Genomic DNA, 112,500 nt, shown 5'->3' on the forward strand with positions numbered 1-112,500 from the left:
AGGACTGGAAGGCCTGGAGGAACGTTGTCCATGGGGTCGCGATGGGTTGGACACGACTTCGCAACTAGCAACAACATTTCTATTTCTAGGTTTATCATATTTTCAAGCAGGAGGAGGTTGCAGTCTGTAGGGTAGTGCGAATAAAGCTAGCAGCAAGGAAGTTAGCGCAATTTTGTGCAGCATGCCAAGGCCCATACATTTTAAAGCCATATGCTCCTTTTGTGGGTTGGTGTAACCCTGTTCTCCAGGACTTGTAAACTGGCTGGAATGCAAAGCCAAATAGGAGGAGAAAGGCTTGTTAGATATGTTTGCCACCTTGAGTTTTTTGTAAAAATAAAGGTGGTTTCAATAAAAAAAAGGTGGGATTCAAATACATAAATAAATCCCAATCAAAATAGGACATACGATAAACCTAATTTCCAATTTGCAGAAACTACCTTGGATGAGATCCTTTCAAGCCTCAGGTTTAGGTTCTGTCAACAATCACATTTAACTGGAATGAAGTGGGTTGATATACACAGTAATGTATTGTGCAATGTATAAATTCAATCAGCAATAAATTTAGTTTTGATCTTAAACTGCTCTAGGACTATTTGAAGCTCAACCAGCCCTCTTGATTCATTATGTTATCCAAAACCAAAATAAATATGGCAAAGTTGATTTTGTGTCATCAAGCTGATGTCAGTTCTAACCAACCACATAGATTTTCTCTCTGAAGCTCTGTCCCTAGCCTGGTCTGTCAACTTTTCCGATGATACATTCCTCACAATTGTAATAGCCTGGTTCTGTAGAGATCACAGAAGGAAACCTGTTAGTCTACAGTGGCAAAAAAAATCTGATAGGTTTTTCTTTCCAACAAATTCAGTTAAAAGGGTATAAGCTTTTGTGAACTGCAGCTTTTTCACCAGATACACAGAGTGCTAGACTGATGTGAGGTGAAGTGGGTAGTGGTGGTGGAAAGGTGTCTATGTAGATGAATCCACCGAGATTGAAACCTTCCAAGGTATGTGACTTCACCAATCTTGCTTAGTGGTGGAATTAAAATGGTGGTTTCCCAAAACAATCACCTTGAGGTGTGCTGCAGAATGTCCTAGGTAGTTGAAATGCTGTTCTGTTCTAAGGATTTGTGATGTACTCTATTGCCCTTTTCATAAAGGAGGTTAATTGGAGACTTCAGAGGTGACCACAGAAGAGCACGTGGGCAAAAATATGTTCTCATGGTGTGCCCCCTTCCACCCATGATTGATATCTTGACTGGGGAATTCAATTAGGCATGATAGTCAAGAAAAAAATCAAAATCAAGAACAAGGATATCCAGGGGTATCTAGTATATGGTCAAAAAAGTCAATATGGCAGCCATGATGGGAGGATTGAAGCTCTGCCTTTTTTTAATGTGCATTGCTCATGAAGAGAGCTTCAACTGCAACTTTGTGGTTGCCATATCAACTTTTTTGAACATATTCCTAAAGGTATCTAGTAATACAGTATAAGCTGAATTTAGCATTTGCTATTTTTCATTTACTTACAGTTTATCAATCTTATCACTACCATCCCTATAAAAAGTCAGGGTATAGATTATAAGAACCATCTAATCACCCAAAGTATGTTCTCTAGCCTAGATTTTTAAAATACAATGTAATCCGTTATTGGCTTGATTTTTCCTAAACATGGTAACTTAAAGGGAGAAAAGATAGTGTCTCATTCCCCCCCCCCCCAGTGCCTATTTAAGAATGAAGCTTAGAGGTAACTCATGAATAAATATTAGATATTGCTAAAAGCTCCTTTGTGCACTTTACCTTGAGTGATTCCTTCACCAAGAAGAAAGCTGTTTGGGCATGTTATTTTTAATCCACAGTTAGCTTGCTTGTGAGATGCACAAAACCAAACCAAACCAAAGCAAGCAAACAAAAATTAAAGCCCCTCCTGGAATCTTAGCTGATGATCCATCAAGGATTTCTATTAAGGTATGGCTGCTGTGACTATGCCAACGCTGACTTCAGTGTCTCAAGCAGAGAGTTCTCTGATAAATGGAACAGCAGTTATACAAAGTACTGGCAATATGATCTATTTCCCATTCCCTCTAGGCTTACACCCTGTACTAGTTACAGAACAATAAATAGAACATCCTAAAACAATCCTGCCTCAGTACAGCAGGTGCACAAAAAATATGAACAACCTGCTTTAGTAGAATTGATGTTTGGCAAGATTTTCAAAAGTATTAGTTCTATTTGTTACCATTTTTTGAGCCAACATAGCAGTGGGAGCACATAATTGATCTTATTGAGACTGGGAAGATGAACTGGAAGCTGAAAACCCAGCTTTCTACAGTATATTGTTATGGTATATCGAAAATGACATGATTGCAGCCTTTTTTCCTTCTAGCCAGTGTTGTACTTCAACATACACATCTAGTGGGCTGAGAAATCTGAGTAACAGACAATAGGAAAGGAAAAGCTGGAGATAACAGAAATACAAAATAAAATCTGCGTGGGAAGACCTTCCATCTGTAGTCTGCAATATTTCTTTGGCAGAGATTATGTGTGCTATGCTTTGTTGCTTAGTTTTAGATCAGGGATACATTGAATGAACTGGCCGTTTGTGATTAAATGCTAAAAAGATACATAATTAGATGCATATGAGTTTGATAAATACCTTCTAAGAAGATATATATTTCTAGTCCTTTTGGGGTGACAGAGAGAATGACCAAATTTGTTGTGAATTCCAGTATTCCTGTATTAGGGTGTCTTTTAATAGTGAACTGTTTTCTGCATCCCCCTTTCCCATTATTTCTGGCATGCTCAGCCAGGTGAGGAAGACAGATGGGAGAAGCCGAAGGATGGCTTGTTGCACAGAATGCAATGATCAGGATGGCAGCATCAAGCTCTTTGAACTACTTGGATTTCAGGAAAGCTCTTCATTACTACTACTAGGGTATTACTAAGGTATTGTAAACTGAATCTTGAAATCCTGCCAATGTAATTCTCCTGAACAACTTAAATCTAGTGTAATTAAGGTGGAGTTTGTATGTTTTTCCTGTTGCTTCTTTTCCTGGACCCAATAAATCTTTTCTGTAAGGGTCCATTTCCTATCTGAACAACCCTGGTGCCTTTTCTGGCTGGGTAAACTCTCCAAAAGTACAATACACATGGATTGGGGATGAATTGTTATCAGCCTTTTCAACACAAACAGATAATTGTATGTCAATTGTAATCTTAAAACAGAGGAAGGTCTACCAAAATAATATTTTAATGTCATGAAATCCCATTATTTCTGGCATGCTATATAACCTGCCAACTGAAGTTAGTACTGTGTTAAGTCCAATCCAGTTAGTTGTCTCCGAGTAGCATTTGCAATATTCCTTAGTTTTTATATTTGCATAAATCTCTTTGCTGTATAAAGATAATAACCTTGAAAGACAACCTTTTGAAAGGATTTCCAGAGAGTGAAATATTCCACCTTCTCCATATTTCAGTTAGTTTTTACTTTTCTTGCATTTATTTGCTTTTGAAATTTATCAAAAAAAGTGTGAAAAGCTGACACATGAAAAAAAATTACTCATAATCCCAGAAGATAGGATGTGGTAAAATGGATTTAAATTTCCAGAAGATTTTGAAGAGAGCAGATAGATTGTGGACCATTTACTCAAAACAATGGTGGTGGGATTCAGTTTATTGGCTATGTAAGTAGAGCTGCCAGGATGTTTTAATTTGGATTTTTGTATGAATGTCACATTTGATTAGATGGCTTACATAACTTCTTCCAACAATTTGGCTTTGTAGAAGATCTAATTTCACATGAGAAATGGTTTCTGTGAACGTTTTCCTCCTACTTTTCTAAACTGCCGCCATAATCGAGGGCCGACAGTGGTTACCTATGAAAGCAAGCTTCCCTTTTGCATGGTGTCTATTAATTTATTCCAAGAGATGTTGTTCTTTATTTGTATGCATTTAAATGATGATGATTTTTGTCCAGTTAACAAGGCAGGAATATTGGGAGAAGTGGGAGATTAAAAAAAGGCATGCCAAGAAGACATCTCTGGGTGAATGATTGGAGCCCTTTTTAATCTGCACTCTAGATGCCCTGGGAGTGTTAGGAAGGTGAATATTTTAAGATAACTGATTTTACATCTGCATGAATCTTTCAGCTGCGATTTAGTGTGCCATTGCAATATACTAACTGCTGTTGACTGCTGCTGCTTTGAATGAACTGCATCAGGTTTGGGGGCCCTACAGATCAATTATATTTTAATATTATATCAGAAGCAGCAATTAACAAGTGTGCACTTTGCTACATTCACTGTATAATTGAACAATATGCTTTCAGCAGAGTAATTTCTGCTTAATGACCTTGACCAATTTTCTAAACAAGGCTGTGTCAGTGTGCTTAGGCAGAGTACTCTGTTTACCTGTGAACAATTAACTTTTGACACCTTGTGGAACATAGTAGAACCATTTGTTCAGCTGACTTCAAATCCTGCCAATATACAAAACACTTCTTTTCTTGTGAATTCACTTTAGAAATGGCACACCTGTAGATATTTCATGGTCCTCGCTGGCTTTGAGGAAGATGCTGAGTTTGCCCTTTCTGAGTCTTCTTCCTTTTTTCTCTCTCGCTGTTAACAAAAGCAAAAGCTTTCTCACTGCGTAACGGAGATACTATAAAATCAGTTTTATGATTCCCCCCCTTTAATTATTCTAGGGTGAGGATAGATGCTGCTAACCCAAGACACTTTGCTTCCTTCACTTGGCCATGTGGGCCAGAATGTCCAACCTAATCCAGATCTCAAAGGGCACTTCATGGTTCTGTTATAGGGTTTCTTTCTGTAACACTAGAGCTGAAGTCGGGGATGTCTACAGGGTGTAGTCAAAGAAGATGGCTTATTACAGAGTCTTGGCAAATAGTGATTCCACTATCACAGCTATTATATTGACTTTTTAAAAAAAATAACACCCTCTGGGTGCTCCTGATTCTAATATGTAGTTTACAATCCCAGTAGGTTACAATATCAAAGCAGCCATGGAAATAAACAATAATGGCTACCATATATATTATATAGCAAAGTAAATACAAACATTTAGAGCAGTGTTTTCAACTCTGCAACTTTAAGATGGATGGACTTCAACTCCCAACATTCCTAAGCCATTATGGTGGCTGGGAAACTCTGGGAGTTGAAGTCAACCTGTCTTGCCAAGGTTGAGAAACACTTATTTAAACCTTGCATCAACAGGGACTGCTTGGTTAAAGTACAAAAAGGAGGAAGTCAGAACCTAAATATTTATCTGTATTATTTTTAGGAGTATTTTTCTTTTTTAAACATTTAAAACAATATAGTGAATATTTTGAGATTAAGTTAAACAATTAACACTTGGGCTTTTTAATCATAAAAACAACTGTTTTACTTGGTAGCTTTTACTAATGTCATGTACAATTATATAACCTCAGTAATCATACGTTCATTCAGAGACAATATTTTTTATTTATTTTTTTATTTTAATCCCATTTATATCCCGCCCTTCTCCGAAGACTCAGGGCGGCTTACAATTTAAGCACAAACCAATGTGCTTAGCAATAGCCTTCATTCTATGTATATGCCTGCTTATTAGGGTTTTCACACACACACCCCAAGCGGCATTATTACAAAGTCAGCTTATTGCCCCCAACAGTCTGGGTCCTCTTTTTTTGAAAACACACCTGTTTTAAATAAAAGTATTATTAAAAAAACAAACACAAAGCAATATTAATGTACTTTTTAAGAGAGAAATGGCATCTATATCTATCATCTATCTTATCTATAATCTATCTCCTTGCATATTGTATTATGGCTAAATAAAGCTTTAACAAAAAAGCTGTGGAAAAATGAAGTTTGTGTTCATGCATGGTTATGGAGATCAGTCCCTTTTTCTCAGTCTACTCACCTTCACAGGATTGTTATAGAATAAAATAAGCCCTAGAGATGCTACCAACCTGCTTAGAACAAAAGGCAAACTATAAACAGAAAAATGAAATCAATACAGTAGAAGAGTGAATTCATTTGCTAATTGACATTAATATTTAAGCACAGTAATAAATATATCTTACTTCTGCTTGTGTTTAAAAAAGCTTATTTCCAATTGGATGCACAGTCTAATGTGAATATGTTTGCACAAGTAATTTCAATAGATTTATTTCCAAACAAGTACAGAAAATTGGAGTTGTAATTAGAAATCAGCCTCATTGATCAATGACATTTACACCTATATTACAAGTTAATAAATGGAGATTCAATACTAAGCACCATAATTTTGAAAAGAATTCCATTAAACCGTTAACGAACTCCTATGCAGAATAAACTAGTTGCCTCTAAGACTCATTAAAATTAACAGGACTATTTCATCACAACTTTCTTCAATCCTATTCATTTCTATGAAATTTAAACAAAACTGCCATTTTTTGGATCAATAATGATGGCTTCAGGGTTAAGAGGTTAGGATACGGATTTTACTCTGAGATAATAGTGGTTTTCTTTTTTACTATCAAATACTAATTAAATTTTCATGTTTTTGTTTGAAATGGCCATATTTTAATCTTGTACTGCCATCGAAGCATAAATTGTAGGCAGAAAAACACTGTATTATTCTCATCAATCATTGCAGTGAATATAGAAGATGGCCTTGAGGGATGGAAAGAAAATTCATTGCCAAGGCAACAATCATGTAGATTTGACCTGAACCCACGTCAAGAAGGTAATTTGTGAAAACACCTCAAATTCACAAGAAGATGAGGCAAGTTGAAACACATTCAGATTTGCAGAATTCCATTACTAGATGGCTCATCTAATAAAAAGAACTTTAGGTCTACACTGTGTCTGTTTTTTAGTCTAGTCTTCTTTATAGAGCTCAGTCATTTACCTTATGTAAAGCCACATGAACTGCTTATCAATGTACTTGCAGATCTGTCAGCCGAAAAAGACCAGACTAAGGAACCAAATACATATAGCTTAGAACTATTTTTATTACAACAGCTACATTAACAGAATATTCTAAGTCCAAATATCCTTTTCCCTCCCCCATTTTATCTTCATGTGAAATATACAGAGGTTTGTCTGGTAAGTTTTCTCAATTTAGTTTTCTGACCCGCGCTAGCAGCTCTTCCTTCTCTTCAAGGCCATTCCCCATGTCCTCTATTAGATCAGTATAAAAGTTCCTGGGCGAGCCCAACTTTAGGCAGAATAAGGCACTTTAGGCAGAAGACACTGTAGTGGGTATCCTAAAAAACGGTTGAAATGTTTGGGGAACAAGGCAATGCATACCTTCTGGCTTACTTGCTTCTTAATCCCGATAGCCTAGCATGGGATATTGGGCTAAGAAACTGCTTTCCATGATTCCTAAACAAAAATAAACATGTGGCATAGTTTATAATGCATCAAGAGGATTAGAGTTTTGATGAGATACAATGCCTTAAGTTTTTATTTGCAACAATGGTTGAAAATGATTAAGTAATCTAAATAATGCTTTTGGCATGGTTTTTTTTTCAATGTTTGGCTGCAATAGCTGTATAAATTGTAGAAATGCACCCTGCATATTCCTAGAAAATAATTTTAACATCTCAGATACGATGGGTAAACCCCTCCCTACTCCAGAAGAGAGTTCTTGCCCTATGTAAAATTGGGAATCCATTAACTGAGTAGAATTGAATTTAGATTTATTTAAGAGTCTAGATGTACAGCTTAACTTAGCAGAGCTTTAGAAAGAGGACAAATTGTTCCTCTAGCAGTATTCTGCTGAAAATCGGGACCTGGAATCCTACGCACAGATGTATCCTCTTTCATTGGTCAGGTAAGGAAAAGGGTTTCCAGCACAAAAAGGTTTCTGGCACCAGCCTGGATTACTGTTCGCCTCCTTCTCCATGATGCTGTTGGTTTTGCTGTCTCAAGCTAGCTAACTTTGCTGACCAGCAGCTGTTCTAGGGAAATCCTTTAATTATTGCCTTTTGACATTTCTTCTTGAGCTGCAAGGGAGTTAGCTTCCTTTTGGTGAAATATTTTTCATTAAGCCTCCTGAAATCTCCTCTTTTCTGTGGGATTCCCAAGCAATCTCTAGCAGAGGTGTTGCTCTGCCTCTCTTCCTGAAATAATTACAGCTGTGATTTGTGAAGAGACACTCAGCCAGGTGAGGAAGACAGATGGGAGAAGCCGAAGGATGGCTTGTTGCACAGAATGCAATGATCAGGATGGCAGCATCAAGCTCTTTGAACTACTTGGATTTCAGGAAAGCTCTTCATTACTACTACTAGGGTATTACTAAGGTATTGTAAACTGAATCTTGAAATCCTGCCAATGTAATTCTCCTGAACAACTTAAATCTAGTGCAATTAAGGTGGAGTTTGTATGTTTTTCCTGGACCCAAGAAATCTTTTCTGTAAGGGTCCATTTCCTATCTGAACAATCCTGGTGCCTCTTCTGGCTGGGTAAACTCTCCAACAGTGCAATACACATAGATTGGGGGTGAATTGTTATCAGCCTTTTCAACACAAACAGATAATTGTATGTCAATTGTAATCTTAAGACAGAGGAATATTTTAATGTCATGAAATCATATCTCCAAATTATTAAAAAAATTCAAGCATCTTGTTACAAGTTTTAATGTTCTAGATTTCTTTTTTTAATGTAATGCTAAATATTAAAAAGATTAAAGTTAGTGGCTGTTAAATGCTTCACATAAAGTATTACTATTCTTCTTTGACTAATATTTGATAATTTATTTTTGCCTATAATTTTATTCAACACAGCAGGTTTTATCATTGTTTTGTTTACATCAAAGCAACAGTTGCCTACATTATACTTGCTACGTTAAGCTTGGAAAACAAAACACTGGGATAGGGAGATAAGAATTAATTATTTATTACTATTCCCTGTTCCTATAAGTGTTTTTAGGATAATCAGTGGATATTCTTTTCATCAAAAATCTGGATTTTGATGGGTTTTTTTTCCTGTAATCTGTTCAATAGGGATCTCCAAGAAGCTATTCGTAGCCATCAGATATTTCCAGTCTTATTTTCACAGATAAAGCAAGAGAGCTGAGAAAGGATCTGCAGATCTTAAATCTTATAAAAGGAGGGTGAATGGAGGAAGCAAATTAAATATTCATTTGGATCCCATTTCACAAGGTTATTAGCAGGAGACATCTTCTTTTGAACCATTTTGTTTTTTATGGCCATAGTCCTGCAATTTGGATGTAGCTTTGCTAGTATCATGTGCTAGATTGCTCACTTGGTATATTCAACATATTTGATGAAAAGATATTTCTCCAAAATTTCTTTTCTTTCAGTCCATTCATAGTATTCCATATTCGGTAGATTAAAATGCAGCTGTCAAACAAAGGCTATAGGAATTTAGAAAAGGAAGCAGTTTATTGACAAGATGATGGAAAGAGAGGCACTGCAAAATTACAGGAAAAATTGTGTTAGCAGAGAGCTTGATCTTCAAAACAGCTCAAGTCTGTAAGATAAACTCTATTCCTCCAGACCTCATGCTGTGGACCTCTGTACTGTAGTGCAAAATTCCCAATAAAAATTGTGTCCTGCACTTTTTCTACAACTACAATGACAAACTTTAATACTATCAGGAAACAATAAATTTGACTGATTTGTAATTGTTGATCACTTATGTTCTTGAAACTGCTACAAGTAAAAGTACGTGTATTTTACTGTATGTCTAATTTACAACACTGGCTCCTTTTCCTAATGTTACTAACTAGAAATTAAAAAGAAAAACATCCTAATGCTTAAAAATAAGGAATTGCTTCTATGGATTTCTATTTGTCTCCACATATATTCATGCATTAACTATACAATTTGAGAAAATAATCTCTTTTTAAAAAAGACATTTTTGGCGTCACACTGGGGACATGCAGAGAAGACAAAATTTAAAAAGAAAACTTCAGTGCATCATTTTTCAGAATGAAGCAGTACTTAATGTTCTGCAATTATTACATTCGTAGTACAAGACAATCCCCTCCCCAATATATGTTTCTTCAGACTGTTTTGCTTGCATTTTTGTAGCTTTTCCAAGATCTTTGGATAGTAAAATATATGCTTGTCATATAGGAAATTGAATTGCAATGCTAGATGTTTTATAGTCTTCGTCGTAAAGCATAGCAAAAAAGAGGAGTCTGGATTTATTGTTCAATTTCAAGGCTATCCATCTTCAAGTCAGGTGGTTTAAAGCTGATCACTTCTTCATATGTTAGTTCTTTAAAAGAAGAGCAAGGGTAAGAGAGAAAATAATGTGAAATATTTTAATATGACATATTGGCAGTTGAAAAGTTGTAGGATGTGAAAACCATGAACAAAATCAACAAACTTGAAAAGATTATATGAGAAAGGCTTCGTTCTTGCAATAGTACAAACATTTTGTTTGGCTTAATTTACTTAACAGCCTCAGATTTATTATTTTCTAAACAGATTCTGCTAATTACCATACTGTCATGTAAGTTTATGAACACACAGTTGCTTTCACATAAAAGTATTTCAATGACTAGAAATACATGAAATCTGCAGGAAATATGTTGGAAGGCTGCAACTTGAAAGTTAGGGGAAGGATGCTAGATTGGTGTCTGGCCTCCCTTTCGTGTAATTGTCCATCCAAAAATGTCTTAATGATGGTGCATATGGGCCAAAAAACCTCCTTTTAAATAGCTAGAAAAACTTCCATTATTGAGAATTTAATTCTACATGAATGTGCTGATCTGGAATTAAGCTCTCCAAGCCCTGTTTGTCTGGACACACTATGATGCAGCTAGTAATGGAGGATGTATAATTAGTGACCTCTACCTTGCTTTTCAAGAACATTATTTGTTAGTCTGCTGATTATGAGGATTGTTGCAAAGGGGAGGCTGGCTTAATGTAAGGAAACTATCTGTGTACCATCCACTCTACTATATTAGGTGGTTTTCCACTGTATTAGTCATTAGTCAGGGTAACTCTGGAATAGCACTGAATTACTGTAGACTGTAATTTGGGATTAAATATACATATATATGGAAGGGACGTGGTGGCTCAGAGGGTTAGGACGCTGAGCTTGTCGATCAGAAGGTCGGCAGTTTGGCGGGTCAAATCCCAAGTGCCGCGTAACAGACTGAGCGCCTGTTACTCGTCCCAGCTTCTGCCAACCTAGCAGTTCAAAAGCACGTAAAAATGCAAGTAGAAAAATAGGGACCACTATGGTGGGAAGGTAACAGCGTTCCGTGCGCCTTTGGCGTCTAGTCATGCCGGCCACATGACCACGGAGACGTCCTTGGACAAACGCTAGTCGGAAACGACTAGCACGCATGTGCGGGGGAACCTTTACCTTTATACACACACATACACACACAAATATCCTGACAACCACAGACCTGATACAACTGCACATGTTCGGTAGGACATATACTGGATCCCACTGCTAGAAGTTCAAATATCAATAAAACAAATGACCTTAGGGAGATATCACTGTTTCTTTGTCTAAGGCTTTAGTCCAAATAAGTAAAATGGAATCATAGAGGATTAAAAATAGCAATAGCTTCTTACTTTTTAAAAGTTTGGCTTCTTGTAAGTTTATAAAAGAAATACCCCCTAGAAAATTCTTGAAAGAAAAGTTCCATTGTGAGATTTCATGGGCACTCAAGTTTTCAGCATTCGGAAGCATGAAAGCATGTGTGTTTAATAATGCACTCAGTAAATGTGCTTAAGATTAATGAAAAAACTGAACAGCCTAGTATCTGTTTGACACCCATATCCACCAATTCTTAAAACAAGAATTTCTCACACAGTTCTAGCATTTTCCTGCATTTTTAAAGGAAGGAAAACATTACTGGAAAGTATTTTCTGAAGCTTGATAAAGACATACCAGAGGTTATGAAACTAAGTAATGTCCTTAATCTATTTATATGCTCTTGAAACAGTTTTGATGAAAATTCAGTGGGAAATTACTATAGACATAGTGTGCATTAGTAGTTCCCAGCACTAAACGATGACTAAATGGCACCTGCTGGTATGGCTCCTTTATCTCTGAAAGTTATCTCAATAAAAGTTATCTCGACAGCAAATCAAGAGAATGTAGGAGTTAAAGCTATTATACCATATCTTGGCAGTGAGCATCCACATGAATACTAGATGGCACCAAGGACATACAGAGAATTACCAGATACTAGATATTCAAGGCCAGGGGTAGGCAACCTCGGCTCTTTTATGACTCATGGACTTCAACTTCCAGAATTCCTGAGCCAGCTGGCTCAGGAATTCTGGAAGTTGAAGTCCATGAGTCATAAAAGAGCCGAGGTTGCCTACCTGTTCTAGGCTATCATCAAGTTCTTGTCTTGAGTTTTGCAGCCAATATATAGTCCTAGCTGAAACAGTATTTGCAACCTGGCACTGAAGGTTTCTTTTAACTCAAATACGTTAACATCCAAATTATATCTTAAAATAAATATATATGAAAGGCAATCTAGTAAAGTTGTTAATCTGTTGACCTGGAACTCAGAAGACTCAAGTTCTAGCCCACCCTCACTCATGGAAGCTCATTTGGTGATTTTGAGCTAGTTAGTCCAACCTACTGAAATCTTATTATGGGAAAAAAAACAGAAGGATGAATACTATGTATATTTCCTTGAGCTTCTGCAAAAAAATCTAATTAAGCTATCCATAAAAAGCGTGTGATAGAAATGTGTGTCTAAAAAATGGGGATTCTGGGACAATTTAATCCTTGGCTCATATTTGACTCTTGAACTCTGTTACTTAGGCTCTGACTAAGTCTGCACTCACTTTCTGTAAATTTATCTTTGCGATACTTAGTAAGGGTTGTGTTTTAAGCATTCATAACATTTTACGCCCCAAAGAAAATACTTTCTTACCTTTCCATTCATCTATAACCCTTTCTTTATTTTCTATTGATTCATCATACATCTCTGCTTCTGGTTCATCCTCCGGATCATGATATTGGGCAAAATAAGAATGTGCAAGTGCTTCCGAGGCTGTTATTCTTTTGTCACTGTCCAGGATCAGCATCTTCTCAAGAAGATCCACAGCTATGGGGAAAAGTACAAAAAGAATTAGATAGTTGGAAAAAATTACAGTTATCTTTATTGGGAAGAATTGCAGCTGTGAAAATGAATGTTTTGCCAAAATTTTTATTTTTATTTCAAATGATACCTATACTTAAAAAGGATTTAAATTTGGAGGAATGGCAAAAAGGAATTAATAAATTTGTTTGGGCAGGGAAAAAGCCACGAGTCAAATTTAAGATTATGCAACATACGCGTGAAAGAGGTGGTCTTAAAATGCCTAATTTTAAATTATATTATGAAGCTGCTGCTTTGTCAGCGATAAGTGATTGGTTTAATTTAACACAAGCGAGATTATTAAATCTTGAGGGCCATGATTTGTTATTTGGATGGCATGCATATTTATTGTATGATAAGGTGGACAATGTGTTCAAGATACATATTTTAAGGTATGCTCTGTTGCGCGTTTGGAAAAAGTACAGACACAAGTTAAATTATGAGATACCTATCTGGGCAATACCGAAACACGCAATAGAAAATATAAATGTTGGGTTTAAACATGATGTGATTACATATAAGGAAATTTTGTGCTTTGAGAGGAATGTATGGCAATTAAAGCCATATAATATTTTAAAAGAAGAAAAGATTGTACAAACCTGGTTTCAGTATGGGCAATTACAGGCTAGGTGGAAGGAAGACCAGAAAATTGGTTTCTCAATGATTGATGAAAATTTGGTAAAGCAAATTAGAGATCAAGGTCAAGCACATATTAAAAGGATATATCTTGCATTGATAGAAATTGATTCAGAGACGGAACTTGTTAAAGATTGTATGATAAAGTGGGCTCAGAATTTTCAAGAAGTTATTACAATGGATACTTGGGAAAAGATCTGGGTGAGAAATGTAAAATTTACACAGGCCCAAAATTTAAGAGAGAACTTTTATAAAATGTTTTATAGGTGGCATTTAGATTCTAAAAAACTAGCAAGCATGTATCTGAACTGCCAGCCCAAATGTTGGAGGTGTGGCTGTGAGGATGCAACGTACTTTCATATATGGTGGACTTGTAAAAGGGTTAAAGCATTTTGGATTAAAATTTGGTGGAATATGCAAAAAATATTCAAGAAAAGGATAAAGTTTTGTCCGCAATTGTTTTTATTGGGCATTATCACAGATACTACCGTTGTGGACACTAAGCTTATGTTGAATTTAGTTACGGCAACGAGACTTTTAGTAGCGCAATATTGGAAGAAGGAAGAACTGCCGACTATAGAAGAATGGACTTTAAAAGTTTCCAATTTGGCGGAAATGGCAAAGATTTCAGCGTACTTGAAAGACCAGTCGCAACAGAGATATATTGTGGAGTGGAGAAGATGGATTGATTACATCCAGAATAAATATGGGACTAAAAAGTTTCACCTAGCATTTGAATAAGTATTGGATTTATGTGATATATAAGCTACTTGTAGTTATTTTAATAAGAGTTAAAGTGCGATAGAATTTAATATTTTATTGTTGTTTGCATATGGTAGATTATGATTGTTTGTATTTTTATACCCTGTATTTAGCTCTGGGAAGTCGGGGAGGGGGGAGGGGGAGGGGAGGGAAGAGTTGGGGAGGTTTGGGGAGAGGGGAGGGGGTTGGGAGGGGTTTTGTCTTTTAAAAAATGTACTGTAAAACTTTTCAATAAAAAAAAAGAAGATCCACAGCTAGATATCGGAAATTGAAGTAATATAAAGCAGCTGATCAATTTTATATTAACTAATAAGAAAGTCTAGATTTTTTTCCAATTCCACTGCCAAAGTTTCCAGCCTAATCTCAGGCAGCAATACTTGAGATATAAATTATAAATTAACAATTTATTTTCAGTAGAAGAGAATATATGTAGCTCAGGGATGAATCCTTGCATCCTTGGCACTCTGCCTGCTGTTTGCTTGCTCTGTTTCTTTGCTTGCAGATATTTCATTAACTACATAACCCAGTGTTTATTTTGTGAATGGACAAGACCCTTGCAAGAGTACCTGGTTTTTGAGTACATCGACAATATGCTCTCAAAATTCCAAAAGTTCCTACACTTCAAAATGTTTGGGAACCTTGACATAAAGGAATCATTAATTATTTACAAAATAATAGTTTGTAAATTATTACCATAAATTTTATTCCTATGCCTTCTTATCTATTTATCTATTATTTATTTTTTCTCAAAGATATCCAAGGCATCATATTCCACTTCACAGAAATCAACGTAATTAAAATGATATAGTGCTTTGGGTTTATAAATAAAATAGCACCGAAGGACCAATTCATTTGGAGTTTGTCTGTACCCAATGCAATTTTTATAACCAGTCTCAGTATTAAATGGAAGATATCTGAAGATTAAGTATTTACCTAATGGGTTTGCTCCACGAAATACTACTTTCAGATCCTGTTGAGGCATGTATGGTAGAGATTCTATGTATTTTCTAGCCTGAAAACACGAAATTGCATAAACGTGCATAAATTAGTCGTTTGAGAGTAAAAGGTTCATCCTTAAAAATATGACTTGTGACAGCACTCATTTATAATCAAATGTCCCCAAAGATTTATAAAGTTTACAAATTATATAGTAGAATGAGAAGCAGAAGATGAAAGTATTTTTCATCATTCTTTTCATTTATCTTGCTGCTCAATGTAGATTTTAATTAGATAGAATAAAATTCCTGAGCTTACTAACCTCCTTAATTATATACACATCTGTAAAACAAAAGCAAAGACAGATATGATTACAGAAAAGATGCCATAATTTACTACTCCAATAAGATCCAGACAAGTTGTACACTGTCACTATCATCTAATAGGGACCACCACTACCGTGTTTCCCTGAAAGTATGACCCAGTCTTATATTATTTTTGCCTCCAAAAGAAGCATTAGCTTTTATTTTGGGGGGATGTCTTATATTTTTCGTGACGCCTGCCTTGCCTCATGGCGGTAGCAGCAACAGCCCCATCTAGCAGGAGCCCATGGGGTTGCCGGCCCACTTCTTCTGCGGCTGCTTGTGTTAGGAGGCCGCCACTGCTATCACGTAGGAGACCGCACAGCACAATGTGCCACTGCTATCACAACGAGGCAAGGCAGGTAGGGGAGGGGGTGGAGCTGCCCCACATGCCCTGCACCCACTTACTTCAGCCCCCCCCCCAGCCAGGCCATTCCTTGCTCGGTGCCACTGCCATCACAACAAGGCGAGGCAGGTGGGGGATGGGGTGGAGCTGTCCCACATGCTCTGCACGACCTTTTTTGCTCCTCTCCCGGACTGCCATGCTACAGAGGATGGGTGGATTATGCCTGGTCCCCCTCCACCGTTTTGGAGCCAGAAGGGGAGTGACGGTGAAAGGCTCTGTTCCACGGTGCACAACTGGAGGAGCTCTTTGCGCTTTGCCCCATAGATCACCTGCCCCGCGGCAGCTGCTTCCTCCTTCTCCTCCACCAACTTTCCTGTGCACCGTGACCGGGTGGCGCAAACCTTCCCTGCCACCTTAGAAGGTCTGACTGAACTTTTTTTAGTCCCACAAATTTTCCTGCAGCAGGAGAGAAACGCGACAGAACTGGAAAGCAGGTTAGTGAAGAAAGGCTTTTGGGAACAGAGAGGAGCTGGGCGGTGGTGCGCCAAACTGTATAGAAGCACTAGGAGGAGAAGCTGCAGAAAACAGGGCTGCCATTGCCAGAACGGAGAAGGGAGAACGCAGGGCGATGCAGGGGAGGAAGCAAGTGTTCTTGTCTGCTCTGCATCGCTGTGTGGACCCGCTCCCCTCCCCATTCTCCATTCTCTCCAGTGGTGGCAATGGAGGGCTGGCAGAGGGAGGCTTGCGCCACCTGGTCATGGCGCAAGCCACGGGAGAGTTGGTGAAGGAGGAGGCAGGTGATCTGTGGGATGAAGCGCGAAGAAAGCCCCTCCAACGGCACACAGCGGCAGCAGTCCCTTCTGGTGTCAGTGTCCCCTATCTCCAAAATGGCGGAGGGGGACTGGGTCTACCGTGCCCATCCTCTGTAGATGGCAGTCTGGCTTGGGAGGGGAGTGAAAAGGAAGGTCGCCAAGCAAGGAATGGCCTGGCTGGGGGACCCTAAAGTAAGCAGGTGCAGGGCATGTGGGCAGCTAGCCCCTCCCCCACCTGCCTTGCCTTATTGTGGCAGCAGCTGTGTGACTCCTGCCCCACTGCGGTAGTGAGGTGGGACAGAGTGGGCAGGGTCCTAACTAGGGCTTATTTTGGGGGTAGGGCCCACCCCCCAAAATCAGGGTAGTTCTTATTTTCGGTATAAAGGTCAAAGGAGACTTTGCAGGACTAGAAAGACCAAAAGCCATTCTCTCTTGCGTGCAAAAAACTATATAATTTTTTGGGCATGTGTTAGGATATGTTTGGCAGAATTCTGATGGAAAGAGATGTGATAATAAGCAAAGCACAAGAAGTTCAGTGTAGCCTAATATTAGGCAAGAGGTCTGCTCTTCAGCAGTTATCTTCTAGCAAGTTAGAAGTCAATATAGGCCAATAATACAAGCAAATAGATTAGATTTCTATTGAAGTGAAACAATGGATATAAATAGTGAGACGCTTTGGTCTGCCAAGAGACATTATTTCCAACCTTGAAATCACCATATTTTGCTACAAATTACAGTACATTAAAGGGAAATGACCACAAGAAATATATCAACTAACCTTTGCCAACATTTTTCTTTAAATAAAAGTTTAATTTATATATTTCAAGTAAATAGAGATTCATATAATAAAAAACAAGACCCATATAATGTGATGAACATTTCAAAAAAAGAATATGTAGACTTCCTGGGGAAATTATATTTTCCTGAAGGATGGCACTGTCCTAAGGGTGCTTCTCTATAAATATTTTCTTCGGCAATTGGTTAATTGTGTTAACTAGGAATCAAATGTTTTTATTGGTTGTTTGATACCCAGAAACCCACAATGGGGTCATGTTAAAAACACAAATTCTTTGGAGCTTGGATTTTTGGGGAAAAAATAAGATCACTCATATTTGAAAATTAACTTGATAAAAACATGCAACTGAAGAAAAAAACATTACCAGGAAATCAGTGTCAGTCATGTAACACATTAAATGAAGAATTAATTATGATGCTATGAACAAATCATACTTACATGCTCTGATGATATTTTCTTGAGAAGTTCAGAACTAGGTGTACCAACTACTTCCATTATTCGTTTCAGCTGGTCAATATCTGTAATGGTTTAAGAAAACTACAAGAAAGATAGGAAAGATAGCAAAGGAGTTTTATGCACATATACTGTAAACTGCCAAATGCACATATAGTTCTTTTGTTCTGTTATCTGAAACAGAAATGAGAATGAGAAAAATGATATACAGAGATGGACACTTCTATCAACAAATTGGCCTGGATCATAAATAAAAAGTTTTTAAAACCATGGTTGCTGATCAAGGCACAGATGGTTCCTACATATGATAAAGCTACAATGGTAATTCACATATTATATTAACCAACAAAAACAAGCCAATTATAGTTTAGATTAGGTGTGAATAAAATTATATTGGGCAAAGACAAGGCCCAATTGATATATAGGAAATTATAATAACACCCACTGAGATGACACTAAAGAGCCCTTAGAAATCCAGTTAAAGGGGTAAGCAGAAACATCAAATTCCTAAGTCACCAGAAGGCATTTCACCATTACTCATCATCTTAAGTTGGGCAGTTTTCAATCAGGTTATTATTTGCTTGAAAGAGCTTAAAACAGGGGTGTCAAACTGCTGGCCCACAGGCTGGTTGCGCCCACCCCAGCTCTGGCAATGCAAAAAAAAAGTTGCGATACGTTGCAACATGGCGAGCTTGACACCTGTGGCTTAAAACATAATTGAACACTATTATTCTTCACACAGAACAATTATATCTCTTTATTTTCTAAAATGAGATGGTATAATGGCACAAACCAAGAGAATACCTTATGTTGGCCATTGAAAGGAACCATGTTTTCCAATGTTATATAAAGATCCTATTTTCCCTTCATAGTGAATGAAAATATTTTCTATTCAGGCTTTTGCATCAGCATTATCTTGTATCACCAGTCTACAAAATCCCTGCAACCTAGAAATTGGGGTGGGAAGTGTAAAAATCACCAGGTCTTGTTATTTAAAAACTATTACATCATATCACAAACTGTTATGCCCAGTTCCTTAAATTGCTTCAAGGGCAGCTTCCTATAAAAGCTACTACCGTTAGCAGCTGGCTTTCATGCTTACCAAACAAATTATGAATTTCTCAGCAGCTTTGGCCTTCAACATCAACTCACAAACTACTGGCTGTTGTAAGCTGCGCTTGTTTGCTGGTCATTAGTTAAATGAGACATACAAGAACAAAATTTAGTCGGCTTACTGCAGCTTGAGGACACATTATGTTCTGAGCCTTTAATGGCTATTACCAGCTGTGAAAAACAGTCACTTTAGCTATTTGCTACATGTCTGCTATAGCAATTTTGCTTAATGACTAATATTGTCTTAAAAGCTTTCAGTACAAAGCAAGATCTGCAGCCTGCTACCACGGGTGTGCATGAGTGGGTTGGGTGGGGAGTGGGTTGGGTTGGGGTTGTAGGAAGGATACAGTCATTTCCTGGAAAAAGAGCCTTCCCCTTCAGCAGCTCTGCCATGATGCATCCAACTGACCAAATATCAACTGCCAAGACATAAATGCACAAATCAAGAGACTCTGTACAATCCAAGAGCTTACTATAGATATATCATAGTACAAATCAATAAGAAAGGACATTTACTTTACCTGTCTGATTATAATGCATCCAGTTTAACATGATTTCTGGGGCTCTGTACCACCGGGTTGCCACATAGCCTGTCATTTCATCGTCAGTTTGCCGGGCTAAGCCAAAGTCTAAAATCTACAGAATAATGAATAAAGTTTCCTGTTATTTTAGTTATATTAAATTTCCCACCGCTCTTTACTCTGATTATCATAACTCGTGAAAAACTGCATTGGCAAGTGAACCAAGCTAGAAGGCCAGTGTGGTACAGTGATTAGGTACTGGATTAGAAACCAGGAGGCTGTGAGTTCCAGTCCTCCCTTAGGTATGAAGGCCAGTTGGGTGACTCTCGTCCAGTCACTCTTCCTCAGCCCAACCCAGAAAATTCATAGGCTTGTTGCTGTTGGGGAAACTGGTAGTCGCTTTTGTACACTCCTTGAATTGTACAGAGAGAGGATATAATTATAATCATCATCATCTGGTGATTCAAATCCAGACAAATTAAAAAACAAACAAGCATTAGCTGTCCAACTAGTTAACAAAGCTCTTCTGCCTTTAAATTACATGACAGGTTATACTGCAATCTCCTGGCCTGCACAGTACTTTGAAATAGAGCACAACAAACTAAGGGGAGGTTTGAAGCAAAATAACATGTAATTCTGTTGAACCATAATGCAATGGGTTGGCTCAGCTAATTATGATTATTTCCTCACTACCTCTTCTTAAAGCCAGCGCAGACCCAAATATAAAGTTGGTAGCGGAGGACAATATTTTTGAGATTGTTTTCAGTGGAATGGTACTATTATCTTAAATATCAGCCAAAACACCAGTATATTCACTGTATACTTAAAATCATAGAGAGGCTGGATTTTTAAGATGGTACCTTGATGCTAAAATCTAAATACTTGGCTAATTTATATCCCTGAAAAAAAACACCTTGATGTCCACCAAGGCCAGACTGCATGGCTTAGCAATGGAGGAACCTGTGGCTCTTTGATATTGTTAAACTCATGTAGGTTTAGTTCAGCATTCCAACAGGTAGGGATCCCATCCACATAAAGACCCCAACATAATTGTTTGTAAGTCAACTGAATGGATCTGATGTCATGTTGTTATACTGACTTGAGGCATTGTTGACACAGTGCCCATTAATCACATAGGAAAGGGGTTCCGATTTCTAGGGATAGGAAAGTAACATAAATTGGGTATTGTCATGGGATGGGAGGGTTATGTTCTACTGCAAAAAAACATGTTGAGTTTGGGTGGAAGGGATAACTGCAATATAAAGATATATGGATTTTATTCCAAACAATCAAATTAGGGATTAACAGAATATCTAATCATGCAAATATTGGCATGAAACTTTATACTGGGTCAGCATACTTTCAATACCACATTCAAATATATAATTTACTTTTATAGGACAGGACAATAACTTTTAAATGAAATATAACCCAAGGATAAAACAGACTATCCTTTCTTTTGTAATCTGTGACTGCTACAAAGCTCTGTAGCAATGATGAACAAATGACAGCTAAGACCAGCCAGCATGATGACTGGGAATTCTGGGAGTTAAAGCTCACCCATCTTAAAGTTGACAAGGTTGAGAAACACTGTACTAAGATGTAATTGTTGTTAACTGTTCTAGTGATGCCAGGGGTTTTTCCCTCCCTCTTTCACCAAATCCATAATAAAGCTATTTGAAGTTAATTGGCTTTTCATATATTCTCCTTCACTTAATTATCAGGATCATTTTCTACTTAATTATCAGATCAGGTCAGAGGATTTTTTTTATAAGTGCTACTAAGTAGGAGTGGGGTTAATTTATTGTAACATTTTCTGGAGTAGAGATTCCATTCTGGGTCAAATGCAAATGGCATTTGTTGTTGTCTTTTGCCAAGTTTTCACATTCCATGAAACACTATGCAAGTGATGAATAATTTTAAACTGATTATTTAATTGTATAATTACTTATATTCTTATCAATGCCTATCTTTATCTTTAGAGAAAACATTATTGTGCATTACTACCTAAATTGGGGTACAAACATTATTAAGTGACATGTCCTAAAACAGAATTTTGTATCTTGGTATAAAAATTCAGAAAAAAAATTAGTAGTAATTTTGTCATCTGTTCAGGAGATTCCTAATTTTTTGCTAATATATAGCAGTTTAATTTTCCTTTCCAAAGGTTAGGCTTTAATTCAAGCAATGTAGATACTGTATATATCAATTCTTTCATTTATACCTGCATGGCCTGATGTGCAGCTATGCACAATTACTTTAGATGCAATTACTGTTATGAATGAAGAATCAAAACTTCCAGAGCAGCCTATTTAATAATCAAGATGCTTCCTATCACTTTAAAATTAGATAATTCTATGAATATCACGCTTTCTGTAAATATCATTTAGCTTAGGGAATAATAGACAATGAATTGAAAGACACTTTATTTTTTCCTCTTACATCAGTATGAAGCAGAAAAACAATAGCAACCACACTATACTGTGTACGAACACAGGCGCGCGCGCACACACGCACACACACACACACACACACGGTATATGAATTCAACCCTTGTTCCCTCCCTATCTCTTTACCATAATTTAAAATGTTATTGTTACCATACATAAGTGTGTATATTTGTATAGTTTTATTGCTTTTAATCTTGTAAGCTGCCCAAAGTTGTCTTGTAGTGAGATTGGTGGCAAATTCTGATCGAATGATAGAAAGACAGACAGTCTAAACAATACTGCAATAATCAAAATAGCATGAATCCTACCCTTAATTCACAGTCTTCATTTACAGCTAAGTTACTGGGTTTCAGGTCCTGAATCAGAATGAGAAGACTATTAAAACAAGGCTAAATTTAAGATTTATTTATTTATTCAGTTGATATACTGCCCTATTCCCAAAGGACTCAGGGCGGTTTACAGGGCAGAATTTAAAAACAATACAATATAAAATTAAAATAAAATAAAATTAAGTATAGCCCCAAAAAGTCAAAATCACAATTTAAAATCATTAAAACCCCTCAGTCCGGGCCAGATAGCACAAAGAGCCAGGTTTTTAGGTTGTGTGGTTGCTATGTGTAAGATGATGAAACTAGTCAGTGGAGATGTACACAAAGCATCTTCTCAGTGATTGAAACTTACCCGGTGAATGATTCCAGCAGAATGAATATACTGCAACATGAACAAAAAACAGGTAAGGTCAAAATCAAAAATCAGATACAGTTGAATGAACATGATTATCAGAAACCATTTGCTTTGACTCGTATTTTTTTTATAAAGTAAAGATTTAGTTAGGCTGCATTTATTTCCATACTACAAACTCATAGTAATGAATCAAACAAGGACTGTGGTTACATTTTAAATGGTGTTTTAAAGTGCAAATTCCATTACTCTTTGCAATCCAATCTAGGGGCCTAGAGAATAAAGATTGCCAGTTAGAAAACTATCTCTTCTTGGAAATCAGAGAAAGAAACGTTTTCCACAACAGTTCTTCATTTCTTGGCTGATAGACTTATTTTAATTCCTATTCCAAAGTGCATGGAACTTCAAAGTCACAAAAACTCTCTCTATAAAGCTGCATATTCTGTGTCTTGTAAAAAAAATACTCATCAGCAAGAATACCATGGGAATGGATATTGTTTATGTAGGTATTTGTGGGCATAGATATAGAGCAGGGGTGTCAAACTCAATTTCATTGAGGGCCGCATCAGCATTGTGGTTGCCCTCAGGGGGCTGGGTGGGTATGGCCTGGGTGGGCGTGGCCTACTGGGTGGGCGTGGCTAGAGTGCATATGGCCTACTGGGTGGGCGTGGCCAGCTCTACATCGTTCGCATCAAGGGTGCCTATGGGGGCCTGGGCAGGAGTGGGACAGATCTCTGGCAGAAGGAGGGTCTCTGGGCCAGGGCCAAGGCAGTGGGGGCCGTTCCCTCACTGTTTCCAGGATGGCTTCGTGGGCCGCATGAAACCACTTCGCGGGCCGGATCTGGCCCCCGGGCCTTGTGTTTGACATGTCTGATATAGAGGATATATATGGATTTTCCAGTCATTTCAGAACAGCAAAAGCATATTTGGTTCTCAGTTTGTTGGGGTCCTGCAAAAGCACAAATATCTTTGCTCAGATATTAGAAATTGGTCTTCCTGCTTACTGCAGAGGGGCTGCATTAGGTTATACTTTGGGTTCTTTTCAAATACTCAGTTCTATGATTCTTAGTTCTACTGGATAGCTATAGCTAACCTCCAAATATCAGATTCAGAAAGATTTGATGTCTAAATTGTCTAAACATCAGAGTATTAATAATCTTTAGTCAATACTGTGCAGCATAAATGCCATTCTACCAAAATAATATAATGAGGTATGTTTTACAACAATATAATAAAGAAAGGGAAAAATCTATTGATTTCCAAGTCAAAATATGACTCAATACATAATCTGATACAATAGTACCTTCTGCATCACGGTGCCTGTCTTATGAAACAACTTTCCATGACTCAAAATACAGAATTGTAATGCTGGTAAGAACACAGGGAAATCTCAATCTCTTTCTCCATCATCTCTTCCTCCTTCCCTTTCTCTCTCTCTCATCTATATCTCATTTAGAAACTGAACAGAGTTGCTCTGTGAGACAGGAGGCACGAAGGGTCCTGACCCTGTGGGCTTCCAGGAATGCAATGAAGACTTGGCTTTTCCCAAGGCACTAGGGCCAGGTTATTGATGGAGCTTGCATAGTGGTTGGTTGATAGATGAATGTGAGTTTTCTTGGGACAACAACTGCATTGTTTATACTATTAAGTGGACTTTTTATTTTTAGAGTATTGTATTTTTAATCTGTTTGCTCCCCGGAATTCCTTCAGGTAGATGCACAGTTATGCAAGTTTGTTTAATTACTTAATTGATAAAGTAATGTTAAAATGGCAGGCTTTGCATTCCATATCTTTCCAAATTAGATCATTAACCCTCAGGTTTGCAAGGAGAAGCACTGTTGTGTAATTAATTTCATTTTGTAATTAATAGATGAATAAAAGATAAAATAAGCAGCACCCCTTGATATAAAAAGCATTCAATATTTGATTCAACAGTTTTTGCTAGAAGGAAGATCTCAAGTAAGTAAATGTGACTATTAATTCATTGGGTGCAAGCTTACACAGAGGAGTTAAAATTTATCAGTTGAAAGATGTATTTCCAATTCCTTTCATAATTTTTTTTTAAAAAATTAGTCTTCGATTGATGACCCCAATTGAGCCCCAAATTTCTCATGCTAAGTAAGACAATTAAGTAAATTTTGCCCCATTTTACAACAGTTGTTATCATTGAAGTTGTTAAGTTAGTAATATGGTTGTTAAGTAAATCTGGCTTCCCCATTGACTTGACTTGTCAGAAAGTCACAAAAAGTGATCACATAACCCTGGGACACTGCAGGCATCATAAATACGTGCCAGTTGCCAAGTGCAGAAATTTTGTTCATATGACCATGGGGATGCTGCAATGGTCATAACTCTGAAAAACAGCGATAAGTCTTTTTTTTTTTCATTGCCATTATAACTTTGAACGGTCACTAAATGAATTGTTGTAAAGTCTAAGGCTGCTTGTAGTTGAAAACCCTAAGAAGAGCACAAAGAAAAAGAAGAAAAAGAAGAAGAAAAAAGTTCCAGTTTTACTGGAATTTCAGTTTTATGAAACATTCTCCCACCGAGGGGCAGATGACTCCTACTACTCTATAGACATCTTCAAAAATTTGATTGGATCTAATTGCAGCACTATCCTGGGACATGTATACACACACACACATACACACACCCTAAACTGAAGACCAAATACTTGCTGGTACCAGAGGTTTTGTCTTCTGAGCTTTCAACTCATGCTGGAACCCATCTTCAAGGAACTTCTCTCCAGAAGTCCGGGTGACCGACCCAGGTTGGATTCTGCAGCATTATCCCGGGGCATGCATATTTGCCTTCGTTCTTAAGATTCTGAATGATGATTGTTACTATTTGTATATGAACTTTGTCTTCCTTTTGCTTTGAATGTATGGTGTGATGGACTGCCCAAAGTCCTACTGGATTGCAGTGGACTACAAATACTGTTAAATAAATAATTAAATGAAATGTCCCCGTGGCTTTACCTTCAGTCCTCGAAGTAACTGATATATAAGAAACTGTATATGGTCATCTGTCAATTTTTGACATTTTACTATGTTGTTCAAGTCAGCACCCATTAAATTGGTGACAAGATACCTGCAAATCAAAACCAAGATTATGAACACATTTATAGTACAATTTCTTGTTCACTGCAAAGTAATCCTCAGTGAGTTCAGAGTCTTAATAGCTTTTCTTTTTAATTACAGCTCTAATGGTTTTATAGATTCAATCATTTTTCAACCATAATTGCTTTTAGAGTTGCTTTGAAAACTATACACACACACACACACACACACACACACACACACATAATTGCTTTTAGAGTTGCTTTGAAAACTATATATATACACACACACATATACATACATACATATATATAATTGCTTTTAGAGTTGCTTTGAAAACTATATATATATATACTGTATATATATATATACACACACACACACACACACACACATATACATACATACATACACATACACACATACATACATACATATAGATACACTAGTACAATTTAAATTTCCAGGCTATGGATCCTACAAGCATTTGATACAACTAGGCCTGATTAATGGCCAAATCTGAAATCTTAATTGATAGAGGGAAATTAGGGGCAATTAAACACAACTGTGAAATCAGATTCAATGGTTCACGTCTGATGCAAAGAAGATTTTCTCCTGTTAGAAGGAAATTTCTGGCTCCAGTACACAGATTTTGGTGGACGTTTAAGCCAATAGTATACAAGAGAAGGGCAAAGGCAAGGGATAGTGTAACCTCCCTCACCCTCTAAGAAACTGCTTCAGAGAGAAAAGGTTATCTCAAAGCAAAGATTATCTAGGACTCCAGTTCTTCTCTAACCTAGTATTTAAAATAGTCATCAGATGTGATGGGAATTAGATTCCAGAAATATGTATCTGGATAGCCATACATTTCTCACTGCTCATACAGGGAAATATTGGAAAATAAATGTTAGGTCATTGGACAGGGGTCCCCAACACCAGGCCACAGACCAGTACTGATCTGTGCCCTGTTAGAAACTGGGCCACACAGCTGGAGATGAGCAGCAGTTGAGGGAGCAGAACCAAACCCTCCCCTGGTCTGTGGAAAAATTGTCCATGTAACCGGTCCCTGGTGCCAAAACGTTTGTGGACTGCTAATCTAAGAGAATAAAATGTCAAGATATTATTTATTTATTTATCAATCCAGGTAAGGGACCACTAATCAATACTCTGGTTATATAAATTACCAGGCAATGGATTCCCAATTACTCTTTCAAGACACATCCCAACTTGGCTCAGAAAAGAAAACCATTATAAAATATACTACTGGAAGTAATTTACTGCTTGTGTTAAGTATGTCCCATCAATGGACATACTCAATTGAACAGATGATTGATATTTCCATGGAGTTTCGCAATTCATACTTAAGGGTCTTCCACAAATGGCAACTGCATGGATCCAACTTCATCATCACACAAATGAGTTAGGACAAATTCTCCTTAAGCTGCCAACTGTATGTTCTACCAGCTCAGCTACAGCACCGCTTAAACTATACAATTTACACTTTGCAGTTTGTACTGCTGTAGGTCTACAGGTTTAGGACATATGCATACAAAGTCAGAACTGAAAAGAAAACAATAGTAAGTGCTGCCTATGCAAAGAAGCTGAAGAAACAGTGGACCATCTGGTAAGCTGCTGCAAGAAGATTGCACAGACTGACTACAAGCAGTGGCATGACAAAGTAGCAGCAATGGTGCATTGGAAGACCTGCAAGTAATATCATTTGCTTGCAAGCAAGAACTGGTGGGAATTAATCCCTCGGTCTCTTTCTTCTTATTACCTGCTTTGACTGCTATTTTTTTTAATGTACTGGCCATATAGTGCTTTGTCTTCCCATGCCTCCATTCTTTTCTTCATTTGGTCATTTTTGTAGGCCAGTTTGGTCTCTCCAATAGTCAGTAAGCCTTTATGATATACCAACTCCAGTGCATCTTCCTTATTGTCCTTCAGATATTCTTCAAAAGCCATTTGTTCTTCTTCAACCATCTGATGTACAGTACTTATAACATTCTACGCCCACCTATCTGCCTTGATAGGTAGAGTCTATTAATGTCACTGCATGGGTGAAGGGCTTGATTCATTTCATTATTTTTCTGGTTTTCCTATCCATTGCTTTTAGTTCTGCTTGAGTCCAATCCACTATTCCAACTGTGTATCTAATAACTGGAATTGCCCAGGTGTTGATTGCCGTGATGATATTTCTTCCACTGAGGAACATATATATGTAAAAGCAACGTTTCGACGAAATCCCATCCGTCATCCTCAGGCTGGTGGCTTCAGCTTCCTTCTTCTGGGAGAAGCATGTGGTAGTGACTGTTTGTTCCTCTTTTTTAAACTGCCAGAGGGGGTGTGTTCTGTGGGTGGAGGTGTGCTCTGATTGGGTGGAAGTGTGTTTTGAATGGGGTGTGTGTTCTGATTGGTTGGGGGGGTGTTTTGAGTGGATGGGCTGGTCTCAGCTGCCAGCCTTAGACCTGAGCTGGTGAGTTGTGCTGCTTTTGTTCGGCTTCGTGTTTGTGGTGGTGCCATGTTTTTATAGTGGGTGTCAGTTTGCTTATTGTGTGGTTTGGAGTGGTTTAAAGTGGTATATATATATGAATAAATAAGTAAATAAGTAAAGAAAGAAAGAAAGCACTTTATTTCTATTATTGTATTGCATTGTATTAGTGATTTTTTGCTTCTAAGAAAGCGGGAAGGAAAAGAGACAATCTTAAACTCAGCTTTCCAGCAAAACAAATCAAAGACCTAGCATGCTGAGGAAGTGCTGAGAAAGAGAGAGAGGGGTGGGTTGGTGGGAGAGGAAGAGAATCAACTCGGCACTGTGCAAGCGCCCAGCGGTCTTGGAAAAGGTGCATATGAGAGAGGGATTCCATTGCAGACACAGTGTTTAAGAGGAAATGTAGCTTCTCCCCTCTTCTCTCGCATTGCAAGCCGAGTAGGAGTGTTTGGTTTGCAAATCTGGAAAGTTGCATGGAGAAAGCAGGAACACACACACACACACAAATACACAAAATTAAACCTCGAAAAGAAGGCAGGATGTTGCCAAAACACAAGGCACCTGGAGCACAAAAATAAAGGCAAAAATCTCCAGCTGAAGTGCAATGGAGCCCAGCAGTCTTGGAAAAGGTGCAGACAAGAGAGAGAATCCCTTGGAGAGATACAGTGCTTCAGGTGAAAGGTAACGTCTCCTTGCCCCTATTTGCACCCTGAGAAAGAAAACCCTCACACACAGATACCTTGGGCGGGTCCCCCTCCAACGAGGTTTTGGGGGACCCACTGGTTGCAAGCTGGGCTGGCGCGCATGTGTCGTGCAAACTCGGGAGAGCTGCACAAAGGGAGTGTGAGCCCAACTGGGGTGTCAGGAGGGGAAGAGGAGGAAAGTGAGGAAGAAGAGGAGGAGGAAAAAGAAGTGGCAGGAAGAAGAGGAGGAAAAAGAAGTGGCAGGAGGAAGAGGGAGCAGGACCAGGAAGAGGAGGAGGAGGAGGCAGAAGAAGAGATGGCAGAAGAAGCAGCAGGAGGGAGAGGAGGAAGGATGCGGAGGTCAGATGTTGCAAACAAGTTGCAAGCGCAGCCATCAGAGGACCTTGCACTGAGCAAGACAGCTTCTGCCCTGCCCCCTCCCGCCTGGCCCAGACCCCTGCAGATTTGCTGCATTCCTGGAGGTGTGTTGTGATTCAGTGTCAGCCTGTGGTTTCGGCAGCTGAATCAGACAATTCTGAGGAGGAGGAGGGGTTTGGAGAGCCTTTGGTTGCAGATGCATCGCAGAGCTCTCAGCCAGCCCCTCCCATCTTGTTCCTCCTCAGACCCAGCTGTGTGAGCCTGAAAGATTACACAAAGACGATCCACAGCTGGCTTTGTTCAAGGATGCTTGAAGCAGGAGGCAGACAAGCAGAAGTGAACAAAGAAAAGCAATGAGGCACCTCGGGAGGAGGCAAAGAGAAGCCATGCCCTGAGACTGTTGTTTAAAAGGGGAATGTGTGGGAGGTGCTGGTTGCTGAAGGCAACCGTTTGAAGAGCTTCTGATATAGTCTCGGTCTGTATTTGTTTTACTCTGTTTTGAACTGTTTCGTTCAGTTTTTGCAAATAAATTTGGTTGGCTTAATTCCAGCCTATTGAATATAACAAAGGGGTTGTCCCTGACATTTCTGCAGGGCCGGTTAAAGGCTGGAACAGAACAAGGTGGAAGACGCGCTTTCAGCGCACCTCCAGCTGTGTGGCCCGGTTCCTAAGTGCCTGTGGCCCAATACGGTCAGCGGACGGAGGTTGGGGACCCTTGCTCTAAGTGAGCTGTTTTCTTAAGCATCTTAATCCATTTAACATTTCTTTAAAAACATTTAAAATTACTGCCCTTACAAAAGAAGATTAAACAAAAAGATGATTCATCTTATAACATCCTACTTCCAGTAGCAAGCCAAAATCCCTTTTAAGGTTCTTCATATCCAAAAACTGTATCCCGATAGTTGTACCTCCATCACAATTAAACATTATTATGAGATTTGACGGGATGCAATAGAAAAAGTTAACCACATATTTCATTATATCACTGAAATTAATTCTACTTACAAACATTTGATTTTGGCTATCTAACGCCAATGCTACATATCCCAGTAACTTGCCAATTATCCATTTCATTTCAAACTTTACTTACACTTCGTTAAAATTTTCTATTGATGCTGCAGGTGTAAAAACATCTAGTAATCCTATAACCTGAAACAAAAAAAGAATTTTTATTTTACCTACTGAAACGCATAGGGTACTACAGGATTTTACACACTGATTTTGAAGATTTCTAGACAAAGACAACTGAGACTAGAAACAGAGGTCTGGCATACTTTAGTCAACAATATCAGTTGTATATAACTGCTGAATTCTAATTGCTAAGAGTGCAACTGTACTTGCAGGTTGATTAGGACTGATTTTTTCTTCTTCTTTCATAGCTCAGATTTAGATTGTTCCCAAGTCAGGAACAGGTTTTTAAGAAATATCTGCCTATTCATTACTATGCCTACATACCTCCTACCATGCTTCAAATAAGCCTCCATCTTTCATTTATTTTTTAAAAAAAGCATTTAACATTAGAGTAAAACATGAAAATAAAGATTTATAGGGCAGGATACAGATACTGATATTGCCACTTGTTTCTATACAACCAGCATTGTGGATACTTTCACTGTAAACATGTATGCATGTTGATTTGGGGATGAGTCATGCTATAAAAAAAATTTGGCACTCTGTTTCTACATCACAATCTATGCCCAAATTAACATTTATTCTGATTTGTCACTCTAATTTGCAGTGACATTAAGGTTTTGGTAATGGTTTTCAAGGCCCTACATGGCATGGGTCCGGAGTACCTTGGGGATCACCTGCTGCCGGCGTCAACTTCCCTCCACCCTGTGCGTTCCCACAGAGAGGGCCCCCTCAGGGTGCCACCGGTCAGAGAATGTCGGCTGGTGGCCCCCAGGGGGAGGGCCTTTATGGAATCAGCTGCCGGTTGAGCTCTGGATGGCACCTGACCTTCGCTCCTTCCGACGCGGTCTGAAGACCTACCTATTTAACAAGCCGGCCTGGCCTGATGGGGGATGTGCTGGGGTTTTTATTGTGGATTTTTATATTATTCTACTGTTTTTAGCTCGGGCTCTTATTTAATTCTTTTTTAATTTTTGTATTCTGTATTTTTATATGTGCCCTGTTCACCGCCCTGAGTCCTTCGGGAGAAGGGCGGTATACAAATATAATAAATGAAATGAAATGAAATGAAATGAAATATGTATGCACCATCCTGGTTTTTCAAGATTGGATGGAACACGCAAATTTAATATGGTCTACCGAAAAAAGAGGTGTGAAAGGACCAAAAGAAAGAAAGGAATATATGAGAAACCCCCTTTTTTAAATGATCAAGGCTGTTATAACTGAACTAGGGTTTCCTGCCTGAGCAGGGGGTTGGACTAGATAGAAGACCTCAAAGGTCCCTTCCACCTCTATTGTTGTTATTGCTAACTAGCTCTGTACTCCATAATTATTGCAAAACAAACTCAGCCCTTTTTTAAGCAAGAAAAAAACCTTAATGAAATAAAACCTTTTAAGTGAATTCCTGTATATCAATTAGGCTATTTGATCTTATGTTATAAATGAACTAATTTTTTTTGTGGTACAATCTGAATGGTTAGCGGTTGATTCTAATCATGTAAAAAAAAGTTCTACATTGTTGGTGAATGGTGTTTTTTTTTTGCATTTGCATCTCAAAATTCAGCCTTCATCAAAACACTGCATTTATTTTGCAGGAATAATTTTAAAAAATATCTTTAATGCTAGGACTGTAAACTGCCTGATTAATTAAAGCTGTTAAGGAATTTGTTGTGCAGAGGTCTCCTTGTGGCTATCAAAGAGTTGCACAGACAAGGAAGGGTACTGAGAGCAGTAAGAGTTACACAAGAGTACACCGAGTTGTAAAAGCAAAAAGTAGTTTACTTTAAGGTGGTGTAAGAACAAAAATGCACAGTCAAAAATAAACAGTCCAAGTAGCAATCCAAAATACAAAGTCTTCTTACCGGTCCAGAGGTCAATATAACAGAGCAAAAACAGTAATAGTAGAGAGCAGTGAATTCAGAGAGAGAAAGAAGCTACGTTCCTAGCTTCCTCTTATGGCCATGAGAACACTTACACACCCATTGGCCAATTAACATCTTAAAGACATAGCATCATGGTTAATATATTTTCAACCCAACATTGTAGGCTAACACCATATGCCTAACAAAAGCCACAGTCTTGGGGGAAAAAGACTGAAAACAAAATGAAGTACATCCTTATTCTTCAGTACTCTTCATTTACCAATATTCCAGTCCTCTTAAAATGAACACAAAAAGATTACTTGAACCAAATTGCTCAGACCTGCTAAAGCCTGCTTCTATTAGAACCACAAACCTGATCTTCACTTGGATGTAAGGTTAGCTAAGGATACACAAGAATGTAACAAGCGTTCAAGTGCTCTTGCTAAATTATCCTTCTATGTATGAATGAGGGATTTTCTGATTACTGCTTCAGTAAAACCGAACAGAAGACAAATTGCCATTTCTATTGGAGGTTTACATAACATGGTTTTTCCACTCACATTTTCATGTTTCATGTGCTTGAGTAATCTAAGCTCCCGATAAGTCCTTCTAGCATGAATGAGGGACTGGAAAGGTCTTGAAAGCTTTTTGACTGCCACCTTCTGCCTTGTTTTGGTATCATATGCTGAACTGAAACAAAATCAAAATATATTTTAAAATTCACCTCACCTTTTTCACTTATTTTCGCATTTCAAACTGAAACCAGCAATTGATTTTAGTTCTATTTTCAAACAGTTATGACTGTTCGTTCATTTTGTGAAAAAAAAATGCAACTTTATTATAGAGTTTAACTTTATTTTGCGCATTGTCATTATTAAACATCAAACACCCATATGTAATTGCGCTACTTAACTAGCAATGAAGCTGCACTTCTACAATATGCCTTTCTATCAACCTGTCTCAAACACATAGAAAGGGAATTTCCCAGAATTCCTCTGGATTTCTTTCTAGCTTCCAATTATATGTCACTGCAATTAATTTGAGTAAGATATTTTTATATTTTTATAAAGAGATCAGCAATTTCAGTTTAAAAGCAGATGTCATCAGAAACTGGTAATTGGTTAAAGTGCATTTGGTCGAGGTGTCATGAAATAGCTTGTCTTGTTACATCAATTTGCTGTTTCTTTTTCCTCCCTGAGAACAGGAAGCCAAGTACCTATTCTATATCCTCTGCAGTAGAGACCAAGAACTCATTGAGGTTCTCTGCAATCTTCATAACCTCCTCAAACATCCATTTCACTTCTTTGTCCTCCAGCAGCCCAGCTGTTCTGTTGCTCATTTTCTGTTTTAAATATATGTAAAGAAATTATTCTTGTATCCTTTAATAGTTTTTGCCATATGCTCTTCAAATATTATTTTTGTAGTCTTTATCAGTGCTTTTTTTGTAAAAGAAAAAGGTGCCGGAACTCACACATGTCATATAACCCGCCTTGCTAACCATGCAAGGTTCCATCCAAAAAAGGTGCCAGAACTCCGTTCTGAGCGTTCTATGACAAAAAAAGCCCTGGTCTTTATCATCATTTACATTTGGGGGGGGTGTTGATCAGTGTTTGGGCTCCTTTTTTTCCCTTTTCTGGAAGGATGATTTCTTAACTGTTATGGCTTCCCAGATACTACTAGGAAACCGTGTTGCCTTTTTCCTCCATTTGGTTGATCTGTTCTTCTAATGCAGAATATGGTCGAGCAGAGAATTAGTTACTATGGTTTTAATTAACCTTCAGGCACTATGAAGTGATACGAGTCCTTTCACTTTTCTTTTTGGTGCCTTTTTTCCCCCACCAGTTGTCTCATTTCTGAAATGTTTCTCTTGCTACATCATCAGTGAAAGTGTTGGATCTTACTAGCAGTTTTTCATTTGTGTGGTTGCTATGTGTAAGAGCATTAGAATCACTGTTTCCAACTGGTTCTACAGCAGCTGCATCTCATGGCAGATCATGGACACCACTTAGAATTAAGTGTAGAGTTGCTTCCCCTCTAATTGATTCCAAGACTATTCTAAGGCACAAACACTTACAAGTGTTTAACAGTCTGGTTTCTTTGTCATGATCCATGCCATGAATGCACCCAATCTATGCAGAGATAACTGACATCTCCTATTGTTACAATAACTTCTCCTCTGCATGCATTCTTTTTTTTATTGAAGTTTTACAGTACATTTTTGAATACAAAACCCCTCCCCTCCCCCTCCCCTCTCCCCAAACCTCCCCAACTCTCCCCTCCCCTCCCCCCTCCCCGACTTCCCAGAGCTAAATACAGGGTATAAAAATACAAACAAACAATCTAAAATATGCAAACAACAATAAGATATTAAATTCTATCGCACTTTAACTTTAACTTTAAGCATGCATTCTTAATTTCTTGCATTCTCTCAGGATCAACTGTAATATTTTATCATAGGAATCTGATCTTCCAATGCTATCTTATGCAACCTCTCTCCCATCTCATCCTTTCTTGTGCTGTATTCAGGACAAATCTGTATTCAGGAATGACTCTCTCACTATTTCGCTGGGTTTTATGTTCTTTTGTGTGTTATTACTGCTACTGCTATTATTGCTGTTGTTATTATTATTATTATTACATTTTGATATGGACACCAACTCCATCACTGACAAAATTGCTGGCTAGCACCCATTGGGTTTCTCTTACAGATTCTCTTACAGGGCTGCCCGCGGCTCAGCTGAGTGTTTTTTTCGCCCGAAACAGCGCCGATCAGCTGTTCGGGCGAAATTGAAGCCCCCTCCTCGGGAGAAGAGGAGGGGGTGAGGCCCCAGGTAGGGGTAGAGTTCTCCGGGGCCGTCTGAGCTTGGAGCTTGGGCGGCTGAAGGATTGAACTCCCCCGAAGCCTGGGTTGCTCCCAGCTGGCCGGCGTCTCTGCTCCGGATTTCTTGGAGCAGAGCCAGGCGTCTGCGACCACCCCTGCCTGAAGGAAGGACTATGGATTAAAAGGAGCAGGCAGAGCGGTACAAGAGGGAAAGGTGAAGAGGATTATTTTATTTTACTCTCGAGCTTGCTGGACTTTTTAAACTAAGTGAAAGTGCGTCACAATTGAAAGTAAAAGATGGCGGCTAAACCTCCCCCTAAAACTCTTCGGAGTGGTGGATCTTCTCCGGTACAACAATCATCATTACAGGCGTTGCATCCTCCTGATGTATTGACACCGAAGGACTTACGAGATGCTTTGGATAAACTCTTGGAATCAATTAATCAATCAATGGGTGATAAATTTGCACAGATGGAGGAGAAATTGGAGAAACTGGAGGAGAGAATAGAAGAGAGGATGGAACAGAAGCTCAGCGTGATGAAGGTAGACATTTTGTCTTCAGTGCATAAAGTGGCGGAATGTGTGGATGATTTGGATGAAAAAGTGGATGATTTGACTCAAAAGAATGCTATACTAGAAGCAAAAGTACGGGAGAATGAAGATTTAAGAGATAAAATGGAAAGGGAATTAAGTCTTGCTCAATATTACCAGATGCAGTTTGCTGTTAGAATCAGAGGCTTAAAAGAGAATATTAAGGAAGATTTAAAGCAGCTGATTTCTGAGGCTCTCGAAGTGGTATTGAATCAGCCAGCATCTGAAATAAGAGGAGCTATGGATAAAGTGTTCCGTGTGAATTCATGGATTGCTAGACAGAGAAAGCTGCCTAGAGATGTGGTGGTCTACTTTGCAAAAAGAGAAATTAGAGATGAAGTTATACAAGCTGCCTATGATGCTAAAGTTGTGATTGCTGATCAAGAAGTCTTGGTTTTAAAAGAAATTCCTCCAAAGATTTTAAGGAAAAGGAAAGACTTCACATTTCTTGTGCAAGAGCTTAAGCAACGAGATATAAGGTTCAGATGGGAGATTCCAGATGGGCTGATGGTGATGTATGAAGGCAAAAGGTACCGGCTGATTACTGTGAAGCAAGCGCGTGATTTCTATAATAACGTTTTAAAAGCAACCTCATTAACACTTTTGGAAGCTGCAAAGGGATCTGGAGAGGGAGAACATCAAGAGGTTGAAGTAGAGGAAAACGGTGCTGGAGGAGATCAAGCTATAGCTTCTTTGGATGATCCTAGAGAGCAAAGGGTAACGCGTGCTGCTTTAAAACGAGCAAAGAAAATAAAAGAACAAGACCAGCAAAAGTCTTCGGAATCTTCACAACGTACTCATAGCCAAGCAGTGGGAGGAGCACGGCCTAAAGATAGTCCTATCAAAGCAGTGCTTCAAGAGCTTTGGGAGGATATGCATGGCAACTAAATTTTTGACTTGGAACGTTAATGGACTAAATTCACCACAGAAGAGAAAGAAAGTTTTTCAATATTTAAAACAATTCAAGATAGATGTTATATGTTTGCAAGAAACGCATATTAGGGCTACGGACCAAAAGCTTTTATTGAACTCAAGACTGGGTACGCACTTTGTTGCCTCTGCAATGAATAAGAAAAATGGAGTGGTTGTTTATATTAAAAGTGCCATAACAGCGGACTTAATTGAAGCAGACAAGCATGGAAGATATGTACTGATAGACTTGTTGCTAGAAGGCAAAAAGACGCTTTTAGTTGGACTGTACGCCCCTAATCAACAACAACAACAGGCTGACTTTTTTAGTTTACTTCATACAAAGCTTACCCAGTTGGATTATAAATCTTTTATTTTTATGGGGGACTGGAATGGTGTTTTGGATGTACAGATGGATAAGGCTGGAGCTTTTAAGCGCATTCCAAGTCATGCTAGACTGCCTAAATCTTTTTTTGAAATGAAGGATGACTTGGAACTGCGAGATATTTGGCGTGAGAGACACTTGCAGGAAAAGGATTATACTTTTTATTCTGATAGACATCAATCTTTTTCGAGGATTGATTTTATTTTGGTGACTAATGACTTTTTTTTGAGGACTAAAAAGGTGAAGATTTGTGCAAGAACTATCTCTGATCATAGTCCAGTTTGGTTAGAGATTGATAAGGAGAAAAGAGACAGGCGCTCGTGGCGCGTAAATGAGAATTTGTTTAGAAATCAGAGAAATGTGGAAGAATGTAAACAGCGGATGAAGGATTTTTTTGAAACTAATATGAACAAAGGTACCTCTATGGATATGGTGTGGGATGCTAGCAAGGCCTACATGAGAGGGGTGTTGATATATATGAATAATAAACATAGACGTGCTGTGGAAGCTAGGAGGAAAGAACTGGAGAATGAAATAAAGGAAAAAGAAAAGGCTTTGATTTTGAACTCAAAGGATGTGAAAACTAAGGAGGCTATTAAATTGTTAAGAGGACAATTTGATAAATTAATGGCTGACCAAGTGGCAACCAATTTGCGGTTTGCCAGGCATAATACTTTTTGCAACGCTAATAAACCAGGAAGATGGTTAGCTTATAGATTGAGGAAAAAACAAAGGGCTTCTAATATAGACAAGATTGAGCATAAAGGAAGGGTTGTGTTTCAACAGGACCTTATTAAGGACGCTTTTGTGGATTTTTATTCTAAATTATATGCTAAGGAGAAAATTAATGAAAAAGACATTGATATATATTTGGAAAATGCTAGCATTCCGGTTCTTACGCAAGAACAAAAAGAAGGGATTAATCAATTGATTACAGAAGAGGAAATTGTTACAGCAATTAAGGAATTGAAGGTGGATAAAGCACCAGGTACGGATGGTTTGACTGCGGCCTATTACAAAAATCTACAAATAGAGATGATAAAACCGTTAAAGGAACTGTTCCAGACAATCCAGAGGGGGGGAAAGGTGCCACCGTCTTGGAGAACAGCTTTTATTTCCTTGATTCCGAAGGAAGACCAAGATGCTACTCAAGTTAAAAATTATAGACCGATATCGCTTTTAAATACAGATTACAAGATATTTGCTAAGGTTTTGGCTAATAGATTGATGAGGGTTCTGCAACAGGTGATTCATGGGGACCAAACGGGGTTTATTAGTGGTAGGCAAATGAAAAATAATGTGAGGCATATAGTTGATGTGTTAGAGTTTTTGGAAAGGAACAACCAGATCTCTGCGGCGCTAATTTTCTTAGATGCTGAAAAAGCTTTTGATCAATTGAATTGGCAATTTTTGTTAAAAGTTTTAGACAAAATGGATTTTGGGGAAAATTTTTTGCAACCAATTAGGGCATTATATCAAAAACAAACTGCCCGAATTATAGTTAATAATAGCTTGACAGAAGCATGTAATATTGAGAAGGGCACAAGGCAAGGCTGTCCGTTATCGCCCTTGTTATTTGTGTTAACATTAGAGATATTATTGGTTAAAATATGGAATTCGGAAAAAATTAAGGGGATACAAATTAGAGATCAGGATTATAGATTGAGAGCATTCGCAGATGATCTGGTTGTTACAGTGACCCAGCCAGAGAACTCTGTTGTGGACCTGATGGAGATAATAACACAATATGGGAAGGTTTCTGGATTTAAAGTTAATACACAGAAAACCAAAATTTTGGTCAGAAATATGACAGTTTCGCAAAAGGCTCTTTTAGAAGGACTAACTGGATTTGAGATTGTTAAAAGGGTTAAATATTTGGGGGTGTTTTTGTCGCCCTCTAATACAAAGTTATATAAAAATAATTATGAAAAGCTATGGGGGAAAATTCAAAAAGAATTGGAGAATTGGGAAAAATTGCAATTGTCTTTGTTGGGACGGATTGCAGCAGTGAAAATGAATGTCCTGCCTAAATTTTTATTTCTATTTCAAATGATACCGATTCTTAAGAAAGATTCTAATTTGGAGGAGTGGCAGCGAGGTATCAATAAATTTGTGTGGGCAGTGAAAAAGCCACGAGTTAAACTTAAGATTATGCAGGATACTCGTGAGAGAGGTGGGCTTAAAATGCCCAATCTTAAACTATATTATGAAGCTGCTGCATTAGTAGGAATAAGTGATTGGATTAATTTGACACAGAAGAGATTATTAAATCTTGAGGGCCATGATTTGTTGTTTGGCTGGCATGCATATTTGTTGTATGACAAGAAGGTAGACAATGTGTTTAGAGTGCATATTTTAAGACAGGCATTGCTGAGAGTTTGGAAGAAGTACAGACATAAGCTAGATTGCAAGATACCACTGTGGGCAATTCCAAAACATGCAATAGAAAATATACATGCTGGTTTCAAACATGATGTGACTACGTACAAGGAGATCCTAAGTTTGGAAAGAAATGTATGGTGTTTGAAATCATATAGTCTCTTGCGAGAAGAGAAGGTTGTTCAAAACTGGTTCCAATATACTCAGTTACGGGCCAGGTGGAAAGAATAGACATGCAGAAGGCACAATATGGAAAAAAAAGATAAAACAGATTAGCTCTAGGATGGCAAAAGAATATGACGAGGCTGTATACACTTCCTTATTTATTCAACTTACCGTATATACTTGAGTATAAGCCGACTCGAGTATAAGCCGAGACCCCCAATTTCACCCCCCAAAACTGGAAAAAGTTATTGACTCGAGTATAAGCCGATCCGCCGTTCTGCAAGCCTGAATACACAGGAATACCCTGTGTGGCCGCGGCTCGTCGGCAGGTCTCCGTTCCTCCTGCCGACCTTTGGGGAGGTTTGGGCGCCTCCCCAAACCTCCCCAAACCTCGGCAGGTCTCCGTTCCTCCTGCCGACCTTTGGGGAGGTTTGGGCGCCTCCCCAAACCTCCCCAAACCTCGGCAGGTCTCCGTTCCTCCTGCCGACCTTTGGGGAGGTTTGGGCGCCTCCCCAAACCTCCCCAAACCTCGGCAAGTCTCCGTTCCTCCTGCCGACCTTTGGGGAGGTTTGGGCGCCTCCCCAAACCTCGGCAGGTCTCCGTTCCTCCGCGCAGACCTGCCGACCTTTGGGGAGGTTTGGGCGCCTCCCCAAACGTCCCCAAACCTCGGCAGGTCTCCGTTCCTGTTTGGGGAGGTTTGGGCGCCTCCCCAAACCTCCCCAAACCTCGGCAGGTCTCCGTTCCTCCGCGCAGACCTGCCGACGTTTGGGGAGGTTTGGGCGCCTCCCCAAACCTCCCCAGGTCTCCGTTCCTGTTTGGGGAGGTTTGGGCGCCTCCCCAAACCTCCCCAAACCTCGGCAGGTCTCCGTTCCTCCGCGCAGACCTGCCGACCTTTGGGGAGGTTTGGGCGCCTCCCCAAACGTCCCCAAACCTCGGCAGGTCTCCGTTCCTGTTTGGGGAGGTTTGGGCGCCTCCCCAAACCTCCCCAAACCTCGGCAGGTCTCCGTTCCTCCGCGCAGACCTGCCGACCTTTGGGGAGGTTTGGGCGCCTCCCCAAACGTCCCCAAACCTCGGCAGGTCTCCGTTCCTGTTTGGGGAGGTTTGGGCGCCTCCCCAAACCTCCCCAAACCTCGGCAGGTCTCCGTTCCTCCGCGCAGACCTGCCGACCTTTGGGGAGGTTTGGGCGCCTCCCCAAACCTCCCCAAACCTCGGCAGGTCTCCGTTCCTGTTTGGGGAGGTTTGGGCGCCTCCCCAAACCTCCCCAAACCTCGGCAGGTCTCCGTTCCTCCGCGCAGACCTGCCGACCTTTGGGGAGGTTTGGGCGCCTCCCCAAACGTCCCCAAACCTCGGCAGGTCTCCGTTCCTGTTTGGGGAGGTTTGGGCGCCTCCCCAAACGTCCCCAAACCTCGGCAGGTCTCCGTTCCTCCGCGCAGACCTGCCGACCTTTGGGGAGGTTTGGGCGCCTCCCCAAACCTCCCCAAACCTCGGCAGGTCTCCGTTCCTGTTTGGGGAGGTTTGGGCGCCTCCCCAAACCTCCCCAAACCTCGGCAGGTCTCCGTTCCTCCGCGCAGACCTGCCGACGTTTGGGGAGGTTTGGGGAGGCGCCCAAACCTCCCCAAAGGTCGGCAGGAAGAACGGAGACCTGCCGAGGTTTGGGGAGGTTTGGGGAGGCGCCCAAACCTCCCCAAAGGTCGGCAGGTCTGCGCGGAGGAACGGAGACCTGCCGAGGTTTGGGGACGTTTGGGGAGGCGCCCAAACCTCCCCAAACAGGAACGGAGACCTGCCGAGGTTTGGGGACGTTTGGGGAGGCGCCCAAACCTCCCCAAAGGTCGGCAGGTCTGCGCGGAGGAACGGAGACCTGCCGAGGTTTGGGGAGGTTTGGGGAGGCGCCCAAACCTCCCCAAACAGGAACGGAGACCTGCCGAGGTTTGGGGACGTTTGGGGAGGCGCCCAAACCTCCCCAAAGGTCGGCAGGTCTGCGCGGAGGAACGGAGACCTGCCGAGGTTTGGGGAGGTTTGGGGAGGCGCCCAAACCTCCCCAAACAGGAACGGAGACCTGCCGAGGTTTGGGGACGTTTGGGGAGGCGCCCAAACCTCCCCAAAGGTCGGCAGGTCTGCGCGGAGGAACGGAGACCTGCCGAGGTTTGGGGAGGTTTGGGGAGGCGCCCAAACCTCCCCAAACAGGAACGGAGACCTGCCGAGGTTTGGGGAGGCGCCCAAACCTCCCCAAAGGTCGGCAGGAGGAACGGAGACCTGCCGAGGTTTGGGGAGGCGCCCAAACCTCCCCAAAGGTCGGCAGGAGGAACGGAGACCTGGGGAGGTTTGGGGAGGCGCCCAAACCTCCCCAAAGGTCGGCAGGAGGAACGGAGACCTGCCGAGGTTTGGGGAGGCGCCCAAACCTCCCCAAAGGTCGGCAGGAGGAACGGAGACCTGCCGAGGTTTGGGGAGGCGCCCAAACCTCCCCAAAGGTCGGCAGGAGGAACGGAGACCTGCCGAGGTTTGGGGAGGCGCCCAAACCTCCCCAAAGGTCGGCAGGAGGAACGGAGACCTGCCGAGGTTTGGGGAGGTTTGGGGAGGCGCCCAAACCTCCCCAAAGGTCGGCAGGAGGAACGGAGACCTGCCGACGTTTGGGGAGGTTTGGGGAGGCGCCCAAACCTCCCCAAACGTCGGCAGGTCTGCGCGGAGGAACGGAGACCTGCCGAGGTTTGGGGAGGCGCCCAAACCTCCCCAAACGTCGGCAAGTCTCCGTTCCTCCGCGCCCTGCCTGCCTGCTTCTTTCCGCTGCGGAAAGAAGCAGGCAGGCAAGGCGCGGAGTTTGGGGAGGTGCGCGCGCACCTCCCCAAACCTCCCCAAACTTCGGCAGGTCTCGGACGGCGGTGGCTTGGGAGAGGTGCGGGCGATCCCGGAAGCACCAAAGCCTCGGCCGCGCACAAGTCCTCGGTAAGTTTTTTTTGTTGACTGGAGTATAAGCCGAAGTGGAATTTTTCAGCCCAAAAAGTGGGCTGAAAAATTCGGCTTATACTCAAGTATATACGGTACATGCTGAATATATATTAAGGGAAGATGGACTAGAGGAAGATGAGCACGGTTTTAACAATGAAAAGAAAAACAATATATCAATATTTTGTACTATGCTGATAACACTATCCTGATAGCAAAAACCCAACAGATCTGCAAGCTCTAGTAATAAAAATTAAGGAACACAGGGGAAAAAATGGGATTCAAATTTAATATAATCAAGAATACCATGGCAGCTAAGAAAACCAATAAATGGGTCATTGAACAAATCAAGCCTGAGTTCTCACTTAGGGCACAAATGACTGGCTCAGACATCCTACTTCAGACATGACATGTAAAGATCCGGCTCTCTGAAAAAAGTTCTAATTTTGGGAAAAGTAGAAGGAAAGGAAAAAAGCTGATGACCAGCAGGAAAGTTGATAAGCTCAGTTACAATGCACTGTTGGAAGACCTGAAAGATCAGGTTAGGCTAGAGCAGGGGTAGGCAACCTCGGCTCTTTTATGACTCATGGACTTCAACTCCCAGAATTCTTGAGTCAGCTATGCTGACTCAGGAATTCTGGGAGTTGAAGTCCATGAGTCATAAAAGAGCCGAGGTTGCCTACCCCTGGGCTAGGGAATCATTGCCGTAGAGAAACTATATGTGGCCACTAGGAACCAAAAGTGACTTGGTGGCACATAATCACTCATTCAAAGTTGTAGAAGGCAAACATAAACTTAACACCTTATGCGGAAAGGGACAATCACTTGAATGTAGCCAGCGAATCCAGTTCAGAATGAGAGAAATCTTAATTCATACAGGGGCAACAGCAGGTCTTTATAAAGGTTCCCCGAGTTGATCTTGCAGGAACAAAATAACTAATGAAAAAAAAAAAGAACTGAGCTGTTCCCAGGTTCTCCTGTTCAGATTACATTTCCACAGAGCGGTCCTGAATATCTGAATTAAAGCTAAAACATTGCTGATATAAGAACCTTAGCTACGCTTTCTTTGGGGGCGGGAGAGAAACTATCTCAGGTGTTGTCGTTATTTTGTAACATTTGACACGTAATACATTTTGTGTTTTTTATAATAACTACCCAAAGATTATCCTCAAGTGATACCTCTTTCCCATCTATCTTGACAAATACCCAGAGAATCAGTCTCCTTAAATTTGGCTTCCTTATCTTCCATGTCTCCAAGGCAAGGTTGCCTTGGGAGCATCAAGATCTGACTTCTGGGCCCCTGGTGAACAGATTGGAGCCTCTATTCATTAGAGAGTCTGCCACCCTGTCTAGATATATCAAATGCTAATTATGCCTGCTAAATATTGATATGCTTTAATGTAATCCTCTAATGCACATCATTAATTAAAATCTACCAATTTACAATGCTACAAAAGATTGCTCCAGGTGCCACTGGCAGTAAGCAAGTTTTCACTATAAATGCACAAAGCTTTGATCATATAAGTTAACCTTGGGTGACTCAGAATCTTTCTTCATTGCAAACAGTAATTGGTGCTGTCATCACCCAATGCAATCCAACAGCAAAACAATCAAGACTACTAATATTGGTCCTGTGCATGTTCGCTCCAACTAAGCGACTTGTGATGCTCAGAACTCTACCTATGTCGTGTCAAATGTTACGTATCTTGGCAGAGACTGGTATTTCACAATCTGAAATTTAAAATTCTTTTTCTAAAATATATGTTGGTATCCCACCTAGTAAAGGGTTTGTAAGTGTTGGACATTGAGATTTAACGAAGCATTGCATTGAGTAATTTATCCTGCTGCAGAAATCCAGGAATTCTATGCTGGAAAGTATAGAGGATTGCCTGCAGGTGAGTGTGCTGCCAAGAAAAGAAAGAAAGAAATAGGTAGTTCCTTTGTATCAGCCTACTCAGATTCCCAGTAGATGCAAAATACAAACCTTTCTTAACAAACAGGCTAGAAACATAGTGAGCTGATGGATCTTTCCATATTTCTTTTAGGTGAGATAGAACACACATGCACATGTATGCACGCATGCATACACACACACACACACACACACACACACACACACACACACACACACAAGCTAGCCTGATATAAAAAGGGAAGCAGAAAGCATTTCAAATCTAAACGTTGGCGCTCAAGAGGAATAGTCTTTGATAAAGTTATTTTGATTCTGCATTACAGTGGAAATCTCTCCCACTGTCTTACTCCAGATTTTGTATGGCTAGGTGTTTTCTGGTCAAATCCCTTTTTAGTTCAATTAGAACAGCAGGGACTAAAGGTAAGAAGCTTCCAAGGGTGGTCTTTAGTGTAGAGAACTCTCAAAGAATTACGTCAGTGACACGTTTTAAAAAAACTTTACAGGCTTTTTCTGAATTGTCTTTCTTTAATTGTTTTTTTAAAACTAATACTGCAAGCAGATTGATCTCTCTCTCTCTCTCTCTCTCTCTCTCACACACACACACACACACACACACACACACACACACAAATTAGCTATGGTTTGACATTGCTATCTTGAATTTTTATGACATTCCAAAGTATATCCCATAAAGAATTGTAACAAAATTCTGCTTAGTTTATTGTTATATGGAGTCCTCATATTTTTGTACTGGCAAAAACCCCTTCCCAAATTTGATTTTCAGAAGGATCAAAAGCGTGTGAGAGAAAGAAAAATGAAGAAAGAAAAGAATCTGAAGCAACTGAATGGAACTAGTTAAAAGTGTTTTATTTGCTGACGCTGTTTGAATGAAAGTCTTTTTGCACAGTTCTTCATTCCAAACACTATTTTCAGATTTTCTCCTCCCAAACCTTCTTCCTCTTTTTATGTCTCTGAGGGACTGTAAAACATTTTGCTGCTTCCAATGTGAATTATGTTACTGAGCACAATAAAATTTGTGCCCAGCTCTGGGGTTGAAATCAAAGAATGAGGCCTCACTATGGAAAGTCTTATCAGACATGATCATGGCAAGCTGGAAAACTCAAAGTTTCACTAAATTCTGTGGAGTTCATCTCCTAAACACAGAGCTACTTTTAATAAAGATTTAACGATAAAAAGCCTGGTGAAAACTTAGTCTATTTCTCTGTATTGCAAACTGCCCTGTTTCTTCCCATTTGCATTACCATGGCTTGATTCCTTGGTTTAATAGGGGTTAGGGTACAACATGCCTCTAGACACAGATCTTCTCCTATTATTTTGCTCTTGCTCTAGTCAGTGTAAGAGGAAAAACAAGCCAACATTGGGAATATTACCATAGCTTCTTCTGAAAGATTCCTCTTTTCTTGGAAAATAAATTGTAGCTTCACCCATTCTCCATGAGGCATATTCAGATGTGCAGAACAAAAGACAGAAAAGGTTAGCAAAGTCTGCCCAGTCCAGGAGGATCTCAGTAGTATTCTTCAATCCATGGTCCAGCATCTAGAGCAGGGGTGTCAAACTCGCAATGTCACGTGACATGTCGCGACATATCACAACTTTTTTTCCATTGCCGGCAATGGGGTGGGCGCGGTTTCAACATGATGCATCCGGCCTCTGGGCCGGCAGTTTGACACCCCTGATCTATTCTAGAGAATACAATGTCATAGAAGGCAGCTACAAAGAAGTAACAGATTTGCTCAATTGCAATTTGTAAAAATGTGATTGTAATGCTACAATTCATCAGTTCAAAGCAAAAAAACACCCTTAGAATTATTTTCATGGCTTGACAGTTGTTACTTTTAGACAATTCTTTGTTTCACAGTTTTTAGTTCACAAGGAGCCCTTGCAAGGAACGTTTTGGTTGCTAACAAGAAAGAAAGTAAATTTTTACGCATTGCAAGAACTCTGTAAAATGGAAATGGAGAATTTGCTGACGTGAAGGACAGATAACAAACACATTCTTTGTACTGAAACTCAAGCTAAAATATGTTACTCAAGTTCTATGCTGGAATTCACAAACACAAAACTTCAATGTCACATTAGTACACATCTTTGTCTGATATGGATTGTGAGGAAGTGGTATTTTCCTGTAATACCAATCTAGCATACTAGCTATGTTCATAGATAAATGTGAAAATATAAGTTTAAAAAAATGTTTTGATGTTATGTTGCTGTATGTGGGAAATCTGTGGGGAATTAAATAATTATGTTTTACATAAATTAGTTCAGAATGTGAAAATCAGAAATAGATTGTTAACTCAGACCAACAATATTTCAACTTTGGTTCTGAATTCCTCCTTGGACTGCACAAGTTCATAACAAATTCTTGGAAAACAACTCCTATTAAAAATAATGTAGCAGCTAATGACTAAACAGCGCACTGCACAGCTCGTGTACCTATTGAAACCATTACTGAATTAGCAAGCCTGCTCATATCATTCATGCCTTGGTCATCTCTCAATTGGATTATTGCAATCCACTATACAGGAAACTACTACTAAATACCATCAAGAAGGTACAGCTGGTTCAGATACAATTCAAGCAGTTATGGGTGCCCATTATCGCAAGAATGTACTGGCTGTTTGTTGGCTTTCAAGTGCAATTCAAGAGGCTAGTTATAACTTTAGACCCCTCCATGGCTCAGAATCTGGGTACCTTCAAGACCACCTTCACCCAAATGCCTACCCATTAAATTTAGAAGGGAGAACACTTTTTAAATTCCATTTCTGAAGGAGTGATATATTTAGGGGCCACAAGAAGGCCGTCTGCATTGCCTCTCGTCTCCTCCACCACAAAGAAGGGGAAATCAAACTATTCTCCAAAGCACGAGAGGGGAGGACAAGAAACAATGGTTGGACACTGACCAAAGAGAGAACCAACCTGGAATTAAGGAGAAACTTCCTAACAGTGAGGACAATTAACCAGTGGAACAGCTTGCCTTCAGAAATCGTAGGTGCTCCATCGTTGGAGGTTTTTAAAAAGAGATTGGACAGTCACTTGTCTGAAATGGGATAGGTTCTCCTGCTTGAGCAGGGGGCTGGACTAGAAGACCCCCAAGATTCTATTCTATTCTATTCTTGTTGTATTCTTGTCCTGTCCTGTCCTGTCCTGTCCTGTCCTGTCCTGTCCTGTCCTGTCCTATTCTTTGGAGCAAACTCCATCCAAGGTTAGATAAGCTCTCCATTTAGAGAAGCTGCTAAGACCTGGCTGTTGTCAGAAAGCCTTTGGGATTGTTATAATGAAAGATTCCCACCCCGCAATATGTGATTACTTTGTTATGAAGAGTGATATTCCTCAGTGAGATAGAGGTAAAGATTTTTATAATACTATTATTTATTTTCCTTTGTAACTGTTATGAAGTTTTCACAGAGGGTTATGTGCAACAAACAAAGCAAATGATAACCAATGATCTTTTATACTGTTATCAGTCCCTTACAAGGTAGTTAACACATACACAGCACAACACACTATCCCCCACTTGAAAACCTGACAACAAAGTCTGGAGATGAGTTAATACTTCCTCTGTAACTGTAGAATCCCTAATTAAAAAAAGGATTCTATCTGAGTTGAACTGTATCCAAAAACACAACCAAGAGTCAGTATCTAATCATATTTGAACCACATATAAGCCATAAACCTGTTACACTAATTAGCAACATTATATTAACCTCAATCAAACACTGCATACGTGCTGTTCAGAAATTGCATGAACTTGTATTAAAAATTATTATAGCTGGGAACAAATTATTATTGATGGGAAGTATTTTTTTTATTGATGAATGAATTTTATCACTCAGAGAATTTGCCTGGGCTATCAGACCCTTTAACCCGAAATTAAATGTCAGAGAAGTGAGGGACTAAGAAGCTGATGGACTGCCAATGATAGAGAATATGTTTTTTGTCATCTTTCAGGTGACTGAGAGCTATATATCATTTATTTAATGACTGTTCAAAGTTACCGCACTGAAAAATATGACTTCCAGTCAGTCCTTGCAACTGATAGTGTCATCACAGTCATGTGATTGTGATCTAGGTGCTTGGCAAGAACTCCTTGCAGTGTTCAGTTAACACTTGAGCTCCGTTTCCCAGCTTGGCTTCTGATGAGCAAAGTCAATAAAGAAGCCTGAATTGAAATTTGCAAGTTGCAGTCCTGTGATGTCTCACTTAACAACCCATAGCAAAAAAGGTCATAAAATTGGGTGTTTTCATATGATGCCCATACCATTTAACACTGTATCTTCAGGACCCAAATGTGGCTGTAAGGGAAGGACCACCTTTATAAATCTCCCTGTGTCCTTGCAGAAAGCATGAGGAGAGAGAAGCCCACACTTCATGTCTAAAGAAAGGTATGAATCCGGTTTCTAACCCAGTATTTTTGGTCTAAGACCCTGAATCTGTCTTCTTCATTTTGGTTTTCTCCATATTTGCAGAAGTCATCTGGATTGTAGCCACTAATACTGATTTTAAATGGATATGTTTGGATTTTAGGATCACTACACAAATCCATATAATTTAATATATATATATATACACATACATACATATATATATATATATATGTTGTTGTTAGCTGCGAAGTCGTGTCCGACCCATCGCGACCCTATGGACAACGTTCCTCCAGGCCTTCCTGTCCTCTACCACCTTCTAGAGTCCATTTAAGCTCACGCCTACTGCTTCAGTGACTCCATCCAGCCACCTCATTCTCTGTCGTCCCCTTCTTCTATTGCCCTCAATCTTTCCCAGCATTAGGCTCTTCTCCAGTGAGTCCTTCCTTCTCATCAGGTGGCCAAAGTATTTGAGTTTTAGCTTCAGGATCTGGCCTTCTAAAGAGCAGTCAGAGTTGATCTCCTCTAGGACTGACCGGTTTGATTGCCTTGCAGTCCAAGGGACTCGCAGGAGTCTTCTCCAACACCATAGTTCAAAGGCCTCAATTCTTTGGTGCTCAGCCTTTTTTATGGTCCAACTTTCACTGCCATACATTGCAACTGGGAAGACCATAGCCTTGACTATATGCACTTTTGTTGACAGGGTGATATCTCTGCTTTTTAGTGTGCTGTCTAGATTTGCCATGGTTTTCCTCCCCAGGAGCAAGCATCTTTTAATTTCTTGGCTACAGTCCCCATATGAGTGTTTCAAATTCACTTCAAAAACAGCCAAACCTGGTGAATTGGCTATGGTGCTGGACTAGGAGCAAGGAGATGTAGATTCTAGTCCTCTCTTAGGCATGGAAACTGGCCTTGAGCTAGTCATTCCTTTTCAGTCCAAATCAGTATCAACTTGATAAACAAGCCAACCCCACTCATCATGCATTGATTTAATTTCACTACAAAAACAAAGTAAGTGCTCTGCAAAAATAAATGGACCTTGTAAGAATGCAGGATAGATGCTAAGAAAAATGATAACATTTCATCTCAACTGATGTGCATTAAGCATAAAATGGCAGAATAAACATGAATAAGTGACATGGAAGCTAGAAGGGAGAGTGCAAACTAGAAACCTTTCAAAGCAAGAATTGCACCAAGAACAAAAAAGTCACGTGGAAATGAAATTTAGAGAGAGAAATACATGATTCTGTTAATAGCAAGGCAGGAATCTCTAATTAGCTTCATCAAATAGCAATCCTTTTATGTGCAACAAAGAATCAAATACATTTTAAATCACTTGATGTACCGTATTTTCCGGCGTATAAGACTACTTTTTAACCCATGAAAATCTTCTCAAAAGTCAGGGGTCGTCTTATACGCCGGGTGCTGAAAATTTAGGGACAGGGCTGGCTGGAAAACCTGGAGCGGATCTCCCATTTAGTCTGCGCAGGGAAAGCGGGACCAATTGGAGAAGAAGCTGCAGTCTGTGATTTTTTACAGGCTGGGGTCTGGGCGTCTTTCTTTCTAAAGTTGAAGAGCAGCTGTAGTATATCCCAACTTGAAAGGCAGGTGGGGAAGGCAGCAGCCAGAGCAGCGGCTTAGCTCTAAGGACACATTTGACTCAGGAACTGGGCGGGCTGGCTGGAAAACCTGGAGCGGATCTCCCATTTGGTCTTTTTTTTAAAAAAAATCCCATTTATATCCTGACCTTCTCCGAAGACTCAGGGTGGCTTACAATTTAAAGCACAAATCAATGTGCTTAGCAATAGCCTTCATTCTGTGTATATGCCTGTTTATTAGGGCTTTCACCCCCCCCCAAGCAGCATTATTACAAAGTCAGCTTATTGCCCCCAACAATCTGGGTCCTCATTTTACCTACCTTGGAAGGATGGAAAGCTGAGTCAACCTTGAGCCTGGTGGGATGCGAACCTGCACTAATTGCAGGCAGCTGGTTTTACGTAAGGCTCTGCACAGGGAAAGCTTTAGAGTGAATTAGGAAAAGTGAAAAAGTGAATTAGGAAAATAGGGAACGGTTGCTGGAATTGGGTATGTGTAGTTTAACGAAGAGAAGGGTGAGGGGTGACATGATAGCAGTGTTCCAATATCTCAGGGGCTGCCACAAAGCAGAGGGAGCCAAGCTATTCTCCAAAGCACCTGAAAGCAGGACAAGAAGCAATGGATGGAAACTAGTCAAGGAGAGAAGCAACCTAGAACTAAGGAGAAACTTCCTGACAGTTAGAACAATTAACCAGTGGAACAACCTGCCTCCAGAAGTGGTGAATGCTCCAACACTGGAAGTTTTTAAGAAGAGACTGGACAGCCATTTGTCTGAAATGGTATAGGGTTTCCTGCCTTAGCAGGGGGTTGGACTAGATGACCTCCAAGGTCCCCTCCAACTTCAACTACTTCTTCTTCTTCTTCTTCTTCTTCTTCTTATTATTATTATTATTATTATTATTATTATTATTATTATTATTATTATTATTATTATTATTATTTTTATATTGTTGTTATTATTATATTATTATTATTATTATTATTGTTATTATTATTATTATTAGTTTAATCCACTTGCACTGTTTTATGTTTACATGTTTGATGACAAACAGCCTTATGTTTATAAGTGACAGTTTTCCTACTAAGCACCTGCATGTCATAAGCATTTGAATTAAAATTACCATATTAAAATCAAATCTGATGTTTTTTAATTTTTATTTGGTGTGCGTTGGAAGAGGGGTAGTCTTATACGGCGAGTATAGCCCAAACCCTATAATTTAACAGGAAATGTAGGGGGTCGTCTTATATGCCCAGTCGTCTTATACGCCAGAAAATACGGTAAGTAGAAAGTTTGCTTAAAGTGAGCCACGTAGCATGAGAAGTTTCCCAAGGAAGAATGGGAAAAACCTCTCTGTGAACAACCCAAATTATGGACAATAGAATGGTTCAATTAAGAGATCATAATTAAGATAACCTATTGTTGCAAGGAAGGCTTCAGTTTTGTAAAAGCTTATAGCTTATGGGTTCTGCATTTTATTTCAAATGTGTACAGGTAGTCCTTGACTTACAACCACAATTGAGTATAAAATTTATGCTGTTAAGTAAAACATTTGTTAAGTGAATTTTGCCCCATTTTACAACCTTCCTTGCCACAGTTGTTAAGTGAATCACTGTAATTAAGTTAGTAACACAGTTAGTAAGTGAATTTGGCTTCCTCGTTGACTTTGCATGCCAGGTCGTAAAAGGTGATCACATGACCCTGGGACACTGCAACTGTCATAAAACTGAGTCACTTGCCAAGTGTCTGAATTTTGATCACATGACTGTGGGTAATGCTACAATGGTCAAGTGTGAAAAATGGTCATAAGACAATTCTTCAGTGCCGTTGTAAGTTTGAACAGTCACTAAATGAACTGTTGTAGGTCGAGGACTACTGTATAGTTTCAATTGACAGTTTTGCCTATTTTTGTGTGAGTCGTCTCTCTCTTATAAATCACTTTTGCCAGGATCCGCATGTTGTACAAACATTATAACGTTAACAACATGAGATAAGCAAACTAACCAGCAAACTAACCTAAAGTAGCCAATATAGGATAGAAAACACTAATTCTTCTTGCCACGTTTACTGGTAGAATCTAAAGCAATTGTCGGAATAATTCTCCATATGGATACACTGCTACACTAGCTCCTCAGAAATTAAACTGTGCAATGACTCTGCAAAATCACTGGCAAAAGTGGAAAGGAAGAAAAAAAATCAATGTTTGGACAGTCTACCTGCAAATAGACTTTGTTTTCTTATGATCATATAGCATTTCTTCTGTCTAAAGTGATTTTTAAAAAGTACCCAAAGCTGAAGATCACTCAATAGCATTGAAGGCGCTTAAGAAATTTGGGGTCACAATGAAGTCATTTTCTAAGTGGTGGACATATAAACAATTGGAAGCATACCTCACTAACAACTGTTTTGTAGGATTCAAAGGTTCAGTTCTTCACAGGGTGGTATGAAGAACACATATGAATGCCTTTTCCAGTGAGCTAGTCTCAGATAAGGTGAATAACTGAGTTAAATCTAAATATGGGTTAGGATGCTGAGCTTGTCGATCAGAAGGTCGGCAGTTTGGCGGGTCGAATCCCAAGTTGCCGCATAACAGAGTGAGCGCCTGTTACTCGTCCCAGCTTCTGCCAACCTAGCAGTTCGAAAGCACATAAAAATGCAAGTAGAAAAATAGGGATCACTACGGTGGGAAGGTAACAGCGTTCCGTGCGCCTTTGGCGTCTAGTCATGCCGGCCACATAACCACGGAGACGTCCTCGGACAAGCGCTGGCTCTTCGGCTTTGAAACGGAGATGAGCCCCTAGAGTCGGAAACGACTAGCACGCATGTGCGGGGGAACCTTTACCTTTACCTTTATCAAGACAAAGAGAAAATATCCTTTTTCTCTACTCCATATCAGACTGCACTTAAACTATCACATCCAGTTCTGAATTGTCCCACTTTGAGAAAGACATGGACAAACGGGAGCATGTCCAGAAAAGAGCATTCAAGATGATAAAAGAGTCTCTAGTGTGTTCAGTCTGGAGAACAGAAAACTTCTCCCCACAGGCCTTGAAACAACCAGCAAAGTTCTTTTTTATTGAATCTGTGTACATGTGTGCATCAATTATTTCACTATTACATGGTTAAATTTCTCAGAAAGAAATTTCACACCTCCACTGATAAATCAATTAAGGCACAAACTGATCGTTGCTAAAGGTCTGTTTTTACCCTGAAAGACAGAAAATGCAGTTGCCATCTGAATGAATAATGGGGTTTACCATCACATACTACCCAGACAGCCTGACCTTTCAGCTGTCATCATCTTCCTATTCAAGTGATCAAATTATTTATTTACTTGAAACTCCCTGAAAATCATTCTGATTTAATTCATTAGTGGCATATCCTTCCTTCCCTCCAAGAGTGCATGGTAATACAAAGGCCATTCTCTTCTCCAATCTTCCTCATAATCATAATCATTCAAGGAAGTCTGATCTGAAAAGTAATGGTTGGTCCAAAGTTTCCCAATGAGCTTCAATAACTCTAGGTGGATTTGAACTTGCCTTTCTCAGGTCTAGTCCAACTCCTTAACTTTTTAACACCATACTGACTTTTGGTGATTGGCCATGTTGCATACCGGTACTAGAACACAGTATAGAGGAATCATTTACAAGGGATTATTTAATACACAGGGACACGGTGGCTCAGTGGGTTAGGACGCTGAGCTTGTCGATCAGAAGGTCGGCAGTTTGGCGGGTCGAATCCCGAGTGCCGCGTAACAGTGAGAGCCTGTTACTCGTCCCAGCTTCTGCCAACCTAGCAGTTCGAAAGCACATAAAAATGCAAGTAGAAAAATAGGGACCACTATGGTGGGAAGGTAACAGCGTTCTGTGCGCCTTTGGCGTCTAGTCATGCCGGCCACATGACCACGGAGACATCCTCGGACAAGCGCTGGCTATTTGGCTTTGAAACGGAGATGAGCATCGGCCCCTAGAGTCGGAAACGACTAGCACACATGTGGGGGAACCTTTACCTTTACCTATTTAACACACAATAGATCCCGTTAACCCCCAAGTGAAAAAGTGCGCCTGACTGAATAAGTAAGATTCCCTTTCACTCATCTCAGCTCTTAGTGACCACACAGATATATCCTAAGCAGGTTTCTTGGAAAGGATGCAGAAGTTTGCTATTGCCTTCTCAGCAAATATATCAATATAGTGACTTGAATAATCCCATCAACAGTTATATCAAAATCAACACTTGGCAGTTATGGAACACATTTCAAGTCCTCAGTAAAGTTCATCAAAGCTTAATAAAAGTAAAAGAGAGCCAAATGTCTCTATTGATACTCAGTCATCCATCCAGCTCATGGTTATCCTGAAGGTGCTTTTGCAAAAGGCAACTGGACTTTGTTTTTCCTTGAAGACATTTCGGTTCTCATTCTTGGATGAGAAGAGAAACGTCTTCAAGAAAAAACAAAGTCCAGTTCCCTTTTGGAAAAGTACTTTGGGTAAAACAGAGCTACTAATCTCTTATACTTATAGGCTGACCTGTCCAGTCCATGTTTCCAAAATGGCCAGCCAAATTCTCCAGGATTTCTGAAGCAACACATGAATATACCTATCCTTGGCCATTTTATGTCCATAAGACTTGTTATCCTGCCTCTGAACATGAAAGATCCATTTCATTGTTTTAGTGATAAGTCAATTTTCCAACAATGTTCTATTTGTCTTTTAAAACTAACTTAGCTCATACCAATCAATACATCCTGTGACAATATTTGTAATAAAAATCTTGTGAACTAATGATCTGTCTTGACACTGATGCTGCCCAATTTATATGAGACAAAATTCTGCCTAAGTCAGGACATTTATCATATTTATAAATCTCTATATAAATTATACATATCATACATAATCATCTTTTACCAAATATCCACTAAAGATAACTCTTCTGGATAATTACAGAATCTCATTAGGGTATATCTAAAAGTACTTTTTTCTCTTTGGCCTCCAGTATCCTCTCCCTTTGTACTTTACTGCACTGAATCATATTTGTTGTTCTGCTAGTCATGTACACCCAACTTAAAGAGATTAAATGTTTGCAGTTTTTGGCCAGCTGCTTTAAGCTTCACTTTAGAATTATATGGTGACATTCAGAAACTTGGCTACCTTACTGCTCAGGACAACTACAAACAGATTTTAATAAGTTAAATAGCCTCAGCTCTGATATAAATTCCTTTCACATTGAAAACTTATCCTATTTACTCCCAAATTCCTTACTTCTGACTGCACAAAACAAACAAAGCTAATGTTATGTCTTTTTCTTACATCATATGTATATTCTTTCTTTTTTCCCATCAGCCATCCCAAGCGACATGCTTAGGTTTACTTTCCCCCAACTGATTTCTCATTTAGAGATTTGTTTAAACTTGGCCTTTTTTATCCTGAGGTCTAATTACACAAACACTAATAACATAAATCTTGATGCATAATTTTTAATTACTTGACTAGCAGTTAACCCAAAGGAACTCCACATGATACGTAGCAATCATGTGATATATAAAGGGGAAAGATAACAATTGTTTGAAATATGATCCTTTTCTAGAGAAATGGGGTTGCTCAATTCTCTCTAGAGTGCATTTCAGTAAGGCTGGTGCATCACTCCAAAATATTGCTAACAGCTTCTAAAACAGCTCTTCAGATTTGATCTTAATAGCTGTAGGAAGAAAAGCATCACCCTGCTTAAAGTCCCATTCCCATTGCAGTACAATGCAGAAAGAGGGAAGGTCTTCAAAAATAGCCTGGGGAAACCTCTTTTCAGTAGCTGGCATGGTCTGGGGTTACCCTTAGCAACCTGGGAAGAATTCCAGGCTGAATTGCATTGTGAAAGCCCTGTCTCTGCTCCAAAGCCCAGTGGGGGCAGGGAAGAGACAGGAATCTGAACACAAACCCAGTGGGCTGCACAATTCAGAGCAACAAGGAAGACAAACAAAGCCTGTTACACTGCACACCTTTTGCACACCACCCATATACATATAGTCTCTGCCTACACCTGCTTCAAACAAAAGATGATCAACTCTGAAGTCTGCCAGAGAGAGGTCCCTATACTTTTTAAAAAGCCCTGCTCCATCTGCCTCGTTACTTGCAATTCTATTTCGAAAGCATTTTCGAAGTGGCTCTTTTGATTTCCCCCAAATAATTATTTATTTACACAAAGTAAGGTCAAGTTGTATGCATTGCCCCCTCCCCTCCAAATATTTCTCTCCCCTTTTGGTCTATTGCTTCCTGCAAATCATCGGCGACAGAATAAACACTTACTGGTAAATCAAATACTGTACTCCACCAAGCAAATCAGTCTATCCAGGCCTCCTTCTTCACACGTTATCTAGGCCTGTAATTCTCTCCTATGCTCCACCCCAATTCCCCTTCTGCCTTACCTGTAACCCACCTGCCCGTTTGTCCAAGACAGTGAACCATACAACTAACCGAAGGGCTTGGGGTCGCAAACGAAATGAAGCCCCCCACCACTCCCCCCAGACGCGCAAATCTGTCCCTTGCGCGCGTGTGCACACACACACAAACACACAGCCCAGACCAAATCAAAACTCAAGCTTGGCCTATTGTGTTAACTTAAGCACCAGATTCTAAGTGACCTCCTTCCGCCGGGGGGGGGTAGTACACAAGTCGGCCCTGCCCAGCCCCACTCTCATTATTTCATGCCGGCACCCGGGGTCTCTTCAGATGCCACCGGAGCCTTGCAGGGTTGTGGGTGTGTTCCCATTGTGCGCCTCCTCGATCTCCGCACACGCCCAGCACAAGACAGGCCGTGTGTGTTTGTAGCGAGTTAAGCTGTTCCGCATTGTTAAGTTCCTAAATGGCGGGGGAATTACTCTTAAGCCTTCACGGGGAATCCTCCTTCCGCACCCCACCCCACCCCACCCCCGCCCCGGATAGAGATGCCTGAAAGCGCATCCCGGCACCTGCCCGCTGCCTTCCCCCTCCAGCACCTACCACACGGAGCCGTAAGCCCCCGAGCCCACCGGGGTCAAGTGCTGATAGCGCTGGGGAACCTCCCACACTGTTTTATTCAAATCCTGCTTATAGAAGCCGCCTCGCTCAGACATTTTCCCGAGCCGGCGACGGCGGCAGCAGCAGCAGCAGCAGCAACGGCGACTGAGTTGCAGCTGGAAGTGGAAGAGCAAAACTGAGCCGGCGGGGAGGAGACCGAGGGAGGGGAGGAGGCCAACAGACGGCGCTGAGGAGATGGAGAAGGGAGGAGAGGAGGAGGAGGGAGGGAGGGAGGGAGAGAGAGAGAAAGGAGATGAATGGAGAGGCTGAGCAGAGTAAGGAGAAGAGAAATCGAGCTGGAATCGATTGCAAGGCGATAGGTTTCCCTTTCCGATCTGAATCCCGGCCATTGGTCGGGCAGCCTCTCCGACCGGCCTTAGTCGTTAAAGAAAAATGTTTGCTCCATGCAACGCTACTTTGCTTTCCCCAAGTTGGGTCTTCCTTCTACGTGTTTCCGACTCCAGTTCCATCGTTCTCTTCCCAGCACATCCAAGACTCGGAGATAATGGGAATGACACATCTAATCAAATGGAGGATCCTATGCCAATCTAAAGGTAGACTGAGGAAGATGTCACAAGAGGAGGAATAGGTTTGCACAGGCTCGCCAAACTAGTTTTCCCTATGTTTAGTTCCCTGGGAAGAGGGCTTAAAATTAATTCGTTCTTAAAAGAAAGAAATCCAAGAGGGAGTCTTTGGGTTTTTTATATGTAACTCAGTACAGTAAAAGTCACTTGGATGCTACAGTGGTGGCCATCCTAAATGCTACTGTAAAATATGAAGATGAGATGTAATATTCAGGGAGGCACGAGAGATTGGCATGAGGAAACCACAACTAAATTTGGCACCCTCGTGGTTAACTACTCCGGTTAGTGGAGACACACCTTCCACTCCTTGTGTTTGTTCAAATATTTGGCTCTGTAGGCCCTGCATTCTCTCTGTAGCACACTAAAACAATGATTAAGATAGAACATTAAATAGAATAGTTTAACTCACTGCAGTAAAATAACTGATCACACAACTGTATGAAGTGACTTTGAGAAAGCAGACGAAGCTTTCAGCAGATGTAGCTGAATTATCTTTTGGAAAACAGAAAAGAAAAACAATCCCAAGGACATTTTAAACTATGGAGTCCTTGGTGCTCTCTGAACTTAGTTGTTTGCTTATAGATGTTTCACCATCCAACTAGGTAACATCTATAGGTAACATCGTCAGTGTTATGAGTGTGGCGCTTGCTCTCTGTTTATATACACTAGCTTGCCCTGGCAGCTACTGGTGGAGATGTGGTAGTTCCTTGATCAGAGTATTGTGTTCTGCTTGATTGTTTGCCTGGGTGTTGATTGCTAGGGAGGATATGTTCTGGTCTTTTTGTTTCATTCTTAGCTTTCTTATTGTGTCTTTTGCTCAGTGGGTTAGGATGCTGAGCTTGTCGATCAGAAGGTCGGCAGTTTGGCGGGTCGAATCCCGAGTGCCGCGTAACAGAGTGAGCGCCTGTTACTCGTCCCAGCTTCTGCCAACCTAGCAGTTCGAAAGCACGTAAAAAATGCAAGTAGAAAAATAGGGACCACTACGGTGGGAAGGTAACAGCGTTCCGTGTGCCTTTGGCGTCTAGTCATGCCGGCCACATGACCACGGAGACGTCCTTGGACAAGCGCTGGCTCTTTGGCTTTGAAACGGAGATGAGCACCGGCCCCTAGAGTTGGAAACAACTAGCACGCATGTGCGGGTGAACCTTTACCTTTTACCTAAATATACTTTATTTCTCTGTGTCTATTGATGGCTTATTTGTCTAAATGCCAAGCTTCCAGGAATTACCAATGTTTTCCATTTAGTTTGGTTTAGTGTGCTCACAGTTTCCCACCTGAAACTATGGTTGAGCATGTCCATGTATTCATGAGATCAAGGAGTTCAAGAGTATTCTCTGACTGCTAGTTGGTGTTCATGGATGCACTCTGCTAATCTTCTGCTTATCTGTCCTATATAGTTATAGTCCTTACACTGTATATGATTTTTTTCTTCTTGAACTACTAAGTCTTTTGGTTTATTTAAGATCTTTTGGAGGGCTTTAGTTGGTTGGTGTGCTATGGTAATACCGTGTGGTTTTAATAGTCTGTTGATTGTTCCTGAGTTGTTTTTGATACATAGCAGTATCCTTTTCATAGCTTGGGTTGGTTATGCTGTAGTGCACGGGTGTCAAACTCGCAACGTCACGTGACGTATCGTGATGTAGGAGCCTTGGTGGAGCAGTGGGCTAATGCCTCCTTAAGTAACACCAGCTGCCTGCAATTAGTGCAGGTTCGCATCCCACCAGGCTCAAGGTTGACTCAGCCTTCCATCCTTCCGAGGTAGGTAAAATGAGGACCCAGATTGTTGGGGGCAATTAAGCTGACTTTGTAATAATGCCACTTGGGGTGTGTGTGAAAGCCCTAATAAGCAGGCATATACATAGAATGAAGGCTACTGCTAAGCTTGTAAGCCGCCCTGAGTCTTCGGAGAAGGGCGGGATATAAATGGAATTAAAATAAAATAAAATAAAATGTATCATGACTTTTTTGCCATTGCTGGCAATGGGGTGGGCATGGTTTTGTTATGATGCATCCGGCCCATGGGCCGGCAGTTTCACGCCCCTGCTGTAGTGGGTTGAATGGTCAGGCAATTTTGATAAAGTTGCCAGGGTATCCATTTTGTTGAAAGATGTTGTATGGGCGGCCTGTTTCTTTTTTACTGGTGTTCTGGTTTGCTGCATTTCATTTGTGGATATCTGAATAATGTTCTTAGACAGCTCCTCTTGTGAGTTATTACTTTGATAATGGAGCACTTGAATAGTCTGGGTTGTTTTTCAAAAGACTTGCATTTCTAATTTGCCAACATTTCCGTTGCTGATGAGGATATCCAGGAAGAGTCATGTGTTGTTTTTTCCCATTGTGAATTTTATTCCTTTGAAGATTTTGATTGTTTCACTTTGTAATGGAATGTATGAATGGCCTTGAAGAAATAGGAGAAGAGTTGGACAGCGGCCCCCAACCTTTCTGGCTTCACGGACTGCCAACAGTGGCAGTGGGGGGAGGAGGAGATGGTTTTGCACGTGCAACATAATCCTGCGCATGCACAAATGAAACTCCACATGCTTGCCTCTGGACTGGTCCTGGTCTGCAGCTTGGAGTTTGGGGACCCTAGTGAATAGTCAGACAGAAGGTGCAAGAGTTCACAGTCGGTTAACAGTCAGAGAAAGAAACTTGGAAGGACCAGCCCTAATGGATCAAACAGTTACAAGTGGAAGCCAGAAATGTGTACCTTCAGACTTTCAAGATTATGCTAACATAGGTTTACATTAAGTAGAATTTGTTCATCTTGACATGTTTCCTGTCTAGTTTTCCTGTGAGGGCTGGCATCAATCTTGCAAATCTGAAGGCACAAATTTTCTGCTTCTTAACTTTTGACACAGCAAGCCGGATCCTTCCTAATTATTTTCTCTGACTCGTAACTGACTGAGGGCTGCTGCCTTGCTTGTCAGATTGTTTCCTAAGTCTCTTCTCCTCATTCTCCAGGATCATTCATACATTCCATTACACATGTAATGTGACTTCTCTTTTTTATTACGAATGAATCTGTACTTTTGGTTGTATGTTTGGGAATGTTATAGTTTCTAGTCACTTATCTCTTCTGTGAGTCCTGAGAGTGGTTATTTTCACGGTTGCTCCTCTGAAGAGTGTTTCAAGAGTTGATTTTCTGCTCTGGTCTATCTAGTGGAGCTAAAATCCTGCTGAATATAGGGCTAGCCATACTGATACAATGTGATCATCTCTATTTCTTCAAAATTCCCAGACGTGTAGTACGTAGAAAAACAACTTGCCCAGCACAGGGCTGCCTTCTTTTAAAACTATTTTTTACAAAATCATTACCTTGTCTCGTTCAGGATTGGTGGTTTTATTATGGATTTTAACTGTTATTTTTTTATTTTGTATAATACAGTTTACAAGATTCCTTTGGGAGTAATACCAGTATCAAAATAAAATGAACTCACCTCATCATTGTCTTTCTCTTAACAGTAAATGTTTGTAGTTCTGTTTTGCATGGATAAGGCACCTTTTTACACTTTTTATATTGCAACATATTGTTTTCGGGCTATACTTCAGAATTCAATAAAATTCACCTGGGACACATCAATGGCAAATATATAATGTAACCAAGCTATATGAGGCTATTTCAATTTGGAACTAACCTTACTATTGAGCATTAGTAGTTTTTCAATTCTATCCCATGAAATGCCCAGTGCAACTTTAAAAGCTTGCTGACATTAACACTCTCCCATTTGAACCTGTGCCAATGGAAGATGACTTTGCCACTGTTGTATCTTCTGAAAAGTCAGCTCAATTCCTTCCCACCAATTTTGGCACAGGGAGAGAAAGTTATATTACCATTTTTTATTAAAAGGAGGGAAACAAGACCCTGGACTTAACAGCAATCCCAAAGTTATTGTTCCACTGAGTTTAATTCCATAAATAAGATGATACCAGCTCCCAACTCGTTTCTATCACATATACAAAATGAAGATGTACCAGAAAACAATTCCATAGTGAAAATAGGTTGTAAATGGACTGATACTGCAAAAACAAGTAAGGCCTATCTAATAAGGACTGAATCTGGGAGAACCCAGATTTAAACTTTTAACACTTGACAGAATAAATGAAATTTTCCCTGCTTGCAAAAGGCCCAGACCATATCCATCCATCCGTCCATCCATCCATCCTTTATTTTGATCATAGACCATGATAAAATAAAGAATTACAGACATTTCAATCATTCTGGAATTTAGAAGAGATTAAAAACACTCACAACTAGTATTGCTGACATAATATTATACAGTGTATTAAAACCTTAAAATCTTCCTACAAAATTCGTCATACCAAAATTATTAATTAAAACGAAGAGGGCTCTGTAGTTATAAAAAGGATGTACAGATAAAGAATAAAAGGGGGTTTCAGTGAGTTTACTCGTACTGTGTATCCTTGTCTGTTTATGGATCTTAATTGCTGCCAAGTAGGATCCACCAGCATAATAAAATGATCTTCATTTAATAACCATTTATTCAGCAACTGTTCAAATTTGAATGGCACTTATAACTGGTCTTGTTGTAGTGCCTTCATAATCAAGTGATCACAATCCAGGCACTCGGCAACTGGCCTGGATTTCTGACCGTTGCAGTGTCACACAGTTAGATGATTGCAATTTGCCATCTTCCCTGCTGGCTTCCCACAAACAAAGTCAGTGGAGAATCTGGAGAAAGCCAGAAGTCATGATCATCACTTAACCTGTGCAGTCCTTGCTTAAGTGGTAACTGGGGACTTTTGGAACTGCTGTCTCTGACTAGAGCAGTTATCTGACATCATGCATGATGACGGCATCATTTAGTGATGGAAATTCTGATCTCAAATACCATCATTAAGTAAGGACTACCTGTATACAATGAATGGTTCCTCATCTGAGGGGAAAAGAAAAAAAACCTTTCATGAGCTATAAAACAAGTCCAACAAAGGAAGAATAAAAGCTTTTCAACAGAAGTGCTAATATCACCATGTAAAATATCTGGTAGCATCATTTTTGCCATATACCCATGATACTATATTTTTCTTCCAACTCATGAGTGTGAAAGCCTAAATTATCCTGAATTACTGTATTGTGGTACAAAAGTAGCATTTTACTATTATTTATTCATTTATTTATTCTATTTACATGCCACTTCATCCAGAGATTTAGGGCTGCTTACATCTCATACGAGCCTTAAAATATATTGTAAAAATAATAGCAATGGATATTTTCATACAGGTCATTTTAAAACCAATCTCTACAACCAGTGATGGCAAACCTTTTAGAGATCGAGTGCCCCAAACCACCACCACCCCCTGGCCCTCCCCCGCTCCGCCCCCTTGCCCACCCCCGCTCTTCCCTGTCCTGCCTGCCCGCAGGGCCACCCACCGCCTCCATGGCTCGCCACAGCAGATTGCCCAGGGGCCCAGCAGTACCATGGCAGCCACACCCTCCACCCATGCCCCGCAGCATCAACTGTGTGCGATGGAGCATGAGGGCAGAGTCTTGTTCCTGCTGCCTGGCTGCCATGTGCTTGGCTGCGCTACTCCACGTGGCCCGCGCCCAGGGGCAACTCTCCTCGGGGGGGCTGCTGGTGAGGAGGGGGTCATGGGGGAGGCGGGGCTGGGGCGATGGCACACATGCCCACAGAGAGGGCTCTGAGTGCCTCCTTTAGCATGCGTTCCATAGGTTCGCCACCACTGCTCTACACCCTGTATGACAGTTTTTCTCAACCTTAGCAACTTTAAGATGTCTGGACTTCAGCTCCCAGAATTCCCCAGCCAGATTGCTGTACACTCTAATCCAGGCATGTCAAACTTGCGACATCATGTGACATTGCGTGACGTATCGCGACTTTTTCCCCATTGCTGGCAGTAGGGTGGGCACAGTTTTGGCATGACGCATCTGGCCCGTGGGCTAGAAGTTTGACATGCCTGCTCTAACCCTTTCAGGGGTGTCTAAAAAAAAAGTAAATCAAGAGATATCTCTCTCATCAAGCCCTCCTCCCATTTTTATGTGCATCCTGCAGACAACTCCTTTAAGGAAAGGGGAGAGCTTTGATTATGTAGCCACCATCTTGACTTTTTTGACTCTCCTGTCTGTGTATATACTAATCCAGACAACCCTGGGCCTATATGCAGTTGTTAGTATATACAACTGCATATAGGCCCAGATTAAATAAATGCTCCCTTAAAATATATTTTTACTGTTTTATCTGTTTATCTTTTTTTTGCTAGGGGAATTAACATGATATTTAACACAAATGGATACAATTCCCTTATGAACATTTCCAAATTCATTACCTAATGATTATCTGGTTTTCTTTTTTTGTGATGCCTTGTCAAATTTTTTTTATAAGAAACACAAAACTAAAAATAATTTTAGTTAATTTTGCAGGTAAAATTCAGCTAAAATAGTCATACTCAACTCTAAATATGCCACAAAATAAAGAGCCAGCTTCTATTTATTTGAGAATCCTAATCTGTTTGCATAAACTTTGCATTACGGTTGCATATGATTTGTATTAAAGCTAAAAGTAAACATTCAAAGGATGATATTGGCATAGTGATTAAAATAAAATTTAAAAATTGTAAAGGACATTATAGAAAAAAAAGTATTTAAGTAGCCCCCTCTTTTATTTCTGCATTTTTTTCTTTCTTTTTCCTCCTGACTGCTAACTGCAGCTAAAATATTTTTACACTATGCTTTAAATATCTATGATTATTCTAATTTCTATTTAAGTCATTTTAATATTTTTTTTAAAAAAACAGTTTTTCTTCAAAAACTGCATTCTAAATGTCTTAGCTGTTCTTGATCTGTAATATGTTACATACAGTACTATGAATTTGGTTAAACTTCTGTTATGAAGATATGTGGCTTTTTTCTTTGCTGCATATTCTTTAAATTTAGCCTCCCAATCTGTATTGGTTTCTCTTTGCCAGTGCTGTGCCAGATTGATGTTACCTAATCTAGTAATGAATTGTCTGTAAATAAACAGCCAAGACTAGAAAGCACCAAGGACTCCATGGTTCAATCCTGAACGACAGATATTCTTTTCTCCTAGACACTGATTCCTGTCATTGCCAGCGTATAACTTAATATAGACTTTTTACTCTTATGATATTTATTAAAAATCAGTAGAAGATTGACAAGAGAGGGTAAGGCAGGAGTGATGGGAATGTAGCAAGAGCACACATTTTTCTTTTGTTTAACTACTAAAGCTGAATTGCTCCCTAATTGCTAGGGAGACAGTTATAAATTAGATAAGTAAATATGCTTTCCCCTCATGATCTTTCCTAGCAGCAGTTTTCAAAGTTATGTGATGCCAGATGGAGGCAATTGGAGCCAAATGTTTTCCAAAATAAAGGAAAGAACGAATGTACCTAATTCTTGTTTATTCTTCACTTATGTTCGTGGTGGCGAACCTATCTCACACATGCTACAGGTGGCACGCAGAGCCCTCTCTATGGGCACGCGCGCCGTTGCCCCAGTCCTAGGCCTTCAGTCTCGTCCATGAGCAACCTGCATCAAAATCTCCCTGGGCAAGCTGGGATTTATAAATCCTTTTCGCTTTAAGCCTCCGCTGCCATGTGCAAAAAAAAAAAAAAGTTCAATCAATCAATCAATAAATTTCAACTTCTCGTGAGAAAAAAAAAGATCTCACAAAGTTGGAATTGATTGAACTTTATTTTTAGTCCCACACAGTGGCGGAAGAAGTGACGGGGGACCGCGTCAGAGCTGAAAAGAAGGTGCCACGTGGGGTGGGAGGGAAGCGGCAGTGGCAGGGTGTTCCATGCAGGGGGTGGGGGGAAATGGCAGTGGCAGCAGGGCACTCCGTGTGGCAGGTGTGGGGGGGAAATGTGGCAGGGTGCTCCATGTGGGAGGTGGGGGTGAAATGGCAGTGGCAGGGCAATCTGTGCGGTGGGTCGGGGGGAAACAGCAGCAGCAGGGCACTCCATGTGGACGGGGGGGGAGAAATGGCAGTGGCAGGGCACTCCATGCGGGCGATTGGGGAGAAACAGCAGCGGCAGGGCAATCCATGCAAGAAGTGAGGGGGAAGTGGCAGCGGCAGGGCGATCTGTGCAGGGGGTGGGGGGGAACGGCGACAGCAGGGTGCTCCATGCTGGGGGGGAGTGGTGGTTGCATGGTACTCCATGCGGGAGGGAGGAATGGCAGTGGCAGGGCGATCCGTGCGGGCAGTGGGGGGGAAGTGGCAACAGCAGGGCACTCCGTGCGAGGGTGGGGGAAAGTGGCGATTGCATGGTGATCCGTGGGGGGGGGAAACGGCAGCGGCAGGGCGATCTATGCAGGCGGTGGGGAAATGGCAGCGGCAGGGCAATCCATGCGGGGTAGGGGGGGAAACGGCAGTGGCAGGGCAATCTGTGGGGGGGTGGGGGAAGCGGCAGTGGTGATGGAGCACTCCATCAGGGGTGGGGGAAAGTAGTGGCTGGTGGCAAGGCACTTCTCACTGCGTTTTCCCCCCAAACCTTTAAACCCATTTTTAAAACACAAGAGTTGTATGTATCACGGTAAAGCCAACCCGTGGCTGAATGGAATACAATGGCCTCCTTGAACTTACTATCTTACCGCATGTAAGAGCAAAGCCTTTCCCACTAACAATAACTAAGATGGGTGTTCCCCATTTTAAAGTAACCCCACAAAACCCCCACCCTTCCCCCTGAAAACACAACCTGCGTGCCTCCAAAGCTGACACTTAATCAGAAAGTTGCCCAGACCCTGCCCCAAGGTGAGTGGCCGAGGCTTTGCCACACCCGAAGCTTTGGGAGTGGATGAGAGCTGCCTTTTAAACAAAGTCAGGGTGGGGGAGAGGGGGAAATTCTTTGGACTGTAGCTTTTTCCCTCCGTTTTTAATCCCATGGAGATGTTTGGTTATTTTATTAAGCCATTGGTGGTAGTCTTCATAGTGCTGTTAACATGGTCTGTTTAATGATTTTACATGGTTGGCTCCCATCCCTTCACTCCCCCAGTCACTTCTGCTGAGGTACATCTCGGTTTATGTTTATTCATGTTTATCCTGCCTTTATAAATAACTCAACCCAAATACTGTTTCCTTGACCTATTTTTCCCACAGCAACGACAATCCTGTGAGTTGAGTTTGGTTGTGAGGGAGTGACTGACCTAAAGTTCATGCCTAAAGCAGGACTTCAACTTCAAGTGTTTTTTTTTATTATTCCTCTGAACAGATCAGCTTAAAAGAGAACTGTTGATTGTGAGACCATTTTAATCTTTCCATTTAGGATTATTGTAATCTGTGTGAGTTGGAAGTACTGTAGCACTTAACTTCTTCTGTCCTTAGCAACACTGAAATGGCTTTTTGGTTGGAGAGCTGGTCGCCACTAGTCATCTCAGCCCCCTGAAGGGTCTTGCCCTTGGCCCGTGGGTGAAGCGCATTTCCCTCGCACATCTCAGTACCTATTGCGGCCGGCAGCCACTCGTGCAGGTCCGTTAGGCCGCTGCCCAGAGCTGCAGGCCCGCCCAGCATGAAAAAGATGAAGCAATCAGCTAGGAAGCCCCAGTTAGAGGTAGTAGAGCACGCCCAGGGCCAGCAGGCAAAAGGCCACCCTGAGCGGAAAAAGCCGGATCCCCATCGGTGTCATGGATGCCCAGACCCAGCAGAGATGGGGGGAGGCACACACGCCTAGCTGGGACTGGGAGGCCATGGCACCAATGGGGATCCAGCTTTTCCTGCTTGGGGTAGCCTTTGGCTTGCTGGGTGGGCATGCTCTACCACCTCTACTCGAGCTTGCTAGCCAGCCATTTCACCTCCTTTGTGCTGGGCGGGCCAGGTGCTCCAGGCAGCGGTGGTAGTCTAATGCACCTGCATGAGCTGCTGGCAGCAGTGGCCCGAGGAGGGGCTAAGGTGTGTCAGGTGTGCAAGGGAAACAGGCTCTACGTGCTGGCCAAGGGTAAGATCTGTGAGGGGACCAAGGAGATGACCAGCAGCAACCTGCTCTCCAACTGCAAGGAAAAAGAGATGGGATGGATGGAGTAGGGGCCTGATGGTGTCAGGCAGTAGCCGCCCCAGCCCCTGTCTCACCTTGCCTTGCTCCATGGCAATGGCACCCCGACTTGCCTCGCCTGGCCTCACCCCACAGGACGAGCCTCCTGCCCACCGTCCTACCTGCCAGAGACCCCCTGGATCTCCCCCAACCCTGCCCGGCCCCCACAGGCATCCCTCCCCATGAGCAACATCGAGGTGACCACACCCACCCCAGCCACGCCTACCTAGTCTGCATGGCCACTGCAGCTATGCACACCCAATGGCCACGCCCACCTAGTGGGCCATGCCCACCTGGTACCCAGCAATAAATAAGTCAGGTTGGGTTGCAGTTTGGGCACTCGGTCTCTAAAAGGTTCGCCATCACTGTGTAATCATGAGGTTGGTTATTGTACAGCAGCAACTGAAGTTTCTTTCTTAGGAAGTCAACACACATTTCATATAAAAGTCTGTAGATTACAATTCTTTTCCTGGAAAAAAACTTTCTGTATTTCAACTCATTTATTTAGTGCAGGATACATAATCATTCATTTGGTGACTATTCAAAGTTACAATAGCATTGAAAAAAGTGACTTATGACACTTTTTACACATACAACTGTTGCAGAATTCTCCTGGACATGTGATCACCTTTTGCAATCTTGTGACAAGCAACATTAATGGGGAAGCCAAATGTAATTAACAACCATGCTACCAACTTAACAAGAAAGCTTGTAAAATGGGGCAAACTGTCTTGCTTAGTAATGAAAATTTTCGGCTCAAATGTCAAAGACTATCTGCATATACATATACATATTTACAATATAGTAGGTTAGTTTTGACAAGTTAATATATTTCTTACATAACAGATGATGATGCTGTCAATAATAAAGCTTGAATAAAGCGAACTCCATATTTTGCTCTGTATTTGGATCAGGTGACAAAATGGAAATGTTAACCCAACGCCCTCCTAAACTGATGGATGAATGACCTTGTATAGACTAAAACTCATTGTACCTTGGAATAGGGTTCACTGAAGTCAAGAAAACCCATTAACATTGCTTCCAAGTAAATATCTATAGGACGTGGTGCTAGGAATTTTAATGTACTTATCAAAATATTAAAGCCCAAGGAACCTTAAATGGAACAAAGGATGACTGACTTTCTACTATGTGAATCTAAAATTTCGCTTTTACAACCTGCAACTACTGTAGCATTTATTCTTCATTCTCTTCCATCGGCATGGTGAGTGATCAGTTTTGTAAGATACAATAGTATTTTATACGTTAGTGGGCCTATAATGCAGAAGAAACATTACTGATGGATATCTCTGAATGTCACATATTGTCCAGCCAGCCTGGAAGTTGAAAACTAATACATCACAAAAGTATCTGTTTGAGGGATGATGGCCTTGTGTATCAGAAACATGAAGTGATGTTTCAGAACAGACCCTGAATGCTTTTATTCCAATCAGAAAAGTTCTGCCTCGTTTCCAATGTGTGATTTTTCTTTGTTTGGTGCATTTGAGATTATTTTCTTTTCTGCTCAAACCCTCCATTTCCTGGGACCTTCCAGTTTCTTCTAGATTCCAAATAGTAACATGCTGACGTTGCCTGTCCACCCCACCCCCGCCCCTGCAAATGCCTATTTAGCCATTCTTTACAAAATACTGCCTCCAAAGTCCCTTTCTCGGATTTCCCCTTCTGGAGATCAGTTCTGTTATACAAAATAAAACTTTCTTCGCTAGATAAAGTCTGTTTTAACATAACAAAGTTTTGAGGGATATCACTTATAACAAACCTGAACATTTTATCTGACAACGAATCGGGTTTCTTTCCTTTCAGAGCTGAAATTTCAAAGTGGACATTCTCAGAAGTATCTCTTGTTACCTACTAGCTACATGTAATTTTTATTTTTATTTTTTTATCTAATTTATAGAACTCACAAGCAAGTGACTCTGGGAAGCATACAACAAAACTAAAACAATAAATATTTAAAATCATTATCATTATTATTAACATTTGGACACTATAAAAAAACAGTTGAGCCAGAATAATTGATGGAGAGATGTTTATAGTAATAGAGTAACCTTACTAATTCATCTGTCTGCTGGGGTTCCCAGCTGTACTGACATAACCAGATCTTGAGGGTCTTCAGAAGCTTAGAAACAATTTTTATTTTTTTTATTTTAATTCCATTTATATCCCGCCCTTCTCCGAAGACTCAGGGCGGCTTACAAGCTTAGCAGTAGCCTTCATTCTATGTATATAGGCCTATTAGGGCTTTCACACACCCCCAAGCGGCATTATTACAAAGTCAGCTTAATTGCCCCCAACAATCTGGGTCCTCATTTTACCTACCTCGGAAGGATGGAAGGCTGAGTCAACCTTGAGCCTGGTGGGATGCGAACCTGCACTAATTGCAGGCAGCTGGTGTTACTTAAGGAGGCATTAGCCCACTGCTCCACCAAGGCTCAATCAATGAGGCCACCCCCCCTCACCTGTGGAATGGATGAGACTGCAGAATGTGGAAGCCGTAGCAGACAAGGACAAATGTCGCTCCTTAAATAAAGAATCCTTCTCTGAAACTCACCTTCTACTTTATGGTATTCATGCATCTTAAAAGTAGTCACAGTCCTATTTATGGGACCAGCCTATTTGAGGTTCAGTGAAAAAGAGCCCTATATCTTAAGGGACATACCCTCCAAGTCCACTGTGAAATGGAAAAATCATTAGTAAGAAGACCACGTCTCAGAATTGTTATTCATGCTCAACATCTGGAAAACAAACAGATTTCCAAATCTGGTGAGATTTACTGTGTTGCTGTTTGAATTACAATACTTATTTCTTAATCAGCGGCTTGAGGGAGAAGTTAGCAATACAAATGTTATGCAAAGCTCTCTCGCTCTTTTTTTTTTTTTTGGCCAGTGTTACACTTCCTCTTTATTTAGGATATGCACAATTCCACACAAGCCTTCTTGTTTCTAAAACAGAACTGGCAAAATGGAGTCTGTGGACAGAAGTCTATGCAGCCCCAAAGCTTATCCTTGTATCTGTGAATTGACACAGGTGAGACGTAGATCAACTTGCAATTTCATTTCACTACAAATGAAAAACAATACAATTTCAGGATCAGGATAAGCACATCCTGTTTTCATTATAAATTACGTGCCTTGTTATCTTTATTTTGCACAATGTATTCATTTTCCTGAAAGCATAATTTATTTATTTATTTATTTATTTATTTATTTATTTATTTATTTATTTATTTATTAATGGGACTTATATCCCGCCCTATCTCCCGAGGGACTCAGGGCGGCTAACAACAACAAAAATTAAAGGTCTCTGTACAGTAAATTAAAATTAAAAATTGAATAAATTGAAGATTAGAGTTAAAATTGTAAACATAATTAAAATCCCTGTCAGTCCAGGTCAGCCAGGTGGAAAAGGAGTGTTTTGAGGCCGCGGCGAAAGGACTGGAGATCTTGGGCCATTCGAAGCTCAGGGGGGAGCTGGTTCCACAGGGCTGGCGCTCCCACAGAGAAGGCTCTTCCCCTGGGGGTCGCAAGCCGACATTGTCTAGCCGACGGTACCCTGAGGAGGCCTTCTCTGTGTGAGCGTAATTTCCCGTAAACCACCAGAATACCATTTTAAATATTTCTCCTACATTTGAAGCTTATGTTCTAGCTTTTCATTACCTGGTATAATGTTGGCTGGAAATTCTTAAATGAGCCCAAAATGTTTAGAGGATTGGTTGGAAGAAAGCATTTAAGAAGAAGGCTTATTTGCATTTGAACAATTTTTTAAAAACATTCTATGGCATTATCTTCTCGTCACCCAGTCCAAAACATGTAAATTTATGCAGAAAATATAGTGATGACAATTTACAATAGTTTCTATATTAATTTGGAGTCAGTGCCTTGTATTTAGGAAATCTTTTTTTTTTATTGAAAAGTTTTAACATACAATTTTTCTTTAAAAATCCCCCCTCCCCCTCCCTCCTCCCTCCCCCCCTACCCCTACCCCCTCCCCCCCGACTTCCCAGAGCTAAATACAAGGTATATATAAAAAAAAACAATCATAAACAACCATATACTAACAACCATAAACTCTAAAATCCATCACTCTCTAGCTTATATAGGATAAGACAAACCTTAGTAATATTAAATATATATAGAAAAACTAAAATAGAAAAAGAAAAAAAGAAAGAAGACTCATTCAAATGCTACATGAAACTTCTTAACCCTATACTTGTTCTGGATAAACTCAATCCATTTTCTCCATTCCATAATATAACGTTCTTGCGAGTGATCTTTCAAATAGGCCGAAATCTTCGCCATCTCTGCCAGGTCGGAGACCTTTAAAGTCCACTCTTCTATGGTCGGCAGTTCCTCTTTCTTCCAATACTGACCTATCAAAAGTCTTGCTGCCGTAATTAAATTTAACATCAACTTAGTGTCCACAACCGTAGCATCCGTAATTATTCCCAACAAAAAAAGTTGCGGACAAAACTTTATCCTTTGCTTAAAAATCTTCTGCATATTCCACCAAATTTTTATCCAAAAAGCCTTGACCTTTTTACAAGTCCACCATACATGAAAATATGTTGCATCTTCATCTCCACATCTCCAGCATTTTGGCTGATAATTCGGATACATACTTGCAAGCTTTTTAGGATCTAAATGCCATCTATAAAACATTTTATAAAAGTTCTCTCTTAAGTTTTGAGCTTGTGTAAATTTTACGTTCCTCACCCAAATCTTTTCCCACGTGTCCATTGTGATAACTTCCTGGATGTTTTGGGCCCATTTTATCATACAATCCTTAACAAGTTCTGTTTCTGAATCAATCTCTATCAATGCAAGGTATATCCGTTTAATATGTGCTGGTCCCTGATTTCTAATTTGCTTCATCAAATTTTCATCAGTCATTGTAAAACCATTTTTCTGATCTTCTTTCCACCTGGCCCGTAGCTGAGTATATTGAAACCAATTTTGAACAATCTTCTCGTCTCGCAAGAGACTATATGGCTTCAAACACCAAACATTTCTTTCCAAGCTTAAAATCTCCTAAGGACTATCTTTTTTAGGCCGTGCTCCTCCCACTGCTTGGCTGTAAGTACGTTGTGGAAGTTCCATAGACTTCTGCTGGTCTTGTTCTTTTATTTTTTTGATCGTTTTAAAGCAGCACGCGTCACCCTCTGCTCTCTAGGATCATCCAAAGAAGTTGTAGCTTGATCTCCTCCAGCACCGTTCTCCTCTGTCTGTCCATCTTCAGCCTCTTGATGTTCTCCTTCTCCAGATCCCTTTGCAGCTTCCAGAAGTGATAATGGGGTTGCTTTTAAAACGTTATTGTAAAAATCACGCGCCTGCATCACAGTAACCAGACGGTACCTTTTACCTTCATGCATCACCATCAACCCAACTGGAATCTCCCATCTGAACCTTATATCTCGTTGCTTGAGCTCTTGCACAAGAAATGTAAAATCCTTCCTTCTCCTTAAAATCTTTGGAGGAATTTCTTTTAGAACCAAAACTTCTTGATCAGCAATCACAACTTTAGAATCATAGGCAGCTTGTATAACTTCATCTCTAATTTCCCTCTTAGCAAAATAAACCACCACATCTCTAGGCAGCTTTCTCTGTCTAGCAATCCATGAATTCACACGAAACACTTTATCCATGCCTCCCTTTATTTCAGATGCTGGCTGATTCAATACAACTTCCAGAGCCTCAGAAATCAGCTGCTTTAGATCTTCCTTAATATTCTCTTTTAAGCCTCTGATTCTAACAGCAAACTGCATCTGGTAATATTGAGCAAGACTCAATTCTCTGTCCATTTTATCTCTTAAATCTTCATTCTCCAATACTTTTGCTTCTAATATGGCATTCTTTTGAGTCAAATCTTCCACTTTTTCATCCAGATCTTCCACACATTCAGCCACTTTATGCACTGAAGACAAAATGTCTACCTTCATCACACTGAACTTCTGTTCCATCCTCTCTTCCATTCTCTCCTCCAATTTCTCCAATTTCTCCTCCATCTGTGCAAATTTATCACCCATTGATTCCAGAATTACCTGGGCATGTTTTTCAAGAGCATCTTGTAAATCCTTCGGTGTCAATACATCAGGAGGATGCAACGCCTGCAATGATGATTGTTGCACCGGAGAATTTCCAGCACTCCGAAGAGTTTTTGGGGGAGGTTTAGCCGCCATCTTTTACTTTCACTTGTGACGCACTTTCACTTTAAGTTTAGAAAATCCATCAAGCTCGAGAGTAAAATATAATAATCCTCTTCACCTTTTCCTCTTGTACCGCTCTGCCTGCTCCTTTTATTCCATAGTCCTTCCTTCAGGCAGGGGTGGTCGCAAACGCCTGGCTCTGCTCCAAGAAATCCGGAGCAGAGACGCTGACCAGCTGGGAGCGACCCAGGCTACGGGGGAGTTCGATCCTTCAGCTGCCCAAGCTACAAGCTCAGGCAGCCCCGGAGAACTCGACCCCTACCTGGGGCCTCACCCCCTCCTCTTCTCCCGAGGAGGGGGCTTCGAATTCACCCGAACAGCTGATCGGCGCTGTTTCGGGTGAAAATTACTCAGCTGAGCCGCGGGCAGCCCGGGAAGGCTGTCTCCGGCGCCGCGCAGCCACCGGAAGTCCCCGAAAGTATTTAGGAAATCTTGTACTGGATGGGGATTCTTAGTTAGGATCAAAGATTAATGTAGTAATTCTTTTTTTTTTTTTTTTTTTTTTATTGAAAAGTTTTAAAAATACAGTTTTCCTTTAAAAAGCCCCCTTCCCCCTCCCTACCTCCCCTCCCTACCTCCCCCCTTCCCCCCCTCCCCCCCTCCCTCCTCCCCCCCCACCTCCCCCTAACCCCCCTCCCCCCCCCGGACTTCCCAGAGCTAAATACAAGGTATATATATATAAAAAGGCAATCATAAACAACCATATACTAACAACTATAAATTCTAAAATCCATCACTCTCTAACTTATATAGGATCAAACAAAACTTAGCATTATTAAATATATATAGAAGACAAAATAAAAAAAGAAAAAAGAAAACGAAAGAAGACTTATTCAAATGCTAGATAAAACTTCTTGACCCTATACTTATTCTGGATAAACTCAATCCATTTTCTCCATTCCATAATATAATGTTCTTGCGAGTAATCTTTCAAATAGGCCGAAATCTTCGCCATCTCTGCCAAGTCGGAAACCTTTAAAATCCACTCTTGTATAGTCGGCAGTTCCTCTTTCTTCCAATATTGACCTATCAAAAGTCTTGCTGCCGTAACTAAATTCAGCATCAACTTAGAGTCCACAACTGTAGCGTCAACAATTATTCCCAACAAAAAAAATTGCGGACAAAACTTTATCCTCCGTTTAAAAATCTTCTGCATATTCCACCAGACTTTTATCCAAAAAGCCTTGACCTTTTTACATGTCCACCATATGTGAAAATATGTTGCCTCTTCATCACCACACCTCCAACATTTAGGCTGATAATTCGGATACATACTTGCAAGCTTTTTAGGATCTAGATGCCATCTATAAAACATTTTGTAAAAGTTCTCTCTTAAACTTTGAGCTTGAGTGAATTTTACATTCCTCACCCAGATCTTTTCCCACGTGTCCATTGTAATAACTTCCTGAATGTTTTGGGCCCATTTTATCATACAATCCTTAACAAGCTCTGTTTCTGAATCGATCTCTATCAATGCAAGATATATCCGTTTAATATGTGCTGGTCCTTGATTTCTAATTTGCTTTATCAAATTTTCATCAGTCGTTGCAAATCCATTTTTTTGGTCTTCTTTCCACCTGGCCTGTAACTGAATATATTGAAACCAAGTCTGAACAACCTTCTCTTCTCGCAAGAAACTATATGATTTCAAGCACCAAATATTCCTTTCCAAACTTAAAATTTCCTTGTAAGTAGTCTCATCATGTTTGAAACCAGCATGTATATTTTCTATTGCGTGTTTTGGGATTGCCCACAATGGTATCTTGCTGCTTAATTTATGTCTATACTTCTTCCAAACTCTCAGCAATGCCTGTCTTAAAATATGCATCCTAAACACAGTATCTACCTTCTTATCATACAACAAATATGCATGCCAGCCAAACAACAGATCATGGCCCTCAAGATTTAATAACCTCGATTGTGTCAAATTAATCCAATCACTTATTCCTACTAGTGCAGCAGCTTCATAATATAATTTAAAATTAGGCATTTTAAGGCCACCTCTCTCACGAGTATCCTGCATAATCTTAAGTTTAACTCGTGGCTTTTTCCCTGCCCACACAAATTTATTGATACCACGCTGCCATTCCTCCAAGTTAGAATCTTTCTTAAGAATCGGTATCATTTGAAATAAGAATAAAAATTTGGGCAGGACATTCATTTTCACTGCTGCGATCCGTCCCAACAAAGACAATTGCAATTTTTCCCAACTCTCCAGTTCTTTTTGAATTTTCCCCCATAACTTTTCATAATTATTTTTATATAGCTTTGTATTAGAGGGCGACAAAATCACCCCCAAATATTTAACCCTTTTAACAATCTCAAATCCAGTTAATCCTTCTAAGAGAGCCTTCTGCGAAACTGTCATATTTCTAGCCAAAATTTTAGTTTTCTGTATATTTACTTTAAATCCAGAAACCTTCCCATATTGTGTTATTATCTCCATCAGGTCCACAACAGAGTTCTCTGGCTGGGTCACTGTAACAACCAGATCATCTGCAAATGCTCTCAATCTGTAATCCTGATCTCCAACTTGTATCCCCTTAATTTTTTCCGAATTCCGAATCTTAACCAATAGTATCTCTAATGTTAATATAAATAACAAGGGCGATAGCGGACAGCCTTGCCTTGTGCCCTTCTCAATATTACATACTGTTGTCAAACTATTGTTAACTATAATTCGGGCAGTTTGTTTTTGGTATAATGCCCTAATCGGTTGTAAAAATTTTTCCCCAAAATCCATTTTGTCTAAAACTTTCAACAAAAATTGCCAGTTCAATTGATCAAAAGCCTTTTCAGCATCTAAAAAGATTAGCGCAGCAGAGATCTGGTTGTGCCTTTCCAAAAACTCTAACACATCAACTATATGATTAATGTAGTAATTCTTAATCTAGTTAAGAGTTTTCCACACGCCAGTTCAAAAGACACTACTAATGATATGTGAGAAGGTGTTTGAGAGTTGGGGCAAAGGTCAGGTAAGAGATAGCATAGCATGCAGTTGCATAATGGACAAAGAAGGAGACTTAGAAGGGATCCAGACTAGCATCTCAGGCTGTTAAGAAGAGTCTGTATTTAAGACTTGTAATATTCTGTTAATATAGCCTTATACTAAATAGAATGAGGTCTTCTAGTCATCTTTCCTGTATGGTTGGCCTGGAAGGCTGACATACAGCTGGGGAAAGGAATAAACATGTAATAAGTTTATGCTTTTGTGAAAGATAAAATTGTTTCCTCTGTTACTGTGTATATTTTCTGGAAACTTGGCCAAATCAGGAGGTGAGAGAAGAGCCCTTGCAGGGGCGGGCCGAGGAGTTTAGTCATCATCTGATGGACAAAATCGCTCAGATCCGGGCTGGTTTGGACTCTAACTGGGCAGAGTCGGATGTGGAGGAATCGGACGGTCTTGAGCATGTTATCTGGACTGAGTTCGATCCTGTTTCCCCTTATGATGTGGACAGGATTATGGGGAGGCTGAGTTCCACCACCTGTTTATTGGACCCTTGTCCCTCTTGGCTGATTTATGTGGCTCGGGAGGAGACACGAAGCTGGTTCCAGGCAGTAATATCTGCCTCTCTGAGTGCGGGTGTCTTCCCCGCCGCTTTGAAGGAGGCAGTGGTGAGGCCCCTTCTCAAGAAGCCTGCCCTGGACCCAGCGATTTTAAACAACTATCGTCCTGTCTCCAACCTTCGCTTTTTGGCGAAAGTTGTGGAGAGCGTGGTGGCGCATCAGCTTCCTCTGTTCCTGGAGGAAACTGTTTATCTGAACCCGTACCAATCGGGTTTCAGGCCCGGGTACAGCACGGAGACAGCATTGGTCGCACTGGTGAATGATCTCTGGTGGGCTCGGGACAGGGGTTGCTCCTCTGTCCTAGTTCTATTAGATCTCTCAGCGGCTTTTGATACCATCGACCATGGTATCCTATTGCGGTGTCTCAGGGGGTTGGGAGTGGGAGGCACTGTTCTGCAGTGGTTCTCCTCCTATCTCCTGGGCCATTCGCAATCGGTGTTGATGGGAGGGCAGAGGTCTGCCCCGAGGCCTCTCATTTGTGGAGTCCCTCAGGGGTCGGTTCTCCCCTCCTGTTCAACATCTATATGAAGCCGCTGGGCGAGATCATTCATGGTTTCGGGGTGGGGTATCATCAGTACGCTGATGATACCCAACTTTTTCTTTCTACCCCGAACCAACCCAGTGATGCCCTCGCCGTGATGTCCCGTTGCCTGGAGGCAGTCCGGGTCTGGATGGGGAGAAACAGGCTTCATCTCAATCCTGCCAAGACTGAGTGGCTGTGCAAACCGGCATCTCGGACTAACCAGTCTATTCCACCTTTAACGATGGGGGGTGAGGTGTTACCCCCCGTTGATAGGGCTTGCAACCTGGGCGTCCTCCTGGATTCACGGTTCAGTTTTGAAGACCATATAGGAGCCGTGACCAGGGGGGCCTTTGCCCAGGTTCGCCTGGTGTGCCAGTTGTGGCCCTACCCGGACCGAGATGCCCTGCGCACAGTCACTCATGCGCTCGTGACCTCCCAATTGGACTACTGCAACGCTCTCTACATGGGGCTGCCCTTGGGAACCACCCGGAGGCTTCAGCTGGTGCAGAATGCAGCCGCGTGGGTTGTGATGGGTGTTTCCTGATACTCCCATGTAACACCTCTGCTCCACGAACTGCATTGGCTTCCGGTTGCCCTCCGGGTGAGATTCAAGGTGCTGGTGATGACCTATAAAGCCCTAAATGGCTTGGGTCCGGGATATCTGAGGGAACACCTGCTGCCGGCATCAAGCTCCCTTTGTCCTGTGCACTCCCACAGGGAGGGTCTTCTCAGGGTACCGCCGGTAAAAGATTGCCGGTGGACAATACCCAGGGGGAGGGCCTTCTCTGTGGGTGCGCCTGCCCTTTGGAATCAGCTGCCTGTAGAGCTTAGGACTGCCCCTGACCTTCGTTCATTCCGCTGGGACCTGAAGACCTGGCTCTTTGAGCTCTCTGGCCTGGTCTGAGCATATTAATTGGGATTTTAACTGTTTTTTAACTGGGGTTTTATTGCAAGGTTTATATAATCTTTTTAATTGATTTTAAGTTTTGTAATTGTATTGTTTTTTAAAAAATCCTTGTGAACCGCCCTGAGTCCTACGGGAGAAGGGCGGTATATAAATTGAATAAATAATAAAATAAATAAATTCTTTGCTAAACGATTCAATGACATTGCCAGTTTCTACCAATTTCCAACTCAAAATAGATATCTAAACAAAAGATATTTTCAGTTGGTTTTATTAACAAATTAAACTGACATCTACATATGTATCCTTTAGAATAATTGGGGAAATGATTTGACTCGATCTGGCAAATAGTGTTTGGGGAGTTTAATATTTAAACTTTGGCATTAAAGAGTTTGTTCAGTATAATGGCATTCTTGATCAGCAGGAACAGTAATAAACTAATAACATTTTATTTTAATATGCCTACTATTACAGAATTTGCATTATGAACAAAATACAAGTAAATAATGAACAAAAAGATTTCCCCAAAATAGACATGAGTACTAGTCACATTAATTATTTCCTGATCATGCAAAGGAGCCCTTTCTACCAACAAAATAATTGTCATTTAGCAGATTGCTATTACAGAGAGCTGGCCAATATTTGGTTTTCCTAAATATCAATTCTCAGTTTATGCCAGGGTTCATCAAAGCTCTATTCCATAATGTAATGACATTTCACTTTCAAGAAAATCTAAAACGGTGTTTCTCAACCTTGTGTGGACTTCATGCTGACTGGAGAAATTTGGGTTCTGAAGTCCACACTCTCATAGATTCCAAAGTTAAGAAACACTGGTATAAAGCATCTTCAAGAGAGGAATGCGTCCCATTTTAAAGGGCTATCCTGGACTATATGGGCAGTCTTCAACTTACGATCACAACTGAGTCCAAAATTTCTGTTGCTAAGTAAGGCATTTGTTAAATGAGTTTTGTCCCATTTTACGACCTTTCTTGCCACACTTGTTAAGTGAATCATTGCAATTAAGTTGGTAACACAGTTATTAAGTGAATCACTTAACACTTCCCCATTGGCTTTGCTTCTCAGGTCACAAATGTGATCACATGACAGTGGATACTGTAATCATCATAAATATGAGCCAGTTGCCAAGCAACTGAATTTTGATCACATAACCATGGGGATGCTGCAATGGTCATAAGTGTGAAAAACAGTCAAAAGTCACTTTCTTTCAGTGCTTTGCAACTTTGAACTATCACTAAATGAACTGTTGTAAGTCAAAGACTACCTGCAGATTAAAATTACCCCTACATCTCTTTTTGCCATCATCTCAGAATTGGTTTCATTCCCAATCGTTTTCATGACATTGTCTATTTCTGAGAATCAGTTTATTTCCAGCTTTTCTCCAATTTATTGGAAATGAAAGGGAAAGTATTTCAAATCTCTATTTCTTTTAAATCGTTTATTTAAATCATCAAAGTCACCTATGAAAACTTTGCCAGAATTTTCCCATTGGGAGAAATCCTTCTGTTGTCCTTCCTCTTCATTTGTGGCTTTCCTCTTAGCTCATAGAGCTTCAAAATCTTTTTCCCCCCCTGCCCCAAATGCTTTTTGTGTATTTCCTTCATTTTCTCTTCAGTTAATATATTCACTAGAACCTGCAACAACAGTTCTTGGAAAAAACAAACGGTTGCAAAATTACCATTATTCAATCTTCACATGTCAAGGAGTGTTTTAATGCAGCCAAGGAGCAACTGCTCATCAAACACATAGTCTCATACGTGGGCACAGATGCATGCATCCTGGAAAACATGAAAAAATAGGGGCTATCGTCTTTTCTTTTCGTGTGAAGGGGGGAGAGAGAAAATTCATTTCCCCACAAAATGTCCTTATGTTTGCTAATATTTATTGTATTTATTATTAGATTTATAACCTGTTGTGATTCAGGGTCAGCCTGTGGGTTCGGCAGTTGGGTCGGACGACTCAGAGGAGGAGGAGGGGGGTGTTGAAGACCTTGCTGAGGGGGTTGAAGATCTTGCTGATGAGAGCCCTCAGCCAGGCCCCTCCCACTTGGTCACCATGGAGACCCAGCTGTGTGAGCCTGACAGCGTGGATGAAGATGACCCACAGCTGGCCCTGTTCAAGGACGCCCGACGCAGGAGGCAGTCAATTAGGAGTAAACAGAGGAAGGCAATGGGGCTTCTCGGAAGGAGGCAGAGAGAAGCCACGCCCTGAACTCTATATAAGGGGAATGTCTGGGAGGGCTGGTTTGCTGAAGGCAACCGCTTGGATAGTTCCTGTTTCTTAAAGCTCCTGTTTCTTTGTTTGTCTTGTTCCGTTTGTTTTTGTAGCAATAAATTTGGCAGGCGTAATTCCAGCCTCTTGCCTTCTTGTAAAAGGGGTTGTCCCTGCCTTTTCTGCAGGGCCGGTAGCAGGCTGGTACAGAACAATAACCCACCTTTAATTGGTGTGACTTAAGACAGTGTACCTAATGCCATCTCTCCGATTTTCCCAACAATAACCCAGTGGATTAGATTGGCAAAGAAAAAAATGATTGCCTCAGTTACCCAACTAGTTTTGATGACTAAGGAAAGATGAAAACCTAAAGACTAAAAAGGTTTAGTTCCACTCCTTATCCATAACCCCAAAGTGGCTCTCATACATATGTCAGGTATCTTCGTATTTATTATTCTTCAGCAAAAGCAGAAAGTCCCTAACTGGAATGGAGCTGTAAAATATTAACATTGTTAATATCTACAGAATCAGAAAAACAACATCTTTAAGAAGAAGATTGTTTCCCACGTTTGTCTGTGCTGTGTGAAATAACTGCTTCATATTTGTTAAAGGTAAGCCTGGTCTTGGGAATTAATTCATATATATCCAACTAGATTTCAAAGGATGAATACTGAAAGCAGCTATGGCTGATAAATGTTTCATTTTATAAACACTTGTTTTATTTTTGGCCAGCCTTTCTTTACACTGGTGATGACTTTTACTGCTTTTCTCCTATCCACCCCCACCAACCACGTGCTTAATTGCATAAATCTTTTTATCTGGGCTATAAAGCGTTTCCTTTTTGCTCCTAAAAAGAAAAAGCATACCATTTTCCAGCGTTATGTGCTATCTAAAGCCAGTTTAAGCCTGTTTCCAGAGCAGTGACAGCAACACTCAAACAGTCCTTAGCAGCAATGTTGGAGCTGTATGGAAGAATGCCAAATAAGACTTTCTCACTTCCTTTCTGCACAAGTCAGCAAGTACACCCTCTGTTTGCTTTTCTTTTAATTATTATTTACTAAATTTGCAAATATAATTGGGGGGAAAAATCAAGAAGACATATAGTGGAAGCAAGTGGTAAATGAAGAGATTTATAATAAGCATTGCAAAACGTTTTTTTTAAAAAGCAATGACACTAATATAAATCTATTGATTAAAAGATATCAGTTGGAAAATTGAAAATTCTTAAAATAAAGGAATATTAGAATCAGATTATTACATAGCACAGTAATTGACCAATTTAACCAGCGTGGTTTCATGTATACATTTTAAACTAAGAAAAAAAATTCTACCTGGTCTGGAAAAAAATATTGAATTTAGCAAATAAAAAAAAGGAAAGAAAACCCTAAATATTGTAACCTTATGTTACAACAAATACATACAACCAATCCCAAATCAGTTTGTAAAATTACACCTAATCATAGTTTCCAGATTGAGTTAAATTCTCTATCAGATTTGTTTTTTTAAAAAACATGAAATTAGTTTTGTCATTGAGTCATACTCCATACTTTAATAACTTTGCCATATTCTACAGAAGGATTTATTTGTGTTTTACTATAGTAAAGATAAGAGTATTCTAGCAGCTGTTACCATGTACAAAACAAGTTCATTATATTTTCTGAGAATATAAGGTTTAATAATATGTAGTAATCAATATAGAAGAATGAATCTAGATACTACATTTCTAACAGCTTTTAGAGAACAAATGGTCTATTTTGGCAAGCAGTAGTACCATTAGTAGAATATGTTATACCAATTTTAAAAAAAAAATTCATAGATATTCCCATTGTTGCATGACAGTTATTCTGTTCAGCTTCCACAACTATTTGATCATTCATTCCTTAACTTATTCATTTTCTGAATCGCACAGCAACTTGTAGCTAAGCCCCTATAAATTCTTTAATTTTTGTGTGATAGATTTTATGAGTTTACTTAAATCTTTGTGAAATTCCTTTAGGACTACACAGCTTTTTTTATAGATATTGAAGCCAAAAAGGTAGTTCTGGCCATTATATATAAAAAAAAATCTCAAAGAACTTAATCTGTGTTTCTTCACAGTAAAATCTTATAATCTGTATTAATTGCTATCCTTCCCCTAGTCACATTTCTTTGTATGTTCTTCTTTAAAAAAAATTAGATAATTCATACTGAAGCAAAGATGATAAATCTGCACTAATTCTTTTTCTATATTTAGCCCATACTTTTAGAGTGCCTTTTATTTAAACCTTTGTGTTTATGAATAGTTTTTATCTGTTGTTCTATATTCAAAATAAAATCCTATTTGTGTTTCCTAATTCAGTTCATTATTTAATATGCTTGTTTCTGTACGGCTTTCCTTCTTTTTGATGTCAAAAAAATATACAGTTCAGTAATAAATCTTTGCTCAAATGGCATTCTGTAAATAAAGAAACGTCAAATTAGCTTGGTTTGGAATAAAGCTTTGCAGTTTGTATTGACACTTCAGCTAATATCCTCTTGTAGTATTAATAAATGTTTAACTCTCCACTTTTCAGTCTAAGGCTTCCCATAGGTAATGTTATATGGTAGTTGCTGGCTTATGATCTGAATCAATGAAAGGAGCATTTTCCACATTTCCCTAAGTCTCTTGTTTGCTTGCTATGCATCTTTAATGAAGTAATATATATTATATTAGGATTAAACCAAGGTATGAATATATGTTTTAATTAGAAAATGATACAGTTGGCTAGCATGTGAACCTGAAAGGCACTATGAACCTTTTCCTGAGTTCAGTATGACACATTGCCAATAGTTACCACACTTAAACTGGTTATTATATGCGTAGCAGCCGCTCCAAGCAGAAAAGTAGGTTAGAATAATTATAATAGATATAATAAGAAACCTAAAAAGGAGGAGGAAGAGAACGGGGAGATGTTACATGTCAAAAAACTCACACAACTTTCATAAATCAAGTTGACTGATGTGTCATATTAACCCAATGGTAGGAAATGAAATTACGAGTTTTTATCTATATATCTTTTGGTAGATTATAAATCTACCCAAAAGTGACACTGAGCAGCAAACAACATTGTGTGTGTGTGTGTGTGTGTGTGTATTAATTACATTAAAAATATGAATCCTGAGCGTATGCATGTTAGAAAGCAAATAAAAGAATCGAACACAAGATAGGAATATAAACAAAAACTGTTTAATATAAAACCACACAATGCTTCCGTATATCAATGGTGTGTCCGAGGCAACAGCATGGCTGTTAGCTCCCTTTAACATTAACGTTGCCCATAGACCAAATCAAACCCTGTATGCCATGATTGTGCACCCTAAGGAGCCGCTCCCCAATGAGGAAAGATCTTCTGTAATATACAGAATTAAGTGCAAGAATTGCCAATGCAATTACGTTGAGGAAACAACTAAAAGGCTCAAGACCAGGATCCACGAGCATGAGTTGGCGATCAGAAGACAAGAGCAACACTCACAGGTATGGGCACATATGGTCAATCATGACCATGTGTTCGATCTTGCCAGTGTTGAGGCCATATCCCGAGATGCCACCAAGGGTGGCCGATTGCTCAAGGAGGTCTGGATATCTGATGAGAATTCAATCAATCATCATATAGACCTCTTACCTGCTTATCAGATGCTCAGGGGATGGGAGGTACAGCGCCATGACTCACGACGGATGCAACAAGTCTGCTCCTTGTAGGATCGAGATGGCGTGGCCATGGGTGGAACAATCATGATCCCCAGGAAGGATGATGAACCTACAGCACATCCTGAATTCAACCTTGGGACAGGTGCTCAGGTCTGGCCAGAAGAAGGGGGGGCAGAAAAACCAGAGCAACTGGATAACTGGCCCTTGGGCTTTTGCACATGCACCAGGAGAACAACTATGAGTGGGAAAACAACAACTGAACCCATGAATACGCTGATAGGTGCGGGACAACTAGGAGTACTATGGTCGATTGAAGCAGATAGATCGGTGACCCGCTCAATGAGCAGGGCGCAGAAGCAGCCAGCTACATAAGTAAAGTCCCCAAATTCTTATTTTCACTCTGATGACATCGGCAGTTTGGCCGACAAAAGCTAAGTGGTTTTGTATTAAACATTTTGGTTTATATTCCTATCCTGGTGTTCGATTCTTTTATTTGCTTTCTAACACACACACATACACACACACACACACACACACACACACATGTATGTGTGTGTATGTATATGTGTGTGTGTGTGTGTGTGTGTGTGTGTGTGTGTGTGTGTGTGTGTGTGTGTGTATAATGTATATACGTATGCAGGGCTTTTTTTCTCATAGAATGCTCAGAATGGCGTTCCGGAACCTTTTTGTTTTCCTAAGCCTATTGCAGGGCTAGCAATCTTGGCTCTTTTTTATGACTCGTGGACTTCAACTCCCAGAAATCCTGAGCCAGCCATGCTGAGGGGAAAGGGAGAGGTTTCCAAGCTGAGCCATGCTGGCTCAGGAATTCTGGGAGTTGAAGTCCTTGAGTCATAAAAGAGCCTGCACTAGAGGAGGACATTAAAATTATTTACAGGATTACTTCTTTAGGAACTAAACTTTTAGAATCTAAAACAGCTAATTCAGAAAAGCCAACAGGAAAGAACCTCACATTTTTCATCTGCTTCTGTCTTTTGGAAGGTAAAATTAGATAACAAAATAATCTATTTCTTATGTTAACATCTCTGCAATGAAATCAAAGGTAACAGGAAAGAAATGAGAAACATTTTTCTCAATGTAATATGTCTAATTTAGCTGATTCTAGAAAAAAAATAGTACCTTTTGTTACACTCTTGAAAACTATTTTGAATCTAAACAATTCTTAAGAATGAAATATTCTTAATTTGGACTTTACTTACTGTTTGGACTGTTGTGTGTTTTGAAAAATAGATTATTTAGAATCTAGTTATGTTGCACTTCAGTCTTTAAATAATTAACCTAGTATGTACTGTACATAACAATATATGATGTTTTCCCTGGTGAGCTTAACATCAATAACAAGATTTATTAAAAAGGCTAAAATAATTTCTGGGGGTATTATCTGTATAGTAAAATTTTGGACAAGCAGTGATCATGTTACATACATGTGCATAAGCGTAGTCAGTAGCATATGCCTTTTTAAAAATATCAAACATGTAAAGAAACAAAAGTAAGTCCAAAATATCTGTATTACATCCAGAAATGCCAACTTTGCAACCAATATTTCTCATCCATAACTATGGCACCCTAAGGATACCTGCATACATGCAAATGTTTCTCTGGGATCAGTAACGCAACAGGGATTGCTTTTTCCTTCCAGTAACATATACCTAAAACCAGTATATTACATTTGGCAATTGTACTAAAAAAATCTCATTCATTTAATTTGAAGTCAAGTGAAAAATTGATTTAAATTATTTTATTAAAACAAATTAATGGCAATTCTTTTATAAAATTTGCCTCAAACAAAATGAGTTTGACATGCCTGCTCTAGATAGTTGAATGCTCCAAAATAAATTCTAGACCAGGACTGTACATGCAGCCTACCAAGCACCCTTGGACAGAGCACAGACTTTTTTTTAAAGTAATAAAATCACCACCACTGCCCTGAAAGTCATGTTGCCTAGTGCCTCCATGGCTTACCATGACCACAAGCTCCAACACTGTAGATGCTCCTCTAGTCACCAAATCATTGATTAGCCCACCAGCATTCCTTTGCAGACCACAAAGATTTTTAATTTATCAGTGTGGGCCTTTCCTTTCTACAAGATAATAATAATAATAATAATAATAATAATAATAATAATAATAATAATAATAATAATAATAATAATAATAATAATAATAATAAGAAGAAGAAGAAGAAGAAGAAGAAGAAGAAGAAGTTGGAAGGGACCTTGGAGGTCATCTAGTCCAACCCCCTGCTCAGGCAAGAAACCCTATACCATTTCAGACAAATGGCTGGCCAGTCTCTTCTTAAAAACTTCCAGTGTTGGAGCATTCACCACTTCTGGAGGCAGGTTGTTCCAAAGGTTTGTTGTTCTAACTGTCAGGAAATTTCTCCATAGTTCTAGGTTGCTTCTCTCCTTGACTAGTTTCCATCCATTGTTTCTTGTCCTGCTTTTAGGTGCTTTGGAGAATAGCTTGACTCCCTCTTCTTTGTGGCAGCCCATGAGATATTGGAACACTGCTATCATGTCACCCCTCACCCTTCTGTTTGTTAAACTACACATACCCAATTCCAGCAACCGTTCCCTATATGTTTTAGCCTCCAGTCCCCCAAGCATCTTTGTTGCTCTTCTCTGTACCCTTTCTAGAGTCTCGACATCTTTTTTACATCGTGGTGACCAAAAGTGGATGCAATATTCCAGGTGTGGCCTTACCAAGGCATTGTAAAGTGGTATTAGTACTTCACGTGATCTTGATTCTATCCCTCTGTTAATGCAGCCTAGCACTGTGTTGGCTTTTTTGGCAGCTGCAGCACACTGCTGGCTCATATTTAAGTGATTGTCCACTAGGACTCCGAGATCTCTCTCACAGTTATTACTATTGAGCAAGGTACCACCTATACTATACCTGTGCATTTGATTTTTCCTGCCTAAATGTAGAACCTTACTTTTTTCACAATTGAATTTCATTTTGTTAGATAGTGCCCAGTGTTTGAGTCTGTCCAGATCCTCCTGTATCTTAAGCCTATCTTCTGGAGTATTGGCTATTCCTGCCAGCTTGGTGTTGTCTGCAAATTTGATGAGTTCCCCATCTATCCCCTCATCCAAATCGTTGATGAAGATGTTGAAGAGCTGCACAGACCTCTTCTAGATTTTCCTCTTGCCTTTCCGAGTTAACTCCTTGATCTGTCATTGAGCAAGAATTGACTTTGTAGGGAAGCATATTATCATTTGATGTATATTTAACATATGTTCTACCTTTATTTACCAATTATATAATATTTGTATGAAATCCACATGGCGAGGTTTGGGGAAACTTACAATAGAAAAAATATATATTTAAAATCATAAGATTAAAACATCGCCTGGCCCACACCGCCTCCACTGCCCGCATTGCGCAGCCCCGCCATATAGAGTGGGCTCTGCTGCTCCCACAGCACCAGCCGCGCTGGCTCCGGCCCCAGGGAGGGGAGCCCGCCGCCAACACCCTTCACACCTGTGACTGCAGCAGCACCGCCCCCCCACACCCCCGCCTCCTGCGCCCGCCAAGATGAGAGTTCCAGCACCTTTTTTTTAAAGAAAAAAAAGCACGGTGCGTATGTATGTGTGTATACATATACACATACACAACACACACACACACACACACACACACTCTTCAAGCAGAGTTGTGAATCCAGGTCATCCTCCAGATCCCAGTCCCCTTAACATACTCAAAATGTATGGTAAGATAGCTTGTTTTTCTCTTAGCCAAGTACAGTAGGGCCTGAACTTTTGCTTTCAATTCTATGGCACACCAAGTGGTGCTACTAAATATTTTTTTTAACTTCCAACTATTCAACAGATGTGAGCAAAATCACAGTTCATGCACTATTCGTAGCAAACCGTTCTTGCTTTTGCCCAGATTGTGATGTATTTAGTGAGGAGCTGGATTCCCAGGAGGGTGCATTCCAGAAAGTAAGAGGCAACTCAGTTCAGTTATTTTGTGTGAGAGGATGACAGCTCCACCCTAACAGATTCCAGAGTATATTATAGGCGCAGATAATAGAATCTTCAGTGTCTATGAGTTCAGTGTGTAAGATTTTGTCTTTGGTAGTAGCTTGGGAGAATTATCATCTGGTTTTGGGCCTGACACAGATGGACAAAAGGGAATTGAGAGATCTAGATTGAAAAAATCTTCCTTCTTACCTGGACTGTAGGTGGATCCCCATTTGACATATTTAACATATGTTCTACCTTTATTTACCAATTATATAATATTTGTATGCAATCCACATGGCGAGGTTTGGGGAAACTTACAATAGAAAAAATATATATTTAAAATCATAAGATTAAAACATCGCCTGGCCCACACCGCCTCCACTGCCCGCATTGCGCAGCCCCGCCATATAGAGTGGGCTCTGCTGCTCCCACAGCACCAGCCGCGCTGGCTCCGGCCCCAGGGAGGGGAGCCCGCCGCCAACACCCTTCACACCTGTGACTGCAGCAGCACCGCCCCCCCACACCCCCGCCTCCTGCGCCCGCCAAGATGAGAGTTCCAGCACCTTTTTTTTAAAGAAAAAAAAGCACGGTGCGTATGTATGTGTGTATACATATACACATACACAACACACACACACACACACACTCTTCAAGCAGAGTTGTGAATCCAGGTCATCCTCCAGATCCCAGTCCCCTTAACATACTCAAAATGTATGGTAAGATAGCTTGTTTTTCTCTTAGCCAAGTACAGTAGGGCCTGAACTTTTGCTTTCAATTCTATGGCACACCAAGTGGTGCTACTAAATATTTTTTTTAACTTCCAACTATTCAACAGATGTGAGCAAAATCACAGTTCATGCACTATTCGTAGCAAACCGTTCTTGCTTTTGCCCAGATTGTGATGTATTTAGTGAGGAGCTGGATTCCCAGGAGGGTGCATTCCAGAAAGTAAGAGGCAACTCAGTTCAGTTATTTTGTGTGAGAGGATGACAGCTCCACCCTAACAGATTCCAGAGTATATTATAGGCGCAGATAATAGAATCTTCAGTGTCTATGAGTTCAGTGTGTAAGATTTTGTCTTTGGTAGTAGCTTGGGAGAATTATCATCTGGTTTTGGGCCTGACACAGATGGACAAAAGGGAATTGAGAGATCTAGATTGAAAAAATCTTCCTTCTTACCTGGACTGTAGGTGGATCCCCATTTGACATATTTAACATATGTTCTACCTTTATTTACCAATTATATAATATTTGTATGCAATCCACATGGCGAGGTTTGGGGAAACTTACAATAGAAAAAATATATATTTAAAATCATAAGATTAAAACATCGCCTGGCCCACACCGCCTCCACTGCCCGCATTGCGCAGCCCCGCCATATAGAGTGGGCTCTGCTGCTCCCACAGCACCAGCCGCGCTGGCTCCGGCCCCAGGGAGGGGAGCCCGCCGCCAACACCCTTCACACCTGTGACTGCAGCAGCACCGCCCCCCCACACCCCCGCCTCCTGCGCCCGCCAAGATGAGAGTTCCAGCACCTTTTTTTTAAAGAAAAAAAAGCACGGTGCGTATGTATGTGTGTATACATATACACATACACAACACACACACACACACACACTCTTCAAGCAGAGTTGTGAATCCAGGTCATCCTCCAGATCCCAGTCCCCTTAACATACTCAAAATGTATGGTAAGATAGCTTGTTTTTCTCTTAGCCAAGTACAGTAGGGCCTGAACTTTTGCTTTCAATTCTATGGCACACCAAGTGGTGCTACTAAATATTTTTTTTAACTTCCAACTATTCAACAGATGTGAGCAAAATCACAGTTCATGCACTATTCGTAGCAAACCGTTCTTGCTTTTGCCCAGATTGTGATGTATTTAGTGAGGAGCTGGATTCCCAGGAGGGTGCATTCCAGAAAGTAAGAGGCAACTCAGTTCAGTTATTTTGTGTGAGAGGATGACAGCTCCACCCTAACAGATTCCAGAGTATATTATAGGCGCAGATAATAGAATCTTCAGTGTCTATGAGTTCAGTGTGTAAGATTTTGTCTTTGGTAGTAGCTTGGGAGAATTATCATCTGGTTTTGGGCCTGACACAGATGGACAAAAGGGAATTGAGAGATCTAGATTGAAAAAATCTTCCTTCTTACCTGGACTGTAGGTGGATCCCCATTTGAAACAGCAGCTGTCCCCTTTGTGCATGGCAGTCCTTGTCTGTCTTGATCAACTGAAATATGCTCTGCCCACTTCACCTGTTTTATGTTGCCCAATCAGCAGACACCAAGGAATGGAAAGAACTAGGAGAGTACATGGTTGGCATCTTGATATAACCAGCCATGAAGGTGAATGGGCAGTTGTCTGCAGATTGGGGAACAAACATACATTCAACAGAGCCACCTACTCAGACATTCATTTACAAAGCTGGTTGATGTACAGATACATATGACCTAGCTCCAAATTTATTTCCAACTATTTTTCTCATCCATTACTATGACTCAGCTTTGTTGACCCAAACTAACTGGAGTTATATTTATGAGGATTGGAAAGGGACCACTGCTGACCTGCCTCATTTATCTCCTGCAAGATATTGCTGTATTCTGGGAGGACATGACACACACACCTATGCATATCTTCAGTCTCAGGAGATCTGTAGTAAAAAGCATTATCAAATGTATTATGGATGGTTCCTATGTTGATTGAAACATTAAAAGTTCAGATTAAAAATGATTCCTGGTGAGGAATGGGCACATCTATTTTATTTTCTTCGTTGTAATATAAAAGTGGTTTGCTTCTGGGTGATTTGTTAGTTGATAGAGACATATACAGACATACACATACACAGATAAATTTTTAAAAGATTTTTGTTGAATGTTTCATATCCCTAAGGCGCAATTTGAATTCTTGATTTCTTTGTTCCTGTCTCATCTTCTTAATCAAAACACAACAGCACTTTTGATCTGACATTTTAATATATTATAATATGAAGCATATTATTCATAAGTCATTATGAACGAGACATTGAACAAAAGCCATTAAGTTCCCACATGATGATTTTCTTTAAATTGCAGAAATTAAAGAAAAGTAGCTTTAGTGATATCGCGCCCAATATATTTCTTATCATAGCATGGTTGTCTTTTGCTCTGATAGTCTAAATGTCCCAGGATAAAACACACATTCCCTTCAAACTAATTCTATTAATCACAACATTGTGCTTCCCTTAGCATTAATATTTCACATATTGCTTTGTAGAACTGTGTACTTTTAATACACAACATGCAGTTCTATGTATTTTACTTTAACTCAGAAATAGGTTTCCCTCTACAATACGCAGGGGAAGAAACTGCATAATTCCTATTTCATATGATGGGTAATAAGCAATGCTACTCATAAATTTTAATACAAGGAGAACAATTTCTGAGGGTGGGAAAGCTTTTTGAAAAAGAAGGGTTAAATCTCTTCTCTCCATGGCCTGCAGTTCTGAGCTTTATTGTCACTACATGTAGCTTTGAGTTAAGAAAATACATACGGAGCCCCATGATAAATAACATCTAATTTGAAACTGCTTAGAGTAGCTCTTGGAGAATTAGGCTAGGAGAGGGAAGAATAAACAAACCATGCATGTGGCTATATAAGCCAAGGTGCAAACTGAATGGAAGTCTAGAAATTCTTTTTGTATTATACCAAATAATTGGAACTTGATCTCTAGTTTCTGACTAGGGGAACACTAAAGTAAATGAAAGCTTTTACATATCTGGTAACATTGTGAGGAGGGTTGTATGTAAAGCAACAAAGGAAATTTGGATCTGCTCCTCCAAGTCACAGCTACTTAAAAGGTGGTTGCAGCTGCTTTGAGGCTTCCGGAGCTCATATGAGCATATATGTGTACACCAGGGCTAACTATGACACAATTCTCACGCTATGGATTTGGAGAGCTCTTGTTCCTTTTCTGCTTGCTAGTGGTGTTAAAAATCTCATGCTCAAAAAAGTTTTTGCCTGCCACACCTATAACTGATTGGTGCAATATCCTAGCTGTGGTTACAAGCATGAGTACATAAATTTGCAGAGGAAACTGTTGTTGATTGATAACCCTATAACCCTAACTCATTTGGTGGGGAAAAAAGCATGAGACAGCCACAATAAGTAGACACAACAACTGATGTGCAAAACTTACTGACAGGCAAATACTTTTTGGTGAGAAAAAAAGGAAAATAAGCCATTTTTACATACGTTTACACTTTCTGCTTAATGGGTACATTTGGAATTTTGAGAAGAGTACAGAGGAGTAGAATAATAGACTTGGAAAGAACTTTAGATTTTTTCCTGCATAGCGCACTTCACTAGCTACCTGTAGCAGAAGACCATGTTGTCTCTGTTTGAAGACCTCCAGCAACCTATAGCACTAGCACTTAGTCTTATATATCACTTTCAGATTAACCAACTGGCGGCTGACATTGCGGGAAGGACTTGTCTGTTATCAAAATGGTAACCATAGTTGGTGTCTCCAACCACAGAAACACTTGTTTAGCACTTAAAATTACACCACCTCCCACTCAATTCCTTATGAAGCTTTATATATCCCAATTCACCACTCTCCCCCTCCCCGGAACACAAACAAATAAAGCCCTGGGATGCATCCACATAGATCTACATTTATTTTAGCTTTCTAATAATGTTTGATGCCTCTGGCCTCAAGTAAAAGTTCTCTATTTAATGCAGGAAAGAATAAGGTGATCGAGAGAGCCCAATTGGCACCAGTAGAGATACAATTTAAAATTAGCCTTCATTAAAGCCAATAGAGAAAATTAACCTTGAGCATCTTAGCTATTTTGATGTCAATCGGAATTCTGTTCAGCCAAGTTAGCTGTGATCTGCAGTCCATGGATTCATAATGGTTTGTTGAACTGATGCTATATTCATTCTTAACACTTTTACTATGTAATCTAGTGACAGTTCTGCCTCTCTTTTTTAATACAAGTTTTATTAATTTTTTAATTTTACATCCAAGTATTTATGAAGCAATACGGTGATTGGGTAGTTAAAAGTAAACAATAGCAAATAACAAATTCCTTTGTAGATAGCTCAAGTTATATCAACAAAAATTCCCTCTCCGTTTCCCTTAGTTATAAAAACATAGTCAAATTAATCAAATTAATACATTTCTAATTGTAACAGTCAATTAGAACAATTTTCAAAATATTTTCACTTATATATATCCATATCCTGTTTTTGAGTTTTACCTAATTGCAATAGAATATTCCAAAGTAGCCTATAATATATAAAAGAAAACTTAATTTTCAGGTAGCCCACATTTCGCCATTTCATTATATAGTAATTATCCTATCTAAAATACATACATTGTTCATTTCAGTGCATTCTTACTTTATACAAGTTTATTCTGTTTAACATCTTAATAGTATAAATCAATTCTAATAGCTAACTTTCCTTTCCCTTAAAAGTCTAAAAGTTAAGTATAGAATCAGTATGTATCTTTTAAAGATTCCCCTTAGCCCATTAAGAAAAAAATTAAGCTCTATCATTGCAACAAATATATTCTCTTTATCATCTTAATAGTTCATCAATTATTAAAATAATATCTTTTATTATATCATTGCAAATTCTATAATATAATTCAAAGTTATGTTCTAATAGCTAATCTATGTCATTATATAGTAATTTTCATATCTAAAATACATACATATACTATTTATCATCCTTGCGATTCATCTATAATTAACAAAGTATGTTTTATTGTTTGTGGCTAATTTTCATTCCCTTACAAATCTAGATCCTAAATATAAAATCAGTTTATATCTTATAACAGTTCCCCTTGGCCCATTAAAGAGAAATTTAAGCTTTATTATTGCAAATCCCAACATTTACAACAGAGAAAAAAAAACATTTTTTAAATCTAACTCTAGCTTTCTTCTTGTGCCAGGCAGGCTTCCATATCATTGCCTTAACTTCTCAAATGTGTCTCCCTTTCTTCCTACACATGTTGTTTGAATCCAGAGAGACCATCCAGTTGTCAATTTTTGGAAGAGAGTGACCCCTTTATAGTCATTAAATGTTCATTCTACTAAATCCAATCTCCATGTTTGGCGTAGTACAGTTGTCATTAATTCAATTTGGTCTTCTCCTTTCAAATCCATCTGGCTTAGATAAGCGGTCATGTCTGGTGTTGTAATTATTGTTTGGCTGGTTATAGTCTTAATGTACTGTATTTGAAGGCCTTTGGCATCCTCCATCTTAGAATGCTTTCTTCAGCTTCTGTTGTTTGTTGGATTGCAGGTTTTATAGCTGAAATCAAAGTTTGAGCATCAAGGCTCTCAGTAGATTGTACTTGTACTTTAAAGTCCCCTATTTTGTTGTTGATTTCCTCATCCTCTGTTAGTTTTTGGGTTGTCAGTTCGTCACTTGAAGTCAGAGTGTCATTAGGTGAATTTATGCTGTCAGATTTGTCTTTAAGTCTGGCTTTTATTTCTGCAGTCATTGCCAAAATTGTATCAAGTATGAGTTTATAATCAAGTGGTGGGATGTATTCTTCCATTTCTTTAGTACAGGGGTCAGCAACCTGAAACAGTGAAAGAGCCACTCGGAACCGGTTCCCTCACAAAAGGAAAAACTGGGAGCTGCAAAAAATGTGTGTGCATGTGCGTACATGCGCGCATGCGCAGAACAGAGTTTGACTGAATAGTGGAGCCAAGGCAAGATGTGCACCTACCCTGCATATTTGAATTGATTGGTTGAACTTTTTTAGTCCCACTTTTTTGGGGAGGGGACTGCACATGGCAGAGGACTGGGAGCCGCAGGAGATGGCTGAAAGAGCCGCATGCAGCTCCGGAGCCGCGTGTTGCAGACCTGTGCTTTAGTATTTTGCAGATAGGCTTTTAGTGGAGACTAATTTAAGAAAAGTCAATAAATGTCCACCTCCACTATTCGTAAAGGTTGTTTTCAGTGCCAGGTGTTCCCAATTTTTATCTTTAAAGATAATGTCAAGGACAAATCTGTTACAGTCAGATCTCAGACTAAAAAAAAAGATTTACTTGCTATACCAGGTTTTGCCACAAGATGTACTCAATAGCATGTACAATCCTTTTCCAGACTAATATAATATAAGGCTTTTCTCCAATTAATTCATTTTTAGCAGTAAATAGGGTAGTAGGTCCCTGCAGAAATAAGCAATAAAAACTTTTTAGTAGCCCCAAAATTCAAGAAGTACAAATAGGATTGCTTAGATATTAGCTTAGTCTTTTGATTTCTTTTCAAGGTTTAAAGGTTTTAATTCCCTAAGTAAGCAGTTGCCGATCTTTCAAGAAGGGGGAAAGAGATTTCCAGGAAAGTCCCACAGGGAAATAATTAAAAAAATAAGAAAGGTAAGGTCTCACCCTAATCCTCCAGATTGCTTCATTGTGCTTGATAGTAATTTTGACTTTCGGCAGGGAGCAGCTTAGTGATCAGCCATGTTAGTGGCCAATCTCTTCTTCTTTGGGCCAGAGGAGCAATTCCGGATCAAACAGAGGGCTGTCACCCTTCCGCGATCACAGAGAGAGCCTCCTCAGGGTGGTCGCCCCTCCAGGGCGACTTTTAACCCTTTGCAGGGTCCTCCAAGGAAGAGAGACCAGACAGCGGGGAGGAGCTTCTTCCCGCGTATCCGCCAGGGCCACATGCGTAAACTGGAAGTCCTGCCTCTCTTAATACAAGAGTATTAATATGAATATATCCTGTAATTATGATTCCACAATGTACAGGGTTTTTTCATTGTTATTCTATGGTCATCTTCTCCATCTAGATTCTGTCCAAATATCTGACAACCATTCCAATTACATGTATCAAAGCATCACATCTTGAAGGGGGAAGAATGTTCTCTACATTGGTCCATAACCTAATTTAGTTGATGTACTCAAAATCAAATTAGAAATAACAAGCAAACAAAAGGTTTCACTTGTCTAGGGCATCCTATGGATGCTTACAAGGAAGTGGCTTGTGTGTAGTAATCCACCCATCAGGGTGGATTAATCTAAGATAGATGATAATAGGCATGCAGTGCTGATGGGCAGTTTGGAATGTACATTGACAGTCACTATATTAGCATAACTACCTAATTAAAAATATTGACCTTAATTACATTTTTGAAATGTCTAATGAAATCTTTACACACTATGTAGTACACTTTGTTGATCAAGTAGCAGATAAAATAAGTCACTTTCACTGAGGGTTTTGCCTGGGTATCCTGTCCCAGTCGTTTAAAGCAAAAAGGACAATTGTGAGCTGCATCTTATTTTCAGAGGCTGACAGCAGTCCTGAGTCAGGAGTTATGAGGCATTCTCCTGCCAGGACTTCTTCAAACTGAGTTTGCTTGGTGCTTGGTACAGTGTGTTTCCTTTTTCCATCTTTTCTTGGGTGAAGAGTTACTTGAGTAGTCTATGATGAAGAAGGAAATGGTTTACACATCCTTTCCTACTCCTCACTCTCTCAGTGTGCAGTATGTGTTAAATTTAATTGCATTCATTCAATACTGTATCTAGCTTGGCCATTACAGATAGACCTCACCTTACAATAGTTCATTTAGCCACTGTTCGAAGTTACTGTTGCAGCATCCCCATGGTCACATGATCAAAATTCAGATACACGGCAACTGGCTCATATTTATGACGGTTGCAGTGTCCCCAGGTCATGTGATCACCTTTTGTCACCACCTGAGAAAAAAAGTCAATGGGGAAGCCAGATTCACTTAACAGCTGTGTTACTAACTTAACAACTGCAATGATTCACTTAACAACTGTGGCAACAAAGGGGCAAAACTCACTTAAAATAATGTTCCACTTAGCAACAGAAATATTGAGCTCAGTTGTGTTTGTAAGTCAAGGACTACCTGTATTTGAGGCAGATAATCAATGTAGGCACTGTATGTATATCCATTCATACATACACACACTTTCTTTCTCACTTACATGCAACCCAGCTCTCTCCCCACATCCACCCACTGCTCTCTCTGTCTCTCAACTGCATACTTTAAAATCCTGATCAGCACTTTCCAGCACTTTCCCCCCCTGCTGAGCCTGGACTGGCTTGTTTGCGAAGGAAAGATTGTCTTTGAAATGCAGATCCAATTGGCTCTTGGATTTTAAAGAGCTCAGCTAGGAATTGCACCTTGCCCTTCTCTGATCTAAATAAATATATGCATAGGTCTTCAGGCAGGCTGGAATGCACAATTCCATCAAGCTGCCCTAAGCATGAAAGAATTTCCAGCCAGCCAGCCAGTTTTTCTTTTCTTTTATACAAGGATTGAGATTCTCTTCCTCATCAAGTTTCACAGAGCATGGGAAGAGAAAGGCTGTCCAGAAAATCGGCATGTATGAATCTTCCATTAAAATTGGGACAGTAACTCTTCTAATTATCCTTACATATGGCGTGTTGAAACTTCATTCAAAAGCCAAGTTTTAAATATTTTCTTCCAGTTGGGGAAATCAGGAGAAATCCAGGTTTAACATTTTGTCATGATTATACATGTTAGGAAAGGAGGGTAGCAGCAACACAGTCCAACATTTTGTTTCCCCCAGAGATGGGTATTGTGGCATAAAGGTAAAGGTTCCCCCACACATGTGTGCTAGTCATTTCTGACTCTAGGGGCCGGTGCTCATCTCCATTTCAAAGCCGAAGAGCCAGCGCTTGTCCGAGGACGTCTCCGTGGTCATGTGGCCGGCATGACTAGACGCCAAAGGCGCACGGAACGCTGTTACCTTCCCACCGTAGTGGTCCCTATTTTTCTACTTGCATTTTTATGTGCTTTCGAACTGCTAGGTTGGCAGAAGCTGGGACGAGTAACAGGCGCTCACTCTGTTACGCGGCACTCGGGATTCGACCTGCCAAACTGCCAACCTTCTGATCAACAAGCTCAGCGTCCTAACCCACTGAGCCACTGCGTCCCTACATTGTGGCATAATTTCTAGCAAAATGAATCATTTGCCCACATCCATAGCCCTGCAGGCCTGCTCATTTCAATGTTTTTGGTAACTCATTTTTGCTCTGCATAATTTCAGTTTCATAATTTTTGACATTTAGATCACTCTGTTCATGAGATTCCCAGGGCTTTCCTCATTTCCTTCCTCTCCCATTTTAGTTCTCTTTTTGTCTTCCACCTCTAACATGTGAACTTCTGATTCTTACTTAACTTGCTCTTTCTCCATAATGCTGGAGAACATATTATAGTCCCATTAGTAATTCAATCTTTGCCATCACTATGTTATTTCCTAAGTAAGGCATCCAGCACAAAGAAGACTTGCTTATAAAAATTATAATCCTAATTGTAGTGTTGTGGTATCCATGCAGTCTTTCTACTTTCTAAAGCCATATGCTAGGCAACAAAATAAGCTTCTGTGCATGTGTGCAACATGTGTGTAACATGTGCGCAGAAGACCATTGGTAGCTAGCTGAAGAATCAGATGCGGTGTCTCACCCAATGATAAACTTCAGTAAGAGGAAACGCATCACCCCTGTACTGTACATGAGACAGAATGTATTGAATCCACAACACAAATTCACAGTAATTCTTGCCTGCTTCACGCAGCCCTCATTCTGTCTGTCTTCAACACTTCTCCATCCAGATGTGATGGACAATGGAACTGAAGTCTTATCACATCTGGGGTCTTCAACTGTTTGTTTGAACTCCATATGTTTTGCACTACAATTTTCAAGATACCTGCCAGCATATGAAAAGGAAAGAAGAACAAAGAAAGATTTACATAAAAAGTAGCAAGCAGGATTGGCATAATATGCTTAAAATGTAAATAAAATTTATACTCAGAAATGCAACTTGGTATACAATAGGAAAACATTAGCAGGCTTTGAATAAGGCTAATGTTTACTTTGATTATGTCTAGAAATCTGCAAAACAGTTGTTATAGGCAACAAAACCTAGTCCTTGGTTTTAATTGATGGAGGCTTCTAAGAAGAATTTCTCTTCCTATCTGCTTGAGTCTTATTAGTAGCACCATCTGTCTTTTGTTAGAGCCACTAGCTTTTTATCCAAGTATTTTCCTTTACAAATATTTCCCTACTGCATTCCTCTCCACCCTGAAGGTACTTGCCCAAATATGTGGAGAGAGCTTTGCCAAATCTACAGCTAACTAGAAGAAAAGTGGTTGTTTTTTTCATGAAAAAATGGGGTTAGATCTTTCAGGAAAAATTAGGTGGACATGATGCTTATTTCATTTTTTTATTTCAGCACACTTCGTAATAATTCTCCTATCCCCTTCCTCATCTCACATGCAGTAACAGTCCATATGTCGAATGGGAGCTGCACTATTTTTCTGTATTCTGAAGTAATTTAATGATGTTCCCATTTATGGAAATCATTGTGAAGCTGCTGTAAGAGGATTGCATAGAACAGAAAAGAAAACAATTGGGTGCAAGTTTTACAAAAAATGTACGGTACTTCTCATACAGATGAACTCTTCCTTTTTGAAAATATATATGTAATCCCAACCAAGAGAGGGTAAACTAGATTGCCCAGATATTGCTGAACTACAAGTCTCAGAAGCCCTGGCCATCATAGTCAGTGATGAGAATGTTATGAGTTATAATCTAATAATGTCCAGAGGGCTAGCAATTCCTTTTCCAAGTCTGACTCTCAAGGGACAATCTATTATTATGATTTTTAAAGGGATCATACATTACCATTATTCTCACAAGACACAATGCCTTGTCAATTTCAATTTCAGTCTTCTTGCTTGGTCTATTGAAATACAATGACTGTTGTACACTTTGTGTATGATGAATGAGTATATGAGTCTGATGACCATTACACCTATAATGATAAATTATTTTAATGGCACACAAAACCATGCACTCTATGGTCCTGGAAAAACCTTTCTCCACGGAACTGCTCCCTGGTGCCCAAAAGGTTGCAGACCTCTGTGGTAGATGACACGAAGCAGCAGCAGCAGCACTTTATGTATTTCAGCAGAGGGAAATGTCTTTGTCATTCTGAGAGCTGATAAAGGTGGTGTTTGCAGTCAGTACTGCTTGCTTTTATAACATCACTGTATCTTAAATATTTAACCAGTTCTTTTGTTTCTTCAACAAATCCAAAGCAACTAACAAAAGGCTAACTTAATGTTAAGAAAAACATTATTGAAATCATCATTGTGATTCAAACAATGCCAAGTAGCAGGTAGTATTGGTCAGAATTCTGAATATTTTGTAAATACTTGACCAAATAAATGTTCCTCTTTTTTGTCCTTTTTTCCAAGCAAGGAACACACATCTTTTCTTTCCAAACTTGTGTCTCATCTTTGGACACTTGTTTGTAGCATGCACAGATTTATTAATACTATTTAGAAATGGGAATATGGAGTTCATCAACAGTGATTTAAATATATTTCAGCTTGTCTCAGAAGTAGGACTCCTTACTTCATATTTGACTGCCCTATTTTGTTCATTATGCTGAGACCTTCATAATGTTCTTTCTTCTTCTCCTTATCTGAAAAGATTTAGATAAGCAGGAACTGTTTCAGGAACAGAAAACAAGTGGATTGGAGACTAGAAGCTGAATTGTAGGTAAACAGATGAAAGAAATTGGAAATGTTAACTTTGACAAGAGGAAACCAAAGGTGAATATGACAGCACTTCAAATACCAGAAAGGATGTCACACAGGAGTAGAGCAAAACCTTTCTTTCCTTGTCATTCCAAGATATGGAACAATGGATTCAAACTACAGGAAGGCAATTTGTTTGAATGTTACAAAACAGCTTTTTACCACTGAAGTGTTTGACGTTGAAATAAATGATGGAAAAATGTCATGAAGGTGAATGAAGTCTCCTTCATTCCAGATATGCAAGCAAAGCCTAAACAGACCTAATTAGGGGATTTGGATTTTTACACTGAACAGAGGATTCGACATAGAGTTGAACTCAGGGGCATACAAATTAAATAAATAAATCCTTCCAGCATTATGATATTATGATTCTATGAATATGTGAACTGAATTTTTTGTTGATGTTTTTAAAGAAAGAATGGCTTCCAATATCTCCATCAAATTATTAATGCCTTAATATTTTTTTACTACTACTATTATTATATCCAGGCAGAGTATAAAACAACTGATTTAAATTGTGTTCAGATTGATTGATTATAATTCTGTTCCACATTCAAATATATTTGTGGCATTATCTCTGTGGATTCAAGACAAATGAGAAACTCAGAACATTATAGTAGTTTACTTAGAAAAATGGAGCTGAAAATATAGAGTAATGAAACATTTCTAAGAATATATTTTACTTGTTTTGTTCTATGCAAGTGACTGAAATTGGATTGTGCCAAAGAGACCAATCTTTGTATTACAAGAGTTGGACTACAAATTTGGACTACAAATTGTCAGTGGAGAAATCACTTGGGAAAATATTATTGAAGATAATACATTTGGTACTCTACACAATGCACACAAATTTGCATTCAATTTGCATGCAGGAACAAGTTTTTCTATTTGGCACATTTTATTAGAGACATTTTTGAAGTATGCTGAACTCAAATCTGTTCATAGTTCAGAAGCATCAATATCAAATTCCCTTCTCCCCCTCCTCCCCTCCAAAATAGAAAACAAATGAAGATGAACATTGGGGCAGAGTTGTATCTCCCTGCATTAACGTTGAATTATGTCTCTTGTATTGAATCTACTTTGTGGATTAACTGACATTTCCAAACTATTGTCAAAGACAGACCTCAGTTTATATAGTGCATTATAGGAATGAAAGATGGCTATGGCTAAATCTTCAGGAGAAAAGTTTCATGGTCATACCATGCCATAGCATACCATTACTCAAATTGTGAACTTGATGTTTATGAGGGTAACCCCTTCCCAAATGACTTGAATATCTAATCCTAAACCCTTATTTTCTCCAAAATATCAGAAGATGAAACCTTATTTTTATTTTGCTCACATCTTTTCATTTTCCACACTGCACTGATTTAGAACTGCTTCTCTAGCTTGTGCTTGGAAAAAGAATGTCTACAGGCCAACGTCCATGTTTCTATATCTTTGACCTTACAATGTTGATGCGGATAGTCTGCAATAAGGGAATAACCACTTCCATATCTACATTCTTATTAAGACTAATATCTAAGATCTGAAGGGGATGGGACCAGTATGGGTTGTGGATCATATACTCTTTTGACGAAGTCTAGAAGAGACTATATAATTTAATGTCATTTGCGTACAGCAAATGAAGCATTTCTAGTTTATACTTTATTTTCCAAAAAGGCCAGGCAATTCTAATTTCAAAAGCATTTAAACAGACTAAATGTGCTTCATTGTTCCCGAGGAAGCCCTACCAGCCATAGAACTTGAGAAGTCAGCCACTTGAGGCTCAGGTTTTTCTTTGTTCTTCTCCAACAAAAGAACTCAGAAAGTATTTCATAGAAGCAGATCTGTTCCTATTGCTTTTTGAAAAATATAGCCAAAATTCTAATCTGATATTATTGGATATAAATTATCATCCAAAATAATATAAGGCTACAATTTAGCCTCATGGGACACATGCTGGTCCCATCCCCGTCAGATCTGACATTGTTTTTCATGATAGACATACTCTTAACAAGGTCACTTTTAACATTTACTTTTTGTAAACCTAAATAGGGAGACAATATACCATTCATCTTAGAATTATTAATCTTGTATTTTGTCTTGAGTTCCACCAAAGTTTGCCTTCAGGATTCAAGGACATGGGATATATCATTTCATAACAACTATCCATTTGTACAGTAGGCTAGATTAGTCTGGGAAAACTAGTGAAAGTATTACTTGATTTTTATTCCACTTTTATTATTTTATAAGTAACTCAAGTAGTCAAGGAGAGAAGCAACCTAGAACTAAGGAGAAACTTCCTGACAGTTAGAACAACTAACCAGTGGAACAACCTGCCTCCAGAAGTGGTGAATGCTCCAACACTGGAAGTTTTTAAGAAGAGACTGGACAGCCATTTGTCTGAAATTAGTGCAGGTTCGAGTCCCACCAGGCTCAAGGTTGACTCAGCCTTCCATCCTTCCGAGGTTAGGTAAAATGAGGACCCAGATTGTTGGGGGCAATAAGCTGATTTTGTAATAATGCCGCTTGGGGGGGGGGGCGAAAGCCCTAATAAGCAGGCATATACATAGAATGAAGGCTATTGCTAAGCACATTGAGTTGTGCTTTAGATTGTAAGCCACCCTGAGTCTTCGGAGAAGGGCGGGATATAAATGGGATTAAAAAAAAATCACCCAGCCAACTTTAATGCCTAAGGCGGGATTAAAACTCCTGGTTTCTAGCCTGATGCCTTAAACACTAGACCAGGGGTCTTCAAACCTGGCCCTTTTATGACTTGTGGACTTCAATTCCCAGAATTCCTCAGCCAGGCACCTGGCTGAGTAATTCTGGGAGTTGAAGTCCACAAGTCATAAAAAGGCCAGGTTTGAAGACCCCTGCACTAGACCAAACTGGCTTACAAGACTTATAAAACTTTATAAGACCAATTGATTAATTTGCTAAACAACTTGTTCTTTAAAATATATACTTTTGTATAGTTGTAGAATAAAGAAATATTTAAAAAATGTGATAGTTATAAGCTGTAGAATCAAAAAAGAAAATACAGGCTGAAAAATATTAGCAACCTAGATTTGCCACCAGAGGGCGCCGCCTCCTAGCCAAAGGCAACACAAGGCAAGGTAAAGTTGCATTACAACTCTAGTCATTTTCTCTTTTTTATTTTGTTGTCTGTTAAAAAATTCTAAATACTTCAGTGTGTCGTGAGGTAAGTTAAATCACATATTTCATAATGTCAATACTGTGCATTACATTTCTTTTCAATTCCCCAAAAACCACGGAGGAAAGAAGAAGCAAGATCATGAAGAGGGCATTGTCCTGACTCACTAAACTCCAGTTTCTGATTTAAAACATAAAAGAATTTGTATATGTTCAGCTTGAGGAGTTGTTTAAAACCTGCCCAATCACATGAGGAGATCTCCTTCTTGTATATTAGTGTACGTATCAGGTGTGTCCATACCTTAAGTAGTTTATTTACACATATGTTTGGACTAAAACTGATCTGAGGTGATTGGAGATGCTAGAAGATTTAGCTACATATGTCTGAAGGACATCAGGCTGGGAATACTGTTTTTGGTAAATCCATCCCAATTGTAAGAGAAATAATAAGAGGGAGTAACACTGATCAGATTGATAATTCACCTGCCATTCTCCCAAAAGGAGCATGCGTGGATGTCAACTCTCAGGCGCTGGCTGGGAAATTCTGGGAGTTAAAAGTTCACACATCTTCGAGCTGATAAGGTTAGGAAACACTGCTCTAGTAGAGCCATATCAGTGCAATTTTTAAAGTCATTGATCATCAACCTGTAAGATCAGAATCATTCAGGCCATGGTATTCCCTGTGACAATCTATGGACGTAAAAGTTGAACTTTAAAGAAGCAGAACGGGAAGAGCTTTGAACTTTGGTGTTGGAGAAGACTTTTCAGAATACTGTCGACAGCTAAGAAAACAAACAGATGGATCACTGAACAAATCAACCCAGAGTTCTCACCTGATATATAAATGTCCAGGCTCAAATTATCCTATATCAGACACATTATACAAAACTTCAGCAAACCCGAAGTAGCTCTAATGCTCTGATGCTGGGAAAGGTGGAAGGAAAGAGAAGAAGAGGAATGACCCGCAGCAAGATGGCTGGGCCTAATTACAATGGAGATGAGTACACCTTCGGAAGACTTGAAAGAACAGATTTGGGATTGATTGTCATGGTTGCTATAAGTAAAAAACCTGTCACATTCCTGTAGCACTGAACCTCTGTCCTATCCCATCCGAAGCAGGAATGCCATCAGGTGATGGTGGTGGTAAGCACTTGTTGGAGACTCATAGCTGGTCTTAAAGTTGTTGCTTTTATATTTAGGAATGAACAGCAGCACTACCCATTTGTTATAAAACATCAATTCCTATTTCGCTGTTGTTACAATGAAATAGCAACAGAGAGAGGGGCAAGTGAATGAACAATGGCAATAGCAAAGAGGAGGAAGTATTACATGAGGTCCAGGTGTAATGTACTTCAAAAACCAAGAAAGACAAGAAGAATTACTTATGAGCAGTTGATTGTTCCTCACTTACGGTATAGGCAGAACCTTGCCAAACGAAACAAACTACTTGCATCATTAAAGATATACGCTGAGAACTTCTAAAGAAGTTCCTCTTCTTGACCTTCCCAACCAAACCATCTAAACTTGGCCGACTCTCATTCCTCTGGAATGCCCTCCTTCCCTCCTAGGTATACAGACAACATTTCACCATATGTATTGACACTGGATTTTGTGTTGTGTAAGAGGATATAACAGCTGCATTATACTATTACTTTAATTCAAGGGTAGATTAATTTGAATCAAGGCAACTTAAAGCACCGAAAGGAAACCTTGATTTAAATCCGTGTTCTTCCTATGTGTGTTAAAACAATGATGCCATTCTCATCACAATATAAATGCTGGTTTATAAAAACGAGACGGGAGAGACCTATGAGTGACATAGGTTATGCTGTTATGTGTTTTAACAATGGCTGGTTAAGCCAATCACAATGACTTGTTTCCTGCTTAATAAGGTGCCATAAAATATGGCTTATAATTCAGAAGGACTGAGTTCACATCTCCATATGTTAAACAAAATCAAATTACATTCTAGTGTGCGAGAGAGGAAGCCAACCAAGCAGCATGTGATAAAGTTATTAATTTATGTTAATGACTTTAGATGTTGGTTTAGCATGAGTTTAGCATGGGCTTGAATAACTACACTGTTTTTAAATGTGAAAATTATATTTTAATTAAAAAGACATGCATTTTTTTTACAAAAATTGCTTTTGTCTGACTTTAATTAGAAAATATCTATAATTTTTATGTAGCCTTTTCTGATCCTGTCTGATTACTTGCTGTAACTCCATAGCTGAAAGTAGTTCCATCCCCCCTTTATTATTCTGGCCTCAAAACTCTGTTGAATGCTTATAAATTATCCAATTCCTATATGTCCTTGAGGTTTCTTTTCCATTTTCTCTCAGCTGAATAGATGTTCCTTGGGGTTGAGAAGGGATCTTTGCTGGGAATAAGTAAAATTTCCTTGTTAATCTCATCAGTGGATGGTTTTTCCATTACCAAAACTGTCATAAAAATCTGAAATTCTCCCGTAGGCATATTTAAATATTAACTCAGTGGCAACATTCCAGTTTGAATGTGCATCTATAGATTCCTCTCTCATAGTCAATGTCATTTAGGGTAGACAAGACTTTTACAGAATGGAAATTATACATTTTTATCTTTAGATAAATAATCTTTTCTTCTCCTCTGGAATAAGCCAGAAACTTTCCTATGGAAAAGGAATCTTAATTTTTTAAAGTCAACATACCCAGAAATGAATTATTGGACAACCTGCCTATAGAGACCTCAGGCTTGGCTAACAAAGTGAATTCACAATAGGAACCTGATACAGCTGCTGCCACTGCTATCGTTTATTCAGAAATTGCAGCTGAGGGTACAGTACTTCATGCCAGTTTTGAAGGCAACCTTCTCTGTAATATCCCAGCCACCTATAACTTCACTCTTCAGTCGTTAGCAGGAGCTGACTGATCAATGGGTCAACAGAAAAGGAATTAAGAGCCAGGAAATGGGCGATGAAATGAAGAAGTTCACCGAAGAACCTATCAGTTTATTGTCTGGAGAATCAGTCATGACAGGCAGCTCATGGATGAGAGATCAGAATAAATACGGTGAGCTGGAAAGAGAAATGGCAACCACTACAGTATTCTGCTCTCATCTGCAAAATCAAATGGACAATTACCAACGGGAGAATTGGTCTCAAAATTATTGGAAAAGATTGTGACGCTTGGAAAAATTGAAGAGAATTGAAAAAGAGGTCAACAGAACACTAGGCTAGATACGATCACTGATGTCACCAGAATATGCTTACAGTTGCTTAAGGAAGCAATTACTAAGAGATAAATGAAGAATGGAAGCAACTGAAGGAATGAATAAAAAATAATGAGAATCAGACTGTTGCAAACATAGATCAGCTACCATGATAGAGAGATGCTACAAGATTCTTGATAAAAGCAATCTTCTTAAATTGGGAAAAGAAAATGGCCTCATTGCTCAAAACATTCAGCTTGGTAGATTACAAGAATCTGGTATGGGGAATACCAAAGAAATCATTTACAATGGAAAATTTAAAAACTCTTCTCCCATTAGATAAATACATTATGTTGTGGCATCTCAACTAGTATTGCCTGCCAAAAGTGGTAGCTCAGAAGGATTTCTTTTGAATTTATTGCTACTATTATTTATTAAATTTGTTTGCCGCCCATCTCCTCACAAGGCAACTTGGGATCTTTAATACTAATTTAATAGGATAACTCCTAAATAAAGTATGTCTCTCATGCAGTGGTGGGATTCAAAAATGTGAACAACCGGTTCTCTGTGGATGCTGCTTCCGGAAGTCCATTCTGGGCCTGGGCAACAAAAAATTAGCTACCGGTTCTGCTGAAGTGGTGCGAACCGTCTGAATCCACTGCTCTCATGTGAGTATTGCTCCCAGTAACATCCCTCACTCTCCTTCTTTAGGGAGGGATATTCCTCCCTAAAAAAATTAGGTTATTCAATAAAATAAAACATCCCTGCAGATTAGTTTATTGTGTTAACCAGTTTTTTTTTAATTTTATTTTAATCCCATTTATATCCCGCCCTTCTCCGAAGACTCAGGGCGGCTTACAATTTAAGCACAAACCAATGTGCTTAGCAATAGCCTTCATTCTATGTATATGCCTGCTTATTGGGGCTTTTGGGCCCCCCCAAGCGGCATTATTACAAAGTCAGCTTATTGCACCCAACAATCTGGGTCCTCATTTTACCTACCTCGGAAGGATGGAAGGCTGAATCAACCTTGAGCCTGGTGGGATGCGAACCTGCACTAATTGCAGGCAGCTGGTGTTACTTAAGGAGGCATTAGCCCACTGCACCACCAAGGCTCTGATGTTTGTTTTTCAGAGGAAATGTTAAATGGTAAGGAGATAAAGCAAATGCTTTACACAGAGAGAGAGAGCGAGAAAGAGAGAGAGGCCCTCAAGTTTTTGCGTCTCTGTTTCTGTCTTTTTCTCTCAAAGCTTGTAATCAGCAAGACTAGGAGACAAATTGTGTTCTGCCTGATTTGAGCATTTCAGGGGGAAAATGGAAAAATGGCTTGACCTGGAAATGGGCCATTGAAAGGGGTTCTAATTTGTTATAATCCCCATTTTCTACCATTATTTCTGATGCTCTTTTCTTCAGTTGCCAAACATCCTTTGAACAAGAGGGTTGATGCCAGGTGCAAAGAATCAGGATCACTATTAAGTTCCAGTTAAGAAGATTTATTGCCAGTCAATTAACAGCATTAATTGGTGCTAGGTGAGAGTTAACAGAATTCAAGGGGGCTGAACTTGAACTGATTGTGGGAATGTAAGGATTCCAGACTGATTCCTTTTTTGACTTTGCCCCCAGGCTCTGCCTCTTTTCCTACATAGGAACCAGGAGAACCCCATTATATGTTTAGGGGGAAAAAGGGCTAACGTAAGGTTACCCCAACAATTACAACTGAGTTTGGGAAAAGTTCTACTTTGCAACATTTGTTTCAGGTTCCCCTTGTTCTTTTTGGTTTTAAAAGACTTTTTAGAGAAATTGATCTAACCTCGAAGCAGTTTTATTGATTTCAGTCTAAAAACTGTGAGTTCTTTCAAGGAGCGCAGTGATAATCTAGCTTCTCCAGTAAATGCTTTTCCCCTTTGGCTTACCTGGCTGGATCATTTCTGATATATTTCTCTTGAAACGATAGCTTGTATTGACTGACCGAGATGATCCATAAAGATCCACTAGCTTCAAAAATACAGTTCTGGAATATTGAGCAAATTAAGATTATTGGCAAATGTAAGTGCAAGGAATTGGTCTAATTCAAACCCATGTTTTAGAAAAGATATTACCCTTTTCTATTTACCAGATTCTTTAATCACAAAATATATTCGTGACCCTGTCCATTATATCAGCCTATAGGTATGCAGAGACAATCTCCCAGAATTCTTAGATTTAAAATGTTACAATTTCATTCATTTCTTTCATTCATGGAACAGGGGTAGTTTACTAAATTTGATCATGACTTTATCTTATTTTATACAGAGTCCAGCTGACATTTTCTATCAATAACTACAAGTTGTACCTTTGTCCCTAAAGCTATTTAACCTCTATATGAAACTGTTGGGAAAGAACTACCAATATACTGATGACAGTTTCAACTCCCTTGGCATCATATTCCAAGCAGAGATTTGGGCTTCTGGGGAAAAGAAAGGTCTCCCTGAAAGCAAACAAATTAAATCTGAATCTAAACATGACAAAGATGCTGTTAATCAGGCCAAAAATCTTAGTTTAGCATGCTTTGAATAGAGCTTTTGTAGAAACTAAGATGAAGGTTCTTTTGATCTAGTCTTGATCTGGATGCTCAGTTATCAACAGTGGCCTGAGGTCTTTTTGCTCATCTGAGAATTTTGATCTTACAAGGTCAATGCATGCCTGAGTAACATCACATCTGACCGAATAATAGGAGAACAGAGTTGGAAGGGACCTTGGAGGTCATCCAGTCCAACCCCCTGCTCAAGCAGGAAACCCTGCACCATTTCACATAAATGGTTGCCCAATCTCTTCTTAAAAACTTTCAGTGTTGGAGCATTCCCAATTTCTGGAGGCAAGTTGTTCCATTGATTAATTGTTCTAACTGTCAGGAAATTTCTCCTTAGTTCTAGGTTGCTTCTCTCCTTAATTTCCATTCATTGCTTCTTGTTCTGCTTTCAGGTGTTTGGTGAGTAGGTGAATAGGCAGCCCTTAGAATAGTATGATGTATTTTCTATAAATCTGCCTTTAAAGAGTATTTGGAAATTACTTTGGTGTTGCTCATTAGTTAACTAGAGGTACCGATAGTATGCAAATTTTTGAGCTGCACTGGGATTCAGTTTCGAGTTTTAATGATAATTTCTGGTGTCCTAACCCTAACGCTTCCCCAACTTTTCCTGTATGTCCAAACAATCTTTGCAATCTGTGGATTTGAGAGAGTTTGTTTTCAAGAAGGCTTTCAGTATACAATTTGATATTTTAAAAAATGGATCATGGCTCTTAATATTTTGAATATAAAAATAAATGTTATCCTATTTTCTCATATATTTTTTTAAAAAAATTACCTACATTTTTCAAATTGGGATAATTTGTCATGTGGATATATTTCCACCCCAACATCTTTCAAATGTGCCTTGCAGATTTCAGTGAAGGAAATATAATAGAGTTAATATTAAAAGCAGATGAATTGAACTTGTATGATAATTTAGATAATAAAGATCTTAGAACATATCTTACTAACTTATGAATCTCTTTAAAATAACATAAAATATTAACACTGGAATACCACTAAGAAAAAAATATCAGTCAGAGTAATATTTGTTTTACAGTGTTCATCTTTCCCTTAATCTCAGTGGGATTTTTCTATTTATCTGAATTTTTTTTAAAAAAAATCTATATTTTATATGTATTACAATTTTCAGTGGGATTTTTAACTATCTGAGATGTGTTTTAAAAATGATATATTTGAAAATCAAATGAAGCAAATTGTCTATAAATAATTATTCCCAGATATTTAAAAGAATTCTATCTATAAATAACATCTAAATATTTTCATATTTCCATCATATAAGACCATATTATTCTTTCTATACACTGAATACGTTGATAAATTCCCTGTGTTGGTCTAGAAAAGACATAATTATCAATTGTACATAACATATTATTGGCATATAATTAAATGTTTAATTTAATTCCAGCCATTGTTAGATCTAAAATATCTCCCTTTTGCCTAAAAAGGAAGGCCAACCATTTCTATATTAACAGAAGATACAGAGTAGCTGAAAGGTTCTGGTAGAAGCAAGTAGAAGCAAGAATTCCATTTTTAATAACACTTAGAAAAAGTGACACATAATCCACTTCAGAAAAAATAATAAATATCGATAAACTAAAAATTTCCAACTCATGTGATCAAAGGCCTTTTATATAGCCA

The 112,500-nt window shown here is 39.8% G+C and overlaps 1 protein-coding gene across 1 annotated transcript; it reads right to left on the bottom strand.

The window, feature by feature from the left end:
• Positions 1 to 8,656: 8,656 nt before the first annotated feature.
• MAPK11 (mitogen-activated protein kinase 11) lies at positions 8,657 to 57,764 on the bottom strand. Its single transcript, XM_081330161.1, has 12 exons — positions 57,613 to 57,764; positions 33,106 to 33,235; positions 30,643 to 30,701; positions 25,920 to 26,031; positions 22,942 to 22,971; positions 22,569 to 22,616; positions 19,811 to 19,925; positions 19,637 to 19,708; positions 18,162 to 18,241; positions 15,405 to 15,483; positions 12,867 to 13,040; positions 8,657 to 10,228 (listed from the first exon to the last, which is right to left on the bottom strand). Exons 1-12 carry the CDS (start codon positions 57,723 to 57,725, stop codon positions 10,155 to 10,157), a joined length of 1,086 nt encoding a protein of 361 aa, XP_081186287.1. The 5' UTR covers positions 57,726 to 57,764; the 3' UTR covers positions 8,657 to 10,154.
• Between the last annotated feature and the right edge of the window lie 54,736 nt (positions 57,765 to 112,500).

Source organism: Vipera berus (assembly GCF_964194415.1).
Source record: "Vipera berus genome assembly, chromosome: 6".
Classification (NCBI taxonomy): Eukaryota; Metazoa; Chordata; class Lepidosauria; order Squamata; family Viperidae; genus Vipera; species Vipera berus.

Bases quoted from the DNA above. Each gene is read 5' to 3' on its own strand.
- MAPK11 (XM_081330161.1), bottom strand. From the start codon at position 57,725: ATGTCTGAGCGAGGCGGCTTCTATAAGCAGGATTTGAATAAAACAGTG. The intron at 33,236-57,612 runs GTAGGTGCTGGA...ATTTTGTTTCAG, and splicing joins GGGGCTTACGGCTCCGTGTG to TTCAGCATATGATACCAAAA. The intron at 30,702-33,105 runs GTGAGTGGAAAA...TTTTTGTTTCAG, and splicing joins AGCACATGAAACATGAAAAT to GTTATAGGATTACTAGATGT.